Source organism: Drosophila takahashii, chromosome 2R (assembly GCF_030179915.1).
Source record: "Drosophila takahashii strain IR98-3 E-12201 chromosome 2R, DtakHiC1v2, whole genome shotgun sequence".
Lineage (NCBI taxonomy): Eukaryota > Metazoa > Arthropoda > Insecta > Diptera > Drosophilidae > Drosophila > Drosophila takahashii.
In genome coordinates, this window is record NC_091679.1 from 41,335,818 (window position 1) to 41,439,515 (window position 103,698).

General features: G+C 39.3%; 18 protein-coding genes and 1 long non-coding RNA gene across 68 annotated transcripts; 11 read left to right on the forward strand and 8 right to left on the reverse strand.

Moving 5' to 3' along the window:
* The first annotated feature begins 6,920 nt into the window (after nt 1-6,920).
* On the forward strand, nt 6,921-7,284 carry LOC108056955 (uncharacterized). The gene is given in 4 exon segments (XM_017141009.3): nt 6,921-7,109; nt 7,111-7,148; nt 7,150-7,210; nt 7,213-7,284. Coding segments are annotated over 4 exon segments (315 nt in total). The 5' UTR covers nt 6,921-6,965.
* Nucleotides 7,285-8,654: 1,370 nt separating this feature from the next.
* Nucleotides 8,655-15,032, forward strand: LOC108056961 (uncharacterized). 50 transcript variants are annotated; one of them, XM_070212396.1, is made up of 41 exons: nt 8,655-8,833; nt 9,523-9,607; nt 9,674-9,744; nt 9,799-9,924; nt 9,984-10,004; nt 10,060-10,098; nt 10,158-10,202; nt 10,262-10,273; nt 10,333-10,383; nt 10,440-10,466; nt 10,527-10,541; nt 10,599-10,649; nt 10,705-10,740; nt 10,800-10,826; nt 10,992-11,045; nt 11,105-11,128; nt 11,211-11,237; nt 11,293-11,337; nt 11,401-11,427; nt 11,483-11,527; nt 11,591-11,617; nt 11,673-11,717; nt 11,781-11,807; nt 11,863-11,907; nt 11,971-11,997; nt 12,053-12,097; nt 12,161-12,187; nt 12,243-12,287; nt 12,352-12,378; nt 12,434-12,478; nt 12,542-12,568; nt 12,623-12,676; nt 12,736-12,762; nt 13,085-13,129; nt 13,187-13,258; nt 13,316-13,396; nt 13,454-13,534; nt 14,317-14,397; nt 14,456-14,620; nt 14,681-14,707; nt 14,768-15,032. In XM_070212396.1, exons 1-41 carry the CDS (start codon nt 8,690-8,692, stop codon nt 14,897-14,899), a joined length of 2,124 nt encoding a protein of 707 aa, XP_070068497.1. In that variant the 5' UTR covers nt 8,655-8,689; the 3' UTR covers nt 14,900-15,032. The 50 variants fall into 50 exon arrangements, with proteins under 50 accessions (XP_070068497.1, XP_070068494.1, XP_070068512.1 ...); XM_070212393.1 differs by having other exon boundaries at nt 9,523-9,744; XM_070212411.1 differs by lacking the exon at nt 13,454-13,534 and having other exon boundaries at nt 9,523-9,744.
* Nucleotides 15,033-19,619: 4,587 nt separating this feature from the next.
* LOC138912275 (uncharacterized) lies at nt 19,620-29,878 on the forward strand. The gene is made up of 3 exons (XR_011417791.1): nt 19,620-19,787; nt 29,358-29,624; nt 29,678-29,878. It is a non-coding gene; the product is annotated as an uncharacterized lncRNA (long non-coding RNA).
* An 8,769-nt stretch (nt 29,879-38,647) lies between these two features.
* Nucleotides 38,648-50,184, reverse strand: Loxl2 (Lysyl oxidase-like 2). The gene is made up of 6 exons (XM_017150443.3): nt 50,043-50,184; nt 49,863-49,990; nt 40,832-41,092; nt 39,504-40,449; nt 39,082-39,239; nt 38,648-39,017 (listed from the first exon to the last, which is right to left on the reverse strand). The coding sequence occupies exons 3-6, from the start codon at nt 41,043-41,045 to the stop codon at nt 38,800-38,802; spliced, it is 1,536 nt and encodes a 511-aa protein (XP_017005932.3). The 5' UTR covers nt 41,046-41,092; nt 49,863-49,990; nt 50,043-50,184; the 3' UTR covers nt 38,648-38,799.
* LOC108063398 (uncharacterized) lies at nt 46,413-46,956 on the forward strand. The gene is made up of 2 exons (XM_017150464.3): nt 46,413-46,654; nt 46,713-46,956. The coding sequence occupies exons 1-2, from the start codon at nt 46,529-46,531 to the stop codon at nt 46,836-46,838; spliced, it is 252 nt and encodes an 83-aa protein (XP_017005953.2). The 5' UTR covers nt 46,413-46,528; the 3' UTR covers nt 46,839-46,956.
* On the forward strand, nt 48,638-49,304 carry LOC138912228 (neprilysin-1-like). Its single transcript, XM_070212134.1, has 2 exons — nt 48,638-49,225; nt 49,284-49,304. Exons 1-2 carry the CDS (start codon nt 48,638-48,640, stop codon nt 49,302-49,304), a joined length of 609 nt encoding a protein of 202 aa, XP_070068235.1.
* On the forward strand, nt 49,318-50,559 carry LOC108063379 (neprilysin-1-like). Its single transcript, XM_017150446.3, has 2 exons — nt 49,318-49,624; nt 49,684-50,559. Exons 1-2 carry the CDS (start codon nt 49,346-49,348, stop codon nt 50,557-50,559), a joined length of 1,155 nt encoding a protein of 384 aa, XP_017005935.3. The 5' UTR covers nt 49,318-49,345.
* An 865-nt stretch (nt 50,560-51,424) lies between these two features.
* On the forward strand, nt 51,425-52,821 carry LOC138912274 (neprilysin-4-like). Its single transcript, XM_070212443.1, has 2 exons — nt 51,425-52,209; nt 52,277-52,821. The coding sequence occupies exons 1-2, from the start codon at nt 51,472-51,474 to the stop codon at nt 52,772-52,774; spliced, it is 1,236 nt and encodes a 411-aa protein (XP_070068544.1). The 5' UTR covers nt 51,425-51,471; the 3' UTR covers nt 52,775-52,821.
* Nucleotides 52,822-53,424: 603 nt separating this feature from the next.
* On the forward strand, nt 53,425-53,904 carry LOC138912229 (neprilysin-2-like). The gene has a single exon (XM_070212135.1). It carries the CDS (start codon nt 53,425-53,427, stop codon nt 53,902-53,904), a length of 480 nt encoding a protein of 159 aa, XP_070068236.1.
* A 289-nt stretch (nt 53,905-54,193) lies between these two features.
* On the forward strand, nt 54,194-55,485 carry LOC138912741 (neprilysin-1-like). Its single transcript, XM_070214024.1, has 2 exons — nt 54,194-54,472; nt 54,532-55,485. The coding sequence occupies exons 1-2, from the start codon at nt 54,194-54,196 to the stop codon at nt 55,405-55,407; spliced, it is 1,155 nt and encodes a 384-aa protein (XP_070070125.1). The 3' UTR covers nt 55,408-55,485.
* A 604-nt stretch (nt 55,486-56,089) lies between these two features.
* Nucleotides 56,090-57,669, forward strand: LOC138912768 (neprilysin-2-like). The gene is made up of 2 exons (XM_070214078.1): nt 56,090-57,057; nt 57,125-57,669. Exons 1-2 carry the CDS (start codon nt 56,158-56,160, stop codon nt 57,620-57,622), a joined length of 1,398 nt encoding a protein of 465 aa, XP_070070179.1. The 5' UTR covers nt 56,090-56,157; the 3' UTR covers nt 57,623-57,669.
* A 1,448-nt stretch (nt 57,670-59,117) lies between these two features.
* On the forward strand, nt 59,118-61,315 carry LOC138912230 (neprilysin-4-like). The gene is made up of 2 exons (XM_070212136.1): nt 59,118-60,167; nt 60,227-61,315. The coding sequence occupies exons 1-2, from the start codon at nt 59,118-59,120 to the stop codon at nt 61,091-61,093; spliced, it is 1,917 nt and encodes a 638-aa protein (XP_070068237.1). The 3' UTR covers nt 61,094-61,315.
* A 146-nt stretch (nt 61,316-61,461) lies between these two features.
* Nucleotides 61,462-62,541, reverse strand: LOC108063375 (trypsin-1). Its single transcript, XM_017150442.3, has one exon. The coding sequence runs from the start codon at nt 62,539-62,541 to the stop codon at nt 61,462-61,464; it is 1,080 nt and encodes a 359-aa protein (XP_017005931.2).
* Nucleotides 62,542-62,700: 159 nt separating this feature from the next.
* On the reverse strand, nt 62,701-64,906 carry tpr (tracheal-prostasin). Its single transcript, XM_017150441.3, has 2 exons — nt 63,985-64,906; nt 62,701-63,465 (listed from the first exon to the last, which is right to left on the reverse strand). The coding sequence occupies exons 1-2, from the start codon at nt 64,903-64,905 to the stop codon at nt 63,148-63,150; spliced, it is 1,239 nt and encodes a 412-aa protein (XP_017005930.3). The 5' UTR covers nt 64,906; the 3' UTR covers nt 62,701-63,147.
* A 17,475-nt stretch (nt 64,907-82,381) lies between these two features.
* LOC108063412 (uncharacterized) lies at nt 82,382-94,511 on the reverse strand. The gene is made up of 7 exons (XM_017150480.3): nt 94,390-94,511; nt 91,836-92,845; nt 90,346-91,483; nt 89,028-90,287; nt 84,839-88,630; nt 84,160-84,275; nt 82,382-84,091 (listed from the first exon to the last, which is right to left on the reverse strand). Exons 1-7 carry the CDS (start codon nt 94,445-94,447, stop codon nt 82,529-82,531), a joined length of 8,937 nt encoding a protein of 2,978 aa, XP_017005969.3. The 5' UTR covers nt 94,448-94,511; the 3' UTR covers nt 82,382-82,528.
* A 1,137-nt stretch (nt 94,512-95,648) lies between these two features.
* LOC108063384 (uncharacterized) lies at nt 95,649-96,741 on the reverse strand. The gene is made up of 2 exons (XM_017150450.3): nt 96,372-96,741; nt 95,649-96,312 (listed from the first exon to the last, which is right to left on the reverse strand). Exons 1-2 carry the CDS (start codon nt 96,732-96,734, stop codon nt 95,749-95,751), a joined length of 927 nt encoding a protein of 308 aa, XP_017005939.3. The 5' UTR covers nt 96,735-96,741; the 3' UTR covers nt 95,649-95,748.
* A 778-nt stretch (nt 96,742-97,519) lies between these two features.
* LOC108063386 (uncharacterized) lies at nt 97,520-98,340 on the reverse strand. Its single transcript, XM_017150452.2, has 3 exons — nt 98,139-98,340; nt 97,926-98,077; nt 97,520-97,863 (listed from the first exon to the last, which is right to left on the reverse strand). The coding sequence occupies exons 1-3, from the start codon at nt 98,323-98,325 to the stop codon at nt 97,603-97,605; spliced, it is 600 nt and encodes a 199-aa protein (XP_017005941.2). The 5' UTR covers nt 98,326-98,340; the 3' UTR covers nt 97,520-97,602.
* A 1,507-nt stretch (nt 98,341-99,847) lies between these two features.
* Nucleotides 99,848-100,741, reverse strand: LOC108063389 (uncharacterized). The gene is made up of 3 exons (XM_017150455.3): nt 100,482-100,741; nt 100,258-100,412; nt 99,848-100,188 (listed from the first exon to the last, which is right to left on the reverse strand). The coding sequence occupies exons 1-3, from the start codon at nt 100,690-100,692 to the stop codon at nt 99,859-99,861; spliced, it is 696 nt and encodes a 231-aa protein (XP_017005944.2). The 5' UTR covers nt 100,693-100,741; the 3' UTR covers nt 99,848-99,858.
* Nucleotides 100,742-100,870: 129 nt separating this feature from the next.
* Nucleotides 100,871-103,376, reverse strand: LOC108063371 (L-asparaginase-like protein CG4372). Its single transcript, XM_017150438.3, has one exon. The coding sequence runs from the start codon at nt 103,320-103,322 to the stop codon at nt 102,105-102,107; it is 1,218 nt and encodes a 405-aa protein (XP_017005927.3). The 5' UTR covers nt 103,323-103,376; the 3' UTR covers nt 100,871-102,104.
* Nucleotides 103,377-103,698: the final 322 nt, after the last annotated feature.

Sequence of the window (103,698 nt, forward strand, 5' to 3'; positions counted from 1 at the left end):
TGCGATATTATCTAGTCAGTGGGGCAACATTGTTGCCAGGCCTTAATTTCATTTGCCCAGACATTTTTTAATGGCCAATATAATTGGGAGTGGCCGAACAATGTATACAGCACTCAATCTTTCAATTATCAGCGTGTTAAGTTCCATAAAGCGGACAAAATTCTCTCGCATGAAAAGAATTTATTAGAATTTTCTTTGACCAGACGAGTTGCGGGTTTGAATAGTTTTCGTGGCTCCACACCATTTTTCCCTTGCCTCCTTCTGACCCCCAAAACTGCGGCAGCCAGACTCCTGTTAGACCATCCATATATCATATAGTTTCCAGCGAACTCTGTCTGCTCCATGTGCATGTGCGAGTTGCAGCGGCTCCTTCGCCTTTGATAGACGATTTATTAAGCGTTTTATTATTAGTTTTCCCGTTCGGTGGCTTTTGTGGCATTTTTGATTACAAATTCCGGGGCATCGGAGTCTTGTAATTACCAAAAACGACCGAAAAATGCTCGGTTATCGTTATCCTTATCCCATTGTTGAAGATTCTTTTTGCGGCAGCCGGGAAGATAAATTGGAGTTCACAATGTTTACTTTAACTGGCTAACTGAATTATTTTATTAATTTTACAGAGCAAATGTTCAAGGTATATTTAGACTGCAAAAGAATTGTTTATCATATTTCAATCGCCCATCTAATGACATCCCATCAGTCTTGAAATACTAGCCTCTCTGGAGTCTTGTGACTTCGCAGGGGAGAACGTGTTAAAATTTCTCAAAACGACACTTGCACGTAACATGTCATGCCAACATATAATTATATTATTGCTGTATTTCTTTGTTTTTACACATGCTATCCCCATACTGTGACTTTGAGCCAGGTCCAGGTCTCAGTTTTGGCCATGGCCATGCAACTGAGATCTTTGCGCGCTGATAAACTTTTGTGGGGTCACAGGCATACAGTTACACTGAGAAAAAAATAATTGGTAAAAAATATTTTGAGTTTTTAAATATTTAAAATAAATACATTTTGCATTGAATTTGAAAACCACATTAAATTTGTATATTAAACTCCCAAAATTAAATTTATATGTTTAGATTTCTCTCTCTCACCTGTGAACATTTTTCCTGGTGTACACTGCATCAGAAAAAGTAATAGCAACAATGGGGAAGCAACGCACGTGTTAACAAGGATGCGATAAAAAAAATAGTAGAAGTGGAGCGAAGTGAGGAAATAAATGCCGGAATGACAGGAAATATGTGTGCGTGACATTGTTACTTGGGTCTGCCGACCGGAACCAAAGGTGGGTGGCTCCCATTGTCGCTATTCCACTGGCTGTTGGATGTTGGATGTCAACACGAAAGCAACAGGATATGTGTGTATATAATTATATAGAATGTACACCACCTACTTGGAAAATGTCTGATAGCATTTGATGTAAAAATTGCACTAAGCTAGCTCAAATGCAATGGAAGGTCAATGCTATTGCATTAACGGGATATCATATAAATAAAATTACATTAAAGTCTTCAAATTATTTTAGACGGATTTTATACTGATAAAATTATAATTATAAAAATTAAAATATAAAAAAAATATTTAAAAAAATAAAAAAATATTTAAATTTAAGTATCTAGGAAAAAAATCAAAAAAAAGTCGAAAATGATATTTAAAAAACCGCGGAAATGCCAAAAATAAAATATTTTTATTAAAAACATAGATGGATATTTTATGTATTAGTAGTAATTAACTTTAAGCAACACTAAAATAATTAAATACGTTTTTTTGCCCAATCTATAAATAATAAATATAGAAATCTCCAACTGCCTAGCATAAATTTTGTATTAGATGGTAAAGTTGCCACCAAACTTTGTCGCTAACTTTGCCCCATGAACAAATGCCAGTTCTTCCAATTCCCCGTGGGATCATCGACCTCATCTCCACCTCCACATCCAATGGTAGGTAATTTGATACCTTGCGATAGCTAAGCATTTTAGATAAACTTTCAACTTTTGGGGGCCATTAATCAATTAATTAAGTATTTTATGAATATTTAACGGGGGAGTAAAGTTATGGCATCATCACAATCGTTTGGGAATCGGCTGGGGAAATGGGCATTTTTGGAAAGGAGTTTACCGCATGAATATTTCAAGGAAGTGTTCCAGACAACCGGGAAAAGAGTTTCGCCGGCATAATCGAGGGCCCGTTGACGAGATAATAACTTGAGGCCGGCAGAAAGGGATAATGAGTTTCAGTTGATGAACAGCCAACTTTGCGAGGAATAAGCAATAAGAATACGCGAAGAAGGGCTGCGAGAAGGAAAAAAAACTTTCCGACTAATTAATTAAATGCGCTATAAAAATGTTTGCTGCTCTTGGTCTGGCAAAAGTTGAAGCATGAAAAATGGGCGGCAGGAATTTCTTTCCAGGCAAAAGAAATGGCGCAAAAGAGTGCACGGCAAATGTTTAAGTTATGCGAAAATGTTGACTCAAAAAATTATGCAGGTGGGAAACGCTGGGTTGTTTGAGTTTCCACTGTATTGACATTTTTTGTTTTTGCCTCCATCGCGATAAGAAAAAGTTTTTAATGAGTTTACCAAATGCCGAGCAATGCTTTGGAGAGCTCGAGATGATTAGTTGGCAGCGAAAAGTTTCGAGTTAGTCGCGCGTTTGCCACGCGTTTAGAATTTTATTTTAAGCGTAAAAGTTTGTCAGGAATTTTGAGATGACAATAAGTCAAATACTATTATACAAAATAAGGTATTTAAAATTATATAAACTTAATGTGCACTGTAACCTATAATTAAGAATTATGCTTGATAAGATATACACTCAATTTGATATTATCTGGTATTTTACCTTAATATGCGGTAACAAAGAATTTCCGAGAGAGAGAAATCGGCAGAATTACATTATTTAATATCAATTTTAATAGTATTGCATGCACAATACGTACCATGCGCATATCGATTTGATCCCGTTGTTTATTAATATAAATTAAACTCATAAATGAATCATATAAATAGGTTCTTCCTTCAAGATCAGGTACAAAAATAATAATTTATCATCACAATTATGTTTCATCTCGCAACCAGCATGAGGTTTAGAGTAATATAAATGCTCCTCCATTACGTCAATATTTTTTCCTCTTTCCGTAATGCGATTTCAGTTGCTGTTTTTGTAAATATCCTTGAACCGTTTTCAGGTGTCTAGTGCAAGTCCCTCACCTCGACATCCTGCTTACAATCGCTCATTTGTCAACATCATTCACAATAGCTGTCAATGGCAAGGAACTCTGGGGGGATTTTCAATCCAGCGTTATTCAATGCACTCCACATAGCTATTGCATATCCATTCATACCATGTGTAGCCACCCCTGGAGCAGACGCATGCCCATATTTACCTGCCCCACACATTAATGGTCAATTTCATTCCTATTTGATTGTATAGGATCGTATATGTCTGGGCCAGAGAAGAGAGAACCGGACCTCTTGCAAATTACCGCAGCCTCCTGTGGAGCTCGCTAAATGCGCGTTCGTGGGGCCCATTCGGTTTACAGGGACCCCAAATCCCCTTCGCACTTTGCACCCCTCGAAGGACCTCATGTGGGTTTTGTCAAATTAGCGCATCGTTTGTTGTGTGCTTCTTTGGGCTCGTCCAACCAGTAGTAAACGCAGACGAAAAACTTGTTAATTTTAAATCGAATGCCGTTCTTGTTGGCCATTTCCTGGGCAGTCGCCACTTGGCTTGAAGTGGCTCACAGTGGGGTTCGCCAATTGATTCCCAAGAACTCATGCAAATTAAACAATACCACTTGGAAAAAACGTAGCTATAAAGATGATCCAATATGAATACACTTGATACTTGATATTTTACGGCTTTTAGTAATGCCATTACAATTATATAGCCCTCTTTGTTTTAAATAAATAAACTTTGTATTTTTAATTTCCAACTCTAACAGGTCTTTTCTTCTTTAAGACTGTTTGTAATTAGTTGAGATTTTAGGTAAAATATTTTTAATCTATTTACATTTTGTTTTTGTATCGTGATCAATTATTAAAAATATATTACAAATTTTGTTGATAATATTTGTTAACTTTCATAGTTTTGGTTGTTTGTAAGAAAACGAAGTTTATAAATTACAGTTTCTTTTCTTAAGGTCTTAATGTGATTTTCTTCGTATAACACTCGAAACCCTTTAATTTTTTTAATGCACCGAACAGAGCAACAAACATCAAACTTCAATTAACGGGCCTAGCTTGAATTGTTGAAATGTCTCCTATCTTTCACAGCTCCCAACCCGATTTCCCCCTGGCAATCCGTACACCAATTCCGTATCTAACCCAGAGCCAACATCGTTGGCATCCAGTGGGCATCTATCGTTATTTGATGTCCTCGAACATCGGGCCGTTACAATTCATCAAACAAGCGAATGGATATTACTTCATCGAGTGCTATATTAAATACTTGAACCGAGCGAACAACGAAATTGTCAACGAACAGCAATCGAAACGACCTCAAAAGTGGGTGGGCATGGGCGGTGGCATGGGTTTTTTCTGGGATAGGGGGCGTTAGGGGGGTTAGGTAAAAGTGACTGCTGCGAGCTTGAAACAAAAGTAAATTGCAATAAAAGTTTTGTAATTGACAAACGGACAACAAACAAAACTCCACTTCAGTTGTCGGTTGTCGTTGTTTGCTGGACAGAAGCTCGGCCAACGGATGGGATGTGGTTGGGAGTGAAGTGGGTGGTTTTGGGGTGGGGTGATCAGGGGGCTGTGGGTTAACTGAAGTCTGCGCTGTCGGGGGCTAAACAACTGGCGCTGGCATCAACAAAAACCGATTTTCCAAAAAACAGGAAGCGGCAACAGCAGCGCCAGCGTTGGGAAAATCAGAGGCCCAGTTTGGGCCACGTTATCATTACACAAAAAGATAAAATTTAAAGGTTTCGATAAAAAAATATGAATTCTTTTAACATGATATACAATTTTTGGAATTTAAGAAGAAGTTAAATGGCAGTTCTTTAAATTGTAAATACCTATTTTTGTGTTTGTTAATTAAAAATCTAAAACAATAACTTAATATTTTGTATTTAATATTTATATTTAGATCGGAAAGATATATTTAATATCTTAAAAATGTTGTTTAATAACTTATGATATTTTATATAGCGAAAAGCTTAGAGATTTCGTTTAAGCTTAGTAATTATACCCGTTACTCGTAGAGTAAAAGGGTATACTAGATTCGTGCAAAAGTATGTAACAGCAAGAAGGAAGCGTTTCCGACCCCATAAAGTATATATATTCTTGATCAGGGTCACTAGCCGAATCGATCTAGCCATGTCCGTCTGTCCGTCTGTCTGTCTGTCCGTCTGTATGAACGCTGAGATCTCAGAAACTACAAAAGCTAGAAGGTTGAGATTTCCCACACATATTCTTTGGCTTCCTACGCAGCGCAAGTTTATTTTAGCCGAGCGCCACGCCCCCTCTAACGCCCACAATCGCCCACTAACGATTTTAAAATGAGTATAAATGCAATTTTGTTGTGTATATTTATACCTATCGAAATGTAGAAGACATTTTTCAAATCGGAATCATCATTAAAAAGTTATACGCAATCAAAAATTATATATCTATCTCCCTCGCACTCCCTTTAGCTGAGTTACGATTATTAGTCGGGACACCAACCCGCGTTCGCACTTCTTTTAGCTGAGTGACGGGTATTAGATAGTCGGGACAACAACCCGACTATAGCGTTCTCTCTTGTTTTGGTATATTTTGTTACTTAGTATCACTAACTGCTTTCTCACTGTGTGAACGCCATTCCACTGACATGCCTGTCTCATCATTTCGTACATTTGCGCCCGCATATTGACTTTGAGCGAGGCGCACAAACGATTCACAGATTTAAGAAATAAAAGTTTAGTGCTCCGGCGAGCAAATCTGTAGCCGCCAAAGCCAAAACAGCCAAGCCACCCAGACTAAAACACACACACAAAACATCGAGGGGGTCGCGGGAGTGTGGGTGGTGCGCCCTCTGTCAAAGCAAACAAAAGACGCGTCTGTGGTTGTTGCCACCCCTACCAATTGAATCACCCACTGAACCACCCATCGAACCACCCACTTTGCCTGCGGCTGTCGAACGCAAAATGTCGTCGATGGTTTGGGGACTTTGACTTGTTGGATCTGGATCTGAATCGGAATCGAAATCGGAATCGGGATCGGGTTGGAGGCAGGGGGCTATGCTGGGCTGCAGGGCTCATTGGGCACGGGTAAATAGAATAACGCGATTTCGGCCAAAGCTACGAAATAGCCATACAAAGTAAAAAGGGGACACAGTAGAGTTTTAAAATAGTCATGGTGATTAAACTCCTTCTAAGATGTTATGCTTAATTTTTACGGATATTTTCTCAATCTTAAATAAAATGTTTTTACTGTGTTTATTTAAATATTTAAAATATTTTATGCTATTTCATCCTTTTGCAATTCTAGCTGAGAATAATAATAGGATACTTCAATATATTTTAATTATTTTTTTTGGAAACATATTTTTGTTGCTTACAACACCGACAAGCCCTTAAAACAGAAAAACCTTTAAATACCAATAATACCAATTTATTAAGTTGATTACTTTACAACATTTACTATTAAATAACTTCAAAACTAATTTTTTGCGATAAAGAAGAAAAACTTTTATGAAAATGCAATTTAAAACAATTTGTCAACGACACTGGAAACCCGAAAGAAAAGAACCGGGCAGGGGAATCCACAAAGGAAAAAGAGAAAGAAAACCGAAAATGTGAAAATGAAAATAATAATGAAAGAATGAATTATGAACTTATACGCGCCAGACCCGAAGGACCTTGCCAACTGGAACTCGCACTACCACCAACTACCACCCACTGCAGACCAACCCCCTCGCTACCATTTTCCTGGGACGTGAGTGGAAAGCAAAAATGGTGTGGCACAAAAATGATTGTGTATGTTAAGTTTGGCACGCGCCACGCCTACAATAAACCGCAAAAGTCAAGAGGGGGATGGGGATGGGGCTATAAAGATGGAGAGAGATAGAGTGTCCACAAAAGTATGCAACATATTTCACAGTTCGAGGCAGATGGCAATGGAAAAAGGACAAAACAGACCCCAGGGAAGGCGCCAATGTCGCCATCGCCACACGCCCACACTCAAAAGCGTGACTGTTACTTGCAGAATCCCAGAGCACCCCCATAACGCCCCACGCCTCCTTAACCCCTCTATCCCCGCCCCTGAATCACCCCTTCCATTCGAGGCAGAATTTTTGAATTATGAGCGCTCTGGGCGTAAGTTATACTTAACTACATGCCGCAAAAGTTGCTACGCTCTGTGTCATGTTTATTGCGATTTCATGTGCCATTACACCCAGCAGAGCGAAAGAGACACAACTGGCCGAGGGAAAGAGAAGGCGACAGTCACCGAAACTGCCTGCTAATCTGTTGATAAATAAACAGAGTGCACAACTTGATGGCTTCATATCAAATGGAGTACACAAAAAAAATTTGATTACAGATCCCTATGACGAGGAAAAGAGCATATGGTCGGTTGCCTTACATATTAATATTTTGTTTCACTGATAAGGATTTAATACATCTGTTTCGTAAGTGTTTGCAATTTTAGTAATAACTATAACTATTTTAAAAGAGTGAAGAAATATTAGATAATAAATAGCGTAACACCATATTAAATACTCTTTCAATGGAAATTTTTTTTACTCATATTCAATTAGATAATAAATAGCGTAACACCATTTTAAATTCTCTTTCAATGGACAATTTTTTTTACTCATTTTCAAAAATTCAACATGTACATTTTTACAAAACAACAAAAATTATAAAAAAAATTGAAAATATTTTTTTCTGTGTAAAGCAGCTGTCGTTGATAAATGTCAAACCATTTTTACCTGTGCCATGGCCACACTTTTCCACACCCCCTTACGAATTTTTACATGCATCTCACGTCGCTCTCGCACGCAAATGTGACCAGAGTCATGAGAGCTGTCATTGTTGTTTTTGTCATTCATCACGGCGAGCTAGAGGGGGGATATGTAAATAAAGAATTGTCACTTTGACACGTCTGATGCGTGCCAATTTCCCTATTTTCACCCCTCTTTCATCACTCTGAATTTATTCGCCTATTTCCGGGCTTTTATTCGATATGTCCAATTTATTCATTGCAAATGTCTAGCTTCCGGATTGTGAGTTATTTTATTGTGCTTGGAAACAAGATTTTTAGGTAACTTTTTTAGCCTTGAAGTGTTGTTCTAGCATTTATAGATTCGGTTACTAACCACCATATGGTTGGCAAGCAGCCAAGTACACAGTGAGTTATTTTCTGTTGTTAGTAAAAAATATTTAAAATGTTTATTTTAATGTTGAACAGATTTATTAAAAAAATGCATTTGTTTTCCTCAACAAAATTCCTTAAAAATTTATTATTTCGAAAAAAATTAGGTATCAATTGATTTGAACCAAGAATGTGGTTGACCAAACAATCTCGAAGTATTTTGTAAAACAGAGTAGAACGAATTTGGAAATCCAATTGAATTTTCTCGCACGCTTATTTATTTGAACTTTGGTAAATGTGAAAGCGACGCTTTCCGATTATGTATAAATAAAATGAATAAGTGACAGATTATTAAATCAGTTCCTGTACTGGTGTTCATCAAGCGAGATGTGGCTGGCGTGGATCGTAGCTATATCCCTTTTGTGGGAATGTTCGGCTACTCTCTATATGCCGAAATTTCTGTGCGTGCCACCGTATGTGGCCGTCGATGATAGTTGCATCCTTACTACTACCAGTAAGCCAGTGATTTTGGTAAGGTTTAATACATTTTTATACCCGTTACTCGTAGAGTAAAAGGGTATATTAGATTCGTGCAAAAGTATGTAACACGTAGAAGGAAGCGTTTCCGACGCTATAAACTATATATGTTCTTGATCGGGATCACTAGCCGAGTCGATCTAGCCATGTCCGTCTGTCCGTCTGTCTGTCCGTCTGTCTGTCCGTCTGTCTGTCTGTCTGTCTGTCTGTCTGTCTGTCTGTCTGTCTGTCTGTCTGTCTGTATGAACGCTGAGATCTCGGAAACTATAAAAGCTAGAAGATTGACATTTTGCATGCAGATTCTAGGAGTTCCTACGCAGCGCAAGTTTGTTTCAAAAGGGTGCCACGCCCCCTCTAACGCCCACAATCGCTTATATACAATTTTAAAAATTTCAATATTTTGGAAAATAAAAAATGCAGTTTTATTGTGTTTATCAATACCTATCGAAATGTAGAAGAAATTTTTTAAATCGGACCATTCGTTAAAAAGTTACGGTGGATCAAAGTTTTTTTCCATCCCTTTCGCACTCCCTTTAGCTGAGTAACGGGTATCTGATAGTCGGGGCACCCGACTATAGCGTTCTCTCTTGTTTATTAATCCATAATACGTCAGGATAAAGTCTTCTACAAATTTTTCCTTGTTCCTTTAACCATTACATTTATTTAAATTGTTTGCTCAATAGCCTTGTTCAGGGAACGGTTCTAATAAGACATTAGTTCCGGAAAAGGGGGGAGGAAATCCAAGTAGCTTCACGACTGAATCACCAGGTAATTTCAATGGTAAAACGACGACTGAACCCGAAGTTCCACTCATTATTCCTTTAATTCCTGAAGACAAAGAAGAAAAAAATGTTGAAACTGAAAGGCCGGGTCATTATACAAATACACCTGAAAAATTAGTAACGGTAAGAAAATTGATTTCCCATATTATTTTCAATTTTATAAACTAATTTTTAAAGCCTATACCGGAAAACTCGAGCAAGGGTCCTATCATAAATGGACCAGGGGGAGTAACGGGAAAACCGCCAGTTATTCCTTCGGAGCCAGATAGGATTAACCAAACAAAGCCAACGCAACCTACCATTGTAAGAATTTCGTAATTTACTGACACACTTATTATTTAATTTGTACTTTATTTATTTAGGGTCCGTTACCATTCCCATGGGTAAGTACTTTTGTTAAAATGAAAGTTCCTTTTATAACAAAATTATTCATTTCAGCTGGATCCAGAGCGGTATCCGTATATTTACCCTCCCGGTGTAAGAATAATGTAATTTACTAAAAATCAAATTAATTAATTTGTATTTAATTTTATTAGTTTTGGCCTTATATCTATCCATACCCAGGGCCTTATCCTCCCGGTGTAAGAATTACGTAATTAACTGACAAAAACATTTTAAAATTTGTATTTAATTTTATTAGGTTCCGCCTCCGGTACATATTTTTTTTTGGAAATTTGAGGTTTCCTTTAATAGCAAAATTATTAATTTCAGCCTTATAAAGGGCCTTATCCATGGGTTTATCCAGGGCCTTATCCACCTCTGGTACGTATTTTTTTCAAAATTAAAGTTTCCTTTCAAAGAACAATAATTAATTTCAGCCTTATCAAGGACCCTGTCCTCCCGGTGTAAGAATTACATAAGTAAATGACAAACATATTATTTAAATATTTTTTTAATTTAACTAGGTTTGGCCTTTACCGGTACGTATTTCTGTCAAAATTAAAGTTCTTTATTTAATTTGCATTTAATTTAATTAGATTCCGACTTTATTACCGCCTCTACCATCGCCCTTACCAACAGTTCCTCCGGTACGAATGTTTTTCAAAATTATAGTTTCTTTCATTGCAAAATTATTAATTTCAGATTTATACACGGCCACCACTTTCTACTCCTTCCGGTGTAAGAATAATGTAATTTTCTGCCATACATATTATTTAATTTGAGTTTCATTTAATTAGGTGAGGCCCCTAACAACAATTCCTCCGGTACGTATTTTTGACAAAAATTAAGTTTCTTTAATAGTAAGATTTAAGTAATTTACTGTCTTAAATATTATTTAACTTGTATTTAATTTAATTAGGGTCAGATTTCACGTCCAGTTCCTTTTGTCAAAATTTGAGTTGCATTTATAGTAAAAATATTTATTTCAGCCAACTGACAAGCCTGGTCGAGAGATTACCATTACTACAATTCCCCCTCCTGTTGTAAGAACTTCATAAAATCCTCAAAAACGTGTCATTAAATTTGATTTTAATTTAAATAGGTTGGGCCCTCACCGACTCCTCCGGTACGTTTTAAATTTAAAAATTACCTATTACGTTATTTATTGACAAACAATTATTTATTTAATTTTTACATAATTTATTTAGCGTCCGCCTGTACCACCAGGTCCTGTGGTACGTACTTTTGCTAAAACCAGAGTTCCTTTTATTGTAAACGTATTACTTTCAGAGACCTGGTCCAGAGGGACCTATTCCTACACGTCCCCCTGTTGTTGTAAGAATTTCTGAAAATCCTACAATTGTTATTTGTTTTTTAATTTTTACTTCGTTTAATTAGCGTCCCCCTGTACCACCAAGACCTGAGGTACGTACTTTTGTCAAAACCAGATTTCCTTTTATAGTAAACATATTACTTTCAGAAACCTGGTCCAGTGGGAACTATTCCTACACGTCCTCCTGTTGTTGTAAGAATTTCAGAAAATCCTACACTTTTCATTTGTTTTTTAATTTTTACCTAATCCAATTAGCGTCCCCCTGTACCACCTGAACCTGGGGTACGTACTTTTGTCAAAACCAGAAATCCTTTTATAGTAAACATATTACTTTCAGAAACCTGGTCCAGAGGGAACTATTCCTACACGTCCCCCTGTTGTTGTAAGAATTTTAGAAAATCCTCCAATTTTTATTTGTTATTTAATTTTTACCTAATTCAAATAGCGTCCCCCTGTACCACCGGAACCTGTGGTACGTACTTTTGTCAAAACCAGAGTTCCTTTTATAGTAAACATATTACTTTCAGAAACCTGGTCCAGAGGGAACTATTCCTACACGTCCCCCTGTTGTTGTAAGAATTTCAGAAAATCCTACAATTTTTATTTGTTATTTAATTTTTACCTAATTCAAATAGAGTCCCCCTGTACCACCAGAACCTGTGGTACGTACTTTTGTCAAAACCAGATTTCCTTTTATAGTAAACATATTATTTTCAGAAACCTGGTCCAGAGGGAACTATTCCTACACGTCCTCCTGTTGTTGTAAGAATTTCAGAAAATCCTCACATTTTTATTTGATTTTTAATTTTTACCTAATTTTATTAGCGTCCCCCTGTACCACCAGAACCTGAGGTACGTACTTTTGTCAAAACCAGAGTTGCTTTTATAGTAAACATATTACTTTCAGAAACCTGGTCCAGAGGGAACTATTCCTACACGTCCCCCTGTTGTTGTAAGAATTTCTGAAAATCCTACAATTTTTATTTGTTTTTTTAATTTTTACTTAATTTAATTAGCGTCCGCCTGTACCACCAGGTCCTGTGGTGCGTACTTTTGTCAAAACCAGAGTTCCTTTTATAGTAAAGATATTACTTTCAGGAGCCTGGTCCAGAGGGAACTATTCCTACACGTCCCCCTGTTGTTGTAAGAATTTCTGAAAATCCTACAATTTTTATTTGTTATTTAATTTTTACCTAATTTAATTAGCGTCCGCCTGTACCACCAGGTCCTGTGGTACGTACTTTTGTCAAACCTAGAGTTTTTTTATAGTATAAATATTAATTTCAGCCACCTGTCAGACCTTCTGTCGGGATCACTATTCCTACACTTCCCCCGTTTAAGGTAAGAATTTCAGTTAATCCGTAAAAATGTGTTATTAAATTTGTTTTTTATTTAATTAGGTTGGGACTTTACCACCAATTCCTCCGGTACGTATTTTTATATAAATTTAATATTTGCCTATTATTCCCGGTGTAAGAACTACGTAATTTACTGACAATCATATTATATAATTTTTATTAAATTTAATTAGGTTGGGACTTTACCACCAATTCCTCCGTAATTTACTGCCAATCATATTATATAATTTTTATTTAATTTAATTTATATAGATATATTTTCCACACTTCCCCCTAAATCGTAATATTAAATTTGATTTTATTTAATTATTTAATTTACCAACCATTCCCATTGTACGTATTGTATTTAAAATTGCAAAGCTCACATAATAACATATACTTTCCGATTCAGATTCCTGGAATAAATCTGACAATTCCAAGACCTCCGCTAATTCCGGTAAAATAACAAATTTTCTCGAAGAAATATTATTAAAATTGTATTTAATTTTATTAGGTGATACCTGAAGTAGGTATAGATAGTATTCCTGGATTAAATCTGACAATTCCAAAACCTCCGCCAATTCCGGTAAAATAACAACATTTCTCGAAGAAATATTATTAAAATTATATTTAATTTTATTAGGTGATACCTGAAGTAGACGGTATAGGTATAGGTGGTATTCCTGGATTAAATCTGACAATTCCAAAACCTCCGCCAATTCCGGTAAAATAACAAAAATTCCTCAAGAAATATTATTAAAGTTGTATTTAATTTTTTTAGGTGATACCTGAAGTAGATGGTATAGGTATAGGTGGTATTCCTGGATTAAATCTGACAATTCCAAAACCTCCGCCACTTCCGGTAAAAATAACAAATTTTCTCGAAGAAATATTATTATACCCTTGCAGAGGGTATTATGATTTCAGTCAGAAGTTTGCAACGCAGTGAAGGAGACGTTTCCGACCCCATAAAGTATATATATTCTAGACGAGTCGATCTAGCCATGTCCGTCTGTCCGTCTGTCCGTCCGTCTGTCCGTCCGTTTCTACGCAAACTAGTCTCTTAGTTTTCAAGCTATCGGGATAAAACTTTCCCAAAAGTCTTCTTTCTATTGCAGGTAGTATATAAGTCGGAACGAGCCGGATCGGACAACTATATCATATAGCTCCCATAGGAATAATCAGGGAACAAAATTTTAAAAAAATTATATCTTGAGTGTTTTTAAACCTATAACCTCCTACTTTTGGAAATGTCATTTTTTATCTAATTCTGAATTTCGAGTAAAATTTTTTCAAAATCGGACGACTATATCATATAGCTGCCATAGGAACGATCGAAAAATTAATGGGAATATAATAGGAAATAAATTATTGCTTCGTTGGTTTTTATTGTATTCTCTTCTACTCTAGGACATAACTCTTTTCAAATATTTTCTAATTTCGATTTTAATTTTATCATTTATTAAATCGAACTACTATATCATATAGCTGCCATTGAAACGAACGCAAAATTAATGAGAAATAATAGGAAAATTAACATTTTTGCCATTTGTAAATTAATAGGAATTATCTGCAAGGGTATATAAGCTTCGGCTGGCCGAAGCTAGCTTCCTTTCTTGTTAAAATTGTATTTAATTTTATTAGGTGATACCTGAAGTAGATGGTATAGGTATAGGTGGTATTCCTGGATTAAATCTGACAATTCCGAAACCTCCGACACTTCCGGTAAATATAACAAATTATCTCGAAGAAATATTATTAAAAATGTATTTAATTTTTTTAGGGGATACCTAACATAGGTATAGGTGGTACAGGTGGTATTCCTGGAATTCCTGGTCTTCCTGGAATTCCTGGACTTCCTGGAATTCCCGATCTTCCTGGAATTCCTGAACTTCCTGACGTTTCTGGCTTAATCAATCCACGGCCACCTCCTATTCCCCCTATTGGGGTAAGAATTTCATAGTTTTCTCAAACATGTATATATTATATTTTCATTTAATTTAATTAGGAGATACGTCCACCAAAAAATCCTAAGGTACGTATTGTTTTTAAAAATGTTTCAATTGTTCTTTAATAGTAAAATTATGAATTTCAGTTGCCTCGCATAATTGATCCCAAGATCCCAGTGCCGAAGGACCCGGAAATGCCTAAAATGATTAGGCCTGAAGACCTTTATCCCAAAGAAATGTATCTGGGGAATCTTTTTCCAAGTGGCCTTCTTACCTAAATCCATTTTTGTGATACCCTAAAAATGGAGTTATTTTGTATATAACCAAAAACGGATTAAGTTGGCATTGGGAAAATAAATAAATATTGTTCAACAATTTTGGTTGAACACTTGCCACATCCCTCGGTAATAATCATCGTGTCTTTTTTGATGTGGTCGGGTCATGCAAATTCATATTTTAATTTTATTCAAATTATACGCTGATTATGCTGTCAGCATCACTGGAGGTTCCGCACATTTTATTATGTATCTACATGGACATGTACAATAAAATCCCATTCCGTTCTCGTTTTTCGCCGGCCGCCTTTGTTGTTGTCGCTGTGGTTGTTGCTTAATCATTTCAAATTTTATATGGTAATTGTTGTTCGCCTGCCTTTGGCATGCAAATGTTTGCCCGATTGCATGTTGACCATTTGTTGTTTGCAAAACAGTTGCCATTGTGATTGGTATGTCCTCCTACCACAGTTTCCAAAAGCCCCCCGATTTGCCCGATTGCCACAAGTCCATTGAATTGATTGCTTTCGGTTTATAATGTGTTTGGCAGGCGATTTTGGGATAATAATTGCAACTTGCGTAAATGCTACCAAAGTTTCCATTTATATATTTATCTAGATTAAAAAAAAAGAAAAAAGGATTGTTTTAAAATGTGAAAGCTATATAATCTATAGATTATACGATGAATAATAATGAAATACCCTTATTATTCATCTAAACCAAACATCTAGTCCCTGCATAAAGTATAATAGCCATCAATTATCTCCGATGGCGATTAACATCCTTTAAACGTTTTCCACAAATTCCAAGTGATTATAATTAGTTAATTTTGCAACTTACTATAATTGAACTATTTATTATAGCATATTAACAAATTAACTTCAAGAGCTGGCACACGAAAATCCATCAGAACCTAATTTAATTCTCATTCATTATTGATTGCAATCGAAAACAAGGGGTAACGACGAAAGGAAGGCACTGCACCAAAACCGAAGGTTCACCAGAAAGTGGGTCTGAATTTCTGCAATAGAGACTGAAATTCAATTCCATTATTAATAGAAACTTAAATTAAGGCCCATACCCGGGCCGTCATTATCAGGACATGGCAGCAGCGGCAGGGACAACAGGCAACAGGAATATATGGCTATATAGCAGCAGGTCCTGCCACATCCGACAAATGCAATGCGGGAAGCGACGACAACAACATCGAATTGTACAACATTTCGCAGCGGCATAGTCAAAATATCTAACGTACAACAGCTGGAAGACAAAGCAAAGGCGACCAAATCAACGGCAACGGATGCGAGAATGTTTATGCCCATTATGAACAAGCGTCGGTTGTGTGTGTGCACTGGGAGAAAAAATGGGATTCAAATTGAAGTGAATATTATAAAAAGTAGTCATGTTTGATCTTTTATTTTAGTCTTATTAGATGTTCAGACCACTTTTTAATAAAATACTTAATCAGTCTACTCAGTTTTTCTATTAAAATAGGGTATTGCATGAACTCATATTTAAAGATCTTAATATCCATATTTTTGTTTTTTACAAGAAACAAATGGGAGATTTAAAATATTTAAGCTCCTTGATATTTTCGTTTATCAACAATATCGTTTTATGATATACTATTATTTAGAAAAGGCCTAAAAATCGTTGTAAAGTATGCACTAAAAAATAAAATAAAAAATGTAAAATACTTTTTTAAACTAAAAAAAGTATACCTACTATAAAATACTTCTTTAAACCAAAAAAAAACTGTTTCAATTTCAATCAATATCATATGTTATACTTAAAAAAAATACCTTAAGTGTCGTTGTTTTATCTTATTATTTTAATAGTTAGCAATTAAGTAGGCCAGATTTCTCTTTGTGCACCAAGAGACATGGGTGCATGTGGGTGGGATTGAAAAGGGGTGCCAGGCATTCACATACCCATCACATAAACGTTTTGTGCATTGCAAATCTGTTTGCCGCAGGATCCGACCCAGTTGAAATCCTTCCAAATTATGCACGAAAATTATGTGTGCGAAAGCGAAAATTCCCGCAGACAAACTGGCATTGCGAATATTGCGCATACGACATGTGTTTGGCATAATAAAATGGGGCACATGCCGAGATATCGAAGGAACGTCGACCGGGATGTGCATTGTCATTAGCCCAATTCGGCGGATAGCTTTAAGTGCACGATGCCCCACTGCCTGATTCAATTCATCGCAATCATTTATCAAATGAGTTTTTCATAAAAAAATGTCACGCAATGGCAATGCAATTTCTGCTGCTTCTGGGAATCCTGCGAAATAAATGATGCCAGCTTGCATTCCCAGTTTTAGTGTCATAAGTAAATCCCAGCGGGATGGAAAAATGACTAAGAACTGACAGGAGGGGTTGGCAAAGTTAAAGTTGCCATGGCATAGACTGCTCGCTGGCATTATTACAATGTTGCATAAGACAGGAGGAGAGAAATGCGATTCTGTGCGTGTGTCCTGCAGCCAATAAGTTGCCAGCAGCCGTCGCCATTGCAGCAAATATCCCTTCTGGCTGCCTGACATTTATGTATGTATGTGCGAGCATGTGCAGTAGCAGTAACAACTTAAAGCTTTTAATAAAAATGTCAAGCGCATTGAAGTGCATTGAGCGACGAGGAAGAAGAGGAAGAAAAAGCAGCAGCCAAGGCAGCCAAATGTGCACGTCACAGCGTTTCAAAAAGGTCAAAAGGAGCGAAATAGTTGCAGATCTATAGATTTGCTTTTTATAAGCTAATAAAGAAAAGGTTAAGGAAAAGGTAATAAGTATCTACTAATCGTTTCAGTTTCTAGTAAAAGTAATCATTGAAAATATTAATGGCTTTATGTCGTTTTATGTTTCGCATTATATTTCATAACAACTTTTGATTGACTTAAGAGAAACAATGGCTGAAATATTTAAGAACTTGTCTGTATTTTCTAACTGTAACTAAGGTCAAAAGTGAATAAGGAAATGAATTAAATTTTAACAGAAATTAAAATTGTAATGGTAACATTTAAATTTAAAAGTTCTAAGGGCCGTTTTCTCGTCCGCCTGTAAGTTTAAAGTACGGTTAAAACTTTGATTTCCAATACGATTTCAAGGTTTTAACCCTACTTTAAATTTAACAAGCGGACGAGAAAACGGCCCTAAATGTTATAAAATTATTTCTGAATGTATCTTTATCCCTCTCACTCATGTTACTTTTAGCGCTATCCCGCTCTATTCCGAATAGAAATAATTAGTTATTTAAGTCGTCAAATTGCTTATTGCTCTCTTTTTTGAACTTAGAGAATTTCCAAGAATGAGAGATCGGTATTGCATGGTAAAAACGATATAAGTATAAATACCAATTTACCATGCGTTTATCGATTGGATCATGTCTTTTTTTGTGACTACATTTTTCCTTTTAAGGGTTTTAAAATGTTTCAGTTTGTGGCCTTTCATCATCAACACAAATCTTTTGTTTTATTCCCATTAATCTTAATATTAATGTTTTGAAAGCCCGAGTTTGACCTCCTTGCTAAAGGATTGTTCCCCTGACATGTGTCAAATATGTGTTACCAAATCAAGCTGCAGGTCGCATGTCCCCGCTTTTGTTTCACACGACTAGCTCTCGTTTGGATGTTGGCTAACCAAGCTGGCCTTAGCCCCCCTAAACCCCTGCCGTTACCCCTTCTATTAGCAGGAAAAGGTTGCCAGTGCAGTCAGCTGAAAAGAGGTATGCAAACGTGTTTTCCTTGGCTCCTGCAGATGGCTGACAGGATGCTGGACCCTCGGCTGCAGCAGCTCGGCTGACAATTTTATTGACAGCTCGACATTTAGATTGATTGCAGTTGCAGTTGCGCAATTCCAAACGATAACAATACGTGGTGCAATTTCTCCTTCTATTTTGGCTCTCTTTTCCATTTTCTATTTTCTTTAATTAAAAGTTTGGCCAAATATTGTTTACTTTGGCCAGGGAAAGTATTCGGGGGAATGTTAGGGATATCTTGGTATGCAATTTCTTTACTTTTTGGTTACTTTCTCCCTGCTCTTCTGCCCCGTTTGGTTGGCTTCTTTTCATTTAGACAGGCAATCGTGCAAAACTATTTCAATTTGGCAACACCGAAGGCAAAGGTTTAATCTTAAGCAAATGTTTTTTATTTTTTATTAAGGAATGCACACCTTAGGAAATAAAAAGAATATGGAAAGTTATACAATTAAGCTTTAAACTATGTGAAATATTTTCCAATATCGAACTTTTACAGTTAAACTTTAAAATTCATTTGTATGTTTAAGCCTTGTTTGGACAAGTAATTTAAATAAATCAAACAAAACTATAATTAATTTCATTGGGCTATTAAATATTTCCGTCTGCACACAATGCAAGTGGCGTTAAGTGTTTAAGCTCCAATTAATCGATATCCCTCGCTCTTTTGATTAGAAATTCCCACTTGTCAGCGACTTACTTAGGCATCAACTCATCAATTCTCAGATAGACTCACAGATACATTTTCCGGCTCACACACAAGCCTGTTGACAATTGGAAATTGTTTCCCCGACCCATTTTCCACCCACACTAGGACACATGTGTGCATATCCTTCCACTCGAACTCCGTGGTGCTGTAAATTATGCATACAAATTAGAAACTACCGTCGTATGGGATGACGTAAACACAGAAATGTTGAATAATAACATTAATGAAAACAATGCAAGGACAGACAAAGAGAGGAAGTGGGCGGAAAAGTGGGTGGAAAAGGAGGGCAGGGAAAAGGACAAACAGCTGCAGGAAGCAAAAGCAAGCAGAAAATTAAACAGAACAAAGCAGTAGCAAAGCAGATGGCGACAAGATAAACACATACACTCCATCCATCTACTCTACACTGGAATAAAATAGTACCACAAAAAGGTATTTATAGTTCCTAAACCTTATGTGTGTGTATTTTTAATTATTTCTTTTGATACTAACGTTTTACTTATTTAATATGATCATTACTTATATTCTATACATTTTTAGTATGTATTTAATATTTAATAATAAATATTTTATAGATTATTTTTAATTTTTTAACATTTTAAATAATTTAAAGATATTATTTTTAATTACGTAAAAGTTTATTCTTTATCGTTGTGGGCGCTATAAAAATTGTTTTTTTGTTTAACCTCGTTCATAACATTTTTTTTGCGTTCTAAAATTTGAAATAAATAAAAAACAAATTTTTTTCAAGTCAAACTATTTTTTTTTTTTTCATATATACTTTTTTAGACATATTTGATATATTTATTTCTTTCCGCGTACTCGCTGCTTCTACAACAATCACAGTCAGTGCTAAGACAAAACAAACAGCACAGCAAGCCCTATAAATTTGATACGCTGCTGCTGCCGCTTAGCAACGTCACATTAAAAACAAAGAACTAGAAGGCAAAAAAAGGACGAAATCCCATCAGCTTTGATATGTCTGTTAAGTAATATTTGCTAGGCAAAAAAAAAAAAATAAAAAGAAACAAAAAATAGAAAGACTTAAATACTAACAGAAAACAGAGCAAAACAAATGAAACATTTACAACTCCAGACAATCCAAAGTTTTAAAACTGCACATGTATAGACGAGATAACTTTGGCCAGGGGAAGAAAGGATATGTTTCTATGCTTTTCGTATGTCGTGATTATTTTTGCATGCTAACTAATTCCCTCTTTTGTCCCGGCCACAAAAGATACATATTTTGTAAACAGTTTAGTTCTGTTGTGAGGATAAAATGTTAGGTTCGGAAAAAGGAAAATACAGGTGTGTCAGAAAAAGATTAAAGTAAAAATGTGCGAGGAAGTTTATGTTAGTATCAAAGAATAATAGAAAACTTATACGTTGAAAGCCTTAAATTTTGAAAAAATATTAATGCAAGTCCTCGCTTAAAATTGACCAAAAATCCTATGAATACCTCTATAATTTCACCGTTGAGGACTCTATCGTGAGGAGTCTCTCATTTTCAGCTCTGCGGTTTGGTTAGCCGCACTTTTGACTGTCCCGCAAATGAGACATGAAATTCACTTGCCCCTTAACCCATTGCTGGCCCCACGACCATCCAATCAAAGTCACCTTTTGCGGCCGCTTTTGGCTAGGTAAAGCCGCTCACTTATTCATTGGCAACCGCAAATCTTTTATTTGACTACGGGCAACTCCAACGTGGCATGACTTTTACTTTGGGACAGTTTTCGGCCACCAAAAACAGAGCCAGAATTCTCGAAAATGGGTTTTCCGGACGACGAGGAGAGGTTGTCGTTTTAGGTGAGTTGCCATTTTGCTTTTGCAAAGTTTTTTAATTAATTAGGAAAACGTCTAACTGAAAAGTTGCGGCAATTAAATGCGAGTTAAAGTCACCAAAGGCGAGGTAAACAAAAAAAATGAATTAAAGGAAAGAGAAGGGGAAAAGAAAATATTTAATAAGTCACTGAAGATGACGCAGTCACGTTTTTTTGGTTCAGCAGGGAAAAGACGAAATGGGGATGGGTTTTTTTTTCCCGTCCCAGCTGTCGGCCCGCATATGTGAAAACGTATACAAATATATATGTATTGGAGCGTGTGCCTGAGATATATGTTTATATGGTCTGCTTACACTTGCTCAACAAATATGCGCCTAATAATGCCGGAGGGTGGAGATTTGTCTGTTTCACTCCCTGGTTTTCCCATGTTCTCCAGCAAAGGCTTAAAATATTTGCACGTAAAATGTTTGGCGGAAAATCTCAACGGATACGCACACACGCTTAAATTTACAGACACACACATTGAGACAGAGATGGAGACACGCATTTGCGTTGTCATAACGCAGCTGTTGCGTTCTACATGGCGTATGCGTAATGCCTTTCAAAATGCCATAAGCATGTGCCTTTAATGACATCATTTGCCTGCAGAAATGAAAATGACTGCCAAGTGTCAAGAGTTGATGGTTTTATTGCTATATTATTGCATTTAAAAAGATGAAAATGCAAATTCAAATGGGGCCCAAGAAATATTATTTAAATTCGGGTAGGCTTCTCAGACAATCACTTGGCCACATTAAAAGTTCATTTAAAGTGGAGATTCTTTAGGAGAATTGTTATAATTTTTCTTATAAAATATTTAAGTTTTGTACACAGTTGAATTCTTCGGGTTTAATATTTTTGCTACTTATTTACTTACATTTTATATATTTCATTTTTATTTTTTTTTATATTTATTTAATACACAACGAAAAAACGAAACATTACACATTAGTCCCAAAGCACACACAAGCCGAGATTAATTACATCTTTCCTATATTTATTTATAGAAAAATTCCGCGAATAACTTTATTATTACTTTAAGAGTAATAATGCATGAGGTTTTATACGGACAAAGTAAAAGTTCTAGGAACCCCAAGAGCTTTACTAAATTAATCAGCATAATTGTGCTGGCAACGGCAAAATTCCATAGTAGTAGTCCTAATTTATTAATTAGTGATTCGTTAGTGTTACGCACTTTGGTGTTTTCCTTACTCACACATGAAGCAACTCGGAATCCAGTAATAAGGAAAAATATTCAGCCAAAAAATGGCAACAAAGTGTCGCAAAAGCAAAACACAACTCACATGCCCGAGAGCCCACGTTGAGCAGGGTTTACCTGTGCTTAATTAAAATAAATAGACACATGCTCCAATCCCCCTCCATTTCCCGACTTTTCCCCCCACTTCCCACCCTGCATCCTTGATGAGCCGCTCGTTATTATGCAGCCAGCGTGTTTGGCATTAACCAATATAAGTAGTCGGCTCTGCCAATTTCCATAAGTCAACAGGGGGAAAATAAAACGAAGTCAGCAATTAAAAGCGCTGTTCATCAGGCGGACAGCTGCTTGCGGTTAGTTTGGTTAGCCCGGCTAAATATTTTCCACTCCTTCTGGGGTTTTCCCTCCTTTTTTTGTTGTTTTCATTCCAATCTTACTGCCTGGATTACCCGTATTCAAATCAGCTGCAACGCCCAATTAATGTAAGCGGACACATTGTTGCATACTAATGAGTGGGTAGGACGACGGGTAAGATTGCCGAGGAAAATGGAAATAAAGATGTGCAGAACGATGTCTGTTACAAGCTGGTAGCACACTAATTCAGTGGTCAGACTTTTGAATTTTTGTTTGCCAGTGATTGGATTTTTGGTTTATTTAATTAGAGATTTTTATATTGAAGATCGTGAAATGATTACTTGATTTACTAAATAGTAAATACATTTTACAAGAATAATATGTGTTACTTACTCTTTAGAAAAATTTTATTTGTATTCAATTTGCTTTGCTATTTATAGGTATTATTACATTTGATTAGTTGCAAATTATACAATTTAAATGTTACTTACTCTTTAGAAATAATAGTCCTTACACATTTTTCTCTCACTTAAATAGCAAATCTGCGACGTTAGCATAGTAACAGAAATAACACCAACTTTGCTCATGTAATACCCACTTAGGCAGCTCGTTATAATTAAAGTTGTACCATTTAAAGGACATTAACATCCAGACAAACGTCTGACAAACCATCTCTAGCTGGTTCGTAAGTTTTTTCTGACTGCCTGACAAATGATAATGTAATGTCATCATATATTACGAATACGCCCCGTTCTCCCTTAGCTCAATTACAAAAACTTATAACTTTCAGTTGGCAAAAAGAAATAAAGCAACCTAGATCCAGGACTGGAAAAACAGATTTACACATACTCGTTACTAATGAAAGTTAAAGATGGCGCCGCCGGAAGGAAAACGAGAAAAGAGCAGAACTTACCCTCGCCTTTCTCCATTCGCAGTTATGGGATATGGGTATAACTGAGTATGTAGTGCAAATGAAAGTTTTTCTGAAACAAGCAGCAGAGATTAAGAGATGTTAAGACACAGGCAAACTACTTGGGATTGGTATTGCCATTGCGACAAAAGAAAAAGGAAAGCTTTGGGGAGGGGAAAGAAAAGCGGCGACAAACAAAAGATTAGTGTCTGGGGTTGCAATCGCATTTGAGTGTTCCCACATTTGTCGAAATTAAACAATGTAAAGTTTTGGTTGGGCCACCAAGCCGAACAGAAAGAAACTTTGCTCCGCATGTCAGCACCAAATATGTAACTCAATTAGTTTTTCCGCCCCTTATCCAACTCATTCATAGTGCACTGTGAGAAACAGGAAAAATTACCAACGTTGCATTCAATAAATAACTGTTATGGAAAAACCTAAATTTTATTTTATATTCCTAATATATTATTGATTTACCCATATTTATTTTAAAATTTCTAAAAATGTTAGTACCGCATAATTAATTTCCAAGACATTGAAAGGCTGTTAAAAATAGCTAAAATATTATTTTTACTGATTCTAAAGATTTTTATTGATTCTTAAATGTATTATAATTTGTTTTACATAATAAATATTTTTATTAATATGAAAGGCTTTAAAAAGTAAATATTTGTTTCCTGTGTACTGCCCGTTGCTCTGGCAAAAACTTTATGTGTAATACATTGTTGTTGTTCCTGCGGTTCATGTGGCCGGCAACCAAGTTGTCCATCCATCCGAAAGTTGGAGGTTTATCCAACCCCCACTCGATGCCAATCGCCGGGTTCTCTTGAGCGTTTCAATTATGTTACCCGAGAGTTCCTCTTCTGGCTGAGGGAGTTCGAGCTCTCTTCAGGATCCCGCCGCCGCAGTCACATATAAATTTCAAGTAATTGCTTTCGCCCTTCAACAGAAGTCAAGCCAAAGTTGTTGCAAGTAATTGCCATCTAATTGCTTATTGAAATTTTTTCCTCTAGTGGCGTTGGCTGCTGGATTTTTGCCAAACGGAGGGCAGAAAAACTCTGTGAAGGTTTAGGAGATGAATTGAAAGTGATGGGAGATGATTGAACAGGAAATCAAAGAAGTTTTCCTTAAGATTGCAAGTCACAAATTAAGGAAATCTGAAGGTTGTCTCGATTTTTTATTTAATTTATACCTCCTGTGCACAAAACTTTAATATAATATTTTTTTTGTATTTTATTAAAGGTGCGTCTTATCGTTAACTTAACTTTCGATTACCAAAACTGCTGACTCATGACCAAATCGATCTATTGCCCCTTCCAAAACAACAAAAAAAAGGGATAAGGGAAATGGAAGCTCTTCACTTTATTGAATCCATTTCTGTTGTTACTTTCAATTGATTGATTTTATTTGGCTTTGGGCCGACTTAAAGTAGCCAAATAACAAGTTAAAGTTGGACCAAGCGAAAGATTGATGGACACATTAAGTGGGAAATGGGGGTGGGGATAGGATATAGGGATGCTACGGATGAGGAGGGTGACACGGCCCTTTGGCGCCAGAAAGCTTTCGCCAATGAAGCGGAAATCACACAAAGATTTGCCCATATAAATGTCTACTTTGGCTTTGGCCAGATCCATTTCCTTATTTGCTGTTTGTTGTTCGTCGCGGTGATGTTGTTGTGGATGTTTCTCTTGCCGTTGTTGTTGTTGCTGTCGACCACATTATCCGGAAGCGCCTGGCAGGCAAACTTATGCAAACTAAGCGAACAAAACTTGGCCAAAAGAATGGAAGGCGACTAAGAAGCAATCCTGGCTGGACCTAGACGATGTCCGAAGTTTTTATGCCGGCGGCTGGGACAAAAAACTGTCGTAAGGAGTTGCTACACTGAGAAAATGCACTATAAGTTTTATTAAAAATGTACAAAAAATCATATGATAAGCGAAGTTGTATTTATAATTTATATTAGCAAAGAGAAACTCAGCTTAGAGCTTTCAATAAATTAATTGTCCTTAATTTGAGGGTTTTATTATAAATGAAAAAATTTTTTTTTAGTAAGGTTTTTGAAAAAGGTGTTGCTTAAAGGTATTTTACATTAAAACATTTTATCATGATCACAGAGATGTTTTCATTTTCTTTTTCTTTTTATCTATACTATTTTATTTAAGCTAGGCCCATTTTTTCAGTGCACAAAAAGGCGTTGAAGATGTGCAAAGCTTTTGGTCTCCCCTCTTGGCTGACCGCCTTATTGTACAAAGTGTTGACTTTATATCCTTCATTTAGTGGACATAAAAAGGATATTATTAAAAGCTTAGAAAAGTAGCCATTTTCTTGCCGCCCCTATACAGCCCCGCCCGATTTGCCCCATCATTGCATTGCAGAAAATACATAAAATATTAGATGACTTGAAAGGGAATACAATACAAGCTGATTTTGACCACACAAGACAATGACAATGGATCCTCTCCCATGATGCCCTTTTGTTCTGTGCTGTTTTTTTCTTTTTCGGCTGCTTTTTGGTTGCGGCTCATTTGTCTTTTATGATGTTGGTTCTGGGTGGGGAGCAAAAAAAAAAGCTGTTGCCAAAAGAAACCGTTCGTAAAAGGTCCATTATAATTATAAATGAGTTTAGCGCCCATAATACTTTTTATTCTCTTTTCAAATGGATCTCTCTCGTGTTCCCCATTCCTGGGGGGATGCTGTTATTACCCGGGGTTCTTTTTGTCAAATTGACTGCCACATTTTAATGAGTCAGTAAAAATTGCTGGCCCAGTTATGAAAGGAGGCCAGGAGATATTGCCGAAACAAATGGCAAATGGCCCAAATTGACAAAGAAATGTTAATTTTTGTTGCTTTCTGGTAAATATTTATTTTCCCTTTTGACTCGATTCCGCTTGGTCTCCTTTTGTCTTTTGAAATTTTATACGAGGGCAATGATAGCCGAATGGGGATTTTTACGGGGCTATTTGAGATACGAAATTAAATGGGATTTTTTTTGTACTATAGATTGCAGAAAGCTTTTAAGATACAAGAACATTAAGGAGAGGAAAAGGGGTAGAATAGGAATTATTAAAACTTGTTTTACTTCATAGTTTTAATATCTAACCACCTTGAGTATAATGATAAGGGATCACTCTGATAAAAAACCTATAGGTTTAAATATATTAAAAAAAAACCAAAATAATGTGGGATCACCAAAGAAATCTCATAATAACTTTTCCAGGAAATAGTTTAAATCTTATTGCTGAGAACCTTATTACAAAATAATAGTTCTCTAAAGGATCTTCTTATAAATTTTTCAATTAAACATGTGATATAAAAATGGTTGAAAAAAGTCGTTTAATTATTCTAGAAACTCTTTTGTAATTAAATTAAGTTAAAAGAACAATGACGTATTCTTGATTGCGGTGTTGGATAAAGTGTTTAAGACGGCCCTGCGGTGGTCCTGGAATTCTTTATAGCCCCATAAGTATTCCCTTTGGCTCAGCCCATTTGGTTCATTTTCATTAAAATGCTTGTTTGGTCAGATCCTTTTCAGCTGGCGCATATGTGCCAAAAAGGAAGGAAGGAAGTCGCTTCTCTCTTTTCGCTCCTCGCTTTTCAGTGTCCCTCAGTGTCTGTGTGCAATATCCTTTTCAAGTCCTTTGCCGGTGGTCGGAGTCCCTTTTATTTGGCGCTGCCACTGCCACGGCGCAGCAATGCGTGTATAATTGCTCAGACAATGAGCAATTGTTTTTCGTTTTCCATTTTTCAGTACGCTTTTTTTTGTTCGTTGTTTGCTTGTTGATTGCTGCGGCTCCCAGTTTTATTTTTTTTCGCCTCTCATTTGTTCGCTCCCCACGTTTCCTTACTTGTTTTTGAATTTTTCACATTGTTTGCATACATTTTGCACTCAGTGTTCGGGGCTGGTGTCCGTGTATTTGTTATGCAAAGAGGCCTCAAAGCGTTCCCCCCGTTCTTTTTTCCCCATTTTTCCGCCAATATGAGATGGGTTGTACACAATATACACGAGAGTTTGCCATTTTCCAAGCAAATTAGTTTACAAAGGACGACAAACCCGGGCTGTCCACCCACCGTTCTCAGTCCTCCTGTCTTTTCGAACCAAATTGAAAATGCATTTTAAAGCAGACGCCGACGCTGCCGCGGGCTAGAAATTATTTCATATATGCCAAGTTTATTTACGCTTATTGTTTGGCCAGACATTTCGGGTTTGGGGCTTTCATTCTCGTACACCGAAAGTATTGCTATGTTTTGAATATGATTTCTTGGCTATCGATTTCAACAATAACATGATATGTATGATAATTTTCAAAATATATCTTACCATTATATATACCCTCAATTGCCTATAAAAGACGTTTCAGTTATAAACCTAGCATTTAACAAAATTGGGTTTTTAAAAAATTTAGAAGAAATTTATTTTAAGTTTTTGTATTTCATTTCATAAATAGTTTTATATCCCCCTTAAAAACTGCACAATAAATTCTGCTATTAAAAGGTATTGAAATATATTTTTTTTAATTTTAGAAAAAATGTAATTGCCTTACGAAAAATAATTGGGAGTTTTAACAATATTTGAATTTCCCAAAATGTTTAATTATGAATATTTTTTCTCTGTGCAGCTTCCAGTTATTCTTTGTTTTTGTTTGTTTTGCCTCGCCTGGCAGTTGGGGTTGCTCATAATTAAGTGCGAAAATTGGCCACAGGTTCGAGTGTAGTCGCCGTGACCCCAACCCCAGACCCCAACTCCAATCCCCAACCTTATCCTCACTCACTCCCACAGATGCATGCAATTAGTTGGCCATTAAAACAGGCCAGCAGATAAACTACAGTTGCGACTGTATCTCAAATTAGTTGCACTTATCCCGCAGACTCCTTACAACTTTTGCGCCCACGTCGCCTTCCAATCAAGCCTTGTTTTTATGACTCAATATTCGGGAACTACGGTAGTCGGCAGACAAACTTGCCACACACAGCAACAATTCGCCACTAATTTCAGCGCTATAAAAGTTCTGTTTGTCGGCCATAAATGTCAAAGACAGCAGGTCAGATGGTGGGGGCAATATCATACTATACCATATACCATACAATATAGGGGGATTCATAGGGAGCAAACAGGCAATGAAGTCTCGCGTGTTTCATTAGTCGCGAATTATGACGACCTGCCTTTCCACCACTTGGTTTTATTTCTCTGTCTGGGCGATGTGACAAATTTGGTTTTATTTTCGTACTGCCACAGACACAGACCCCTGAGATATAGATGCAGATATTTCGCTTTATGTATGCAAATGTAAGAAGCGCGGAGTGCTGATACTTTCGTGGCAAAATGGTCATGGCAAGTTTAATTATGTTTGCGTTTTGTATTCGAGAGAACATTAATTCTTTTCCGTGTTTGGCATGCACAGGGAAAAATTCTATGGTGCAAAAATAATTCTGAAAAGTTAGGATCTTAAAGTTAATTTAATGTTAGATTGTATACCAAACTTAATAAGTTTACGGAAATTTTTATTTATACCTTCATTTTTATACATCAGAAAATAATTCTTTATTCATTAAGTTTTACTTTAAAAATGTCCGTGTACCTCTTTGTTACCACTTTTAATAAATATTATTAAAACTCTTAAGCTGTAAGAAAAGAGACAAGCTTCGTTTTTAATTAACTTGTGCAGCACACCTATGCAGATAGCTACATATTTTAATTTTCTCAGTGCCCTTTAGAAATTCTGCTGGCATGACAGACCAAAGAAATAATTTCTGCTAGTTGCCATCGCCTTCATCATCAACTTCATCGCCATCGCCAGGGTCTCAGACTTGTTTCGCTCCCCGAACTCCGGAGTTTTCTCAGGGGCGTATCAAATGTGACAGCTTGGCAAGAAGTCAGAGCCAAAGACGTAGACATACTTTGTACTATCGCACTATATAAATGCTGCATGGCTTACGCAGACAATCAAAATTCAAATGGAATATCGTACGAGGTAAGTATGTTCAGAGGATGATGACGAGACAGTTGAACATTTTTTCGTTCAAGTTGCATTTACTTGGAGTCTTCGTCGCCCCTTCCCCTTCCTCCACTCACCCTGCGTTTTTTGAGTTGCTTAAAATGACGACAGCTATATCCGCACATGCCAGACGAACTAAAGACCAAAGAACAAGCTGCCTGCTCATGGCATGATTTTGATGTTTCTTTGTTAATTTCAGTGCACTGGGAAAAACTTTAAATTAAACGGTGACCAACAAAAATATATAATATACTTCAACACATTATTTTATAAGCCCTTAACTATACATTTACCCTAATATTATAAATCTTGTTATTATTCCTTTTTTTATTAATTCCTATAATTTACTACAAATAAAAAAATATATAATTTACTAAACATAATAAAATATATATTATAAATTTTTTTAATAATAACAACATTTTAGGAAGCATTTTTAAGATACATAGATTACTAAAATATATATTTTTTCTAGTGTACCTATCCTGAATTTTTGATGTACAAATGACAAATGTTCATCTTGTACAATTGTCTGTGATCCCGTACCTCCCCTTCTTAAAAAGGTGTTGCATAAGTAGAGAACGTTTATCTTTGACTTACACACACCATTTGTTGTCTGCAATTAATTTTTTCGGGGGCCCAAAGCCTTTGACAATCGACAAAGAAAACTGCAAGGCAGCTGAAAGAATCTCTGTTTTGATTCCGAGAAGAGTTCTGGCTTTTAGGAATACATATCTGCGGTGTTCGGTTACAAAGAGTTCTGTCTTGCCCTGGAGCACAACTTCTGCTATTTAAAGATTTTCAACCACCCCCCTCCAAAGTGTCACTCAAAGCACAGCACGCCCCGCGCACTTAATTACAAAACAACGTGGGTGGTTTTTCTCCAACGGCGGGGGTCACATCTTTTTTCGATTAAAAAGTTTGCCAGTCGCAAGGCAATTGTCAGCTACATCCACTTAACCTGATGTCGTTGGGAAAATTTTACGACAGATTAACGAACGATTAACGGTGTAACGTGGCACTTGCCAACCAGAAACGTGCTCGGGGATTTCGAAGTGGAAAGATCCAGCCAAAAATACGAAGCCCAAACCCCAGGGCACTGGCGACGGCACTAGGAATTTATATTTCGCAGGTGATTTGTCGCATAAAATTCGAATAATTCATAAGAGCGCAAAAATAACAAGCGGCACCCACACCCACACAACCGCAGTTCCACACAGAGCGTTAGAGCGCCAGAAAGTATGCAATGAAATGCCGCAAAGTTGGCGTCGCTGGCAACGCGGCGTATGCGTGTTAAAAACTTTTTGTCAACGGCAAGGGTTTCGGAAGGTAAAAGTGGGTTGCTGAAGGGTTGGGATGGATGATTTCGTGGGTTAAGGTGGGGTCTCCAGCTGAGTGTGTCATTTCGCTTGTTTGACTCTTCCTTTTTCAGCTTTTCCTGTCCCTTTTTCCCGGCTTTTCTGCGCCCCTTTTCAGCATTTTGGTCACATTTTACCCGCATTCTTTTTTGTTTTTTGTTGTTGCTGTCAGTCTTGTATCTCTAACAATGCGAAAATTGTATCTTAAGCGGGTGTAACTTGTAAACGGATGGATTTGTATCTGCTATCCGTTTGGCGGTTGACTTTTGTTGTCTTTTTTATGCCGGCGGTTGGGGTGAATTGCGATTGATTATAGAGAATACTAAACCGAATTACGGGCTATGTGAGGGCCTGGAAAAAATTTAAAAAATTAAAGATCACCTAAAGATCTTAAAAGTTGTTTCTTTGACCTTTTCCATAGAATGTTAAAGAAAATATCCACATTATTTTTAGAAATGTAAAGATATTAATCGGTTTATTTTACTGATATTTTTATTAATTTTAATAACATTTAGGTTAAAGAATTTACAATATTTGACAAAATATTCAAGTATAATTCACATTATTGTTCCAAATTCAATAATTTAAATTTTTGACCTTGTCCTTTAAAATTGTTCTCCAACCATGGTAATATGCATATGCAATCTCAACCTATTTTTATTTGCCACTTTGTATGTGAATTTCCATTTTCGCCTTCAGATTTTTATTTCCTGTACTTTTTTGCAGCTCGCTTGCCCTTTGAACCGCAATTAAGATTGGCTCCACTCATATGCCAGCTGCTGCTGCCGCCTTAGGGGGTTATAAGCCATCCCGCCCCTTTTTCCGCCCATTTTCCCAGCCATTTTCCTCCCTATTTTCCCCATCCCTAAACGCTGCTTTGTCGTTTCATTTGCATTCTTATCGGCTTCGCTGCCATGTTTAAATGTCGCCAGCATGAAAGTTTTTTCCACCCAACCCCATGGAATATATATACGTATTTTTTGTTGATTTTAGAATGTTTCTTCTTGTGTTTATCTTTTGTCACATGTGAGTGGGGAGCCTCCACGTATATTTTTTTATTTTCTACTCTCTTCCTCATCTCTGCAGCTGTTGATTTTTGATATATGGGTCCCTGCGGTGTTGTTTGCCTTCGCGTGAGTGGGAGTGAACTGTGACTGGTGACTGCGAATGTGACTGGTAGTCACATTTCAATGCGTTCGACTTTCGGGTGTGAGCTTAAATACGTATACGTCAAGTGGTGCGGATGTCAGGGGTTTTCTGCTGTGTAATCAAGAGTCAGAGCAGGAAACTTGCCGGCGGCTAAGGAATCAAAGGCGGAAAGTCTTACAATTTTTTGCCAAGATAAAGGATTTGATAAGGGCATGTCAAATGAGGGATTTAGCACATTTCCACATTTCTAAATCTCTGAGCCAGATGAATTAGTTGCTAATGATGGTGACGAAGGGAATATAGCCAGAAATGGCTTTACTTTCACTTGATTTTCGAAACACGATAATTGCAGACATCAACAAATGGAGTCTTCTACAATTTACAGTCGAAATTCTCTTGGGGCAAGCTAAAATGTTTACAAAATGTTGGTCAGCTGCAAATTCTATCGAAATCCTGGGCGACTTCATTTCCCCAGCAAATTGTTATTTCAATTGTCAGCACTCCCACTACCCCATATGCAGTTAATTTTGTGCTTGTGACTGCAATAAATTTTAAATGCACATTTCCAATGAAAGAAGCGAACCGAACCCAATGAAACGAAACGGAAAACAATTTTGTGCAATTTCACTAAAACGGCATGACCATGGGTGTGCAAAAGGGGGTGGTTGGGAGGTGCTTCAGTGGGTCAAAATGACACACATATGGCCAAGAGTCCTGCCTGCAGGACCACCAACAACAATCGAGAATCGATGTCCTCGGACTTTAGGAATTCAGAGCTTCGCGACTGTCGACAAATGAAATTGTTGTCGGCAAAGTGCAGCGTTTAAGGAACCCCCACACACACATATTGCATTTGTATATTGCATTTGGCCAGCAATCGTCCTTTGCCATTTGCAGTTTTATGACAGTTTTGAAACCAATTTTCTACGAGTGTAAATTTGGTTTAAGTTGGTCCTTTGCGGCCGGAACTTACACTTATTTCGTTGCGGTAACTTGAACCACATTTAATAGCTAAAGTTTTGTGGTTTTGAAGGATAGGTGTGGTAATAATCTAGGCGAAATGTGTCTTGATTAAAGTGGTGTATTTTATTTTTATTATTGGTCATTGATATATGAAATTAATATGTTCAATACTTTCTCGATTTTTAAATTGAATTGTTTGATAGAGATAACTCTGCCTTTAGGGAAACTTAAAAAAAAAAATACTAAACTGTTGTTGGTTTACCCTCAAATAAAGTGAAATATTAATATTATAGTATTGATGCTTTTAATATTAATAGAAAGCAGGTTTATTAATATACATTGAATCCACAAAAATCTTTCCCCTTTAAAGTCTCAGTTTTCGTCAGTTTTCCTAGTATCATTTTTGACATTCCATATGCTTGTTGTTTGTGTTGCCACCGACATTTTGGCAAAGATTTTAAATTTTAAATGCGGCTAATTGGGAATAAACTCATTAGACGCCAGGCAACCACCCTTCAAACCACCTTTCACAAAACACACACACACGCGGGAATATGGAGCGTCCTTGTGCCGAACTGATGATAGCAAACCCCCTTCCCCCATTCCAACTCCGTTTTCCAAACATTTCCCAACGTTTCCACGGCGAATTTCATCGCACATTTGGCTTGTTATCATTTTCATGGTTGGTGCGACACATTGATGGTGAGCGAAAGAGAAGGGAATGTGGTGAGCGAGAGAGAGGGGTAGATGGCGGGTAGCTTGTTGGCCCATTTGTGTGCGCATTCATTGGCATTTGTTATTGGAATGGGGCCAACATTTGTTTTAATTATTATGAAAAGCAAATTGCATAATTAAAAATGTTAAATTCGTTTTAATTATACCCGTTACTCGTAGAGTAAAAGGGTATATTGTATTCGTGCAAAAGTATGTAACAGGTAGAAGGAAGCGTTTCCGACCCCATAAAGTATATATATTCTTGATCAGGATCACTAGCCGAGTCGATCTAGCCATGTCCGTCTGTCCGTCTGTCCGTCTGTCTGTCTGTCTGTCTGTCCGTCTGTCCGTATGAACGCTGAGATCTCGGAAACTATAAAAGCTAGAAGATTGACATTTTGCATGCAGATTCTAGGAGTTCCTACGCAGCGCAAGTTTGTTTCAAAAGGGTGCCACGCCCCCTCTAACGCCCACAATCGCATATATACGATTTTAAAAATTTCAATATTTTGGAAAAGTAAAAATGCAGTTTTATTGTGTTTATCAATACCTATCGAAATGTAGAAGAAATTTTTTAAATCGGACCATTCGTTAAAAAGTTACGGCGGATCAAAGTTTTTCTCCATCTCTTTCGCACTCCCTTTAGCTGAGTAACGGGTATCTGATAGTCGGGGCACCCGACTATAGCGTTCTCTCTTGTTTTTAATTACAATTAATTCGATGCGCAGCTTTTTGAATATACCAATGAAGCGGAAAAGGTTAAAAGCCAGAAAGGTAATAGAACGGGTGTGCACTAATGGGTTAATTGCCGGCACTGGGATTGCTTCACACATTGGAGTGAAACTCCCGCTGTGTAGAGATTCCAATTAACGTGCTACGTATAGGAACGTTAGCTGTTATCAGGAGTGGTTTTTCAGGCCAGACCTAAGATTTTTCGTCCTCTGATGATGGATGGTGATGGTGGCTTGCATGTGGGGCAATCAAATGGTCGTAATGTCATCAACACCAGCCATAAGTGGTCAGCAGGACCAAAGGATCTCGCACTCGCACACACGTGCACACATGACAGGATGACGATGATGAGTCACTTTGGTCACGAAGCTATTTTTACGCTTGATTACACGATAAATGAAAATCAAACGTTTGATTGCTTAATGCCTGGGACTAAGGGTCATCCGCTCGGGCAGGGCACCACCCGCCCAAAAGAAGTGCTGCAATTTCGCAAAAGTATAAGTCTCTGGGGAAAGCTTATAGAGGAGAGTGCACTGAGAAATAATAAGGTAAAAAGTTTCCAGTATGTGAGTAAATATCAGGGACCGTAAATAATCATTATTAATTTTTTTTTTAATAAAAAAATCATGGTCAAAGAACAATCCTAGAAAAAAAAGAACTATACCAGTACACTTTTTAAGCACCATAGTTTCAATATCCGGCTTAATTTTTATTTTTCCAATTTTTATTTAAAACTCGAAGGATAATCGTTATTTTTTGAGTTTTTTATAAAACTCTAAAAGTAATGATTATTTTTTGAGTTTATTTCAACTCTAGAAATAATGATTATTTTTTGAGTATTATTTTCCGCTTGACAAATAACGCTTACTTTTTGATTTTTATTTTCTAATTGAAAAATAAAACTTATTCCTTGAGTTTTATTTTTTGATCAGAAAATAAAACTCGAAGTCTAATTTCTTTGAATTCAAGAGGTTAGGCTGTGAAAGTGGTTAGCAAATATACTAAGTAGACCACGGCCAACAAATTAAGGATATTTTTAAGTTTGTACAATTACCGGGAACCGCCAAAAACAAAGACAAAGTACTCGTCTTAAGCAAGTAGAGCAAAACATTAAGTAACGCTGCAGTCGTGTGCCAAATTAAAATGGGCATCTAAGAGCGATCCTAGCGATCGGTAGTGACACCGCAGACCATGCAAGGCATCTAAACATGGTTACTTAAAGAAATCTAATATTCTTCCTAATGCCAACACACAAAAAGAAGCTAAGGTGATTCACTGTTCTTAAATGTTTCTAAAGAATTCGGGGTTTGTATTCTTATATGATAAAGAATCTTAGGTGTTGCCGATAAACTCTTAAATCCAGAGAGGAACACAAACATAAACAAAAAATCGCAAATTTTTAAATAGATGATGGCCATGTAGCTAAATACTGGTAAAATGGCGTCACCAAAGACACTTTATTATATGATATAAAAAGCGCAAATTCTGTAAAAGATCATCTTTTTTTCAACATCGATTACACTGTGCAGCATTTTTAGTGTTTTTTAAATTTACCTAAACTGCGTTTTCCGAAAAGTTCCCCGACGCAAGGATTCTTAGCAAAAGGACCTCAAAGTTCGAAAAATGCTGAAATTGGCCAACTTTCCAGAAATCTCAGAGGCAAAAGGATGCATAGTTTGATTCGATGTATAAGTTTTTTAAAAGATACACTCTTTATCTTTCGAACTCCATACTTAGAATAATTTGTTTAAAGCAGAAACAAATTCTAGAAAACATAGTCAAAAAACATAAAAGTATACAGCTGCGGTCAAAATAGTAGTAGTGTTGCCGCCCTGGTTATTTTAAAGTTTGTTGTTGTAATTGATCTTTTCCTGGTAATATTGTATTGATTATAATTTTACTATTAGACTAATTGGATAAAAAAAGTTACAACATCAAACTTTTAAAAACACAGGGCGGCAACACTACTACTATTTTGACCGCAGCTGTATGTTTTTAAGATTTTTGACTATGTTTTCTGGAATTTATTTCTGCCTTAAAAATAAATCCTAAAATTATTAAATTATTAATTATATTTTCAAAAGTAGATGATGTCTATAATCTTACCACCCTGGGTCAGTCATTCTTAAAGTTGGCCACCTTTCTGCTTTTCGAACGCATAACACCTGATTTGGCTTCATTATATGTAAGTTTTAGGCAGAGAATTTTTTCTTGGTTTTTGGCGGTTTCCGGTTATTGTATAAAATTAAAAGTGCCCTTAATGTGTTGGCCGTGGTCTACTTAGTACATTTGCTAACCGCTTTTAAAGCCAAACCTCTTAAATTCAAAGAAATTGGACTTCGAGTTTTATTTTTTGATCAAAAAATAAAACTCAAGGAATAAGTTTTATTTTTCAATCAGAAAATAAAAATCAAAAAGTAAGCGTTATTTGTCAAGCGGAAAATAATACTCAAAAAATAATCATTATTTCTAGAGTTGAAATACAACTCAAAAAATAATCATTACTTTTAGAGTTTTACAAAAAACTCAAAAAATAACGATTATTTTTGGATTAATAAATAAACTCAAAAAATAATCATTAAAGATTGAGTTTTTGGATAAAACTTATAATCATTACGGTCCCTGGTAAATATAAAAGGTAAAGAAAAACAAAAGATCTTTTCTTACCATCATTATAAAGCATAATAGAGTCATTTGAAAGAAAACTAATTTTTTAAAATAAAGGGCCTTCTTATAAAATTAGTACTGGACTTCGATCCAATATTTTTAGGTAAAAATATTTATTTAACTTATTTTTTAGTATTTTAATTTTTTTAAAAATTTTTTCCCAAAATTTTAAACATTGTTTTAAAATTATTGTTTGAAATTATTATTTTTAATGATTTAAAATAGATTGAATCGTTGAAAAGTAATCTAAATATCTTATAGAAAATGTCTATAGTTTTAGATCATACTTTTTGGCTATATTTTCTTTCAGTGTGACAGTGCGGGGTCAGTGAGTGAACATTTCAATTATTTATATGCTTGTTTGCCTCCCTCGCCCTCTGATCTGCGTGGGTGGTTGGGTGTTCAGATGGTTATTACGGGGTGTTCCCCTGAGTGTGTGTGTGCACGTGTCTGATAGCACGAAGAACTCTAACACTTGACTGCCTTTTCCCGGTTATCATTTATTTTTTGCTTCCCTTGGCCGGACTTTGACTGATTTGATGATAGTTGAGTGCGTTCCACAAAGTTGTTGCCCGGTTCCAATCCAACAGACAAAACACCTCTTGGTGGTCGGAGATGGAAATCTGCCCTCTTCGCACTTTGATTGATTTGTTAATCTCCAAACGAAATACAAATTAAAAGCTTTTTGTTTTTGGCTCCACTCCGAAAAACCCGCATAAACCGCTTATGTTAATTAAATTTTTGGGGTTATTCAATGTACCAAGTTAAGAGCTCCTCCCGCAATCAATCAATCCGAAGAAAAGTCTTAAGTAAAAGTCCTTTCGGTTGTTTGTTGTTGTTATGCTTTCGCAACTTAGTTTAACGGAAAATGTATTTACATTTTTGAAACGAAGAAACGAAGGGGTTAAGTCATTGGCATTTCACTATATTGATGAGTGGGGTTAGTTGCTTGCCAAAGCTTCTTTAAATAAGAGCTGAGTAATCAATAACCGACTGCCTTCTAAGATAGTTGAAAATATATGGAGTGGTAAATAGGGACCATTGTGGGTTGACTACTTCTAAAAAGCTTAGAATAAAGTGATTTATTTCTTGGCTTTTTTTTACATTTTTGTTGTTTTTTTTAACTTTAAATTTTGTATGCAGATTTATTATTTTGATTATTTTTTTTTAATTATCCAATTATAATCCCAACCTTATAGTACCCTTTCCATCAGCATTCACCATATTTTCATGTTCAACCCTAGTCAGATTTCTTTATCTCGCCTTGACTTATATCACTTGTAGTTCCACTTCAACACCCCCAGAAAATCTCGTCTATCGACACTTGATAAATGCTTCGTTGGTTCCAAAAATCTTGGTGTCTCAGTGTCGGTGACATTTTTACACCCCACTGATTTTCAAGTTCAGCCCAAGACCTTTAGGTGTGCACTTTTAATTCATTCGCATACGAGTTAAGGTTAAATATAGAAATGTAGAAAATATACAAGCTCCCTTTGGTTAATCGTAGTATTTGGCACTTTTTGATTTGGTTCCAGTCCACCGCCCACTTAATCCTAAACAACCACCCTTCAAGGTCTTCCCAGCTGGCAGTTTTGCACCCTGGCAAAGTTTTCAGTGTATATCAGATCGCAGATGGCAGCGTTGTTATCATAGTTCATCTCGGCCACCTTAAACTCCGGATTAATGGCTATCTTGAGGACATAGGAACCAGGACTCAGGTCCGTAACATCCACCCATTGGCAGTCCAGATTGTACAAATATACATCTGAGCAGTTTATGGAAATTCCTGAGAAAAGATAGATAAATAAATTAGTATAAAATACTAAGGCTATCGTGTTTTTAAATTTTACCCTGATCTCCGTAGTTGGCACAATTGTATTTCTTAGCCACTCCGGGCAGGCAATTGCTGTCTTCCAAACAAAAGGAGGCCTTGTGTCCTTGTGCCACTTTGCGACCTCTCAAGTCGAAGATATCAAAGGTGGCAAACACCTCCATGCTGTGGAAATGCCTGCAAAAAAAGATTGATTTTTGAAATTCCTTTAACAAAAGTACTTTCTAAAATTCAATATTTAAACAAACATTATCTTTAATCGAAATGTAAATCTATATAAATAAACTCTCAACTGACTTTCAAAAAATTGTATTCCGATTTTAAGGATGCGTTTGACATTTAAAATATAATATGCGGGAATATGCTTTAAAAGAGAATTTATTTGTTATGATTTTAGTAATTTAAAATAAAATGTATACAAATTTCTCTCGGTGTACTCACATATGGCACATGTGCCACTCCCACTGGCTCTTCTCCTTAAACGGCCGGAAATCGGCATTTCCTGCATTGATCGCCGCCGCCGTAAACTTGAGCAACCGTCGCGATCGATATCGCCAGTGGGGATCATCCCGCTGGATTTGATACGCCTCGGTGGCCACGCAATTTTCTTCCATTGCGCACTGCATCAGCAGCATGGGTCGATCCTCCAGATGGGCGGTCTGTTCGATCTCCAGATAGTCCACGACCAGATCGGGGGCAATATAGTCACAGATCACGGCGGCCACATGCTGCCGGTTGCCGTGACAGCTCACAATGCCCTGGCCGGCGTCGTGATGAAGGCAGTCGGCCAGTTCCGTTTCGTTGCCATAACACTCGCTGCCACTCAGCACGGGTCTCGACACATTGGAGCCTCCAAAGAAATCCGTTTGGAAGGCCTCGCTGGCATAGCCCAAGTCGAGTTGCCGACAGACGACATTGGCCTCCAAAAGTGACCAACCATCGGCGCAAACACTGCCCCATCGACCGCCATCCAAACTCACCTCCACTCGTCCCTCGATTCTCGACCGCCCTCCTCGCAATCGCACATATAAACGGGAATGCGAACGAATCGGATATTTTCGCAGATCATCATCTCTGAAAATGGGCGATGGAGCAGGAATCAGGGCATTTTCCGGGGGAAAGCACACAACGCCAGCTGCCTCACCGGGCTCACAATCATTCTCGCCCCAGCCTTCGAAATGGCAGTTGATCAACTCCTGTTCGTGACCCTCGCAGAAGAGGTTGTCCATCCAGAAGCGACGTCGAGCGGGTCCAAAGTAACCACTTCTCGTGTACCTTTGCATGCCGGGAAAACCCAGCTGGCGGCACACAATGTGCCCCTCTGCCGAATCCCACTCGTCATCGCACACGGCGCCCCATTTGCCATTGTGCAAAACCTCTATGTTGCCTGAAAAGATATTTTAAAATATTATTTAACCCATTAATCAACAATCAACTTACGCAAGAATTTTACAAAATCATCGATGGCGTTTTTAAAACAAATACTTTGAAATATGATAAAAAAAATAAAATAAATTTAATTTTGATGTTTTCCTGTTCCTTGTCGATCTAAGTGGTTAATTTTCTTTTTCAAGAAACGCATTAATAGAACCTAATTATGTTTTATCTAATTGCATTTATTTTATGGCTAAACCACATGTGCCTCCATAAATAGATGAAAAATGTAGATCTACATTGCGGATCTATCCATAAATGATATTGTGATGAAACAAGATCCTTTAGAATTTGTGTTACTATTACCTACACCGTTCATCTTAGCCAAACCTTACCTTCGTATTCATTATCTCCGCCCACCAGTCGAATGGCGCCCTCCTCCTTGTTCAGGACCTTAATGTACCTGTGTACCAATCTCTGGCGTTCCAGACGAGCCTCCTCCAAGGATCTGTGTTGCACCACGGCATCCGCAAGATGGAGAACCAGTACAGTGAGGAACAAAACTTTAAGGCCCATCTTAAGGTCCTTTCGATCTTCGACTGCGCACATTTGCCCGCCACGACGTTCGCATGAGAACTGAAGCTCAACGCAAATATCTGAAACGGCAAACAGAATCATTTAACTATGAACTGGCCAGATACAAAAAGATACATAGATAGACGGATAGATGGGTAGGTAGGTAGGTGGCTTTGGCTTGTTAGGTACATATTCAGATATCTGATGCGGTTCAGAAGCTCGCTCACTACTGACGTCATTGGTCGCCCGACGAGGGCGGAGATCGAGAGTTAATATCTATGAAAGCCAAAAGCTGAGAGTGCAGAGACGAGTGTAGTGAGCACCGATCTCGGCTATATCCACTAGCGATTCAAAATCCAAAGCTGAATCTATTTCCCGCACGTATGCATGTCACTTAATGAGTTTTTCATTTTGAGGCAGCACTGACATTGCCGTTGTCGAAGCGAATTGGCAAATGGTACACTGAGGACAAATTGATCAATAGTGTTTCATGGAAATAAACATATTTTATTATGTAAATTTAAAAGGATTTTTATTGACTTTACACAGAAATATTTAAGGGGATTTTATAATTGGATTATGTATATTTGGAATTTTATTTCTGAAATTTGATCAAAATTATTTTATAGATTTTTACCTTTTTAATTAAATGAATTTAAAAGATTTCGTTTTGTATATGTAAGCAAAAGTTAAAACGGAACAAATGCGATTTCTTATTAAACATTTTTTTAAAAAAAAACTTTAGAATTAAATAAAATTCTTTCAGTGCACGTCGAAGGCCAAACAAATGTTGCTCTATAAACAAATGCGAAAAGGAAGCACTAACCCATCTAGTTTATCATACAACAATAAACCATTATAAAATATTTCTCACACCCATTACAAACATTTAATGAGCGCTGTGTTTGAACCCTGAACTCGCCTCCTCCTCCCAGCCATAAAATAATGCATTGCCAAATCCAAAAAGGGGAATGAAAATATGGAAAACGAAGCCATAATTTCGACTCTGAGTGAACACGACCCACATATGAATACAAAATCTGTTGCTCGCAATTTAACTACGTATGGTTGTTGGTATCTCGTTTGTTTTGTGAGCAAACCGGCAAAATCATCGTCATCGTAGGGAAGCCCATTAGTTTTGGCATGCAGCCATTTGAAACATCGCATGCAACATCATGGCCATCATGACATTGACACTGAAACCATCGCAACGGAAAAGCAAACTAAAGCTAACGTATAAAGCACAAAAAATAAATTAAATAAAAGCTTGGTTTTTGGGCGAGTACAATGGGGGGAGATGGGCGGCTCATTAGCAAAAGTGCCAGCAGCATAATCGTAATTGGAAATCAAACTCGATTAGGTCAGCTGTATAAATGGTTAGAGGGGCGGGATGCGAAACGCAATGAAGCGTGCCTCTATACATTTGCTGGATAGATTTTCAAGATCAATGTAGATCAGAAACCGGCAATTTTCTACTCAGTGCGATGGATGAATGACAGTTCGTTGTTATTGATAAATCAACACAAATTCGATCTGGAACATGAGCCATTGAATACTTTGAACTAAAAATATAAAATATTAAAAAAAAAGAATTTTATAATAATAATCCATAAAAAATATTACTTACAGGAAAATAATATACACAAAGATTCATTAAAAAAATTATCACTATAATAAAAACCTAAGAACTATACACTATAATTTGGTTTGCCATTAATATCCCTAATGGCCAATAAAAACCAATTTCTTTCAATATTCACACATTCCTATCAATGAACAGTTTTATAACCAACTCGAACGCCGAACTATGCCATAACCAATATGTGAGCAATTTATAAGGTCCAACATGCATACTATATCTATGTAAATATCCCCTCGTTTCGCTCGCACGAAGTGATCATAAATATTGGCCAGAGAAATTAATTGGATAAACGTTTTATGATATTGAATTATGATGGCCGGGGCGAATGGGAGCATCTCGCTACTTGGCCATTCGAAATATTCCCACACAATTCAAAGGGGGGCGAAATTTTATGAGTGCGTAAATTCCATTCGGATGGCCCGCAAGGGCTAAGAGGGCATAAAGGACATGGGGCAATCCTGGCGCAACGCCATGCACCAAGGTAATAAAATTCGATAGAAAATCGTGTAAAAAAATCATTACACACAGAAGAACCAGCAGCAGGACAAAGTCAGCTTGCCCACCCCATTGCCAATCTGGCACTAAAATCAAACGGGTCCAGGAAACACCGCAGGCGTCTGACCAATCTGCTGCACCTCCTCTCCCGATTCCTGATCCTTCCGCTCAGCTCCTCCGGGGATATAAAAAGCGGCAACGTGAGGCGACAAGGCCAAAGCTCCGAGGAGCCAGCCTCCTTTGGCCAACAATAAAATGCGAGAGTCAAGGAGGAGCTGCGCTGAACAAGAAGTAACGACAAAGTGGAAAACCAGCGGGAAAATAATTTGTGTGGGAGTTAACCACCCCAAGGGGATGATTTTCATGGCAGGAGGCTCCGCAGAGGCAAGAACCAAGAACCAAGAACCAGGTCCAGAACGGATAAAAAGATAAAAACTGGTTAAGGGATATTGAAAGGCGGTAAATTGCTTTATTACTTAAGTGAGCCAGAGATGATTAGGTTCGCTATTGGCCGCAGTTGCTGCAGTTTGCCCAGCGGCGACTCATTAAAACGGAGTCCCTACACCGGACGAAGGGAAATTGAAAATGGGAAAGAAAAAAAGAGTAACAGAAAGAAAAGAAAGGCTTTGAATGGGTGTAAACAAGAATTAACTTGTAATAATATCGTTAGGCAACCGGATTTGCTGGTTAAAAATTAGTTCAATTCCAAGTAGGAAAAAATATCTTGTTTTCTGTATTTCTTCTGGGATTTTTTCTTCAAGCGAAAAGCAGGTTGGCTTTTAATAAAGCAAATCAGAAGGAAGTCTAAAAATATGTGTTATTTTTTTTATAAATTATGTAAACATATTTTATTCTTTAAATTATATTTTTTTGCCAATTACAAAACATATTTTTAAAAATTTTCAGTCCGCACAAAACAGCCAAGAAAATAGAAATAGGGCCTACAAAATCTCATTCCTCCTCAATTACAATCATCGCGCCCATAACTTAATTTAAAGGAAAGACAAGCAGAGACATTAAATCTTTTCATAATGATATCATACAGTCGTATCACATATAGCGAGGCTCATTTGGACATTAATAAAATTGGATGACGCGCTGACAGCATAAATGTCACCGAAAATGCTATTAAAACTAAATTATAGCCGGCATAACCATGATTCATGAGCTCTAGTGCCCCTCCCTTCGCCTGCTGGTTGCGAAAAAAAATCGTAAAAATATGAAATGCCAAATTTGTAGCTAGCTTATGGTAAAAAGAAGATTATTAATTCTTAATAAGAGGGCGAGGAATGCAAAGAGGGCACTGAAGAACTGGAAACAAAAACAGAAATTGTATAAAAAATGTGGCCAGTGGGGCGTGTGTCTATGGCTGCCTTGAAAATGTGCCAAAAACGCTGAAAAAATACAAGAAAAAATGAAAACAAGCCATAGAAAAAATGCTCAGAATCAGTGAATGCCCTGGCTCAAATACCCTTTTTTATGGGAATACCATAGATTTTTTCTTTGACGGGATGGGAGCGAGCACGAAACGAAACCAAACAGAAATAATAAAATTAAAATGCGCCTTTTGCTTTGGCTCGAAGCCTCGAATTCAGTCAGTCGGACACACAAAAAAGTCCGAAGCAATAAAAATAATAATGAAATCAAAGGAATAAAAACAACAGAGACAGTTACAAAAGACCTACAATGGGGCCAGACACGATGGATGGTAAAATTGGAGTCGAAGGACATTGGGAAAATTGCCGTTCGCCTCTCGTTGGGCATCATAATGAGCTTTTCCAACAATTTTCGTTAGCTGAATTAGAAATTATTTCACTGCTGTCTGGTGGCCGCAAAAGGGACTGGTTCTGAATATTTAAAATATATATTTGAAGGTTTAAAGTTACTTTACCAGCTGCCTTTAAAGTTACCCCTAACATTTAAACTTCTTTCGAATTGTAAAAATGATTTATTGAAGCGTTCAAATGCGATGGAACTTCCTGGCAAGCTGGCGACATTTTATTTCCATTGAATGGCATTGCGGGCATGCACTCAATATCACAGGGAGCGTGTTTTTGATATATTGTATTCGAATAACAGGTGGCCTTTCCGGTCTTTAGTTTTGATTTCCCATCTTTTTTATGCGAACTTTTAAAGTATTTTCTCCATTTCATTTAATTTTATTCCCTTAGAACTTTCACATACATTTTTTCAGCATCATTTTAATATCAGGTTTTTGACTTCTGACATCACAGCAAAAAGCAAATACAATATTATGAATGTATGTGTACAATGTAAGTCATAAATCCTTAGTCGTCCCTCACAAACAAGTAGCTATATTTTATTTTACTTTATTTTATTTTAATTTCGCCTTTGCCTTTTCGAAGGCTCAGCCCGAGGCGCTGTCTTTGCCAAGGATTTGCGACAAAACTTTTCGCTTATTCTGCTGTCTGTCTACCCAGACAGCGTGTGTAAATATTTATTCTTGGATTCTTATTCTTCGGGAAGCTGGAGTGCTGGCGTGAGCAAAATGAACAGGAAAATTCGCTAGACAGCAGGAAAATATTTTCATAAAACCAACTTACGTCGAGAGAGTCAATACAATTGAGTTTAAAATGTGCGCATGGAAATCAATTAATTTTTTGTCCCAGTTGCCGCTAATTGAATTTGCCATATCGCTCTATACTCACTATATACACCAGTGAAATAATAAATAAATCCAGTACAATGGAGTTCGGCGACGAGGGAGAGACATTGAAAAATAGAGCGAGACACATGTTCCATATCATGGAATTTGTCCCCGTGCCGAGTAAATGAATTATGTAACATGTCTAGCCATTTAGTGCCATAATTCAAAGCAATCTATGCCACACCAGACAAAACAGTGCCCATCACTGGGGCTCCTCCAATAAAAAAAGGGGGCGTGGCAGCAGGGTTTTATGTGAGAACCTAAATTGCACGCAGTCCAGACAAATTGCATTTGCATAGCGTAATTGGAAAATGTCGCGCACGACACAAAAAAAATATGATTGAAAAACTATAATTTGTATGGCGGCTTATGAAAGCTGGAATAAAAGATATATCTAAATGGGATCGTAACGGAGAAGGATAGTAATTTTACTAATTTTCATTTAATAGTGTAGCTAAAATCAAACGTGAGTCCCTACAAAAATTATGGATTTTCGTTGTGTTATAGAAATTTATCCAAAAATAAAATCAAGCTCGTAAACCTCCAATTATATTTTTAATAATTAGTTTAAATACTTTGATTTAAACATCATTTTGTAAATTCTGTTTGGCTCTCCCCCCAAAAAAAGTCTTCAAAAGTAACTAAAAACCCCCCAAAATTCCATTTAAATTTTCCATTGGTGCGAGTAATAACAGAAGCTCCATCGGAAAAATGCCGGTGGCCGTGCGTCTTGTGGAGACCCTGACCCTGATCACCATAATGGGACTAATCACCTGCATCGGCCTCAGCGTGATCCTGGCCCAAAAAACACTCAGTATGACCATTACGTTTTTGGAGGTAAGCACTTTTCGGTACCATATGTCTTTTTCCGATTATTTATTCAAAATTACAATAGCCCGCAGCGAATATTGCCAATATGGTTTTAGTTTTGACTGAGAAAGTACTGGTGTCTTCACTGCTCTGCGTTTTGGGTCTCACGAATATTGTGGGAAATGCCCTCCAAGGAGCTGGAATCGCCTGACGATCGGTCTTCTCAGATGCTCCAGTTTGCCCCCACTAACTTTCGGTTTCCTGATCAATGTTCGACTCTGTTGTATGCCCCAAAATTCTCAATATATTATTCGCCTTACGTTTTATTATGCCATTACTGTCCGCCAGTTTTCAGTTTTTGGATGGGGGCTCAAACTCAAACGCAGCACCGCTCACTAATATTCAATCAAACAATTTTACGCCCCAATAAACTTTTCTAACCTGCGGCTGGCCAAACATAAAAGTGCAAAAAACCAAAAATAAAATAAACCAGAACTCAGCTCAATTGCAGCAAATTTGCGCCTGGCCAAAAAGGAATTGGGGAAAGGGGAAGAGCAGCGAGAAAAATAAATATTTTTACCACAAAAGCCAATTTGGCTGCACAAATTTAAACTGCGCTCGAGGATGAATATAATTTTTGGTGCCTTTTTAATACACTTCGGAAGAGGGTCCTTCAATGCAGAGGATAAGTTACCCGATTAAACAATCATATATATATTTTATAATATTTTTTACCGAATGCCTACAGTTTTTATTAAGTCTTTACTAAAAACATACGAAAATTCCATTTCTTCTGGGTGTAAAAATTATAATCACTTTTGCCCATCTAATTTTTTCATAAAAAATCTAGTAGTGCATATATAATTTATTGGATGCCAAAATAGTATTTTGAAAATACTTAGCAAGTATCTTCAAAAAAGTTATATAGTTAAGTTATCGTTTTAAATAAAGAAGGGTATGAAATACTTCGCTTTGACCTCCAAATCTCTTCTTTTTTGTTCACCTTTAGCCGCCTTTAAAGTTTTAGCACCTTTTGCCAGCTGCTTATTCTATTATTTAGTTATTTATCAATGTTCTGACTTCGGTCTGGGTTGGGTTTTCGGTTCAATCCCAATGGGACAGGCACGCACAGCAGACCGAAAGCCCCCAAACCAGACTCGTCTGACATCGAGTGTAGGTGTCTGCGGTTGTTGCTGTTTTTGCATGAGCATTTTTTTGATTTAGTGGCAATTTCGTGTAGCAAAAATTGCAGAGTGCCCCGAGGGTAGACTTGAAAACAAGCAGATTACAGGCGGAAATTGAGGCAAGCGTGAGAGGGAGGAGCTAACAAGCCGAAAACTGGAACAATAAGCTGGCAATGTGTAGTGAAAAAAACACCTCGGAGAAATCGGCATGTAAGTGGTGATCGCCGGGACCAGATCATTCATTATCATATCCACCAGAAGGAGATTCCTGGGGGGAAATCAACTTGGTCCTACGACTGCCCTTGCTCCGAATTATCTGCCTCATAATCGCTAGACAAATGAAAACAGTTGTTCGCACCTCTTAAAAATTCCTCAATGAGTAGATGGCTTATTATTCTTAAAAAAATATATTAAGAGCTATATTTTTTTTATAGTTATAAAAACATTCCAAAATTTTAAACTTGAACTCGTACCACCACAAAATATTTAAGATTCAATGTCATTTGCTCTGTTTTTTTTGATAAGTGGCTAGCACTTATCGCAGTGGGACCAATATGATCACAGAACTTTGGTTATTAATTCCCTTTAATTGTAGCGAAATAAAACAATACTTTAAGATTAAAGATGAAGACTTATGTAATGTACACAGAGGGCACCACTATCACTTTTTGGTTTGCCTCTAGCTGACAGTACAAAATCGCGCTCTGTATCAAGCAGTCGGCTCATTATTCCGAAAAACTAAGCCCATCCGCTGATTAAGATGGGATTAGTCAAAAACACTTTTTGGTGTTCGATTAGCCCAAGTTTGGTGGGGTTACTTATACTTATGTTTTCCCTGACCTTGGCAGACGAACAGAATGTGATGAAGGATTGCAAAAGTGATCTGAGCTGCCATGCGAATCGCATGAAGTCCTTCATGAATGTCAGTGCAGACCCCTGTGACAATTTCCATGAGTACGCCTGCGGTAACCGAGATCAACTGAACCTATTCCGATACTCCCGATGGAACTTTTTGGGCGACTCAGCCTACATATTAGATGACATCGCGAGGGAACTGTTGGACAGGATGGATCTGGCGGAGTCACTCAATGTGTCCAGGGAACTAAGGATTGCCCAGCGATTCTACAACACCTGCCTGGGGGCTGATCTCCATCCGTTCCCTGCTGCGGATCCCAACTATCTAAATCTCATTCGGTCGATCGGAGGCTTTCCCGCCGTGGATGGTGCCGCCTGGAATGCCTCCAACTTCAACTGGGTCAACATGAGTGCCCATCTGTCCAATTACGGGGCAAGGGGTCTCATTCACGAGGAAATATTATCTTCTACTCGCAAAAAACCGTACTTAAGTCTGGCTGAACTGGGATTTGACTACATTGGTCAGGCGGAAAATTCGAAACAAAAGAACTCTACCCGCGTCCGCAAACAAAATCAGAAGATCATGCGCACTTATCTAAGATCTTTTAACCTGACAGGAAATCGAATTTCCCAAGTGATCGACGGTGTTTTTGAATTTTGGCGTGATGTAAAAGTGACAATGGATGGACATTATTTGTATAACTCTGAAAAATTCGATTTTACTAGCTACTTCAAGATAGCATGGAACCTGGACGAGGAGGAAAGGTCGAGCGATAGCGACTTCAAAAAAATGGACGAAGTTTGTGGCCGGCATCCTGAGGCTGTGGCCAATTATCTGGCCATGCAGTTGCTCTACGCCTTCGATGCCAATCTTCAGGATATCAAGTACCAAAAGGATTATTGTGCTGCAACGATGAGATCCTCCATGTGGCCCCTGTTCAAGAAACTCTTTTTGGCAGTAAGTTTGGTAAACGAAAGATAGGATATATGATAAATTAAAATATTTTGTGCTTGCAGGAGAACTTTTCTGAGAAAGAAAGGACGGAAGTGTCAGAAATTGTGCAGGAGGTTCGAAGTAGCTGGCGAATGTTACTAGAGAGAATGGATTTTTTAAACAAGGAGACAAGAAGAGAGGCACTGGGCCGGGAATCCATCTTGGAGACAAACATCCACCCAAACGAATACACCCTACTTACCGATCGATTGGTTCAGGAAATTCTCAACGTGGAAGTAGTCGACGGTAATTTCGCTGTAACCAGTATGAATTTGATGCGTCTCAAGGTTGACATACAGCGATTCAGCACCCGCCACTCTTTAGACCAATCTAGCGGCATTAGAACTCAGGAGGGGGCCTTTCAATTGAATAGTAAACTTACCATCTTTGCCGGCGGCCTTCATCCACCTGCTTACCACCGCTCTTTGCCGGATTCCCTGAAATACGGCACCTTGGGTTACATTATTGGCCAGCTACTCACCAGTTCCCTTGTTGATAGCGATGATTTCGAAATGCTATATTCGTTGCATAAAGAGTGCCTAGCAAAACCCTTTAGTAAGCACCTCAAACCGAAGTATGTTCGCCTGTTTTACTTGTTTATCGGCCACGGCGGATTGAGACAGGCATTTGAGGCCTATCGCAGCCATAGAAAGCAGCTTCTGGAGGATCCTGAACGGAATGTGACCAGCGAGGAGATGCCGGGACTCGACCTCTCACCCGAACAGCTCTTCTTTTTGGGATTCGCTCAGATGTATTGTCCCAGTGATCCCAATTGGGCTCAACAGAAGCACCTGGTTTTGAGTGCCCTCTCCAACAGCCAGGACTTCCACCAGGCCTTCAACTGTCCCGTGGGCAGTAGAATGCGTCCTTCGAAATTCAATTGCTACATTTGGTACTAAATTAAATCTAAGCCTTAAAACACTTTCTGTTCAAAAGAAGAAATGGTTTTTAATAAAGTGAGAAAATTGATTACCTTATCTGAGATTCAGTTTCAGTTCATATAATATTACACTGTGCTAAAAAATTAAACCATCATTTATTTACCTCGATTGATGGATAATTTCATTCTAAAACAGATTTAATGCCTTGCATGTTTCCAGTTTTAAATTTGGTAACAGAGTTAACGTTAGTTCTTGTTTTAAGCTTGGTTAGCTAAATAACGGGTATCTAATAGTCGAGGGACTCAAACGTTTAAAAATCGAATTATTGTGAAATCAATAAAAAAATTTGCTGTTAACCAATTATGACACGACCTTCCTTAAACCGCTTGAGTTAAAAAACTCCACATATATATAATTCTATTAATAAATAATTATAATTATAATTATACCTATAGGTATCCCACATTCGGCAATACCCCACATTTAATTTAGGCAGCGCTTAACATTTTCTTAGTCTCACGAAAGGCTGGCAGTACAAAATCGCTCTCTGAGCTACACAGTCGGCCCTTCAGTTCGTAGAAAATAAGTGCCTAACATACGCTGATAAGCATGGGACTATTCCAAAGCACTTTTTGGTGCTCGATTAGCCAAAGTTCGATCGGACTATTGGTCTACTTGTTTATAGTGATATTTTCCATGACTATTGGTGATGTACAGGCAGTGATAACTATATGCAAAGGCGATAGCCTAACCTGCCATGCGAATCGCATGAAGTCCTTCATGAACTTGAGTGTGGCACCCTGCGATGACTTCTTCGAGTACGCCTGCGGTAACTTCAGAAAGATAATGCCGGACCCATACTCGCGATGGGAAAACCTGGGCCAAACAGGCTACGTGCTAGATGACATTGCGAAGGATTTGGTGAACAGGATGGATCTGGCGGAGTCACTGAATGTGTCCAGGGAACTGAGAGTGGCTCAACGATTTTACAACGCCTGCCTGGAGGCCGATCTCCATCCGTTTCCTGCCGCCGATCCGCATTACCTAAAACTAATTCGATCGATCGGAGGCTTTCCCGCCGTTGATGGTGCAGCCTGGAATTCTTCCAACTTCAGCTGGTTCAACATGAGCGCCCATCTCACCAATTACGGGGCACAGGGTCTGTACGATGAGATGCTACCAACTTTAAGGGGGGATACAGTGGGCTTGGTTGTGAATGATTTGGGGTTTGATGCCACCGTTAAGTTGGACAACATGAAAAAAAACTCATCCCGGGCCTACAAACGCAACGAGCGGCGCATGCGCGGATACTTAAGATCCTTTAACCTCACAGAGGATAGAATTACAGAAGTGATAGACGGCGTTTTTGCCTTCTGGCGAGAGGCACTAGTGGCGATTAAAAGTGAAGATTGGGACAGCGAATTTGATATTACTAATTACTACAAGATCGCTTGGAATAAGGAGGAGGAGCAATGGTCATATGGTTCCGCTTTTGTGGAATTAGACAAAATTTGTGCCCGACATCCTGAGGCTGTGGCCAATTATCTAGCCATGCAGCTGCTCTACGCATTCGACGCCAATCTGAAGGATGTCAAGGACCAAAGGGATTATTGCACTACCAAGATGAGAACATCCATGTGGCCCCTGTTCAAGAAACTCCATTTGGCGGTAAGTCTAATAAAGAAATAAAGGATAAGATAAGAAATATAAAATTAATTAAATTCTATGCTTGCAGGAGAACTTATCTGAGGAAAAAAGGTTGGGAGTGCTTGAAATTGCGCAGGCAATCTGGAATAACTGGCGAAAGATAGTTGAGGAAGTGGATTGGCTGGACTCGGAAGCGCGAAAGGATGCACTGCTGCAGGTATCCAGGAATCCAGAGTTTCAATTCGGCACACCTGCGGACACCTCTCTTACAGACCAAAAAATCCCGGAGATTCTTCGCCTGGAAGTAGTCGACGATAATTACGCTGCAACCAATATGAATCTGTTCCGACTTAAAGTCGACATAGAGCGATTCCGCACCCGCCACTCTGTGGAAGAAGGTTTCATGATTAGTCAACGTGAGATGATTATGGATTTTCGTGAAAATAATACAAATCATAATTTGATCGCTGCATTCCATGGCAGTTTCCTTGAACCACCTTATTACCACCGTTCATGGCCGCATTCCCTGAAATTCGGCACCTTGGGTTTCGAGGCCGGCCAGTATTTCACCACTGTCGTTACCTAACCTTAACCTTTAAACGGGTTTGTCATTACGATATTTTGTTTTGTTCAAGAGGCACATTTCTTTGTAAAAAAATTCAAAACAAGTTTAACAACAAAAATTAGATGTCAAGAATAAAAGATTTTATGTTATACATGTTAAAAGCTATATTTTTTTTAGATATCAGTTACACTTTCCATTAACTGTTTTACTGCGAAAAGTTATTCAATTATACTTGCAAATAAAATGCTTATCTATTTAACGAGTTCTAAGTTGAAAAACAAAATATTTTGGGGGTCAGCTGTTCGTTCATGTGCTCTGGTTTATAATAATAATACTGTAATCATTTTTTTTGTTTCCGGGTCTCGTATTTATACCCTTTATTGGGAGCAAAATAAAATAATAATTAATGATAAAAGATTTAGACTTATATAAGTTCTGCAGAGCGAAATTGTGGGACATTACATCACATCTGATTAGGTCAAAAATGCAATAATAATTAACCCATTAAGAAATTATTGGGTATCACGCAATCGACCATAGCAAGTTTACTTGAAAGATCCCCCCAGGGCACCACTATCACTTTTTGGTTTGGTTCTAGCTGACAGTACAAGATCGCGCTCTAAGTCAAGCAGTCAGCTCATTATTCCGAAAAAACTAGACCGCTGATTAAGATGGGATCAGTGTGGTGTTCGATTAGTTCGGTCGGATTACTGATTAACTTCCTCTTACTTGTTTTTCCACTGACCTTGGCGGAAGAACCGAAAGTGATAAGGGATTGCAAAAGTGATCTGACTTGCCATGCGGATCGCATGAAGTCCTTCATGAACTTCAGTGCAGACCCCTGTGATAATTTCTATGAGTACGCCTGCGGAAACCATGGACAGCACAAACTATACCAATATTCCCGAATGAACTATTTTGGGGACTCAGCCTACATATTAGATGACATGGCGAGGGAACTGTTGGACAGGATGGATCTGGCGGAGTCACTCAATGTGTCCAGGGAACTAAGGATTGCCCAACGATTCTACAACACCTGCCTGGAGGCTGATCTCCATCCGTTCTCTGCTGCCGATCCGAATTACCTAAATCTCATTCGGTCGATCGGAGGCTTTCCAGCCGTGGATGGTGCCGCCTGGAATGCCTCCTAACTTCAACTGGGTCAACATGAGTGCCCATCTGTCCAATTACGGGGCAAGGGGTCTCATTCACGAGGAAATATCATCTTCTACTCGCAAAAAACCGTACTTAAGTCTGGCTGAACTGGGATTTGACTACATTGGTCAGGCGGAAAATTCGAATCAAAAGAACTCTACCCGCGTCCGCAAACAAAATCAGAAGATCATGCGCACTTATCTAAGATCTTTTAACCTGACAGGAAATCGAATTTCCCAAGTGATCGACGGTGTTTTTGAATTTTGGCGTGATGTAAAAGTGACAATGGATGGACATTATTTGTATAACTCTGAAAAATTCGATTTTACTAGCTACTTCAAGATAGCATGGAACCTGGACGAGGAGGAAAGGTCGAGCGATAGCGACTTCAAAAAAATGGACGAAGTTTGTGGCCGGCATCCTGAGGCTGTGGCCAATTATCTGGCCATGCAGTTGCTCTACGCCTTCGATGCCAATCTTCAGGATATCAAGTACCAAAAGGATTATTGTGCTGCAACGATGAGATCCTCCATGTGGCCCCTGTTCAAGAAACTCTTTTTGGCAGTAAGTTTGGTAAACGAAAGATAGGATATATGATAAATTAAAATATTTTGTGCTTGCAGGAGAACTTTTCTGAGAAAGAAAGGACGGAAGTGTCAGAAATTGTGCAGGAGGTTCGAAGTAGCTGGCGAATGTTACTAGAGAGAATGGATTTTTTAAACAAGGAGACAAGAAGAGAGGCACTGGGCCGGGAATCCATCTTGGAGACAAACATCCACCCAAACGAATACACCCTACTTACCGATCGATTGGTTCAGGAAATTCTCAACGTGGAAGTAGTCGACGGTAATTTCGCTGTAACCAGTATGAATTTGATGCGTCTCAAGGTTGACATACAGCGATTCAGCACCCGCCACTCTTTAGACCAATCTAGCGGCATTAGAACTCAGGAGGGGGCCTTTCAATTGAATAGTAAACTTACCATCTTTGCCGGCGGCCTTCATCCACCTGCTTACCACCGCTCTTTGCCGGATTCCCTGAAATACGGCACCTTGGGTTACATTATTGGCCAGCTACTCACCAGTTCCCTTGTTGATAGCGATGATTTCGAAATGCTATATTCGTTGCATAAAGAGTGCCTAGCAAAACCCTTTAGTAAGCACCTCAAACCGAAGTATGTTCGCCTGTTTTACTTGTTTATCGGCCACGGCGGATTGAGACAGGCATTTGAGGCCTATCGCAGCCATAGAAAGCAGCTTCTGGAGGATCCTGAACGGAATGTGACCAGCGAGGAGATGCCGGGACTCGACCTCTCACCCGAACAGCTCTTCTTTTTGGGATTCGCTCAGATGTATTGTCCCAGTGATCCCAATTGGGCTCAACAGAAGCACCTGGTTTTGAGTGCCCTCTCCAACAGCCAGGACTTCCACCAGGCCTTCAACTGTCCCGTGGGCAGTAGAATGCGTCCTTCGAAATTCAATTGCTACATTTGGTACTAAATTAAATCTAAGCCTTAAAACACTTTCTGTTCAAAAGAAGAAATGGTTTTTAATAAAGTGAGAAAGTTGATTACCTTGTCTGAGATTCAGTTTTAGTTCGTATAATATTACACTGTGCTAAAACATTAAACCATCATTTATTTACCTCGATTGATGGATAATTTCATTCTAAAACAGATTTAATGCCTTGCATGTTTCCAGTTTTAAATTTGGTAACAGAGTTAACGTTAGTTCTTGTTTTAAGCTTGGTTAGCTAAATAACGGGTATCTAATAGTCGAGGGACTCAAACGTTTAAAAATCGAATTATTGTGAAATCAATAAAAAAATTTGCTGTTAACCAATTATGACACGACCTTCCTTAAACCGCTTGAGTTAAAAAACTCCACATATATATAATTCTATTAATAAATAATTATAATTATAATTATACCTATAGGTATCCCACATTCGGCAATACCCCACATTTAATTTAGGCAGCGCTTAACATTTTCTTAGTCTCACGAAAGGCTGGCAGTACAAAATCGCTCTCTGAGCTACACAGTCGGCCCTTCAGTTCGTAGAAAATAAGTGCCTAACATACGCTGATAAGCATGGGACTATTCCAAAGCACTTTTTGGTGCTCGATTAGCCAAAGTTCGATCGGACTATTGGTCTACTTGCTTATAGTGATATTTTCCATGACTATTGGTGATGTACAGGCAGTGATAACTATATGCAAAGGCGATAGCCTAACCTGCCATGCGAATCGCATGAAGTCCTTCATGAACTTGAGTGTGGCACCCTGCGATGACTTCTTCGAGTACGCCTGCGGTAACTTCAGAAAGATAATGCCGGACCCATACTCGCGATGGGAAAACCTGGGCCAAACAGGCTACGTGCTAGATGACATTGCGAAGGATTTGGTGAACAGGATGGATCTGGCGGAGTCACTGAATGTGTCCAGGGAACTGAGAGTGGCTCAACGATTTTACAACGCCTGCCTGGAGGCCGATCTCCATCCGTTTCCTGCCGCCGATCCGCATTACCTAAAACTAATTCGATCGATCGGAGGCTTTCCCGCCGTTGATGGTGCAGCCTGGAATTCTTCCAACTTCAGCTGGTTCAACATGAGCGCCCATCTCACCAATTACGGGGCACAGGGTCTGTACGATGAGATGCTACCAACTTTAAGGGGGGATACAGTGGGCTTGGTTGTGAATGATTTGGGGTTTGATGCCACCGTTAAGTTGGACAACATGAAAAAAAACTCATCCCGGGCCTACAAACGCAACGAGCGGCGCATGCGCGGATACTTAAGATCCTTTAACCTCACAGAGGATAGAATTACAGAAGTGATAGACGGCGTTTTTGCCTTCTGGCGAGAGGCACTAGTGGCGATTAAAAGTGAAGATTGGGACAGCGAATTTGATATTACTAATTACTACAAGATCGCTTGGAATAAGGAGGAGGAGCAATGGTCATATGGTTCCGCTTTTGTGGAATTAGACAAAATTTGTGCCCGACATCCTGAGGCTGTGGCCAATTATCTAGCCATGCAGCTGCTCTACGCATTCGACGCCAATCTGAAGGATGTCAAGGACCAAAGGGATTATTGCACTACCAAGATGAGAACATCCATGTGGCCCCTGTTCAAGAAACTCCATTTGGCGGTAAGTCTAATAAAGAAATAAAGGATAAGATAAGAAATATAAAATTAATTAAATTCTATGCTTGCAGGAGAACTTATCTGAGGAAAAAAGGTTGGGAGTGCTTGAAATTGCGCAGGCAATCTGGAATAACTGGCGAAAGATAGTTGAGGAAGTGGATTGGCTGGACTCGGAAGCGCGAAAGGATGCACTGCTGCAGGTATCCAGGAATCCAGAGTTTCAATTCGGCACACCTGCGGACACCTCTCTTACAGACCAAAAAATCCCGGAGATTCTTCGCCTGGAAGTAGTCGACGATAATTACGCTGCAACCAATATGAATCTGTTCCGACTTAAAGTCGACATAGAGCGATTCCGCACCCGCCACTCTGTGGAAGAAGGTTTCATGATTAGTCAACGTGAGATGATTATGGATTTTCGTGAAAATAATACAAATCATAATTTGATCGCTGCATTCCATGGCAGTTTCCTTGAACCACCTTATTACCACCGTTCATGGCCGCATTCCCTGAAATTCGGCACCTTGGGTTTCGAGGCCGGCCAGTATTTCACCACTGTCGTTACCTAACCTTAACCTTTAAACGGGTTTGTCATTACGATATTTTGTTTTGTTCAAGAGGCACATTTCTTTGTAAAAAAATTCAAAACAAGTTTAACAACAAAAATTAGATGTCAAGAATAAAAGATTTTATGTTATACATGTTAAAAGCTATATTTTTTTTAGATATCAGTTACACTTTCCATTAACTGTTTTACTGCGAAAAGTTATTCAATTATACTTGCAAATAAAATGCTTATCTATTTAACGAGTTCTAAGTTGAAAAACAAAATATTTTGGGGGTCAGCTGTTCGTTCATGTGCTCTGGTTTATAATAATAATACTGTAATCATTTTTTTTGTTTCCGGGTCTCGTATTTATACCCTTTATTGGGAGCAAAATAAAATAATAATTAATGATAAAAGATTTAGACTTATATAAGTTCTGCAGAGCGAAATTGTGGGACATTACATCACATCTGATTAGGTCAAAAATGCAATAATAACACTATGCAGCATCAAAAATGAACCTCGATGGATGCTATATTTTTGGATTCGTTACGAATTCCCAAGTTAAACTGCGTTTTCCAAAAAGTTCCCCGACGCAAGGATTCTTAGCAAAAGGGCCTCAAAGTTCGAAAAATGCTGAAATTGGCCAACTTTGCGGAGCTCTCAGAGGCAAATGGATGCATGGCTTGGTTCGAAGTTAAAGTTTTTTAAAAGATACACCCTTTATCTTTCAAACCCCATACATAAAATAATTTTAGGATTTTTTTTAAGGCAGAAATAAATTCCAAAAAACATAGTCAAAAAACTGAAAAACATACAGCTGCGGTCAAAATAGTAGCAGTGTTGCCCCCTTGTGTTTTTAAAAGTTTGATGTTGTAATTTTTTCTTATCCAATTAGTCTAATAGTAAAATTATAATCAATACAATATTACCAGGAAAAGATCAATTACAACAACAAACTTTTAAATACACAGGGCGGCAACACTACTACCATTTTGACCGCTGCTGTATACTTTTATGTTTTTTGACTATGTTTTCTAGAATTTGTTTCTGCCTTAAAAAAAATCTTAAAAATTTTTAAAGTATAGGGTTTAAAAGATAAAGTGTGTATCTTTTAAAAAACTTTAACATCGAATCAAACCATGCATCCATTTGCCTCTGAGAGCTCCGCAAAGTTGGCCAATTTCAGCATTTTTCGAACTTTGAGGTCCTTTTGCTAAGAATCCTTGCGTCGGGGAACTTTTTGGAAAACGCAGTTTAACTTGGGAATTCGTAACGAATCCAAAAATATAGCATCCATCGAGGTAAATTTAAAAAGCACTAAAAATGCTGCACAGTGTAATTAACCCATTAAGAAATTATTGGGTATCACGCAATCGACCATAGCAAGTTTACTTGAAAGATCCCCCCAGGGCACCACTATCACTTTTTGGTTTGGTTCTAGCTGACAGTACAAGATCGCGCTCTAAGTCAAGCAGTCAGCTCATTATTCCGAAAAAACTAGACCGCTGATTAAGATGGGATCAGTGTGGTGTTCGATTAGTTCGGTCGGATTACTGATTAACTTCCTCTTACTTGTTTTTCCACTGACCTTGGCGGAAGAACCGAAAGTGATAAGGGATTGCAAAAGTGATCTGACTTGCCATGCGGATCGCATGAAGTCCTTCATGAACTTCAGTACAGACCCCTGTGACAATTTTTACGAGTACGCCTGCGGTAACCATAGACAGCACAAACTATACCAATATTCCCGAATGAACTATTTTGGGGACTCAGCCTACATATTAGATGACATGGCGAGGGAACTGTTGGACAGGATGGATCTGGCGGAGTCACTCAATGTGTCCAGGGAACTAAGGATTGCCCAACGATTCTACAACACCTGCCTGGAGGCTGATCTCCATCCGTTCTCTGCTGCCGATCCGAATTACCTAAATCTCATTCGGTCGATCGGAGGCTTTCCAGCCGTGGATGGTGCCGCCTGGAATGCCTCTAATTTCAACTGGGTCAACATGAGTGCCCATCTGTCCAATTACGGGGCAAGGGGTCTCATTCACGAGGAAATATCATCTTCTACTCGCAAAAAACCGTACTTAAGTCTGGCTGAACTGGGGTTTGACTACATTGGTCAGGCGGAAAATTCGAATCAAAAGAACTCTACCCGCGTCCGCAAACAAAATCAGAAGATAATGCGCACTTATCTCAGATCTTTTAACCTGACAGGAAACCGAATTTCCCAAGTGATCGACGGTGTTTTGGAATTCTGGCGTGATGTAGAAGGGACGATCATTGATAAAAATATTTATGACTTATCTGAAAACTTCGATATTAGTAGTTACTTTAAGATAGCTTGGAATCTGGACGAGGGGGAAATGTCTCACAATACCAATTTCGAGAAATTGGACAAGGTGTGTGCCCGACATCCTGAGGCTGTGGCCAATTATCTGGCCATGCAGCTGCTCTACGCCTTCGATGCCAATCTGCAGGATATCAAGTACCAAAAGGATTATTGTGCTGCAACGATGAGATCCTCCATGTGGCCCCTGTTCAAGAAACTCTTTTTGGCAGTAAGTTTGGTAAACGATATATAAGATATAAGACAAATTGAAATGTTCTATGCTTACAGGATACCTTTAGTGATAAAAAAAGCTTGGAACTGTCTGAAATTGTGCAGGAAGTGCGGAGCAGCTGGCGAAAGTTAGTTGAGAAAGTGGATTGGCTGGACTCAGATACCCGACAGAAGGCTCTGCTCGAGGAATCCTCCTTCCCAACACTTATCGGCTCAAGGGAATACACATTACTTACCGATCGATTGGTCCAGGAGATTCTCCATATGGAAGTGACGGACGGTAACTACGCGGCGACCAATATGAATTTGCTTCGTCTCAAGGTTGACATACATCGATTCAGCACCCGCCTCTCTACAGAGCGATCTAGCGACACCAGAACACAGGAGGGGATGTTTTCAATGAATACAAACTTAACCATCTTTCCCGGCAACCTTCATCCACCTGCTTACCACCACTCTTGGCCGCATTCTTTAAAATTCGGTACCTTGGGTTTTTTCATTGGCCAGCAACTAAGCAATATTCTTATATGGCAATGGCAGCATTTGGATCTGGTATTTAAAGATCATAATGAGTGCCTTGCGAATACGTTCAGTAAGCACCTGAAACCAAAGTTTGATCGCCAACTGAGCACACTATTCGACACCGGCGGGTTGAGGCAGGCATTCGAGGCTTATCGCAGCCACAGGAAGCAGATCCTGGAACATCCTGAACAGGAGATGCCCGGACTCGATCTGCTGCCAGAACAGCTCTTCTTTTTGGGTTTCACTCAGATGTCTTGTTACGAGCACAATACCGAATGGGGTCGCCGAAAGAAGTTCAAAGTTCTAAGTGCTCTATCCAACAGCGAGGACTTCATACAGGCCTTCAACTGTCCCGTGGAAAGTGGAATGCGTCCTGCGGAGAAAACTTGCCACCTGTGGTGATCTGTCCCCATCCGGGATTACACAGATTTGGCTCCCTTACTACACACAAAAAAAAGCATGTTCCCGTAATATCGATATGGCCCTGTAAATTTCAGTCCATGCCAAACCCATATCGTTTTTACATGAAACACTTTTTTCGACCAGTTCAAATTTACCTGACCGCATATCAAATTAAAATTGATCTTAAATAATGTAAAATCGATCTACGTTCTATATCGCTTTTTTTCGGTGTACAAAATCTAGCGACTTTTTTATTTTAATTTTTTTATTCCAGCTTTTTATTGTTTTTAAGCAATTTTTATAATGTTTCATTTTATTATCAAAGTAAAAGTAAAGTAAAAGTTTTTATTAGCGATGGAACATGAATTTTAAATCTTGTTGGCCTCCTGCACCTCGGGATCTGCTTCCGCTGACCCATTGGCTGTGGTGTTCTCCTGTTCCTGTTCTCCCTGCTCGGTGGTGTTAGCCACTTCACCCGGAGCTTCTGGCTGGGCACAGGAGCAGGCATCCCGGGTGTTCTCGGTAATCCACTCGTTGAACTGGCTCACCCGTGTGTAGACACCTGGGGCATTTGGCTTGGCGCATCCCTCGCCCCAGGACACAATGCCCGCCAGCTGATAGGCCTCTCCGGAGCCCAGGACATGCATGGGTCCACCACTGTCGCCCTGGCAGGAGTCCTTGCCACCCTGCTCCACATAGCCGGCGCAAATCATGTTCTCGGTGATCTTCGCCTCCCCGTAGTTGCTCTGCCGGCACTCCTCCTGTGTGAGAATGGGCACCTCCACCTCCTGGAGGGTGTCCGAAATGGGTCCACCCTCACTAAGGGCTCCCCAACCGGTGACCACGGCCGTCTGACCCGCGTAACTCTCGCTGGGAATGGGCAGGCAAACGGGATGCATATCGATGCCCAGACGCACTGGCTCATTGAAGCGAATCAGGGCAATGTCACTGTCAAAGTTCCGGGTGCTGTAGCTCGGGTGGATGAGCACCCTGGCCACGCGGCGATCCACGATCTTCACATGGCTATCCTGACGATTGTGCTCGAGCAGGCGAACGGTGATCAGGCGATGATAGAAGCCATTCACACAATGGGCAGCGGTCAGGGCATACTGATCGTTGACCAAGGAGGCACCACAGTAGAAGTTGCCGAACCACATGAGCATTATCATCCAGGGATACTCGTGCACCTCCGTCTCCTGACCGCCGACAATCCGATGACGGGTATTTATATTACCGCAGGAGCATTCGGCACACTCCCTCTTGGCAGGGGAACTCCATTCGGCTGGAACCTCGGGACCCAGGATCGATTGCACCCAGTCGAGGAAGCCATTCTGCCTCAGCTGAGTCAGGTTGTCCAAAATCTTCTCCGGCTCGGAGGCGGAGGGCGTGGCCCAGGCCAAATCACCCAGCGCTATTGCAGCAATCAGTAGAATACGAAAAGTACACATGGCGAACTAACCTGGCCAACTGGCAGTTGGCAACTAACCCAGTGGATCCTGGCCACATCCAGCAAGAAGAACCAGAACTTCGCAACTCAAAGAACTGGCTAGACCAGAATAACCCAAGGAAACCGGCTCCCCAGAAAGGTTAGCGCACTTTGTGGAAACTTTTCTTTTAATCAATAAATATAAAACAGCTTGAGAATTAGGATCTTCGACCAGGCCGAAGTTGGCATACTCTTGCAAGGGTGGTTAAATAATATTTAAAAGACCTGAAACATATATCCCTAGAAAGTTCAAAGCTATTTTCAGCAAAAATAGTTTGTTTCTTGGGTTATAGGATTAGTGATTTTGGAAATAACAAGCTTTTTCTTTTAAGAAAACTTGTCTTTCAATTGTTTCTATTGAATGTTGGAAATTTTATTTTTAGATGAGAAGAAATAAGAGCAAATTTTATGAAAACGTTTTTGTAATAAATATATTCAAAATACCAAGACCTTGAGAAGTATCACATTGTAGGGGAGATATAAAATTTGCCCTCATTCTCTATAATTCGCCAACCCACCAAGCAAGAGTATTTAACTATTAAAAGATACAGAAATAGCCAGATGGTCGCTACTTGATCTTCTTGGTCTCCTGCTGGCAGAGGCAAGCCTGTTTGGTGAGGTTCTTGATCCAGGTCCCATACCGATTGACTCTGGCATAGACCCCAGGATAACCGGCCTTGGCACAGCCCTCGCCCCACGAAACCACGCCGGCTATCTGATGCTCTCGCGTTCCACTGGCCACAATGTGCAAAGGACCGCCACTGTCTCCCTGGCACGAGTCCTTGCCACCCTCATCGTATCCTCCACACAACATGTTGTCCGTGATCTTGTTGCCATAGCGACTCTTTCGGCACTCATCTTGCGATAGAATGGGCACTTGGACCTCCTGAAAGAGAAAAAGGTATTTCAAAAATATATTGAATCATTTAAAAAAAATTAAGTGTTTGTGTAATAAAAACATAGCAGCAAAATGATTTCTGTATTAATAAATTACAAATTTTAAATTACGAATAGCCTTCCTGTTTTCCTATCTTTGTAAAATATATTTTTTCCTATCTTTTCCTAAAAATTTTCCTAGAATTTGAGAAATTTAATATTAATTTGAATTAAAAATTTTGCTAAGCTTAGATTATAAATTAGAAAAATTTCTACTAATAAAGAAAATTATTTTTAAATAATATAACCCTGTTTTTTAATATTTAAGAAATGAGCAATAGATAAAAATTATGGTGAATAATTCTTTTTGGTGTACGTAACGACTTACATTGTTAATATAATACATCAAAAAATGTTCTCTAAAATTGCGAATAAATATAGGATTTTCTAGTATTAGTACTTCTATTCTTAGATAGAAGAATTATTTCCTTTATCATGATTTTAAGCTTGATTTATAGACTGGTCTTACCTGAAGAGTATCGGAGGTGGGTCCACCAACTTTGAGAGCTCCCCAGCCGGTGACAATGCCATTTTCGCCCTTGAAACTTCTGCCCGGCGTTGGCATGCAAACGGGATGGAGAATCTCGTTGAACTCCACCGGCTCATCCAACTTGATGATGGCTATATCGTTGTCATAGTTCCGGGCATTGTACTTGGGATGCGTGATCACCTCGGCCACCTTGCGATCGATTTTCTGCATGTGCGACATTTTGCGATCGTGTTCGAGTAATCTCACCGAGATTCTCTCCTTTCGGAAGCCATAGACGCAATGCGAGGCGGTCAGGAGGAATTGATCGTTTAGCAGGGAGGCGGCACAATAGAACCTTCCGCCATAGAGCAACATGGCCACCCAGGGATACTGATGCACCTCGGTTTCCTGACCACCAACTATCCTCTTCTGTATATTGGCTATTCCGCAGACACAATCGCTGCAGTTCCTCGTTGGATTCAGGGTGGGTGGTGCCGGGGTGGTGGCCCTTCTGGTGGTTGTTGTGCTCGACGAGGGTGCCGGTGTGGTGGTTGAGGTGGTGGATGAGGCCTCCGGCATCGGAGGGGAACTACTGCTCAACGTGGCCAGGGTGGCATTTTCCGAGTCCGAGCTTCCGGGACGTTGCGGCAAAAGTGAGAGAACCCATTGGATGAAGGTGTTCTGGGATTGTTTCAGCAGGGGATTGGCCGCTTGATTCGCGGACACTCCTTGAATCTGGGCTACTGTTTGATCCTGGGCCTTGGCCTGATTCAGAGTGCCGCCCAAAAGCAGGCAGAACAGCAGCAGACACAACCTGGCTCCTCGACTCATTTCTCTAGACTTTTTCCGGCTTTCTCCACAGCGACACCACCGACTCGCGTGGCTCTCGGCGAACTGATCGGCCAGCCGCTTGGCCAGCATTTGAAAGCGGCATTTCACCCAAAAATAAAAGAAAAAAGTGGTTCTGGCCGGTGGCACGTCCACTTTGCCAATCCAATCCACACAGCAAGAAACACTGATTTATTTGCACTATGCATATTTGGACGCTATATGAATATTCAAGATTTCTCATGGTATGGAAAATTTTGGTTTCAGAAAGGCTTGAAGACCTACTCTATTTTAAGATCTCTTAGCCAAAAAAATTAGCTAGGATATTTGTCAATGCTTTGAAAAAAATGCAATCTATAATTTAAAAAAATTATTTAATTATTTTTTAATTATTTAGGAATAATTCTAATTTATGAATAAAATTTTTTTTTACATATAACTAAATTGTTTATTCACTTTTATTAAATCTGTATTATTTATATCCCTTTCTTTTAGAAACAAATAAGTAAATATTTCAATTTCTTATAAAATTTTCTTACTGTGCAGCCTCGCACTCCCCTTTAATTTGCATTTGTATTCTGCGCATGCGTGGGCGCCTCAGGGCATCCACACTATACATTTCTTGACCATGATACTTCACTCGGTTAGCTAGCAAGCAAAACAAAACAAAATCGGAGCCACTCATCCACAAAAGTAGAGTTTTTGTTGCCTTCTTTTCCGATTTTTTTTGCGCCACTGAAGTAGCGAAAGTTTTTTTCTCGCTTCAATACTTATTGAAATGAGTTTTTTGCTTCATTTCGGTTCAATCGATCGATCGGCGACGCATCGTAATTTTACTTTCTTTTGATTTATATTATTGGGGCTACTTTTCGGCGATTTTGTGGGACGTTGTGGTTTCGTTTGTGTGTCGACAGCTATAACAGCTGACAATAAAAGCAGCAACAATGCCGGTGACAATAATAAATTTGTGGCACTGTTTACATTTACATCGTTTACGTGGTTGGCTTTGCCAATTCGGTCGAGTCATGGGGCCTAAGGGCGTTTTATACAGGGTGATGTTTGGTATAAAAACTATGTTCATTTGGAAATAAGATCTAAAGAGTCAAAATCTGCCAAGTGGGCCACCCCTGTTCCGAAGGTCCGATTTTCATCGAACTTTTTTACTTTTCCGGTTCACAACGAAAATATAAGAACTTCATTTGAACGGTTTTGCGAAATTTTGAGTTTTACCGGAGTTATAGGGGTCAAAACATGGCATTTTTGACACTTTTTCGAAAAAGTTGCACTCAGTCAAAAATTCATAACTTCGGAACGGTAAGAGATATCTTTATGATGTTTTCACTAATCGCTCAAGAATTATTATGGCTTTCCATAAAAAAATTTAAAAAAAAATTAAAAATTTTTTTTCTTAAAAATAAATCAACATTTTTTTTTAGTTTTTATTTTTTTCAGTGTTCTTCACCAGCTATAGAGTTTAAAACCATTTGAAAATGAAGTTTGATTCATTACGAAAAAGATCAAAAAAAAAAAAAGAGGGGCCCGGACAAAGGTTTTTCGCAATATCGATTTGAAGAAGGGCGCACAGCGGTTTTCCATACAAAAACGGCTTGCTCTTGAAAATTGGCTGGTCAACACATGCCGTTGCGCGCGTAGCGTCAGCCGACTGCAGCTGTCAATGAGGCACTTCTTGTCGTTTTGTATGGAAAACCGCTGTGCGCCCTTCTTCAAATCGATATTGCGAAAAACCTTTGTCCGGGCCCCTCTTTTTTTTTTTTTGATCTTTTTCGTAATGAATCAAACTTCATTTTCAAATGGTTTTAAACTCTATAGCTGGTGAAGAACACTGAAAAAAATAAAAACTAAAAAAAAATGTTGATTTATTTTTAAGAAAAAAAATTTTTAATTTTTTTTTAAATTTTTTTATGGAAAGCCATAATAATTCTTGAGCGATTAGTGAAAACATCATAAAGATATCTCTTACCGTTCCGAAGTTATGAATTTTTGACTGAGTGCAACTTTTTCGAAAAAGTGTCAAAAATGCCATGTTTTGACCCCTATAACTCCGGTAAAACTCAAAATTTCGCAAAACCGTTCAAATGAAGTTCTTATATTTTCGTTGTGAACCGGAAAAGTAAAAAAGTTCGATGAAAATCGGACCTTCGGAACAGGGGTGGCCCACTTGGCAGATTTTGACTCAAAGTAGTTTAGATGTGAATTTGTTCGTAAAAAAATTATTTTATCAAGATGAATTTTTAAAAAGTATGATCAATAATGATTTAAAATTATAAGAAGTTTAAATGTTAATTTAAGTGGAGAAGATTTTTTAATAAAATAGGAAATTATAATAAATTTGATCAATATTAATAAAATATTTTGTTGTTTATTATAATTCTTTTCAAGATATTACTGCTTCCGAACGTAAAATATATATATTCATTACAATTAATGTATAATATTGTCCTAATTATTGAAATATTTTAAAACAGTTTTCAAACAGCGTGTTAAGAAATACTATTTTTAGATTTGGCTGAGCATAATTCACTCGTTTAGCTCCCTCCAAGAAAATAAGCCCAGGCAACTGCAATTGTCATAAAAGCAAAAATGACCTCCCCAAAGACATGAATCTGTCAGCCTGGACTTTCCTTCGCGGGGAGATTAACGATGCAGCCGACTTGTGGCATCCGCACGTGTCCATTGCAGTCGTGAGTCATATTGGTCATGGGCCTAAGTAGCCACATCCCACGGGATCATTAAAAACAACTTGTAAGGCTGCGAAGGCGGCGCCGTTGCGCCTGCGCCATTCGGATGACCGGCAATTGATGGATGGTCGAGGGTCTGCCCTGAAAAATGAAGAGAAAATGGTAAAAACGGAAAAACGGAAGAGGGCTTTCGAGAGTCGGGAGTTGGAAGAGTCATTAGTATGCGCACACATAACACTTGGCATATTAATTGTCCGCGTAATGTTGGAGGCAGATGCAGTTCAAGTGAACTTACATGGAGTTGCAGTTGCGTTTGGATGGGGGATTGCTGATGATGATGATGACGAACTAATGTCAGTTGGTATCTGGGCACTAGAGATGCAAATTTTCATTATTTCGGGAAATATTCAGGCTTAAAAGTCACAGTTAACTGAGCTTTGTCATTTCTTTATTGTTTAAATTAATACTTTCTAAATTAAATAAAATTAAAAATAAAATATTTCCTAATTAATAATATTGCCAAGCAGATAATATTTATTTAACCTCTTCATGTATTTTCCCTATCAACATTGAGAGCTCTAATGTGTTTAGATAATTTGAACTGAAAGACTGAATAAATTTGCACTCTTTCATTAGAACAAAAACAATGTTAAAATAATCCCATTTTCCAGGGGCTTTTAATTGAATTCCTCTCGTGTTTTGTATGTTGATTTTTCACTTTTATTTTAATAGATCGTTAGCATCACTGGTGGGCAGCCATCAAAGGCATAGCCAGATCCATTGCCCAACCGCAGTGCACACAGTTAAAACAAAGTGCCATTTGCATAATGCCCGGCTAGACAAAACCGAATGAAAAATACGGGAAAAAAACGAGCGAACACAAGTTGCATGTGTGAGCGCATCTATATGTTAAATGGGAGTGGGGCTTGGGGTTTGGGGTTATTTACGATCCTGAGGAAGGGACCTGCACTTGGCGACGCAATTATGCAAGGCCCACTCTCCGGTAAAACGTGACCACCAACAGAGTGACTCTGCGACTGATTGCCTGCGCTGAAGAACTGGCCCTGGCAGATTGGCTCCGTTGGACACGATGGCAAAATATGTTAATTGGCATTGTAATATGCACATTAGATGTTGCCAACTACTAAGCGCTCATTAAACAAGCCCAAGCTCATGCTCGGCCAATTACTGCCGGCAGGTACATGGTACATGCCACAAAAAGTCACCCGAGAGGGGTGCCAAGTGATAAATTGAGGGTAGATGAATCGATTATGAAAACCAGATTGCCAGTCCCATGTTTGCTGTATCTCTATAAATTATAATTGGGATAGTTTATGAAAGAAAAGAGTAAATAAAAGGAAATATTTCAAGACTTCTTATGAAAAATAAAAGGAAATAGTTCTAGAGTTCTTATGAAAAATATAAGGAAATATTTCTAGATTTCTTATGCAAAAAAATTAAATTTCAAAAAGAATGCAACAACAAAATTTAGAAATTTTAACCTATAATCAAAAGATATATTATTAAATTATAGCCATATCGGATACACCGATTATTTCATAGAAAATCACTATGGACGGCAGTCCATGTAGTGACGAAGCGCACCAGGAGAGTGTGCGAAGGCGACTACTATATATACACGAAGAAATGAAAATCTGCTGTGATGGTCCGATCGTAATGAGTAATACACCAATCGAAAGGTATTGCAAAAACTTAAAGGATTGCATACCAAGACTTTAAGAAAATCAATTGGCTTGGGAGAGAGAGCGGTGAAAGTGAAAAAGTGCAAATTTCGAAATTTGGAGCTGTTGGGGCCGGTGGGGATAAATGCCCCCTCGCAATGTTTTAGTTGTGTTCTTATTGAAAATACCCGTCGAATGAGGGGTCATACGATAAAATCCGACGCTCCGTTCAAAAGTTATAGCCAAAATAAGATTTTCTTCTTCTTCCCAAAATGAAAATTTAATTCTGTTTGTCCACTTGTCCACTTGTCCACTTGTCCAAAATATGTTTTTTAAGTTCTGAAAATTTGATATGACGTTCATCACATCGATATAAAAAACTTTTGTTCTACCACTTTTGGAAAAACTCGCTAGTTTAGCGGGAAAACAGCTATAAATAGCTAAAAATCGGAAAGCCGTAACTTCTATACTACTAAAGCTACAGACTTGTGCTGCATCTCGTTTGAAAGGTATTCTTAAATGCTATAAACGCCTTCTATATGCAATTTGTGTAAATGTAATAGTTAAAAAAATATGAACAAAAGACAATTTTTTAAAACTTTTTTTTTAGCTTTTTTTTATTTTTCTCAAAAACGGCTCTAACGATTTTGGTTAAAACCTTAAACTGTATAGCCCTTGAGATTCCTTAAATTTTGGTATATAACACATTACTGTAAAAAGTCACGTTTAAAAGTTATTTTTATTCGAAAATAGCCACTTTTGCCAGCTCAAACAATTAACGCTCCCTGAGTATTGAATTTTGTGGGAGGGTATCCGAACTGTATTTTAAGGTCAGGGAATAGTTAAAATTGTTTGAAACTGTTCCATTATACAATTCTATAAATCACTATGGACGGCAGTCCATGTAGTGACGAAGCGCACCAGGAGAGTGTGCGAAGGCGACTACTATATATACACGAAGAAATGAAAATCTACTGTGATGGTCCGATCATAATGAATGATACACCTATCGAAAGGTATTGCGAAAACTAACAGGATTGCATACCAAGACTTTAAGAAAATCAATTGGCTTGGGAGAGAGAGCGGTGAAAGTGAAAAAGTGAAAATTTCGAAATTTGGAGCTGTTGGGGCCGGTGGGGATAAATGCCCCCTCGCAATGTTTTAGTTGTATTGCTTTTGAAAATACCCGTCGAATGAGGGGTCATTTGTCAAAATCCGACGCTCCGTTCAAAAGTTATAGCCAAAATAAGATTTTCTTCTTCTTCCCAAAATGAAAATTTAATTCTGTTTGTCAGTTTGTCCACTTGTCCACTTGTCCAAAATATGTTTTTTAAGTTCTGAAAATTTGATATGACGTTCATCACATCGATATAAAAAACTTTTGTTCTACCACTTTTGGAAAAACCCGCTAGTTTAGCGGGAAAACAGCTATAAATAGCTAAAATTCGGAAAGCCGTAACTTCTATACTACTAAAGCTACAGACTTGTGCTGCATCTCGTTTGAAAGGTATTTTTAAATGCTATAAACGCCTTCTACATGCAATTTGTGTAAATGTAATAGTTAAAAAGATATGAACAAAAGAAAATTTTTTTAAACTTTTTTTTTAGCTTTTTTTTAATTTTCTCAAAAACGGCTCTAACGATTTTCCTTACAACTTTAAAATATATAGCCCTTGAGATTCCTTAAATTTTGGTATATAACACATTACTGTAAAAAGTCACGTTTAAAAGTTATTTTTATACGAAAATAGCCACTTTTGCCAGCTCGAGCAACTAACACTCCCTTAGTATTGAATTTTGTGTGAGGGTATACGAACTGTATTTTAGGGTCATGGAATCAGTAAATTTGCACTTAAGAGTTCCATATAGGAATCTTTTGTTCTACGACTTTTGAAAAAAGCCGCTACTTTAGCGGGAAAAAAGCTAAAAATAGCTCAATTTCGTTAGTTTGTAAGTTCTACACTACTAAAGGTACACCCATGTGCTATAACTCGTTTAAAAGGTATTTTGATATACTTCATCGCCTTTTTAACTTAATTCGTTTAATACAATGGCTTACCAATTTAAATTTAAATGTATATATTAGCTCCTATGAGAGCAAATGTAAACAAACAAAAACTTCTGATATCAAATAAAAACACCTCTTAACGAGGTAAAAAACTAGTGACGATCGCGCCTTCAACATACAAAAGTTCTGATATCAACATTTGTGACGAAAAATTATTACACTCGTCATTAAATAGACTTTCTAATATTTTCTCATTCGGCACGCTGCAATAGAAAATGCCTGTAAAGGGAAAAAGGCTGGAATAGTTTGCTAGGGCGGGCCGAATGAGAAAATATTAGAAAGTGTATTTAATGACGAGTGTAATAATTTTTCGTCACAAATGTTGATATCAGAACTTTTGTATGTTGAAGGCGCGATCGTCACTAGTTTTTTACCTCGTTAAGAGGTGTTTTTATTTGATATGTAAATATCAGAGAGAACTTATTACCTTTTTTTTAAATTTTTCTTTATTTATTTTAAATGTTGTTGTACGCTAAAACCTTATAGAACCAATTTCTAAAGTGTCTTCACTGAAAGTGAGATTTTTAGTAGGCTACGTAGCCTATTTTAACAACTGTCAACTGCCTTTTGGGATCTACGGATCCAAATTCCTCAGTTAGCCATCACTCTCCCAGTACACCAGACCTAAATGGGATAGTTTTATGTTTTTCTCGGAATTTTGTTATCGGAATTTGGTTTATGTGATTGTGAAAGTTCAAAATTGTTTGTTGTATTTGGATTTAATCGAACAAGTGAGTAGAAATAATCGTACAAAGGAAGAAAATTCCAACGACACCTCAATTTTAGATCACTTTTGCCATGTATCCGAATGAGAAGAGTGTTTCGTCGAGGGGTACTAAGAGTGCCCCCAAAACAAAGTCATCCGATGGCAGTGGTGCTGCAGAAGGGATAAGATGCACCTGTCCGCGTGGAAAATGTCAGGACTGCAGTTGCTGCAACGGATGTTGCCGGAATTGAGGTTGCTCCAAATGCCAGAGGAACCGTCAGCGAAGCGAGAGAAGAACATAAAACTGTCCAAGTGTATATTCAGTTTTACAAAATGGTCATGGAAAAAGTTCCCCAAGGAATACCAGATTTCCGGTTCCTTGAGCGCGTGAAGAATTTCTGGCCACTGCAAAAATTACCATTTGGTTTCACAACACTTTGAACTGCCATTTAATCGGATTCCCAGTTTCAGATGATAATAGTTTTAACATAAATAACTTGGAACACTGTGTTACTCGGATTCAAAATAGCAGGATATCGTATTGGATAGCCTCTATAAAGCTTTCAACACTATGTTACTCGGATTCAAAATATTAGGACATCCTATTGGATACCACATTGGATACCATATAATTGGATTCCCTACACTTGAACTCTCCTCCTAGGACTAGGATAGCCAAATAATTGTACACAGATTGGTTGAAACAGCAATATGTTACTCGGATTCAAAACACTAGGATATCTACTTGGATACCATATTCTCGGATTCCTTATACTCGGATTTCCTTGGTAGGATAGGATACCCAAAATGTCGTCTCAAGATAGTTTAATACTTTAATGTTACTAGGCTTTAAACTTCAATAACTGATTTTGGAATTACCCTCCACTTAACAGAAATAAAAATAACCAAAAAATCTAGAAATTTGTTTTTATTTGGCAGCGAAATCTGTAAATGGAGGATATTAATTAAGGTATCTTTTGTTTGACTTATAACTCTTATTTTAAATCTGCTTTAAAAAAAATTCCATTTGACAGAGATGTATCTCTTAATTTTATGTAGCTTTAAGGATCTACAACTCCCGCAGTCGACCACAAAAAACAATTACAAAATTGTTGGGCAGTCGGTGGTTGTCTGACATGACCTGACCCCCAGCTTTCCGCCGAAACATCGAGTGAACATGTAAATGGAAAATTTTTCACAGACAGTTGGGTGCGTGTAAAAAATTTCACTTTTGATTTATGCGCCCGGCATGGAAAGGTGTTTGCTCAAAAAAAAAGAAAAGAAATGTATTAAAAAACAAACAAGAACTGGGAAAGTTTTGAGAACCTGAAGCAGGTATCGCAATAATAAAATTGGTGGGAGTTTTTAGGGGGCATTGAGCATAGTAGAGGTTATTGCAACATATTTGCATAGACAACCATTAGGACAACGAGGACCATTCAGCCACTCAACCATTCGGGCCATGAATGGCTATTACAGCGAATAGATTATGTTTTGCTATGCACGTTGCTCGGCTGCCATAAAATTTTATCTGCCAAGTTAATTAAGCCGGTAGTTAGCCGGCTGGGAAGCTGGACTATCCTGGAATATTTGCTCTCCTGGCTCTCCTGTTCATTTGCAGTTGAAAATTTAATTAGTTATTCCATTTGCGCGCCACACTCGCTTTTCATTGCGGCCACTCAGACTGCTACCTCTCATTTTCCGGTTAACCCAAAGGATTCGCGAAAGGAAAATGAAACTGTCTGTCCGCTGGACTGCGAATGAATGGGTGAAGGGGCCACAGAAAAATACCAAAAAAGCAGACACGAATATCTGATCAAGAGTTTCCACACCTTGGCTGGGAAATCAGCAGAATCGCATCAAAACTCACGCAAAGAAAAACTTCGAACGGCATGCAACAGCCTGAGTCTCAAGTTTCAGTTTGCAACCTTAGCACGCGATTCCATTTTTTTGCCCAAACGCCGATTATGACTTGTACTTGTTGAAAGAGCTAAATAAAAAACGAAAGGTACCCGCAAAAAAAACAGCTTAAAAAATGTGTAATGATTTTTTGGGCATGCTCAACATACTTGCAATAATTTGCATGCGACCCTCGACTGGCATGCAATGGACACTTCTCACGCAAGGCACAATAATGGATTAATTACAGGGTAATTGGATCCCAGACAGGTCACATACAATCTTGCAGCTATAAGTTTCAGTTTTGCAAACAAATTATATTCAAGAACTGTACAATAGTGAGTTGAAATAATTTATAAATTATGATTTATTTGAAAGATTTAAAGGAAGACCAAAAAATGCGACCAATTAATAAAACCTTATATCATTGAAATAATTTATTTTCTTTATAGTAATTTTTATAAGTCCATCCACCTGCCCACAATAATCAAATTAGCCACGTCTATTGGGTGACTTCCATTTGACCAAAGATGGGCCTCAAAGGCGTTACATGCTTAAGCACTTTGAGAGCTTGTTTGACCATCATGAACAGCAAACATTAAAAACGAACCCAAGGAGGTCCGGAGCACTTGAGAATGGAAATAGGTATGGGAACATAAAATGAAATTTTTAAATGCTCTTGTAACACACTCAGATGACCACCGTTCCCATTCCCACTTCTTAACTTGAAACCGAAAAAAATGTTTAAAAAATTCAATTTGTATGCTGGCAACAGGTGATTGAGATTTCTGAACTCGCCCTCGATTCAATCGATTGCATATTTTATGCTCCCATAAAGACTCATTAATTCTATTGGAATCGAGTCGTAAACAAGCCATCAAAACTGACCCGTTATTACACGAAATGGGGGAGAAAAGGAAATAAATAAATCGGTGCCGTAAAATCTTGTTTGTTGACATATTTAAATGACGTAAAAATTGAATAATAAAATAGGCCGAAATGGCCAATAATCTATAAATACTGCTAATTAATGGGAACTCCAACCGGTTTACAAGTTCTTGAGCTTAAAAATTAGCGGAGCATGTAAAAATCACTTTTAACGTAAAAGGTTAAGCTGTGTTTGTATACAAAATAGAACTTAATGGTCATATTAAAACCGAAATTAGAAATTAACAACTCAACAATGAGAAAAACGGCAAACAGCATTTTGCTTCTTTATATAATTGTCGCCAGAGGAATAAAAATAAATTTTTGTTAAAACAAAAACAGATCCTACCATTTTCATTAGCAAATTACTATTTTTAATGGTTACGGAACTATCACAAACAAAATTGTTTTGTGAAAGCTGGAAAAATAATTGCATAAGTACTTTTTTAGTTACGTTAGACTAACTTGTTCCGCAGCTTTTTTTTTAACTAATATATAAATTATTATATAATTATTATTAGATGTTAAATAAAGTGTATTTATTATACAACAAAGTCGATGGCAATGTTGAGTTGTTATTGACAACTAACACAGTTTGTGGTCACAAATTATAACCTACATAATTTGCAACATATATTAATACAAATAACTTAACTGGAGTTTTAAATAATTCATTGAATTCATTGCGCTGTCACCACAGGTTAATTAAACCGATTTATCATTAACCACAATACGAACAATAAATGGGTAAACCGCAATAAAAGAAGAGTCACTATTAATTGTTAATCATTAGGAACTTAATCCAAATAAAAAAGAAGACTTTGCAAATGAAATAAAATAAAGCAATATCGCGGAGATTAAAGAAAATAATATAAATATTCATTTTTCGGGAATCTTAGACCTACTCAAAAACTTAAATTGGTACATATATAAAAATCCTATAATAGATGTCAAACTTATTAGTGATACAACAAGCAAAGCCTACTCAGCACTAATTAGTTGTGAAAAATCCTTCAAGAAGAAGTTATGGTCACAGCCCGAATATTAACCATAATATTTCAAGCTTCATTGCTTGACTCACTTGGATTTAATTGGATTTCTCTCCGAACATGGATTATTTGATTCACAAATCTCTGGAGGCGTTGGGCCTATTGAAATTCATTTAGTTGTCCAACAAACTAATTGAAATAATCATGCGAAAATTTGTCTAATTTGTGGTCTTGTCCCCTACATAATTCACAATGCAGGCCAGACTCTGCCATGACATTCTGTCCTCCGGTGTCTGGGATCTGACATTTCGGTACAAATAAGGCAGTCAAGCGGCCATTTGCTGGTTCCCTGCGCATTTTCTTCATCAATGATTAATTGTTTTGACAATGTTGCAGCTACATACGTATATGTACCTCCATGGGCCCATCTTTGGCCCCCCGCCCCATCTGGTTTTGGATGTGGATGTGGTGAAATATTCCGCGTGGCAAGCGCAAACCTCTGCCTTTTGGTCCATGTCACATTTGTGGCCTGGCACTGACGAATGTCCCCAAATTGATGTATGATTTTGGCAGCGATGCCAAAAACCTGATGGGGGCAGTAGTCTGTCTCCATTTCCATGGGCTTCATGGGCTCCCCTCCCTTCCAGACTGCTGTGTGCGGAAGATTTAGTGCAGAGATTTGGGTTTTGTGGACCATTTTTGGCAAGCTATGATATATTTCCCAGTAAAGTTGAAGCTGCTTTATGCTAGTTGCATTGATTAAAGTTTTGTAGTAAATATTGATAAAGTTATGGATTTAAAGAGGCTAGATATATACTACATTTCATTTTCGTTGCCAGATATAATAAATTTATTTTAGAATATGGTTATAATGTGCTGTGCTAATTAATGTATCAATGTTTTTCGATTCCTAACTAATTATTAAATGGTAAATAAAATACAAAAGATCACCTTTCTTTCTTTTTTATTTAATTTCCAAGTAAGGTAGAAGTAATTTATTTCAGGATATGTAAATGAAATACAGCACCAATAAGTTTTTGGTTTTTAAACTAACCCCCATTTAATATTAGAAAATGTCACTAGCAGGTAGTTCGATTTCCCTTAGCTGTTGTCTCACACTTTCCTATCCGTTTGGCTCCAAATAAATCAGGTTTGCTTGTCTAACCCACTTGGAACAATTTCCTTGGTGCTGTATTTACACCTTCCTTTTCCTTTGGCGACAGCTATACAAATTAAACTTAAAAATAAATAAAGTGGACCAAAGTGGACGGAGGGATGGGCAGAAAGGGTGGCCCACAGTTTAGCTTTAGTTGCCCTTAAAAACTTTCACTTGACCCTTGTCAAGCGTTTGCAAAAGGGGGTTGGTCCGAATGCCAAAGCCCAAGGTGCGGGGTCAAAGACAGGACAGTCGAGTGTTGTAATCAACAGAAAATTGGCACCAGTCAACAGAACTCCTCCTCCCACAACTTATCCATCCGCCCCCTTAGTTTTAGTCCTGGCATCTCTGTATCTGTGTCAGTGTCAGCATCGTTTACGCTTAACTTCCTGCAGGATCTCTTTTTCGAGGGTGGTTGCCTTGACCAACTGACTCAGTGCGAGGGTTGCTCCATTTGGCTCCGTTCTGTTGTCGTTGATAAGTCGGCAGGGCTCAATAAATCGTCGCCTTAACAAAAAAAACATAGTTAGTGGATATTTGAAGTCACTTGGTGGTCCCCGTAGCCCCACATGGCCATTATCGTCCCCGTTGAGATCCAAACATGCGACCCCATGTAATCGCTGGCCGTTTACTTTATCATTTGCCAACATAAATTAGTAACTAAACGGTTGAACTAAACTGAGAGTGGAGCGTGTTTTGCATTTCATTAAATTAGAAGTACGCTGGGAGAAATAATTTGGGGGGAAATAATATACGATGTCATAATAAATACCATAGCATAAAATACAACAAAATACATTCTTATAACATTGTAATTATATTACATTTTTTAGCATAATAAAATTAAAAATTTGGATTTTAAACGTAAAAAAATATTTCTGTAAATTATACATACATATTTAAAAAACAAACAAATTAAAAAAAAAAATTGTTTTGTCAAATAAATACATATTTTTCCTAGTTTTTTTTTTGTGCATAAACAGGTATGAGTATGAGAAATGCTAATTAAGTGGAATGCAGAGTTGGCGCCACATGCCAAATATTTGCAGCAGCTGACACCAGTTGGGGGTCAGGAGTACGTGCTGGTTAATTAAGCGGCCATCCAAATGCATTACATGTCCTTGTGCTCAGGTGCAATAGCTTTTATTAGAGGGAGAGAGAGAAAGGCTAGAGGATAAAACAATTCCCTCAAGCTGGAACAGTTTACGTGACAATAGGCCTTAGCCTTAAAGCCACTTAAAAATCGAAAAAAAAGGAATCTCCGGGGTCGCCTGTCCGACTAACACAATTTTTCACACCTCTTTTCCCAAACCTTCTTTGTTAGCATTTATTATATATCTGCACCATTGACCGGGTCACCATACAGAACAAAAAAATGGAGCTACAAAAAATGTAGACATTTTCTTTAGCGCAAGTCATGCATTCCATTTCCTATTTACATTTATCTAACTCTCGCCAAAAAAAGGAGGAAAAGCAACGGATTTAATGGAAAACGATGATGCGCCAGGGTTGTTGGCCCCGTCGCTGTGGCGCCTGGCAACCCTGGTCGGCGCCACACAAAATTCCACTCCGCATTGCGTTCAGTCCGTTTTTATTGCATGTGATTGCTTAATTTATTTGTATATATTTTAAACATTATTTTAGATTTTTAGAGGGTAGTAAAAGGTATCCTGGCTTTCACATTTCTGATTTCAGCATTTACAAATAAGGGATTGTAAATATAATTTGTTTTACAAACATTAAATTGTGAATTTGTGTATACAAAACCTTTTATTCAAATCGAGGGATTACAATAACTTAGGTGCTTAAAATTTAGAATAAAATAAATCATATAAATCTTTACTTAATTTATGACAATATTTTTATCATAGAAATTTTATTCGAGGGTATTTCAAGGCATCGTTTTATCAAAAGTGGCCTGTCCTTCTCGTTTTTATTCAGCTTGGCTTTTACTCCTCTTTGGCGCTGACCAAATGGTGCCAACTAGACGCGATGCGCCAAAAATTGTTAAACGTTTGCCAAGTGCAATGTAAATTGGTGACATTTGTCGGATAACACTACGTATGCGTGATTTGTTTCAGTTCAAAAGTTAATGAACCGATAAAGATAGCACTGAATTCTACCTATTTATTTAAATATTAAATAAATATAATTGTAAAGAAATATATAATTTTCTACATTTTAAATCAACATTCCCACAATAATTTAATTTTTCAATGCAGCCTCTTAAAAAATAGGATGCAAAAAGTGTATCGAATCCACGTAACCATAAATCATTCAACTTAAATCCCTGTAACAAATTCGAATGCACGCGAATCAATTGTTCAATTGTTTCCGTAGGAAAATAAATAAAATATAAGCCCAATGCTGTTAGGGATTGCGCGGAAAATAAGGGGAAGCGGTGCTGCGGGAAGGGAAATAGGGCGTAGGGACAACAAACAAGTTGGCGGCCATAAATAAATATCGCATAAGCCCAGAGACAAACCTAGAATATAAATTTGCACTCTGTTTCTCTCTCTTTGTAGCACAATCAACTTAATTTCGTACAAATTCAATTTAAATAATGCCGCGGCTCCATAAAAAAATAATCTCGCATGCGAATATATCTATCTCTATTTGTGTATTGTGGCAGAACGAATTCAATTGTCTGGATTTGGTTTAAATGGCAGATGTTCGTTTGTAAATTTATTTGACTTTAAATAGTTTAAGAATAAATACTAAAAATATTTCATATTCTTTAATTATTTGTATTTAAATGCATGGATATTAAATGAAAAAGAAAATATTGTACTAAATTATTTATCTAGGAATTTAAGTTAGTACATGGCTATATTTACTTTACAAGTCAGCAAGCCTTTCTTTAAGCTGTTACTTTACTTATACTTTTTCCTTTTAATATTTCCCTTACTTGCTGCTAAAATTAAATTGAATTTGCCGCTTGAAATATTTTAATTTCCTTCGGACACGAAGCGAGTCCATCGAAACCTAATAAAACGACAGAGACACGTACGCACCTCTGACATCCAGAAACGCTGAAGATGACGTGTGGGATTCCCGAATGTTGCACCGTCTACTTTTATGTGTCTTGTCCTCCATTTCTGCCACATATGTTGCAATCTCCTCGAGTAAATTGAAGTGACAGTTGGGGCAGAAACGAGTCGGTGCGGAAATTAATTAAATTCCCTTAAAAAATCAAAGGGGGAAGATGATGCTTAAAGTCAGCTGTTCACGAATCCAAGAAAATGTCATGAATTTATTTAATTATTTCATGCCTATTGCAAAATAAAATTTTTAAGAAATAAAAATTTTATTATTGCCATAGTTATATGATTTCTTCTTTAAATTGGAAGATAAAATAAATATTTTCTTTATTTAATCCCATCCACCCTTTTTTTCTTATTTCCGTATCGCCATAAAATTAAAAAAGCCCAATATAAACACACTTCCCACCCACCACGCAGCAGGGCTGCAATTAATTTTCCATTGGCCGGGCGTTCAAACATTTTAATCAAATGACAAAACCGAAAATAATTTATTTTGCGGCACATAACTCACAGAGCAGTGGAAGCCGGCGAGCGGTTTATTAAATTTTGTTTGCTCTGGCGCTGAAAACAGGCTCCGTGCAGTGGCTGTTGCTATTTTCCTTGTTGTCCGCCAGTTGGCAAACTAATAGATTTTAAAAGCGGCTGTCCCTGTCAGCAAACCAAAGTTGCCCGTAGAGGGGAAATGCGGGGAAAGCCGAGTTAGGCGACGTGATAAACGCGGCAAAATAAATTGGTCAACTTGCAGTTTGGGTTAACGGGCAGTTTGTTGTGACAGCTGCAAGGCGATAGCAACAAAAAATACAAAAAAAAAAACAACAGGTTGTCGACTTTACAAAGTGATCGATGAATACATGTAATCAATAAATTCGCCACAGACTTTTAGCCCTGGAAGCTGTGATAATTCAAACGAAAGTCACGATCGTTTTATTTAAAAATGGTAAGTTGGATCGATATTTGGGGATAATTTTTGGGAAGGAAAGAAAGCTTAGATTTATGCAACCAAAAATTATAAAATTTAGATACATTTCTAGCATTTAAAAACGTTAAAACGTATTATACTTATTTATAAAAAAATTTAAAAATCTTATAGAAAATATACCTACATAAATAAAAAAATATAAATTTAATTTTTATAGTTCCAAAGAAGGTTTAATGCAACGATTAGACATAAAATAATCAAACGTTGTAAAGATAAAATAAAAGCATTAAAGATGTCTTCCTAAATTGTTATTTGGAGACGGAAAGCCAGGAACAAAATCCAAAAGTCTTTAACTCTCTTGAAAAATAAAAATATCCAACTGAGCCATCAATAAGTTCATTTATTTCGCATTACTCACGACTCGCTCCATTTTCCGCTCTCTCCACTTTTCGAATCTTTTCAGAGACCGCCTACATGTCTTGTGGTTATTGTGTAATTTGCCATTAAATCGTTGTCAACCACTTAATTGCTCGCTATAAATCTTAAACGCAATTGCTTATCGCTGGCCCGGACGAAAAATCCGGCAATTAAAAGCAAATCAAATGGACTTGCGGCCACTTTTTTTGCCACAGAAAGTTGTCTCTCTCATTGGTTCGCAATCTTGATGGCAATTTTCGGAACGACAAAACTCTATTTCCCAGCAGGAGTCTGGAATTAAGTTCTGCGTTTCTTTGTTATGCCGAAACTAAATTTCAATTTGCTTTAAACTCCACTAAAGCAAAACACACAACGCATCGCCTTCTGCATTTGCATTTTATTTCCAATGGCTGCGTTTCGCAATTTCTTAGAAACTTTTTTCCCTTCCATTGTTTTTTGGTTTTCTCGGGCAGAGAGGGCAATTTCACTTTTCAACTTTATTCGAGCGAAAAATTGACGTGGAAATAGTGGGTCGGTGAGGGGGAAAAATCTGTCTGGCATATCTCAGCGGAGAAAAGGTGTAGAAACTGAAGGAGTTGGAAGCTAGACAGGCGTTAAGCCTTCCAAAACAGACCAACCAAATGTGGACAGCCAAGAGAACGATAACGAAATACATTTTAAATATATGGTAGAGAATTTTGTGTAAAATGTAATATTCTTTGGGACCAACCAAAGTCACAGAATATTTATATTACATTTTATTGAGGAATATTTTCTTTTAATATATCTTAGTAAGACGCACTGAAGAAGAAATAGATTTTTCAGCTATTTAGGGGTTTTATTTGTGACATTTGGTAATAGATATTTGTTTTCAGTTATGCCAACTTATATTTTCGTAATACCTAATTTTAGACTCCCAATTTTCCTACGACTATGAACAAACGTCCGATAGAGACCCAAATAGTCCATTAATTTATTTAACTATAGCAATTAATTATTTTATTGAAATAACAAACTAACTCTATACCCAACTGCATAAATCCCATAATGAAAACTCTTCATATTTGTTCGAAATTGTCGTTTGGTTTATTTACAAATCGTTTGTAGATCGTGCGAATGGTCCAAACGGCCCATCGCCCTCAGCACAGCAATCTAATTACATAAGGCTCTACTCTATATAAATCTACTTAACTAGATGGAGGAATGGGAGCTACAGTCGCTGGGTGGAGCTGATCAGCCAGGCGACGAGGAGGGTGAGGCCCAGTCCGATGCCGGACAGTCCACCGGCGGATCCAGTAAGTTCAACGGTGTTGCAGCCATCGGTGGAGCACTTGTTGCAGTGGTCCTCGTTGTCGATCTCGCACTCCAACTCACTAGCGCAGCCCCTCCTCAGAAGTCCATCGTTGTAGGAGGTGACACAGTTATCATTGGCCGCATAGATGGGACAGACGGCCAGGCTGTTGGGTTGCTTGGCACAATTGGAGTCGGCGGTGGAGTTGCAGATGTGGCAGCGTCGTCGGTTGTTGGGGAAGATCTCCGCGTTGCACTTGGCGCCGGAGCAAACGGCACAGGTGCCGCTGGCCACACAGCTGCTGCTCTCGGCGGAGCTCAAGGCGCTCCTGCAGCCACGGATCGTATGGCCATCCTCCAGGCGGGTAATACACTCGGAATTGGGGGCATTGCAGATAATAGTTGAGGTCACAGCCGTGGGTTCCTGGGCGCACTCCAGCGATTTGCTGGAGTCACAGGCCAGACACTCACCTTCGCCAGGCAGACGGCTCAGCTCATTGCACTCGCTTCCTTGGCAAGAGTATAACTGATTCGCATTCTGCCACTCGTCCAAACTGGAGCTATTCTGGCTACTTGCGCAACCCATGAGCTCCAGGGCACCGCCACTGGCATACTTGGCGAAACAGTAGTCATCCGATTTGTAGGCCAAACAAGCCTGCGACTGGCTGCTTGAGCAAGTCGAATCCGCACAGGTGTGGCAACTCAGACGATCCGCGGGATACGAGAAGGTGTTGCATTCGGCTCCCGAGCAGGAGGCACAGTTGGTGCCACTCTCATCGGTGGTGCAATCGGAGCGATCGTACAGTTCCTTGTCATCCAGACAGGATCGAATCAAATCCTCGCCACTCAGAGCCACCAAACACTGACCCTTGCAACTGCGCTGGGTCAAGTCCGATCCTTTGGGATCCGTGATGCAAGTGGATCGGTTGGCAGAATTACAGAAGGTACAGCTGACATACTCCTCGGTGGACCAGGCATCATTGCACTCATTCGACTTGCAGGTGAAGCACAGGGATGGGTTCTTCCTACAATAACGATCCTCGTAGTCATCCACATCATCCGAGCAGCCACGCCTCCTCACCGTCACGCCATCCGCCTCGAAGACGGTCTTACAATCCTGATCCTTATTCAGGGTGCACGTGACCGCCGGTCCCAGCGAACTTAGACAATGTTCTCCTACGCAAGTGTGACACTTCAAGGGCAAATCCTGGTACACTCCATGCTGACCATCATCCACTCGGTTGCGAAGATCGATGGCATTGCACTCGCTTCCCGAGCAACTGCGGCAATTGCTAAAGTCACTGGAATCGCACTCCACGAGGCTGCTGCAACCACGAGTGGTCACATTTCCGGAGAGCAAGGTCTTACAGGTCTCCGTTTCGCTGACCCATGGACAGGCCAAAGTGTACGAAGGATCCGACTCACAGCTGGAATCATCGGCAGAGGTGCAGGAATAGCACACTTGACGATCAGCAGGGAAGACCTTGAAAAGTGGGGAGGATTTGGTATAAGTTAAGATGTTTAAGTAGGGGTAGAGTCTTTTCTACTTACCTCACGATTGCAACCATCGACGGAGCAAACGGAACAGTTGGCATCGTTTCCAAGAAGACAGGCGGCGAAATCGGACTGACCGAGGTCGTAAAGGCAACCACGGTGGGTGGAACCATCTGAAAAAAGGGATATTTGTTAGATATAAGATATGATTAAGATATGATATGAGATATAGTATAAGATATGATACGATGTGATATGAGATCAAATAAAAACACCTCTTAACGAGGTAAAAAACTAGTGACGACCGCACCTTCAACATACAAAAGTTCTGATATCAACATTTGTGACGAAAAATTATTACACTCGTCATTAAATAGACTTTCTATAATATTTTCTCATTCGGCCCGCCCTAGCAAACTATTCCAGCCTTTTTCTCTTTACAGGCATTTTCTATTGCAGCGTGACGAATGAGAAAAGATTAGAAAGTCTATTTAATGACGAATGTTGATATCAGAACTTTTGTATGTTGAAGGTGCGGTCGTCACTAGTTTTTTACCTCGTTAAGAGGTGTTTTTATTTGATATGAGATATACTTTAAGATATGAAATGATATAATATGATATGATATGAGATATAATATAAGATATCATACGTTATGATATGTTATGAGATATAATATATGATATGATATAATATAGATATGATATGATATGACATGTTGAGCCACTAAACTCACCATCCTCCAATTTGGTGAAGCATCCCGTGTGGGGCAACTGGCTGCAGGTGGCAAAGACTCCCACTGCCTCGGCATTGGTGGCGCAGGTGGGATCCTCGCGAGAATCGCAGACGGCACATCGCACGGGGGACTGAAGTTGCGGGACGTTGCAGTTGGTGCCATTGCAAACGGCAATGCGTTTCGTTTTGATGATCGATTCCAAGTCCTGATTGCGGAAGGAGCTCAGGCAGCCGAGTTGCTTGAGGTCGTTGTCCTCGTCCACCCACAGGAAGCAGCTGTCCTCGGGCTTGTAGATGGCACAGGTCTTGGGCTGCGGATCCTCGCACTCGTCGCCCTCGCAGGTGTAGCAACTGAGGCGATCTTCGGGCAGGCTCTGGACATTGCAGGAGTCGCCGGAGCAGGCGGAGCAGCTAGAATCACTGCCACTGGCACAGGACAGCTGATCCGACTCCTCCTTGTCGTCCAAACAGGTGCGAATGAGATCCAGACCGGAGTCACTGCTGCCGTACAGAGCAGTCATACATTGTCCCTGGCACTGGCGAGTCCTGTGAGTGGTACTGGTGGGATCCCACAAACAGGACGAGTCCTTGTAGGAGTCGCAGTAAATGCAAGTAGTGTACTGACTGAGAGCGGTGGCATTGTTGCAGCCGTTGGACTTGCAGGCGGGACAGCTGGCGGCATTGGAACCGCAGTAGGTGGCGATGGTCGGATCCGATTCCACCTCATCCTGGCAGCCACGTCGCGTGACTACGCCATCCGAACCAAAGACGGTCAAACAGTCCTGCTCGTTGTTGTTCTGGCACTTGACGGTGGGAATATCCTCCTCCTGGCAGGCGGCACCCTCGCAGGTGAGACACTCCAACGGGAGGTCCTGCCACTTTCCGTAGTTATCATCCGACTTGGCCGCCAAATCCACCTGATTGCAGCCATCTCCCTCGCAGTAAACACAGGTCTTGGCATTCGCCTCGCAACTCAGCGAGGAGGAGCAGCCCCTGTAGGTCACGCCGTTCCTCAGATTGGTCACACACGTGTCATCTGCTTCGTACAGATAGCAAACAGTGAGGCTCGAAGGATTGGAGGCGCAATTGGCATCCGTGTCGGAGTTGCAGACGTGGCAGGATCGTCGATTACTGGGGTAAACCTGCTTGTTGCAACTGCTTCCTTGACAGGAGTTGCAAGAGGTTGAGGTGCCATTGTAGCAGGAAAGGAAATCGTCATCCTCCAAGCTGGAAAGACATCCCCTCTCGGTGTGTCCATCGGAAAGGATTCGGGAGTAGCATTCAGGGAAGCCTCCAAGGACGCAGTTCGTCGAACTGGTCACACTGGAAGGACTAATCGCACAATTGGCCTCGGTACGTGAGCTACACAAGGTGCAACTCTCGCTTTCCGGCACGGATTCAATCGTATTGCAATCGTTATCGCTGCAGGTCAGCAATCTCTTCGAACGTCTCAACAGATAGATATCCTCGTGACTGAGTTCACTCAGGCAGCCCAGCGAAGACACGGATCTCTCCTCATCGAACTGTATGAAGCACTCATCGTTCTCCCTGTAATTCGAGCAGCTGCTGGCCTCCGGTTTCTGGCACTCGTCACCCTGACAGACCAAACAGCTTTGCCGGCTGGCCACGAGGTCCTCCACATTGCACTTGGCACCCTCACAGGTGGCACAGAATCTCTTGCTGCCCGCGGTGCAAGCATCGCGATCCTCCTTCTCCAGATCATCATAGCAATTGCGGATCAGCGCATAGCTGGGATCTTCAGTTTCGTTGAACAAAGGCAGGAAGGCCGAGACACAACGCTCGTTGCACTGGCGAGTCTTGGTGATCTGGGTGGGATTACTGAGGCAATTCGAATCCACACTGGAGTCGCAAACGATGCATTCCACATAGTTATCTTGAGAATCAGCCAAGTTGCAGTTATTGGAATTGCAACGTGGGCAGGATGAGGGATTCTCATCGCAGTACGTGGAGGCCTCGAAGACGGTTTCCGAGCAACCTCGTTGGGTAACCGATCCAGTTTCGCCGAAGACGGTCACACAGTTGTCATAACCCGAGCACTTTGTTGGGGTTCCTCCACCAGAAGCACATTCCGTGCCCGAGCACACCAAACACTCGATGGGCACATCCTGCCAAGCTCCGGGCAAACCATCCTCGCCAACTCGCTCCAGATTAACGGTGTTGCAACCATCGGCGGAGCTGCAAACGCGGCAAGTTGAGGAATCTGAGGGATTCGAGCAGGTCAACGTCGAATTGCATCCCCTGTAGGTCACTCCATCCAACAAGGTAGTCACACAGCCCTCGTCCTGGGAGTAAATGGGACACACAGTGCTGGTGATACTCGCTGGTGAACTAGCACAATTGGAATCACTCGAGGAATCACACTGGATGCACTTCCTCCTATCGGCAGGGAAGACGGAGAGACCATTGCAACGTTCGCCAGTGCAAGTGGAGCAGAGTTCTCCGTCACCAGTGAGGCACTCGTAGAACTCGCCGCTGGCCAAACTGGAGAGACAACCACGAATGGTATTACCCTTGGCATCGATCTGCGTCACACACTCGGTGTAGGGCATCTTGGAGCAAATGTCGGTGGTGAGCAGCTGATTCGGATTGGTGGCACAGCGAGGATCGTCCGTGGAACTGCAGTGCAGACAAGTTTGGGGTTCGGGCGTGAGTCCATATTCATTGCACTTCTGCCCGGAACAGAGTAGCAATCGCTGTTGGGCCACCAGCTCCTGGATCACCTGGGTCTCAAAGTCACTGGCACAGCCCATGGCCACGACACCGGTGTCATCGTAGGCCAGGTAGCATTGATCCTGCTCCCTGTAGGCCACACACTTCTCGGTTTCGGGGTCTTCGCACAAGGGATCCTTGCAGGCATAGCACTCCTGAGGATTGGCAATGACATCATCTCCGTTGCAGAGGGATCCAGTGCAGGCAGTGCAATTGGCATGAGTTCCCGCCGCACAGGAAGTGCGTTCCGCCTCGTTAAGATCATCCAGGCAACCGCGAGTGGGCAGCAGAGCAGAGTCCCAGGAGGAGCTGCGTGGATACAATCCCGTCATGCACTGACCCTGGCACTTCCTGGTGGTCTCCGGCTTCTCCCAGGCACAGTTCACATCCTCCTCGGCATCACAGAAGTAGCAATCCACATAGGCATCCAGGGACAAGGCGTTGTTGCAACCATCCGACTTGCACTGCACGCAGCTATCCTTGTTCAGGTCACAGTACTCCGTATGGGCAGCCAGGACGGTATCACTGCATCCTCGGGACACCACCTGACCCTCGGAATTGAAGACCGTGGAGCAGGTCTGCTTGTTGTTACCCTCACACTTGGTGGCCTCGCCACTAACAGCGGCACAACTGGCGGCGTCATTGCATTCGTAACAGCTTAATGGGAGATCCGTCCACTTTCCTGGTTCGCCAACATAGCCCGACTGCAGATCCACATCATTGCAATCGGCTCCGGTGCAAATCCTGCAACTTCCCGCCTCGGATGCATCGCAGTTCAGTTCCGATTGGCAGCCACGACGAGTTCGTCCGTTGCTCAAGGAAGTGGCACAGGCATCGTTCTCCGAATAGGTACGGCAATAGCTCGAGTAGCTGGAGGGATTCAGGGCACAGTCAGCATCGCTGGAAGAATCGCAGCGCAGACAGGTCAGCCAATCCGAGGGATAGACCTCACTGTTGCAGTTGTTCGTGCTGCAAATGGTGCAGTTGGAGCTGCCAGAGCTTAAGCATTCATCGAAGAGGTCATCCTCGGTGTCCATAAGGCAACCACGCACCAAAACGCCATCTGAAAAGGATTGACGTTAGAAGTTAGAACAGCAAAAGTTCCTTTAAACTAGAGCTTGAAAATGATCGATGTCAGTATTGATATTATCGATATTCTTAAAATTTTTCAAACATCGATGTATATCTGATATATCGATGCTTCTCTAATGTTTTATTAGACAGAAACAAACAGAATTGTATCTTTAATTTTGAGGACCGGAAATTAAAATTAAATAAATAAACCGCGATTATTTCTAATACAAAAATTTATAATAATGCAAGTGTGAATTTTAATAAATTTCTTTGAAAAAATAGATAGTTTCGATACGATAAGATAAAGTATCGACAATATCGATACTCCCAAATATCGATACTATCGATATCGATAATTTTCAAGCTCTACTACTGTAAACACTCACCTTCGTTCAAGTAGTTGTAGCACTCGGGGTTGATTTGGTGCTGGCAGACAACTGCCGTATTTCCAACACCGCTCACACAACGGTCATCATAAGTGGAATTGCAGTAATTGCAGGAAACGCCAGTTTTCAGCTTGTCCTTGGTGTTGCAATCGTTGCCAGAGCAGAGGTAAAGATCCCTTCGGTTGATGAAGAGGTACGAATCCTGCAGATCGGTGGCACAACCCATGGCCTTGATACTCAGATCGTCCACCTGAATGTAGCACTGCTCTCCGGACCGATAGCCCAGGCAAAGTTGGCTGGTGATCGTTTCACACTCGGCATCCTCACAGACATTGCAGCTAAGACGATCTTCGGGCACATCGGCCGTGTTACAAGTGGCGCCCGAACAGGAAGCGCAGTTCTCCAAGGTTCCAGCAGCACATGCCTCACGATCATCGTACTCGAGATCATCCAGACAACCGCGCGCTAGATCGTAAACGGGATTCGAGTCCGACCGATTGCGGGGATATAGGCCGGTGAAGCAGCTTCCCTGGCAGGATAGAGTTCGGGTAACATCTCCCACCTTCCTAACGCAATTGGCATCCTCGCTGCCATCACAGAACAGACAATCCACATAGGCACTCAACTCCTTGGCGTTATTGCAGCCCGTCGACTTGCAGAACTTGCAGTTACCCGTGTTCTCATCGCAGTACTGCAGGAGCTCTTCGTCCTCGTAGAGAGTGTCGGAGCAGCCTCGGAAGACCACAGCCCCAGAAGCATCGAAAACGGTTCCACAGTTTTGCTCATCGTTGCCGGTACACTTGCGCAAGGTGCCCGAGCTGGATCCCTGGCACTCGGTGCCATTGCAGGTGTAACAATTCACCGGCGGAGTGGACCACTTGCCGGGGTAACCAATGTAGGACTCAAAGAGATCTGCCACATTGCAGTTATCCTTGCCCGAGCACATGCGACAGTGCTGTTTGTCCGAATCGTTGCAGGTGAATTCCCGCTGGCAGCCGCGATAGGTTACCCCGTCCACCAACTTGGCACTGCATCCCTCGTTCTCCAGATAGAAGGGACACACCGCAGCCTCACCGGTTCCCGATGAGCAGGTCGGATCGGTCAGGGAGTTGCACCTCTGGCAGCGACGACGATCGGCGGGATATATCTCGGTGTTGCAGTGATCACCCGTGCAGACTGTACAGGTTCCAGTGCCAGCGAGGCACTCCTCCAATTGTTCGCGAGGCAAGCTGCTCAGGCAACTACGCTGGGTGAAGCCATCTGGAAGAAAACGAGTCGAATTACAAGGGATTACAAAATCGAATGGTACAAAACCCACTTTTGACCCTCGTTTGGCAACTACTGTAAGGTAAAATACCACAGTTTCCAACCAGCTCGATCTTTGAGGGATCCGTGGCACAGTTGGGATCTTCCTCGGAATCGCAGGCGTAGCACTTGTGTGGCACTGGCAGGTTATCGAAGAAGTTGCAATTGCTCTCATCGCAGAAAAGCAGGGAATGGAAGTTATCATCCACATACTCCTCATCCAGATCGGACTTGCAACCCATAGCCTTGATATCAGCATCATAGCTAAACAAGATATAGCATTGATCAGTGGGACTGTATTGGCTGCAGAGACTGGACTCCGGATCATCGCAATCCGATCCAGAGCATTTCCAGCAGGTCTGAGTGATATCGGAAATAATATCCACATTACAGTTGGCGCCCGAGCAGGCTTTGCAAGTTCCATCAGTGCCGGCAATGCAGCTAGCCTGATCTTCCGGCTCCTTGTCGTCCAAACAACCTCGCACAGTGTCAAAGATGAAGTTCTCACTGGATCTCTGGCGGGAGGCAGTCATACATTGGCCATTGCAAAGGCGACGGGACTTGACATTCGCCGCATTAGTGGCACAATCCTCGTTCTCATAATCGCAGTAGATGCATTCGGTGTAGGAATCCAGGGATCTGGCACCATTGCATCCGTTGGAGTTGCAGTTGTGGCAGTTGCCTCCATTGGCATCGCAGTAGGTGGCCCAGGTTTCCTCCACCACCTGGCTGCAGCCCTTGGCGGCAACAGCTCCATCGGCACTGAAGACGGTCACACAATATTCGGAATCACTAGAGCAGGTGACATTCGTGAGTTCGCTGGCAGCACAACTGGCGGCATCCGTGCAACTCTGGCAGCTGAGGGGCAAGTCCTGACCCCACAGACCCGGCTGACCATCCTCCAGCCTCTTCAGATTGCCGGCATTACAATCGGCTCCCGAACAGAGCTGACACTTCTTGGGATTACTGGAGTCACATTCGAGCGAGGCACTGCATCCACGTTGGGTATTTCCCGAGAGATCTATGGAGGTTATGCATTGCTGATTGGCGGTGTGCAGCAGACAGAGGGCAGAGGCGGTGGGCGATGATTCGCAGGTAGCATCCTCACTGGAATCGCAGATCTGACAGGACAAACGCTCACTGGGTTGCAGCTGGAAAATAAAGTTCAAGTTTAAATTTATCAATACGATTTCAAAAATTGATCCGATTTGAAAGATTTTTGGTTTGGCGATAGGTACACACAAAAAAAGCATGTTAAGGTCATACAAAATGCATATCGTTTTAACGTGAAATACTCTTTTCGACCAGTTGAATTTTACCTGGCCGCATATCAAATTAAAATTGATTTTAAATAATGTAAAATCGATCTACAGGCCAATTTTAACTGGCCGCATATCAAATTAAAATTGATCTTAAGTAATGTAAAATCGATCTACTTTTCATATCGATTTTTTTGGGTGTAACTGACATATTAAATTCTTCTTTGAATAACTCTAAACCCACCTGTTGATTGCAATTCTCCCCGGAGCACCTCAAGCACTTTGTGGAGTTGGTGTCCTTCAGACATTCCAGGTAATCCTCGCCCTCCAAACTGGTGAGACAACCCCTCTCCGTGTGTCCGTTATCCAGAATCCTCGAATAGCAATCGGTGTTCGCTGGACCCTCGCATTCGGTAGCCGTATCCACATCCTCTGGAGCTACAGCACAATCTTCATCCGTGCGGGAACTGCACAATTTGCAAGACTGAGTCTTGGGCAAGGCAGAGGCCACATTGCAGTTGTCACCAGTGCAGTACCACAATTGCTTGTTGGTCTCCATCAGGGTAACATCGCTCACATTGTACTGACTTAGGCAGCCCATTTCGTAGATGGTACCCGCAGTATCGAATTCGATGAAGCAGCTCTCGGCATTATCTCCCGATGGAACAGCCCGGCAAGTGGTCGACTGGGGACCAGTGCAATCTCCCTTGCAGTAGTTACAACTTCCTCGGACACCCAAGTCCACGATATTACAGCTGGCTGTGCTGCAGGCTATACAATTGTCGAGGGTTCCTTCGGCGCAAGCCTCCCGATCATCATAGTCGAGATCATCCAGACAAGTGCGAACCAATTCCAGTGGGGCACCCACTTCGCTATTGGTGGCATAGAGTGCTGTGATACACTGCTGGTTGCACCTCCTTCGCTCAGTCACAAGTTCAATGTCGAAGACACAATTATCATCGCTCTGGGCATCGCACAAAACGCACTCGAGCAGATCCTCAGCGGTTTTCAGGGAATTACAACCGTGCGATCGGCACTCGTAGCAATTGTCCCCACTTTCTGTGCAGACGGATTCCAAATTATCGCTGCAACCTCTTTGGATCACAGCACCATTGCTGTTGAAAATGGCCACACAGCTTTGACCTTCGTTATCCAGACATTTTCGCAAGGCTCCAGATCCTGCAGAACACTCTTCTAGGGTGGCACACTCATGACAATTGATGGGGCCCGAATGCCAGTTGTGGATAAAGGCATCTGCAAGTAATTAATTAAAAATTTTACCTTAATGTTTTGAAGGCCAACATTAAATTTCCTTGAATATAAGAAATTTAATTTAATTTAAACGTTATTAAAAAATGGAATACCATTCCGAATTCATAACAATTTAATTCGCCCTGTCTTCTTTCCCGAAAGTTACCAAAACTCGCTTTGGAAAATACGTTATTGAATTTATAACCATTGGCAGTACGCGGCTTGTTACTTATAAAATAGTTTATGGTCCGCACGGTAATCGAATTTCGCCTTGTTTATGACTACCGATGTCCGCTGGCTGCCGTTACCACATCGAGGCGATCTTTTCCCCGTAATCAGCTAATAAATTAATAATTGCTTTGCAATCCATAAAAAAGCCAATTCAATGACGATCGCCAGACCTAATCTATAACGAAGCGTGTTCTTGTATAATGAAGAGGAAAAGGGAAAGTTCGAGTGTTAAAGGGGGTAATCCCTTAAAAATTTCTACTTAGAGATTCTTTACTTTTTCAATTAAATTAAAATTGTTTTTCTGACAATAATATTATTAACGCCATGTTTTTTTTAAACTCTGAATTCCCATACATTCCTAAGGCTAAAAACCTACTCCTAATTTAACATGCGGACAATAAAGGAATTCAAGAACAATTGTACATATTTTAAATATATCATTTACTGTCAGCTTCACTGAAATTAACATAAATACTGATTTTTATAAAGTACGGTTTCCGTTTCGCAAAGTCCAAAATCCACTTCTAATCTTTTCCTTGACTTAATCCATATAAATCAAGATTGGTGGATTTCCAAATCACTCGAAAATTCTGATTGCAATTCTTTCGCAACTTGATTAACACCAGAAAAGTAATATGATTAAATCTTTTTTACTGTGAACCAAGTAAGTGACACGCCTTTTATAATCAATATTAGTTACACGCTTACGTCTCTTTATGAGTGCTTTTTTGTTTTATTGATAATAGATAATGGTTCATATAGCCCATATAAAAGCATGTGTATGAGTCATAAAAGTCGGCGCGTTTGACGGACATGCAATTATTTTGTTCTTTGTCCGATGGGGAATAACACGGGCAGATTCGTACTATCGGTAAATAAGATAGGTCAATCTTCCTTTGATACATTTTGGTTCTTAATTCAACGGATTTTCCAAAGTACATTTTATTTTCGTTTTCATTTTTAGCAGGAAGTTTATTAATGGATTAACTGAATAACGTTTACGTAACGTAGGTAAAAATATTAGGTAGCTCCATTTTTCATCTTTTAATAATAACACGAAAAACATGGATATTATTTAATAGTTTGTTAAAAAAATAATGAACTTAATTATTTTATTTCCATTTTCGGTTTCAATTGTGTTTTGTGCAATTTTTCTTTTATGATCGCACACGATGTTTTATATAACTTGGTTAGTTTCTTTAAAATTTCTTAGCTTCTTCTGTTTTTTGTTCATATTTGGCACTTTTTTGGTCGTAGTCCACTTTCACTTTCACTTTGGATTATCCTTTATCCTTGATGGTGCTTGTTCAACCTACCACTTGACTGGTTTAGCACTAGAAGTAGCAGGGCTACTCCTGCTACCGTTGATTTCATGATCGTTTGGGGGCTACTTCAATCGCGGCGACTCGCGTATTTCCGTATTAGCCACAAAAATGGATTCCGGCAACTAATTTTTAGCTGGATGATGTGAGGCCTTTTATAGATTTTCGACCGGCGACAAGCTCGGGGCAATCGATCGATCGATGGGTCCTATCGGGCCCGCTTGATTATTGCTCTATATTAGGGGCCCAAAGCGATTATATTGTATGGCGCTGTTGCCATAGCTATATGGCCGATAAAGCTTCGTTATTTATAACCGATGGAGGGGAATTAACATAAAAAACAACAAAAACTATCCAGATAAGCCGACCATAATCAGTCGAAAAATGGAGTCGTGAACACGTTTACACCTCTCGATAAGGTTTTCCAAACGATGGACAGCCGAAATATATGTTGACTGATTACGGGACTTGCGCCATAAAAAGCGGCTAAATGGAGGCCATCGATTCGCATTGCCAGTAAAACATTTGTATTTTCAATTGCATTCAGTTTGGCGTAGTTTCTTATCACCACTGCACTCCAATAACTATCTGCGAAGGAGAAAAGGCTTAAAGCTTCATAGATCGATAGCCTAGTCTAGTTTAATCGATAGTTACAAAGTCTATCACCCAGATGGCGCTTTAATATTGGCGATTGTAAATCACATAGTGTTTTTTGGAAAACCCCAGATTGTGTTAAAGGCTTTTCCTAAGAACTTAATCTTTTAAGGTGTACTGCTTACTTTTATTGGCCCTATTGGACTTTCAACAAGCAATTTAATATTGTCACGAAATTGACTCTAGATGAGTACTACTAAATAAATAAATACCTAAAATGAATCATATTGAAAATGATTCAACACTCAAGCCTCTTTAATGGGAATTCTTTATTGTTCATATTGTTACGAAAATGGAATTGCCCAATTTGTTAATAATCTCGATTACCCTTGGCTACCTCAAATCAAAACAAGTAATCTTAGCGAACTAAAAATAAAAAATATATAAATCACTTTGAATTTAAAGTAGATCTTGTTTAACGATTGCCCAATCATTAGTATTAAATTTGATGATTATATAAATAGGCTTTCCTGTGAAGTGGTGGATTTTCGTCATATAATCGTGGCTTATCAATATTTAATCGGTGACATAACGAACCTCGCGCCGAATTTTGGTACAAGCATAAAACCCAAGAGATTGCAATTAATCGCGACAAATAATTTATGGTCATGTCATAAAAATTACTTTAATAATAGTCGTACATAGATTGCGTTCTGAAGAGAAGGTCGTGGGAATTAAAGCTAAACGCGAATTCCGAGCTTATTTAAGTACGTTGTAAACGCAAAGTGCCAATTGAGCAAAGATCAGGATCATCGAAAGGTGTAAACCGAATGCCGAATTTGGTTTCTCCGTTGTGGTTGGGATCTCTTCAGTTGTCGAAGGTTCTGTGGTGGATTGGGTGGTTTCTGGTGAATTTGTAGTTGTACTTGTTGAAGAACTTGTTGATGAACTGGTTGATGAACTTGTTGAAGAACTTGATGAGGAACTTGTTGTTGAACTTGTTGTAGAACTCGAAGTTGATTCCGTTGTTATTGTTGAACTAGGTGTGGACTCCGTTGATGAACTTGTGGATTCCGTTGGATCTTCAGTGGTTGGAGAGTCGTCTGCTTTTACAATTTGATCATTGCAGTGGGGTTGTTGCAAAGGATCGCACAAGTGGCAATTTGCATCGGCCAGGCAATTTACTTGATCAGAAAGAGTCAGAGAGCATCCTCTTTCCAAACGATCTCCTTGCAAACTGGCGAAGCAAAAACTTCTACCTGATCTTGCAATAGGACATTGTACAGCTTTTAGGAGTTCGGGAGATTCAGCACAATGTGTGTCCTTAAAGGAAAATAATATAATAAATAGTTATTGTATTTATTTATTTCCATAATAATTACCTCTGTATTATTACACTGAATACAGCTGGCTATTTTGGGCGCCAAATTGTTGCATTTTTCGGTTACACAGATCTCGCATTTAATACCAGATCCTCTATTTTCTTCCTGGCATTTTCCTCGCCAATCATCCTCCAGACTTTCCAGACATCCTTGGGCCTGAATAATGCCACCTTGAAAAACACTCACGCAGGCATCCAATTTATCCGAACATTGTTCATCAGCCGCATAGCTACTCCTTTGGCAATTAATTCCCCGACAATAGATACATTTTTCCGATGCCAACACATAACTGCAGGTCAAAAGAAGTGCCAACAGGAGCTGAGGGAAATTTAAGTTTGACATTGTGGAAGGAACATTTAGCATTGAAAAGCTTTCAATAGCTGACCATCCCTTTATATAAATTCTGGTCGGTCAAGAGGATGTTTCTGATATTTCTTCATAGATAGCCGACTGAAGTGTGTAAGCTCGTTAAGTGATAGTCCTCCATCTCTTCAGAAATTGCATAAACAATTCTGTTGTCTTTGTGGGGTTCCTTAAGCCCAACGGCACTCAAATGTCCGAGTTATTGTGGGGGGCAGCTTTTAAAGTAGTTCCTTAGTTAAAAGTAAATAAACAAGTTTACATCGCTAATGGAATTTTTTGCCATTAATCGGTTATCAACCTAGATTAGACAACGAATTAGATCAAATGCCTCTCAGATAATTTTGAATGAGTCCCATTGAAGGCTGTTGTTATTGATCAAGATCGGAGTTATCAATATAATGTGAATGATTCACCCAATATCCGTATTTTAAGAGTAGCCTTAAAAAAGTAGATTTATTTATCCAGACTAAGAAAGTAAATGTCTAAGACTATATTTCGTGAAATAATAAAAAAATCTACTTTTATATTATTTAGCATAGACGCTCGTTAAATTATTAAGGTACATTAGGGCCCATTCATATTTTACAGGAATAGTCATTCAATTGTTTTGAAAGGGTAACTTTAAAAGTTTTTTTTTATTTATTTATCTGTAAATATTAAAATTTTGTACTCATAATATTATTAATTTATTTAATTATTTATTTATTTAATTTGACAGTAAAACCCACTTTTATTAATTAAGAGTATTTCATTAGCTTTCGAGGAAAAATTAACCCCAGCTCATATGCCGTTTTAGATTCATATATTTTGTTCATTTATTTATTATTGATTTAACATTTTTATTTGTATTCCATGTACAATATTATAGTTATCTCAGGAAACGAATGAAGCGATTTCCCACACTAGAGCTCTCGGCAATGTTGGCGGCGTTGCAGTTCCTAATATCGCCAGGTGAGCACAATAAACAGTTGGCGTCATTCAGACAAGTCTGCTGATCGGTTTCGGTGGTGGAGCATCCTCTCAGAATAGAACCACCCGAAGACTTTACATAGCAATACGAGTTGGGAGCAGTGGGGGCATTACAGCGGGCAGCTTCCAAAGTGGCGGCATTCGAAGCGCAATTTGAGTCCTTTGTGGGATTATAAAATTAAGAATTATATATGGTTTGGTATATAGAAACTTCGAACTTACCTTGCTGGAATCACACTGAATGCAGGAATATTTGGCTGAACCCACATTGTTGCATTCCTTGGTGTTGCACTTGTAACAAGAGCGATTATCCTCGCATTTTGAACGCAACTCGTAGGGAATTTCTAGGGAGCAACCCTTGAACAGGACCTTGGCTGGAATATTTAATAATATTTTTAAAATGTATTCGGTTTTAAAATTATCTTCCTCACAAACCTTCATCATAGATGGTCACACAATAGTCCAAGGAATCCACACAAGACTGCGTTTTAGCCAGTTGAACCCTTTGGCAATTGGCTCCCTCGCAGCTGTGGCAACTGATTACCGTGTTTCCAGCCGCCTGACCCACCAGAGCCACCAGCACCACCGCACTCACCACCTTCGCAATTGTTTGGGCCTTCATTTTTTCGCTTCGACTAACGGGCAATTGGCCAATGCGATCGGCTTTTATACCGCCGACCACTTCAAATGCTCCAGTGAAGTGTCCTCTAGAGCGGTTTCTGTCAGTGTGTGCGCTCGTCCATGGAAATGGCCAAACACTTGAGAGTGTTCTATGAAGACCCGACAGCAGAGGACAGTCGAATATGAACTGCGATAGATAAAATACATTACTCATCTGCTCGGTGATTTAAGTCTATCAGGAAGTTGAGAAACCGGAAAAAAACTTATAATAACAAAAGTAAAATAAATTAAAGATGACTGTAATAAAAATAATACATAAAGAATCTTTATATAAAATGTTTATCTTTTATGTAAACACGGTAAGTGAGTAAGCTAAAATATCTGTTTAATACAAGTATGACATACTACATTACGCTTTCGGTTTTTTTTATCCTTTATCCTCCCCCTCTATCCATGCGACAACAATTTAATGGATATGCTTTGATGCTAGCCAATTTCATAACATGAGATAAAACAAGAGAGAACGCTATAGTCGGGTTGGTGTCCCGACTATCTAATAACCGTCACTCCGCTAAAGGGAGTGCGAACGCTGTGTCGGGTTGGTGTCCCGACTAATAATCGTAACTCAGCTAAAGGGAGTGCGAGGGAGATAGATATATGTTGACAATTTATAAATCGTATAACTTTTTAATGAATGGTCCGATTTGAAAAATGTCTTCTACATTTCGATAGGTATAAAAATACACAACAAAATTGCATTTATACTTCTCGGAAATCTTTAAAGGTGTGGGCGCAGGACCCATTTTAAAATCGTTAGTGGGCGATTGTGGGCGTTAGAGGGGGCGTGGCGCTCGGCTAAAATAAACTTGCGCTGCGTAGGAAGCCAAAGAATATGTGTGGGAAATCTCAACCTTCTAGCTTTTGTAGTTTCTGAGATCTCAGCGTTCATACAGACGGACAGACGGACAGACAGACAGACGGACAGACGGACAGACGGACAGACGGACAGACGGACAGACGGACAGACGGACAGACGGACAGACGGACATGGCTAGATCGACTCGGCTAGTGACCCTGATCAAGAATATATATACTTTATGGGGTCGGAAACGCTTCCTTCTAGCTGTTACATACTTTTGCACGAATCTAGTATACCCTTTTACTCTACGAGTAACGGGTATAATGACTATATATTTTCTATGTCTTTTCCTAAAACCGCAGACAATAAATATTCAATTCAAATTTTTCGATTATAATTGTGCTAGGATTCAATTTGAGATACTAGTATTATTGGCTATATATTTTCAACCACCACAGTGGTGGTGTATTGCAGCCATATTGAAGTGCCCTCCAAAATAAACTGTCGGCCGAAGAATTCCCCTGTGATTGAACTGTGGTATTATTCCAGAAATCACATGCTAGTTAATTGACGCAAAAAAATAAAAACAATCCAAGTAGCAGATAAGCTAAAAGCAAACGTTTGGCAAACAAGTGATTCTTTATTTAATATTTTTTTTAATTTATTTTTTAAAATTCAATTCAGCATTTTAAGCATGAACAAGGCGAAGAAAGCAAGGCTCAAACTCATGAATTTTTGACTTTGGTCAGCTCCTGATTTTGAGCCCAATTCCAAATCGAAATTATTGCAGGCCACGGAATCACTGGAGTTATCCGGCAGACAAAGGGAACATTCCGAGTCCTCCAGGCAGGATTTTTGTTCCTTCACAGACAGAGCACATCCTCTTTGCAGGTTATCCTTCTTATCGCCGACGACCTTGACGTAACAGTATGAATTGGCGGAGGTGGGAAGGCCACATTGGGAGGCGGTTAGTGAGGAGGTGGCGCCCTTGTTACATGAGGCAGACTGGTGAAAAAATATTGAAAATAAATATAAAATAATAAAATATTTATTTCTTAAATATTTTGTACTTACATCAGAACCTATGCACTGAATGCACCTAAAATCTCTGCGTCCTTGATTATTGCATAGTTGACCACTGCACTTTTGACATTGATCGTCCTTGGCCGCACATTTTGCCTGACCAGCCAAAGAAATCTGGGAGAAACAGCCCCGCTCACTGACGGCAACTAAAAAAAGAATATTGTTTAGAAAATATATATTTATTTTCCATGGAAAATCTGCAGATTTAAACTTACAATCCTCGTAAATAGTAACGCAGACATCCAACTTATCAGTGCAGCTAATGGTGGCATTCTGGAGGGTAGTTCTCAAACAATTAATGCCCTCACAGCTAAAACACTTGGGCAACTCCACTGCATTCTGCACTTCGGTGGCGATTTCTCCAGAAATCTCTTGAGAGGCCAGCAGAAAAGCCATTAAAATAAAAAACATGCCCGATTGCTGCATTTTTTCCTTGGAGCCTCCAACACCTTTGAGCAACCAAACCAAACTAAAACTAAGCTGCAACTAATTTGGAAAAAATCGAAAAAATCCACAATTGTTCTGCGACACTTGAGAAAATTCACATTAATCAGTCAACAGACTGATAACGAAATTACAATGCAGTACTTGTTGTGCTAAGCAATTTCAAGATGTTTCCCTGTAGATTAGTATGCTAGCTGGACTTATATCACGGAATATACGATTTGTTTGCTTGGCCCTTGAAGAATCTTATCTGGCTTTTGCCTGAAAAATGATGAAAATGTAAACGAATGCTTTCGGATTTTTCATGCAGTGAGTCATTAAACTTTTTAATTAACAATTATTTATTAGCATTAGTTTTGATTTGATTTGTTATTATTTTTCGGTGGTTTCTTATCTTATTTTGTCATTTTTTAGGACGGTGAAAGGGGTTTAAATTGCCCATCGTCGGTCACTTGATAATTTATTTGCCCTACTGTTATCTGGAACTTATCGGTTTGGATCGGTGTGAGTTATGGCAATCAATTTTTATGACACATGGGCTTTTAATCTAACTGTGCAAAAGATACGACCGAGTAAGACATTTGTGCTTTTAATTTGACTTTGACTTCCTTAGTTCAACATTTATTTATGGTTTCATATTGTCAGTATTTATACTCAAATTAAATCTAGCAACTAAATAGAATAATACTGATTTCTTACAAAATAGAGGAGAAGTAAAGACTACTTTAATGCTGAGGTCAAACTTGGTTGGCCAGGAAAATTAAAGCACAGCTGTACTTACTTGCATACATTTACAACAGATTTTCCCTTACAACCAACACGAGGGGATTACGTTACACAATCCAAAAAAAAAATGAAAAGGGCGGGAAAGCCCCGAAATGGAAAAGGAAACGGAAATAATACAAACATAACAAAGAAATATGCAAAGCAGATGAATTGGGGATAAAAATGCGTGAAGGAAAATATAAATGTAGGAAAGCGGGAAAACTGAAATCGTTACACCAAAATTGGGAGCTTAATCGGGGTCCAAAGGAAAAGTTTTTAGCCTTGGTAATGGGGAAAAGCAAATGACACAAAAGAAATGAGAGCGGGTCAATATTGTTGCAGATGCAGGAAAATCCAAAGAAAAGTAAATAAAAGTGGAAACCAAAAAAAGTTGAAGACAAAGTTTAGATACTAAAGGTATAGATCGTCTTAAAGCTAATGGTACATTAAAGAACCATTAAAAAATATTACTTTTTAAGGTTAATTGGATATATTAAAGCTTAGTGTTAGTTGTGTCTCTTTGGTTGATTAAAATAACTTAAAATTAAGGTTCTTTCTTTCTCTACTAATTTTCCTTAAGATATGGATATCATTTTTAAGATCATTAAGACCCCTTATAACCCTTTTATCTACCTGAACTTATTCTTCGCCCTGGGAACCACCAGCTTTTCAGGATTTGTTCGAAATAGTCCTCTAGGTCCGCCATCCACTATTTCAATTTCCCGCTCCTGGCACTTGATCCGCTCCACCCGGGCCATGCTGAGATACTCCCTGCCGCCGCTGACCACAAAATGGAACTCATCGAGTCCTGCACAGGCGGCGGCATAGATGCCCCGTCGATTGACCACCACCACTCCGCCATTGAACTCGGTGTTGTGCCTCAGCAGGCGTTGCACCACCCACTCGGCGGCCTTTTCCGGATTCTGACCACCTCTCATCGCCTCGACGGCCAGGAAGGCGGGCAGGTGGCGCATAAGGACATCTCCATCGCCACTGGCCACCGCAGCACCCACTTCGTTATCGGCATAAATCCCTGCTCCAGGAACCGCCGAATCACCCACTCTGCCGGGTATTCGAAAGGGGACGCCACTAGATTGGCTGGCCACATGGAATAGACCCTCTGCATCGAGGGCTAAAAAGGCCAGCTGATCGTGTTGACCCGGCACAATGGGATATTCAGGGTGCATTGGATGCTTCAGCAGATGTTGGGGTAAAGGTGAATACGGACCGCAGTTTTCCATCTGCGAGGGTTGAACATCCCGCCAGAAATTTGGTTGGCAAGCTCTTGAATGCCACCTTTCCATCACATCCTGGGTGCGATTACCCCAAGGATAATCCTCCTTGTAGCCCATGGATCTGGCGAATCTTGTTGCACTTTTTCCCACCAGTAGGGAGTGTTTTGTGTACCTTCTCAGCGCATCTGCTACGAGGATTGCATTACGAACTCCTTCTAGTCCCGCAACTCCGCCATATTGTAAGGTTTGGCCATCCATGATGGCTGCTTCCAGGGTCAAAGTTCCCTCCGCATCGGGAGCATATCTTCCGGCCAAAAGGCGGCCACATCGCTGGTTCTGACAGGCCAGGCATCCCTGAATGACCGCCTGACGAGTCCTTCGAGGTCCCTGCTTCAAAACACTCCACGCCTGCAAATTGGCATCCGTATAGTTCCACGTGCTGATCAACAGCGGATGAATCTCCGTCTTCCTCGTCCCGAACATTTTGAAAATTTTTCTCTCTCGCATTTTCGTAATCCAGTGGAATTTTGGGGATTTTTTCCGAATGCTGTCGGGTGTTTTTAGCAGCAGGAGGAGGATCAGCAGTTGAAGGCAACAACTTTGCGCCAACATACTCCAAGCAGAACTTATTCATGACTGAGCGATACAACCATCCACAAATGTTTCTTTACAAATCTGACTGCTGAGTAGAACTGAGTCATGGGTACTTTTATTATCTCGAAGCTGTTAGCCATTAGTGTTGAAGAAAGTCGACAGCTGAAATTTTTCAACATTTTATAACTTTTGATTGACAATAAAAGCTTTTAGAGATAGTTGACCAAAACAGACCTTTTAAGTTAAATTGTCTGAATAAAATTTTCATTTAGTTCAAGCAGCTGAAAAAAGTCTGGGGTCTATAAAAGGCTTTATAGCTGCGTTATCTAAACCACAAATGACAAATATACAATATTCAAAATATATTTACCAAAAGCAAGCCTTTCAATCTATG

Bases quoted from the DNA above. Each gene is read 5' to 3' on its own strand.
- LOC108056961 (XM_070212393.1), top strand. From the start codon at position 8,690: ATGTGGCTGGCGTGGATCGTAGCTATATCCCTTTTGTGGGAATGTTCG. The intron at 10,099-10,157 runs GTAAGAATAATG...TAATTTTATTAG, and splicing joins CGTATATTTACCCTCCCGGT to TTTTGGCCTTATATCTATCC. The intron at 12,479-12,541 runs GTAAGAATTTCT...TAATTTAATTAG, and splicing joins CTACACGTCCCCCTGTTGTT to CGTCCGCCTGTACCACCAGG.
- Loxl2 (XM_017150443.3), bottom strand. From the start codon at position 41,045: ATGTGCGCAGTCGAAGATCGAAAGGACCTTAAGATGGGCCTTAAAGTT. The intron at 39,240-39,503 runs GTGAGTACACCG...CTTTTTTTGCAG, and splicing joins GAGTGGCACATGTGCCATAT to GCATTTCCACAGCATGGAGG. The intron at 39,018-39,081 runs GTAAAATTTAAA...ATCTTTTCTCAG, and splicing joins TGCCAACTACGGAGATCAGG to GAATTTCCATAAACTGCTCA.
- LOC108063398 (XM_017150464.3), top strand. From the start codon at position 46,529: ATGCCGGTGGCCGTGCGTCTTGTGGAGACCCTGACCCTGATCACCATA. The intron at 46,655-46,712 runs GTAAGCACTTTT...AAATTACAATAG, and splicing joins TGACCATTACGTTTTTGGAG to CCCGCAGCGAATATTGCCAA.
- LOC138912228 (XM_070212134.1), top strand. From the start codon at position 48,638: ATGTTTTCCCTGACCTTGGCAGACGAACAGAATGTGATGAAGGATTGC. The intron at 49,226-49,283 runs GTCCGCAAACAA...TTAACCTGACAG, and splicing joins AACAAAAGAACTCTACCCGC to GAAATCGAATTTCCCAAGTG.
- LOC108063379 (XM_017150446.3), top strand. From the start codon at position 49,346: ATGGATGGACATTATTTGTATAACTCTGAAAAATTCGATTTTACTAGC. The intron at 49,625-49,683 runs GTAAGTTTGGTA...TTGTGCTTGCAG, and splicing joins TCAAGAAACTCTTTTTGGCA to GAGAACTTTTCTGAGAAAGA.
- LOC138912274 (XM_070212443.1), top strand. From the start codon at position 51,472: ATGGATCTGGCGGAGTCACTGAATGTGTCCAGGGAACTGAGAGTGGCT. The intron at 52,210-52,276 runs GTAAGTCTAATA...CTATGCTTGCAG, and splicing joins TCAAGAAACTCCATTTGGCG to GAGAACTTATCTGAGGAAAA.
- LOC138912229 (XM_070212135.1), top strand. From the start codon at position 53,425: ATGGGATCAGTGTGGTGTTCGATTAGTTCGGTCGGATTACTGATTAAC.
- LOC138912741 (XM_070214024.1), top strand. From the start codon at position 54,194: ATGGATGGACATTATTTGTATAACTCTGAAAAATTCGATTTTACTAGC. The intron at 54,473-54,531 runs GTAAGTTTGGTA...TTGTGCTTGCAG, and splicing joins TCAAGAAACTCTTTTTGGCA to GAGAACTTTTCTGAGAAAGA.
- LOC138912768 (XM_070214078.1), top strand. From the start codon at position 56,158: ATGAAGTCCTTCATGAACTTGAGTGTGGCACCCTGCGATGACTTCTTC. The intron at 57,058-57,124 runs GTAAGTCTAATA...CTATGCTTGCAG, and splicing joins TCAAGAAACTCCATTTGGCG to GAGAACTTATCTGAGGAAAA.
- LOC138912230 (XM_070212136.1), top strand. From the start codon at position 59,118: ATGGGATCAGTGTGGTGTTCGATTAGTTCGGTCGGATTACTGATTAAC. The intron at 60,168-60,226 runs GTAAGTTTGGTA...CTATGCTTACAG, and splicing joins TCAAGAAACTCTTTTTGGCA to GATACCTTTAGTGATAAAAA.
- LOC108063375 (XM_017150442.3), bottom strand. From the start codon at position 62,541: ATGTGTACTTTTCGTATTCTACTGATTGCTGCAATAGCGCTGGGTGAT.
- tpr (XM_017150441.3), bottom strand. From the start codon at position 64,905: ATGCTGGCCAAGCGGCTGGCCGATCAGTTCGCCGAGAGCCACGCGAGT. The intron at 63,466-63,984 runs GTAAGACCAGTC...TTTCTCTTTCAG, and splicing joins CCACCTCCGATACTCTTCAG to GAGGTCCAAGTGCCCATTCT.
- LOC108063412 (XM_017150480.3), bottom strand. From the start codon at position 94,447: ATGAAATCAACGGTAGCAGGAGTAGCCCTGCTACTTCTAGTGCTAAAC. The intron at 91,484-91,835 runs GTGGGTTTAGAG...TTTATTTTCCAG, and splicing joins GGGAGAATTGCAATCAACAG to CTGCAACCCAGTGAGCGTTT. The intron at 90,288-90,345 runs GTGGGTTTTGTA...GTTTTCTTCCAG, and splicing joins TTGCCAAACGAGGGTCAAAA to ATGGCTTCACCCAGCGTAGT.
- LOC108063384 (XM_017150450.3), bottom strand. From the start codon at position 96,734: ATGCTAAATGTTCCTTCCACAATGTCAAACTTAAATTTCCCTCAGCTC. The intron at 96,313-96,371 runs GTAATTATTATG...TTTTCCTTTAAG, and splicing joins TTCAGTGTAATAATACAGAG to GACACACATTGTGCTGAATC.
- LOC108063386 (XM_017150452.2), bottom strand. From the start codon at position 98,325: ATGAAGGCCCAAACAATTGCGAAGGTGGTGAGTGCGGTGGTGCTGGTG. The intron at 98,078-98,138 runs GTTTGTGAGGAA...TAAATATTCCAG, and splicing joins TGTGACCATCTATGATGAAG to CCAAGGTCCTGTTCAAGGGT. The intron at 97,864-97,925 runs GTAAGTTCGAAG...AATCCCACAAAG, and splicing joins TTCAGTGTGATTCCAGCAAG to GACTCAAATTGCGCTTCGAA.
- LOC108063389 (XM_017150455.3), bottom strand. From the start codon at position 100,692: ATGCAGCAATCGGGCATGTTTTTTATTTTAATGGCTTTTCTGCTGGCC. The intron at 100,413-100,481 runs GTAAGTTTAAAT...TTCTTTTTTTAG, and splicing joins CGTTACTATTTACGAGGATT to TTGCCGTCAGTGAGCGGGGC. The intron at 100,189-100,257 runs GTAAGTACAAAA...TTTTTTCACCAG, and splicing joins TTCAGTGCATAGGTTCTGAT to TCTGCCTCATGTAACAAGGG.
- LOC108063371 (XM_017150438.3), bottom strand. From the start codon at position 103,322: ATGTTGGCGCAAAGTTGTTGCCTTCAACTGCTGATCCTCCTCCTGCTG.